Genomic DNA, 125,786 nt, shown 5'->3' with positions numbered 1-125,786 from the left:
CCTGCAAAATATTTCGTCTGCCTCTTCATCCTGGTTGGGTGGTCTATAGCAGGCTCCCACCAGGATAACAGCCTTATTGGCATTCCTCCTGATTCTTACCCATAAACACTCAACCTTGTTGTCACCATTATTAAGTTCTAGGCAGTCAAACCACTCCCTAACATACATGGCTGCCCTACCTTCTCTCGTTACTTGCCTATCCCTTCTGAAGCGTTTAGAGTCATCCACTGCAGCACTCCAGTTGCCAAGGCGTCCCACCACGTTTCCATGAGAAGAACTGTGTCTGGGGTCTGATTCTCCAATTTCTTATCCCCTTTTTAGGGATTCCTGCTGTAACAAACAGAGCACCAACTGGAAATAAATTGCAGGTTAAAGAACATGTGCTGACTGTGACATGGTAGGTGCTGCAAATGGAAAGCCTGAGCACAGAGAAGACATGGATGATTTATCAAGACTGTAGACATTTCTAACCCTCACTCCCAAGGCTTCACCTTCAATTTCGTACCCATGAGTCTGCTAGACAGCCCTGATATAGCTGGAAGGCAGTGGATGTGACAGGCTCATCTCAGCCCTGGCAAGGAGAGAATGGAAACTGCCCATATGTAGACACTAGCTCCACTTCCTGCAGCAACCACTTTCATATTACTCGGAGACTTAAAGGTTGCTGAAACCACAGTGGTATTTTCTGGTAGCTCAAATCAGGTCATCTAAAGGCTTCCTCAGACACTGCTTGCACTGTTTTTCTTAAAATCATCCATTAGTAAGAGCAAGGTTACCAAATGCAGATTTATTTCCCAGGAAGAAACAGCTTGACAAGGAGTTGTTTAGGAAACAGCATATTAGTCCAAGCTGCTTTGGAGAAGGAAAAATTAAGAAGGAAATTGGAGAAGCAATCCAAAGGCAGAGTTAAGGGGCTTTATGGAAAGAGGGTGTCAGCCTCCGGCTTCTTCTGACATGGTGAGATCTGCTCGTGATCTTAGTTCTAGCAGACAAGAATGGTTTTGAACTTCTGAACACAAGGCCACAAAAGCGTCTGTAATCCCGTAAGAACTGCTCCAGGAACTAGTAATTCAAAACATTTGCAAAATTTGTTTGCTTTTGTTTTTCTTCTGATTGTATGAGAGCATCTACATTCTATTAAAGCACCTTTACTGTCCTTTGATCTGTATCATAAAATCTCTAGGTAGCTTCCTGCTTCTTTACATGATGCCAATGCCACTTACAGGAATTTTGATCTTAATTTACATGAAATGTATTTTGAAGTTGAATTTTGAGAAATGTGGTTTTGCTACGTATTGCACTGCAACAATGTGCACAATACCGTTAAAATATTTACAAAAATAAATGTTACTACATTGCAGAGTTAAATGAGTGCATTTTTCCAACACACCTGAGTGATATCAAGCCACTCAGGTCTGCTAAAAACTTTGTTGTTTTTAGGCATGTAAAGATGTTTCTTGTGCATAAAGCCCAAACATTGCAAAAAGTCTCCACCAATTGCATATTAAGAAACTCTGAGTTCTTGTGGTTCAGGATTTTCATCACATTTTTAGCGTTTATGGGAGACATCATTGACCTAGCAGAATATTTCAGCATCTAGAAATTGGAGTCTGGCTTTATAGCTGGGAGAATGAAATGGGATACCAAATGGATTTGGTACCAATGGGGCAGAGTCTGGTTGGAGGCCTATATCTAGTGGAGTGCCTCAAGGGTCAGTTCTGGGGCCAGTACTATACAGTATATTCATCAATGACTTGGATGAGGGAATCGAGTGTACTATCAGCAAGTTTGCTGATGACACCAAGCTGGGAGGAGTGGCCGACACGCCAGAAGGCTGTGCTGCCATCCAGCGAGATCTGGACAGGCTGGAGAGTTGGGCGGGGGAAAATTTAATAAAATATAACAAGGGAAAGTGCAGAGTCTTACATCTGGGCAGGAACAACCCCAGGTTCCCGTATAGGTTGGGGAATGACCTATTAGAGAGCAGTGTAGGGGAAAGGGACCTGGGGGTCCTGGTGGACAGCAGGATGACCATGAGCCAGCACTGTGCCCTTGTGGCCAGGAAGGCCAATGGCATCCTGGGGTGTATGAGAAGGGGGGTGGTTAGCAGGTCGAGAGAGGTTCTCCTTCCCCTCTACTCTGCCCTGGTGAGACCTCATCTGGAATATTGTGTCCAGTTCTGGGCCCCCCAGTTCAAGAAAGACAGGGAACTGCTGGAGAGAGTCCAGCGTAGGGCAATGAAGATGATTAAGGGAGTCGAGCATCTCCCTTATGAGGAAAGGCTGAGGGAGCTGGGGCTCTTTAGCTTGGAGAAGAGGAGACTGAGGAGTGACCTCATTAATGTTTATAAATATGTAAAGAGTGAGTGTCATGAGGATGGAGCCAGGCTCTTCTCAGTGACAACCAACAGTAAGACAAGGGGTAATGGGTTCAAGCTGGAACACAGGAGGTTCCACTTAAATTTGAGAAGAAACTTCTTCTCAGTGAGGGTGATGCGGCACTGGAACAGGCTGCCCAGGGAGGTTGTGGAGTCTCCTTCTCTGGAGACATTTCAAACCCGCCTGGACGCCTTCCTGTGTAGCCTCATCTGGGTGTTCCTGCTCTGGCAGGGGGATTGGACTGGATGATCTTTTGATGTCCCTTCCAATCCCTAACATTCTGTGATTCTGCGATTCTGTGATTTAGTCAAAGTAACAGTAGTTTGTGATCACCAGTTTGTGATCACGAGTTTGTGATCACCAGTTCCCAGCTCTTCCCTGCATTGCCAAACATCTACATCTGCTGGTCTGACAGCTGTAGAAGGCCACCAATGTGAGTACTGTGGCAGAGGTTTCCTCAGTTTCTCTACACTGTGTTCTAAACTTGCTATCTGTGCTGCTTCCTTGCTCCAGCCAAAGGCATTGTGGACCACCACCTCAGCTGTGCCTTTTGCTTCAGGGTTCAAATGACTGCCCCATTCATAGCTGCACCTTTGTGTCTTCTCTGTCTTTCAGACATCAGCAGCAAAGCAAAGAGACTGCATGCAAATCATTTAGTCTTCCTTCTAACAGCTGAAAATACGAGTAAAGCATTCCTCAGATTTAGAGAAAATATTAGGAGGCTGTAGTTTTGCAGGCAAGGAGACCTTTTATTTTAATCCATTAAAAGACATGGCAATGTCATCTCAAAAATACTTCCCAGAAAGACCCTAAGGTAATCTGCCACAGAGCAGAATTGGGAAATGTAATCAGTCTGAACTCACCTGCACAGTGTGGACACACAGAGCCTGTTTTGGACTTCAGGTTACCCATGAAGCCTGCCAGTCTAGCTACCACAGGGTGTCTGTTATTAGTTCCTAATATAGTCACAAAGAAAATATGTAGTCTGTTGGGGAAAATGTTAGAAAGATCTGTCTTCTTTGTGTTTTGTCCAAAGCTAGACCTGAAGAAGCTTTGTTCAAGTGCTGAGGCTGCTTCTCTCTGTAGACTGCTCAACTGTACAAAACATCACATGTGATGTGCAGGACTCCCTCTCTTCAAAAACGTCAAGAGCAGAGGCACATTTGACTGTGGCCTCAATCCCCAGAATCACATCGGGAACCCCAGCTCCCCAGCTGGAAATAAATACAGAGATTTACAGTCTGCAGTCAGTGTTTAGGAGAGTAAAGTGCATAACTTACCAGAAGTCACATCCCATCACTGATCTGATGCTTCAGACCTCTACGTAAACACAGGAACAGTGCATCTGTACATCGTGTTAACTGTTGCCCAAACCAGAAGAAACACTTTATTCTTCAAAGAAATCTGCAGTGTAGGATGATAGCCTCAACACAACAGTACTGAGACTGGCTTTTTCTTACAGGAAACCTGACACAGATTAATTCCATCAAAAGCAATTAAGTGATTCTGTGATTCTGTGTGAGCTGTGAATTCAGTATAGGCAATGTGATCACCACAATGTGGTCACCACATTAGAGAACTGACAACTTATGCATGCTGCCAGTGCTGCCAAAAAATAAATTCTTATTTTAAATATATTTTTCATTTTCCTTGAGTTAAATTGGTCAGATCGAGAAGCACTTGTTATCCACCCTTGGGTACTTCATAATAAAATTTCTGAGTTTCAAAGACTAGATGCAAACATCATAACTCATGAACAAACACACAAATTACATTTATAATTAAAATTGATTGTAAATCTCAGCAGAGGATTTGTGAATTCCTGTGTGAAGCTTTATTCTACATATTAAGTAACACGCACGCTGGGGAACTCACTTGTATTTCTGGGGGTGGTGGTATTAAGAAAAGACAACACACTTGTCTGAGACTTCCGTTAACAACCAAAGCTAGCTGAATTAGAAGGGGAAAAAAAAGCAATTTTGGAAGTGTCCATGGAATGTTCCCTTTCTAAAAAACTTAGTTCCCAATCAGCTCTATTAGCCATATTTCTGAATTGTTCTGTATAGGAGTAATCTCTTAGGCCCTAACTCAGTAAGTCAATTAATGAAATGCAAAGAATTATGCAGCAAACTTGTAAAGTAGCAAACCTTGGGTTTACTGAAAATTTCAATGCTGGGAAAATTCCCCTTTCAATGAAATGTCTATATGTTGTAGTAACATTTTAGTGTGTGACTAAATATCAGCGATTGACCATAAGCATTTATATTCTGTCATTTGTGATAATTTTAATAAGATATGAAGGAGCATTTTAATTCCAGGATGAGGACTGGTACTAGCTGCCTATACTAGAGGCTGACACGCAGAAAGATCAGATCTGACAATGCTCAGAGGAAGAATCTCTCATAGTTTCACAGAGGAGTTGTATGGGAGGAGACAGAGCTTGAAGGGTTTGCTTCTCTTACAAAAAGCTATGAAATTGTACAAGAGCATAAAAATAGTACTAACCAGTGTTGAGAAATTTGCACATAGAAGATAGGAAAATTTAGAATTAGGCTTGCCCTCAAAGTCTTACTGCAGATCTTTTGGGTGTATGAGTACTTTTACATAACTACACACTGCTTTATGCATGCTGAATACATAGTGCAGGTAACATTTCCACCCTTTTTTTTTCTGGAAAAACTACAACTGGATGTATTGGCTCATTGCACAGAAATACTCTATTGGTAATTATAAATAGAAACTTGTTAACTATTGTGAACCTAAACATTAAAATCTCATTTGTATTTATTTTCTGATAATACAAAAAGCTAAACAAATAGTAACATTTTGCTGAGACTCTTAAATCTAATTAGCCAAAGCCTATTTACAACATAAGAGGATATAATTTTTTTCTTAGTATACTGTGCAACATGTCCATTTCTTTACTCTTATTCCCTTTAGATATAATGGAAACACTGACTTTGAGCATATTGCTGTTCTAGTCTCTAAGAGCTGCAATGATAGACCTCAATCAGCTCACAACTTTCTGAGGAAGAAGAAGCATTCTGACGAAGAAAAAAAATTCTTTAATAAATACTGCCTAAATTTCACTGATACAAATAAACAAGTATCCCAAGGTCAAAGTGGTTTGCTTCTCAATTTGATGTCAAAGAATATCTGCTTGATCTCTCTGGACACTCTGGGAGCTGCGGTCCAGACGACTCATGTCCCTGTTCTCCCTCAGATTTGTCTCTCCAGTTTCAGAGTGCTACCTCTGGTTGCAACCTGCCATTGCTCCTTCTGGAAGTCTTATGACTGTGGACAATTTGAGCCAAAAAAAAATCAGCTCTTGTAACTAGCTGCATGTTTTAAATTTAATTTTTTCTTTTTTAAAAAATGTAACCATGAGATAAATGGAACAAGAAAGGGCTGAGAAGGCAGACAAGAAGACATGACTCAGAAGACTGCTACAGTATTTGCTAATAGAAGATCATGCAAACTGATTTAATCAACCCTTTATTTGGAAAGAAGCCTTAAATTAATACCCTGCCCTGACAGGCAGTATTCAATTCTGTTTTCATATGTAATTTCACTGCAAAGAAGAAGGGATGTTAAAATCAGATTCTTCTTTTGCAAATGTAGTGGGTTGAAGAAAGCACATAATGAATAATGTTTAAAAAAGTCATGTGCTTTCATTATGGAAAAAAAGAAATCCTGTAGTAAGAGTTGTGGACTCAAGAACACCTCACAGAAATTCAGTACCTTGGAGTGCATGCATTAAAAAAAAGTAGGTAAAGACAAAGAGCATAATTGACACTCCAAAGGTCTGGACTGGGGGGTTGTTTCATTGTTTTCCTGGTGGAGATCAGAATACTATTAGAGCAGGTCTATAACTTTTAATTTTAACCCTTTTGCAAATGGAGAAAATGAGACAGGAAACTGAAAGCTGGTACAATGCCCATTTTTATAGTGAAGCTAGTTTAGATTATTGAAAGACATCGTGTCTTTTCAAGTCAAAACCGATCAACACTAAAATCTCCTGCTGTGGAGATTTTCCTTTGCAGAGAGAAAATAATCGAACTTTTGGAGTTCTGAATTATTCTTCAAGAAATACCCTTGGATGTGTGAGACATGATTTCCCTCTAAATATCTTTCACTAGAGAACATATTTAGCCACATGAAAACATTTTTTTTTTAATTTGAGTTTGGGATTTTGGATGCTGTGTTTTGGTGGTGGTGGGTTTTTTGTGTGTGTGTGGTTTTTTGTTTTGGTTTTTTGGTTTTGTTGTTGTTTTGGTTTGGTTTGGTTGTGTGATTGTTTATTTTCCAGTATAAAGATCAGATTTATTGACTGGAAGTACTCCAGATCTCCTTTGAGACCCTTGAAAACTAGACTCACCTTTTGAAACCAGGAAATTCCTAAGTAATTTGCATACCACTCTTAGCACCTTGGCTGTCTGTTTGTTGAGTTCCTTTAGGAGTCTTGGGTGAAAAACATCTGACCTTAGCCATTTGGGCCTATTAATTTCGCTGGTTTGTTTGATAACCTCTTGCACTGATCTTCTAAACTGAGACACGGCCTCTCATGTGTTGCTCATGAAGAAGACTCCAGTATGGGAACCTCCACAAGTTCCACCACAATAAACGCACGTGCAAAAAAGCATTGATTTTTTTTTTTCTTTCTATGCTACTCTGTGCCCTTATCTATAAGCTGATCATCTATTTCCTTACAGACCTTTTGGCAGGTTCCCTGCTCCTGAAGAAGAGGGGTTTCATGTTTTTTTGTATTTCTTGCCAGCTGCTCCTCAATCTCTTGTTTTGCCTTGTCGTGTTTTCATATTCTCACACATTTCACACATTCTCAAAAAACTCCATGTGGACAGTCATGTTTAAATATAAAGTGTGGGGGACTACGGTGGATCCGTGGATTCCCTGACGGAGGGTATGGGAACAGAGATTGGCTTTGAAGATATTAAGGTGTACCTGTGAGAAAGATGGGAGCAAAGGAGTATCTGGAGATACTAAGATGTACCCGTGAGAAAGAAGGGAGTAAAAGAGTAACATTGACGATAGCAAAATTAGCCAATGATATGTTACTAATACAGCCTGTAACCAATAGCAAAAAGACACTTGAGCTAGTAAAGACTATATAAAAAGGCATTTGTGGCAATAAATGGATACTGCTGTTTGTACTTAAGAACTTGGTCTATGTCATTTGTATGTCTCAATCGCAACAATAAATTATTCCTACATTTTCATGGATTGCTCTCCTGGCTTGGTGTTTGGGGCTAAATTCCTTCTGTTGATACAGTGATCTACATTTTCAAGGCTTGTGACTGCCTCTTACCTTCATCCCTGCAACACTGGTATCAGGTTCTACTGCCAACCTGTGAACAACCTTGAACTTAACTTACTGACTTATTTAATAAACAGCTCTGTGTTTTTACCTCCAGCCTCAGCCACAACTGGAAGACACTGCCTGTAAATACTTTTCTCCTTGACTTTCCTCTAGTACTTTCCCAATGTTGCCTTCTGCTAGTGTGGAACTAAAACCTCAGTAATAGATCGGCAGATATTGCTATGAGATCACCACCCACAGCATTATCGGTTTACCCTTCTTGTGTCTTCCATGCTCCTCCATTTTCCTTGTGTATCCATCTCCTTGGCATACCTTTTTGTAGAAGTAGCTAATAAGCTTTGACACAGTAAAATCACCATTTTGTCATGCACTTATATGGTACTCACTGTTCCAGGACAACATTGCTGCAGCACACAAAATTAATAATAATGCCATCCTTGTTAGAATTGTGTCAAATTCATGAAAATACTGTAACAAGAAGGGCTGCTTAAAGTTTAATGTTTTGCTGCTACATAGGATTCATTATGCATGTTAATTAGCTGCATCGTTATAGGATGTGTACTGCATATATGCACCAATTACTTCCTTAATTTAAGGGTGGGCTGTTGTCATGGGAAAGTAATTTAGGGTTCTGCTTACTGCAGAACAATGTCTAGGTTTCTTAAAGAGAAGCGTGGCTTAAAAGAGTTTGGTGGTGGGTTCGCTCTATTATTTACTGCATGGCAGAAATATGCCAAGCTGAATGCTGCTGACCTTCTCTCCAGGTGTCCGTACCCGTCTTCCCTCCCTGCTAACCGTTCACTCTGGAGTCTGTGTCCTGGGGCTCTGGGGGCAAACTTTCAGGTGAGGCACGTACCTGTTGCAGTGCAAACTGTCAGGATTCTTCTCTCCCTGATAACCATTCGCTCTGGAGTCTGTATTTTAGAACTCCAACAGCAAACTTTCAGGCACCTAATAACTGTATGCAGAGCAGACATTCAGAAGACAAAATTCCTAGGAAAATATAAGATGTAATGGAGTAAAATAGCAGAAGGGCTGGCTCAAGCTGGGTACCTGTGTAGAGGTACACCCAAGCATAGAAAACTACAAACTTTTATATTGTTACAGATCATTCACACCAAGATCCAGTCCAATAGCAAAATTTCACCACCAGGTCCTTTGCTTCCTGTTGGACTCTTTTTCTCTGACTCCACATGGGCCTTTGTTTTTTTCAGTTGTAGACATTATTTTTGGTCCATATCCTTGAAGGTGCCGTTTTGTCTGGATAAATCATTTCTTCTCAGTGAAGTACAAAATAGGCCCCGCTTTGCAGATGTCTGTAATGTCTCTGCGTTAGCCTTGGATTGTTTTTTTTCCAGTCAGTTCCATTTTTCCCAGCAAAATACAAGCTAGACTTTATCTTGCAGGCGTTTGGTATAGTCTGCAGTTGCTTTTGGTAAATGTGAGCTTAAAATCTTAGCAAATCTAGTCTACCAAGTAACATGAATCAAGGAGTATATTAAAAATCACACAACCGTACATCTCTAAATAATCCACAACATTTGGTGTGCATCTACTTAAGCTAAATGATTAATATTGAACTTGAATTGGGCTCATCTGCTGACCTGTGAGTAGTAAAACCATTGCCATACAGCTCACTTGTTTAGCAGGGAGAGCTTGAAGTGGGCTCACCCAGGCTGTCATATTTATAGAATAAAGTGGTTGACTCGTAGTCAAATAGCACACAGCGGGAAAGGTCTGCATGAGACTCCTTGCACCCACAACTCATCAGTGTTCAGTGTGCTGCTCTGTTTCCCTGTGGGTCTCCTGGAAGGAGCTCTTGGCCTGGCCGCGGCTCAGGCCTTTACCTCCTCTGGAGCCTGCGCCAAACTGCTGCTGGTTTGGCTGGACGGGAGTCGAGTGCATCCGCCACAGCTGTTATCCCTTTTAGCCTGAAAGACTGTTTTTCCTTTCCTTGCGTGGGTTTTCAGCAATCTTTATATGTAGATATAGGAACATATTTTCGCTTTTACTCCAAATTTTGAAAACTAATTCAGGAGTGTAAAGGGGATCTAGTAGAAGTGAAACAGAAGACTATAATATCTGAACATTTTATTTACCAGATACATGACTTTTAAAAACTGGTTTTTTTCCTGTGCAGAGGATAATCCACATGTCAATCAATTTCTGTCATTCCCATAGGTGATCTCTTGCCAATATTTTTAAGAGCGTCCTGAGACAATCACTGGACCCACTGCCTTTGATTTACTAGAGTTTTACACAGCTTAGCAAATATATAAGAAAAAAAATTAAAAAATAAAAATAATATAGACTGGTAAGATGATTGTGGTGGGTTGACCTTGGCTGGCTGCCAGACATGCACCCAGCCTCTCCCTTATTCCCACTCTTCAACAGGACAGGAGAGAAAATAAGACGAAAAAGTGTGTGGGTCATGATAACGGCAGGGAGATCACTTACCAGTTACCATCATGAGCGAAACAGGCTCGACTTGGGGAAAGTTAATTATTTATTGCAAATTAGAATAGATTTGGATAGTGGTGAGAAACAAAGACAAAAATATTAAAGTAACACCTTCCTCCTGCTCCCTCTTCCCAGGCTTAACTTCACTGCTTTATTCCTGACTTCACCGCCCTCATCGCCCACCACACTGAGCAGCACAGGGGACATGGGCTGTGGGTTCAGGCCATAATAGCTCCTCTTTACTGCTCCTTCCTCTTACACTGTTCCCTTTCTCCAGCGTTGGTCCTCCATGGGCTGCAGTCCTCCAGGCTAAACCTGCTCCAACATGGGTCCTCTAAGTCCCACATATCCACTGTGGGGATGGATGCAGAACAATCTAAGCGTGTTAAGTGAGGCAGGGCTTGTTTGGACTTGTCATGTCTTTTATTTGACCAGCTGTTCCATCTGGTGAAGATAAAAGCTATAGCTCAGAGCATATAAATCATTCCAGGGCTGTTCTAGAAACAGTTAAAAACTCCATATTCAAACTTTGCCTTCCAAGCATCTTCTGAGAAAATTACTCAGAAGGCTGGTAACACTGCAAGGATTTGTCTGCACTGGGTACAAGAGGGTCATTTACCATTGTGATGCTGCATGGTAAGTACTGCCACCTTGTAGAAATAGAATATATATGTTGGTCACTCAGTGTCTTTTGTTTCATACTGATCCATCAGCTCCAGGTAGTGTGTTTGAGTTTGAAACACTTCTCTGGAGATAACTTTTATTTGTTGTTTGTGATTGTACTGCATACAGCTTGACCCTGGCTTTCTGGTACTAGCCACGATGTAAAGCTGAGGTAAAGATACTTTGGTTTCCAAGCCTAAATGGCAATTTCTAATAATCAAAGAGGTTTTCTTTAAGAAATCAGGGAATAATTTCTGTCTAGTGGTCTGGATGCATTTATGTTCCTCCAAACTGAGATAAGTGTTTAGGACACTAGATATTTAATTGCAGACTACAGCTAGTAACATGACAGTCTATGTCTCCCATGATATATCACCACCAGACACTATATAGACACATTACAGGTGAAACCACGACGTAGTCTTGACCCAAAGAAAACTTTTGTGAAACTTGGTGAATTTGATAGCAGCCAGAAATCATTATAACAATTTCAGACAAAAACCCCCACAAACCCTTTCAATTTTCTACTGAAACCTCAATTTCCAGAAAGAAATATTCCAGACTAGCTCTTAAAAGATCACCAAGAACTTGCTAGAACCTCCAGCTTATTTTTTTTTTAAAGGACCTTGCATAGTAATTTAAAAGTAAACAACTATTTGCTGATACAAAATCTCGGAATTTTCCCTTTGAGGTGCAACAGAAATTTTGTGAGCTGTAAGGTTTGAAGAGATCTGCTTCAGTAGTTCCATGCCACACAAGTGTCTATTTAAAGAAAGGCATTAAATTGCTCAAATCTATCAACAGTTGCTCAAGTGGACAGGCACAAAGCAAAACCAAGGATCAATACATGCCTTTTCCACCTATTTAATGAGACATATGCACACAATCTTCTGTAAGTAAAGCAAGAAGCAATTCCCAGCATTTGAGAAAAACACAGAAGTTGACACAGCTGATTTCAATGTAAAGTAAGAGAGAAAAGTCCAACAAACCAGTGAAATGGGCTTGAGGGGCTCAAGTCTACTCTCTCATATTCAGGAGTGCATGTGCATTGGAAGGCTGTACTCGAGGACTGTGGTATTGCATTGGAAAAATGCCATCTTAGAAGTATCTGTTAGAATGGTCTGGAGTTGGTCAGAGAAAGGCATAGGAAGCAAAAAAGAAGAGAAAAAGAGTTCACTTGTCTGCAAAGTTTGTACTGTTAATTTCCTTTTTGCAGTCCGCCTATTGCATGGCTTCAGCTAAAACCACAAATAGCCATCCACTGTCCCCTTCCTGTTTATCACATTTATTTGAAGCATTTGCCATGACCTAGTTTGACATTAACAGTCAAATGGTCTTCAATAGGAAGAAGTGATAAAAAGACCTTAAGATGGAGAATGAAGAAGGTTACACAGAACTTCATTTCAAAGCAAGGAAGAAGAACTCCAATGCAGGTGAGCATATAAGCATTCATGCTATGACTTCAGACTTGTTCTGTAAATAACGAATCTCTCCAGCTATATTCAGATATATTTCAGTTTTCATTAAAACCCCCAAATCTACCAAAATTTTAGTTGGTATTACTGACGTTGTCAATGGCGTATGACAGTTTACAGAGAAATATGATGGATAGTAGATAAAATGCAGTACTGATTGTATCACTAGGCTTGGAGTACTGGTGCTGACGGACCAGTACAAAATGGAGACTGGGAGATTGAGACATACAAGGAAAACATGAGGCAGTAGTTGTCAGCAAGTTTGTCAGTGGTTAATAGCTAATTAGCCGTTTAAGTTTTCTGCAGACTTTTTGGCTGAGTTTTTTGGTTTGCCTTTGTTTGTTTGTTTCTTTTCAGGAATCACAGCTAAGAAGAATTTAAGAATAATTTCAATGAAAACTGTGTGACAGTAACTTACTGTCCAGTAAGCTTTTTCAACAACTTCTGAGGGCTTTGTTGAAAGTGTCAGGAGCAATAAGGGAGAAAGTACAAAGCTATACGCTGGAGGGCATATATCATATAGCTCACCCTTGATAACCTTTATTTCTTTTAAGTGTCCCAGGGAAGAGCTTTTCAGATCATAAATACCAAGTCCTCAGAGCAATTAGTCATCCAGTTTTCAAGCAGTTAATTAGCTATGATGATCAGTTCCTGAGAAATCCTGACTGCACATTTATGTAAGAACAACTTTTAACAAAAAAAAGCAAGTTACTCCATATGACAGGGTAAATTGTGTGCAATTTTGATGTAAATTGTGCCAGTTCGCCTATTATTACAACTTAGCTGAGAGCCTGTTCCCAACAGCAATAAAAGTACAGAACCAGAAAAATTGAGGGGAAAAAAATAAGAAAATTGATCATAAAAGCTAATATTTATTTAACTAAGAATTTTCAGTGGGCTTTAAAACATTTATCAAAGTGCACAAAAACACTACTGTAATGGAATAGATTGAATATTTCCATATAAAAGAAGCAGAAAGTCAGACAAAGCTTACATGGCACACATACAGAATAGTATGTGATCACAAACATGCAGAGCATAGAGTTGCAAAGCTGGGTTTAAAATGCTCTGTCTTCATCATCTTCTTGTGTGACTGGGTAGCATGACACGACAGGGCAGCAGAAAAACTTCGGGTAAGCAAATGAAGAGAACAGCACTTTCATTGATCTTGTTAAACAATGCACTGTAAGCTGAGTCTTTACTGGTAGTGAAAGGTGTGTGAGTGATAGCTTTTGACCAGCACAGACCAGTCATGGCAGCATGATAAACACACAGGATACAGAAGTGCACTCACTGGAGTCGTTAGAAATGGTCGCAATGCTTCGTTGGCATGATCTAGCACAATAGCTGTGCCAGTTGATATGGCACAGAAGGAAGACCACAATGCAGAGCTCCCCTTCCCCCTTGCAGTCCCACCTGGCCTTGCCAGTGGTGCAAGCTGCAGAGCCGTCTTGAGAAGCCGGGCAAGCGCTGAACTGTAAGCCCAAGCTGTGCCATCAGCACGGCGGCACTGCTTCTGCTAGAGCTCACTCTGGGTAGCTGAGGGCTAATCTGAGTATTTACACAAGTCAGGGTTACTGTTTTGCCTGCCATCGTGCAAATCATGGCAGAGTTAAGATTAGACCCCAGATATCCTAATTGCCTTTTTTGTGTCAAATCAATGCTTATCACCCAAAGGAAGAATGAACACACACACACACACAGATGCTTAACCATAATATGTTGTGTAGCTAGCAAAAACTATTGCATTCTGTTTACATATATTTGCCATCTAAATAGGGTAGCAATACAAAAACAGTGGAGATTAGCTGTTTGAATATTTAAAGATGACTCGTCTCAGATACAAAATTTCCCAAGTAAGTATGATTGAATAGACAAATAGACAAATGAGGAAAAAAGATGTTTGACCTCTGTGCAAAATGGTCATAACTAGAAATGAGAAATGAAGTGAAAGTATTAGTGGAAATGAATTTATCATGTGGCAAAAAGTTTGAGTCATTTCATGATTTGAAATACAGCTCCATGTATTACATTTTTGAAATAATAGTGTAGAGGCAGAGCACTTTTCAAACAGCTGATTCACATCCAATCTGGACCACCAGCATTTGACAAAATGATACTTCCATGGGGTACTTCCTGATCTTATTTACTAGAGGACAAGCTCTCTACAAGGTATAGTATTTTGGTACCCTTTTTCTCTTTCAAGAACAGCCATTTCCATGAAACAAAAAGTCATCCTTCTGTTATTCTCTGACTTCATTCCTCGGTCCTAACTCACAGAAGGTTCACATGTAAAACTTTTTTTTTTTTTCCCATCATGTTAAGTTTGTACAAAGAAAACGGTGTATAATGCCATGGTCTTTCTAGAAGAATATTCGCAAAGTATTTCCTGAAAACACTAATCTTAGAAATCTAGGAAGGAAGACTAACATGACATTTCCTGCATAGCTGGGCAACAGCTAACTATTGTCCTCGCTGCTCCAAGGAATCTTGTGAGGTACTATAGAACATCTTTTATGTCTCAGTTATTTTAAAGATCTTTGCTGTATTTTAGCCTACATTAACTGTATCACTACCCATTCCAAGAACATGCTGACAACCTGCTGGAACGAGTCCAGTGGAGGACTCCTGAGATAGTGGGTGAGTTAGAGAAGTGATGCAAGAGGAGAGGCCGAGACAATTGGCTTTGTGCAGCCCTGAGAAGGCCAAAGGGAGTTTTACCTTTCTCTTTGACTACTGAATGGAGGGCATAGAGAAGACAAAACTAAACTCTTCTTGAAAGTGCACATTGAAAGACACAAGTTGGAACATGGAAAATTACAATTTGATACAAGAAAATTTTTCTTACCTTGACAATGGTCAAACACTAGGACAAGAGCCTGGAAAGGCTGTGGAATCCTCATCCCTGGAGATATTTAGAAATTGGCTGGATTAAGCTTTGAGAAACCTGCTATAACCTGACCCATCTTAAGCAGGAGTCTGGGCTGGATGACCTCCTGACATTCCTTACAGCCTACATAGTTCTGTGGTTCTATGTCAAGATATGTAGAAATCTTGAAATAAAGTCAGTGAGCAAATGGAAGCAGCGGGTTTCACTAGGAAGTGGTATGGCAGGAGAGTGACAGTCCTACAAGAATAAATTTGAAGTTTGTTGAGCAATATTGAGAAGAAAGAGTCACCATTACTGTGCATTTCCAGGCTTTTCTGATACTAATTATTAAATTAAATTAACCACCATGGGTTCACATTGTCCTTCCCATGGCTTCTCTCATTGTTGAGACTAGCCAGCATGTTCTTTTTCTTCTTTTCCTTGCTCTCAGGCTACCTCTTAGCAACTATAGGAGGAAAGAGAATTTCTTTGAGTTACAAGGGAGCTCGTTTTTGCATCTTTATTCACTAACCTTAATAAAGCATCCAGTCTGCAAAGGAGACCTGTATAACACACTGCTACTTAATTTTTCAAACACCTTATAGTAATTTTCCAGGTGGGATTGGCTGAACATACAATTATAGAATAATAGGATCATTTTGGTTGGAAAAGTCTCTCAAGATTATCGAGTCCAACCATTGGACCAAACATCGAGGACTCAATTTAAAAAAAAAAATCTCCAAATTATAATGTGCACTTTTCTAAAGGCCTTTAACTTGGCATCCAGTGTATAGGTGATAAAATTAATTAGTGAGTTCTGGAGTTACAGAGTTTAATTTTCAGATAATCTACTCATCCTTTCTTGATTGAAGGTGTTGGTATTCATAGCCCTAGAACCTAATTTTTTTTCTTACCTGTTGTATACATCTCTTTCTCTGCAACTGTTAAAAACTTCAGTTCTTCCTTTTTCACTAAGTTTGTGAGGTTTTCTTTAGCAAAGTTTGTTAAGTGTTTACTGTGATATCTAACAATCTTCATGATATCTGCAAGTGACATTCCCTTGCTCTGGAGAAGCAGAAATTGTTCAGTAGCCATGCAAAACCTCAAATGAACTGGCAAACAGCGAAGACAGCATGAGAAAATCAAACCCCCCCAAAAGTTTTCATAGCTGAAAGTTTATTAGAAGCAAGAACCACTTGATATGCAAGAGGCAATCAGAAGGGAAAAAGCAACTGTGACAAAGCACACAGCAAAGTGACAGGGGTGGGCATTCTGTCTGAAAGATGTCTAGAGAAACCCAGATTTATGGTCTGGGTATCAATTCTTGCTGCGTTTGTAAAACTCTCTTATTTCTTGCAGAATTTCCCTCTAAGTGTTCAGGCTTGCAGTATTTTGCTGCTTTCTCAGGATTTCTGAATGTTGTATTTCTTGGAGCTGTGATCACCTTAATTCAGCAGTGTAAGTGACCAAGTGAAATGTTTTGCTTTAATTCCTGTGAAATGGACAGATATCTATCCTTAACTTAAACAAGTTTTGCAAACTGTTTTGATAAGGTAACAAGACCACTCATGCTTCCTACTGTTGTGTTTCTGATGAATGTGAGAGTGAGTCGCTGTCATTTTGGGGCTGCGGATCTGCAGAAGGTCAGTGGCTTTCAGAGGACCATTGCATGTTTGGGCTGTATGAAGAGGGCTGGAGTCTTCCTCACTGTCCAGTCCCCCACTCTGAGAGTCCCTCCTATTCCTTTCCAAAACTGAACAAACCACCAAGGTTTCTAGCCAGAGAATCCATTCATCAGTTTGGAAAAACTCTTTAAGCAATGAAAAAGAAGTTACTCCAGGTATTTGGTACAACTGGAACCCCTGCAGTCTCCTCCTCACCCTCACAGCCAGTCTTCACCTCCTGATGCCCTGTTTTGCTTACCTTAAGTCTCAGCCAGTCCCCCCTGGCATGTACAACAGGAATGTGAAATGGACTTCAGGGATGGGTGAGATAGGAGGCTGGAAGATGGTACACATAGTTGGAAAAGACCTCTCTAAACAGAAGTAAAAATGTGTGCCTCTAAGCTTATAAAAGTGTCCTTTGCATTGCCCAGAGAATTTGTGCATAAGCACTGGGTCACTGCCAGCGTTGATCATGTACATACAGAACTTAGCTATCCATCCCAGATGTGTGCCACTATCCCTGAGCATCTAAACTTAGAGATCAGAGAGAAATAGTTGCAGTTGCCCTGGTAAAACAAGTTGAACAGTTTTTAGGTTGCCATCAACAAACATCTGAATATTGATCAAGGAGTCTAATTTTAGTTTCTGCCTTTAGAATACCTTGGCCTGGTAGTCCCGATGTTCAGCCTACTTCTGGACATCAAAATCACTTTGCACATCAAAATCACTTGAGAACACAGGAAAAAATGAGAATTCAGAAGCCCTTCTGGGCAGAGGTACCCTGCAGACTCAGCTGCTCTCCCTTTCTCTGGATGCAAGTCCTGCCGTCTCACATCAAGCCATTCTTTTCTGAAATAAGCTCAATACCAATTTCAGGAACTGGAAAACCAAATGAACAACCATGTTATTTGAAAGACAACTGTTGCATACCATGTTGTCAAAAGTATGATCATAATGGGCTCTACACTATCTTTGTGAAGTCAGTCACCTCGTGTTTATTTAATGTATATGATTTGGATGCTCAGCTCTCCACCTACCATTTACAGGAGAGCTGGAAGGACACACGAGCGATCTGAGTTTCCACTTATAACTGCTATTATTATCCATGCAAAAATACTATGGGGTTTCTGTACAGTTCACTGTGAGCTTTACATTAAAATGTTGGAGATTTTTGTCCAGGTGACTTGCTATCAAATGACATGCAGAAGCCCAGAGAAAATCTTTCTGAAAGTGACAACAACTTACTGACTACATTGAAAGAAAGCTTGTGCACGCATGCAAATGGTAAGGAAATAAAGTCTCACTCATAGTAGCATAAATGGTTTGAAGCTGCTGAAAAGATTAATATAAAAACACCTGCACAAAGAAATTGACCTTTAGATACCAGAATAAGCATGTTTATACTGATAAAGATGTATAAAATGATTTATTTTAGAGTTCCATCCTTGAAAATTTTAGTTTAAGCAAAAAATACAAGTGGACCAGGGTTACTGAAAGTCTGTTATTTTCCATGGATATCACAGAATTTTACTGCTCCCAGCAGAGCTGGGATTTTATCCATGGCTTTTGCTCCAATTATTATGTAAAATATTTAGTACAATTATCTAGAGTTCTGAAATACTTCAAGGCACAGAGTGATCCCTAATCAAAGAATTACTATCCTTATTACCACTGTAAAGCAGGGACAACGTACTTTCTTAAAGTAAGCTATACCATCACGATTTCTCCCTCACCCCTGGTTTAAAGCTTTATTCTCTTATTCGAAAGCCACAGAAAAAGCAGGAGCCAACAATAATGATATCAGTTGTAAAAAAAAAAAAAAAAAAGCGAGAAAAATCTCTTCACCCCAAACTCTTCACAGACTCCAGATGTGAACTCTGCCCTATTGGCTGGAAGCTGCGTTACGGGAGATGTTATTACTACTCAGAAACTTGTGACACCTGGGAGAACAGTAGAAAGTATTGCTCAGAAAAAAAATCTGAGCTCCTGATTATAGAAGATAAGACTGAAATGGTAAGCTTGTAAGGTACTCTGTAGTTTAAATATTCTTTTTACTCATACTTTGTGAATGTCTCTTTTATGCTCCTCATTTTGTTTAAAGGTGACCAGGTTCAGACAGTCACTTCTAGAGCACCCAGGAGGATGAGCTGGCAAAACGATCACCTCACTTCTTTGTAGAGGGCAAAAAGAGAGACAGCTTCAACTCCTGCAATTCAGATCAGCCTGATGGTCGTCTAAAATGTGCTAGTGGAATGGGCCTGGGGGCAGCAAGGAGCCAAAGGTTAGCTCCTTGGTTGCTCCGTTTACCATCATTAGCCACAGTACTGGGTGTAGTTGAGAATCTGAACTAATTTCCATGTGGTGGTTATTTTTTTTTTTTCCCTTGTCAATTTCTTGGAAACATTCTCTGGAATCTTTGGGCATGAAAACCTTGCTGGTTTTAAAATATTAATTACCACTATGCACTACTGGTGCTGGAGTTTTATGAAGTGTCATTATTATGAGTTCAAAGACATCTCTCTCTCTAGGATTTCTTAAACAAACTGAAGGATAAAAACATTGGCTTTGTTTGGATTGGATTAAGCTTTGATGAGGAGGAAGGAAGATGGGTATGGCTCAACAATCCCAAACGTCCAGGGCACGGGTAGGTTCATTCTGGAGTTAAGCTGTGTTGGCTTCCGTGACGCGTTCTTCACTCATTGGGCCTGGGCCGTTCAGCCATTAGACCATGAAAAAGTAGTAGTAAGATATCAGATACTCCAGTTAGGCAGCTCAGTCTATTCTGATTTTTCTTGGTACAGAATTCTGATCAAAACATGCAGTTGAAAAGTTAAATTCCTTGATGGGTCTCAGAAAATGGACTATTAGGAGGTACCTATGCTGTGTAAGCTTTTTACTCCTATCTGCATAACAAGTAGGGAAACAGAGAAAGGGTGAAGCTTGCTAAACCAGTAAAACTGTCTCTATGTCAGAGAATAAAAAAATTACAGCATAAAGATAAAAAAAATGCAGTCTTTGTAGTTTCACTCTTTCCATATGCAAGCAAATTTTTTCAGTGATCTTCATATTTGTATGTTGTTTGTCTCTTGCAGTTTTACAATAAAAGGAAGGACGAAAGAAGAAAAATGTGCTGCCTATAAATTGGCAGAAATACATGCTGATAGCTGCCAGTCCCTATACAAGTGGATTTGCAAGAAGCGTGCAGTTCATCTGAGTATCTAAGATATTGTAAAGTGAAAGTGAATAGGGTTTTTGAAGGTTTACATCACTTTACAGTGGGTAGGATAACTGATGTAAAATAAAAGGGAAATTGTTGACCTGAATTGTGATGAATCAATGCATTCTGATTCTATTTGTGATTAAAGTCCAGGAAGATTTCAGGCTTGTGTCTCTATTCTTTTTCATGATGAAACTATAAAATCTATGTGTTTCTGTGCATGCTGATGCACTGCCCTTTAGAGCTATTAAAATAAGCAGCTTACTAATTTTAAGTAGCCTATAGCATCTGAGAGTTGTGTAAACCAGAGTTAAAATGAGAGGTTTTTTTACCAGCCTGGCAACTAGATCTTACAGCAGGTAGAAAGTTGCTGCTGCTACCTATTTCAGGCGAAGAGGTGATAATCAGCGCTACGCAATTAAACAGGCCTGCAGATCTCATCACTGGAGGTCCAATATGGGACGACAGTATAGCTCTACACGAGAGAAAATCAAGATCTAGTATTTTTTCAAAGAAGTTTAATTTCATGTACATAATTCAGTGTTGGCACGTTGTTCAGAATTTGGCACTTAAGAAACCTGTCAATACTTCTTCAATTTGGATGTGAGATTTAGTCGCCTGATATGATGACTTTGTTCTATTAGTATGCTAGAAATGGCAAAATCATATTTATGGGACTACAGGGATATAACCCCTCCTGCTGTTAGCCCACTTCACAGACACTTTTTACGAGTCAAAAATGGATGTTGCAGCCCTTCTCCATCTTGAAGCTACTGATCAGGATAAGGCAGCAGATCTCAGCGACATTTGCTTTTTTCTGACTGATCTTACCTTGAGATAACTTGTACAGGTCTGAAAGTAATCTATAGTTCTTCATTGTATAAGCATAATATACTTAACATTTGATTTTTATAGCTAAGAGAAATCAGTATAATGATTAAAATGATGACTCTAGGATGTAAGACCAAGTTCCAAACTCTTCTATTTGAGGAAGATCACTCTGAGAGGCACTTCTGCTGCATTTTGGACTGTGGTATTATTACCCGGTGATTTGTTTGGTGTACAGTAACCTCTCCCTTTGTGGCTTCTATACCACGTGTCAGACTTCAGGTGTAAGAGTGGGGTGCTTTAGCATTTCTGGCAATTGTTTGAAAATTGTTGAAAGTTGCTTGGCAATTCCCAATTGAGCATAACATAGCATACAATTGCAATGATTCCTATAAGCTGAGTGTTGCTTTTATAGGTACAATGTAATTAAAACCAAATCCTTCAGCAGACATTACCTTACTTAGACAGCTATTGTCAGGTAAATTATACACAATGAGATAATTTACAATAATTTGTGACCACTCGATGGACACAAAATTGCAATGGTGTTATACTTCTAATATTATCTAGCTAACTCTTTGATAATAAAGAGTCTTTTTCATAAAATTGGTACATATTTGTCTGTCATACTCTTATGTTGTGATGTTTTTAGGGGTTTTTTTGTATTTCTGTAATTGAGGAAATTCTAGTTTTCACAGTAATCTGTTTTCTATCTGGCCCAGAAGCATTCACATTTACATAGCTGTTTTATATCTCTGGCACCATATATAACAATACAAAAATATACAGCCTCCCCAGCCCCAATGTTGTAAATGTATATGTAATAGCATACATTCTTCTAAAATAAAATTTACTGTTGTAATTATTTCTACACTTAATTGATTAAGCTTTGCTTTTTGTAGCACTTAAACTATTTTGTTTTATAAATACACAGCATCACATCCATGTATACTTATGTTGCATATATAAATATCATATATTAGTGATCATGAGCACTGTTATTAATGGGAGGCATGCACATCCTTACTGAGAGAAATGGGGTTTCCCTTGCTTGGAGATGGGAACACTTCACAATCGGTTCAGTTTTTCTTCATGATTCATAGATGAATGTAATTGTCTTGATTTTAGCTCCAGCCACGGGAATAGACTAAAACTCATCAGTATTATACCTTTTCCACTTCATATATACATATATAACAATAAAAAGAAAGCAAAACCAGCTAATGCAAACCAATGCAATCTATAAGTGGCAGTATCCTAAGGGCTGAAATGTATTACTTGTTCTTCTGTACTACTCTTTTTGTGTCCTTCCTTGCTTTTCCATATGCAAGGTCCATACAACATTGGGCACTCCTACTAACACTGCTTCACACTTACCCTTCTCCTCCTGTTTCACTGTTGCAGTCCACTGTTAGCAAATGTTACAGGCTGGACTAATTCCTGTGTGTTATTACCCCCTTTTCTCATTTCTCATAATTCTCCTTGCTTGCTGGATCCCTTTTGCTCATTCTGCCTAAGCAATGGTTATCTCACTGCTCAGTCTGATTCACTGTTTGTTGCTTAAGCTAGATTGTTATGTTAAGCATGGGCATTTTCTTTACTTTAACCACCCGTTCAATGCAAGTATCATCACTAACCATGGCTTGAAAAACGAAAGTTTCCCTCAGTTTTTCAGCTGGTTCTCTACTGTGGAGCTCCTTTTGCAGTGGGGTAGTTGGTAGTCGATAACTGTACTCCTCCAGACTCTTCCTAGCACAGCTGTTGTAATTCCTTGTTTTGGGTGCATCCCAGTGTTGTCTAAGTTCTTGCTAAGATTCTTTTCCTGCTTTGTAGCTGTATGTCCTGGTTTTGCTAAAAACCAAGTTTCTCTTTTAGTGAATTTCCCTGTCAGCTAAAGTCTTCTTACTAACTGCAGTTTTCCTGAAAGTTAGATACATGTTTTGGTAGACACAGCAAGGGAATGCGAGGTCATTGATAAGGATGGATGCACATCCCGCGAGAGCAGTGAACTGAAACAAGTGACCAAAAAACTGACCAACTAAAGTATTCCATCCCATTCACATCATACTTCATATAAAAGTGGGGGATCACAAGGATCTCGTCACTTTTTCCTTATGGCCCACACTGGGAGAGGACCTTGCGAGTTGTCCCTGCGAACTGAGGCCCAGTGACAGCCTGAATCCAGCTCCGGTTGGCTGCAGAGTCCGGCCCAGGACTTCGGGTGCCAGCCCTACATCTGCCGGAGCAGCTGCCGGGACTTTCAAGATTGGTTTTGTGTATTTTGTATTATTTTCTCTATTTTTATTGGTAGCATTAGTAAAACATTTTTAATTTTTCCAACTCTCTTCTCTCTGTCCTTCTTTGCCTCCCAATCTCCTGTCCTTAGTGGGAAGGGGGGAGAGGGAGGGGCTGAAGGGGAAAGCGGGGAGAGGAGGTTAACGATACATCTGCCATGGTTTTATTGTCACCCCGCAATTCAACCACGACACTGTGTTTAATGTCCTGGGGCTAGGCCATACACAACAACTGTTCAAATGCAACCTGATCATAATTTGGGGCTTGTCTGCCTCTGTTGTTTAGAAGACTATGGGCAGAGGCTGACAACTTTTTCCATGACAAATGCATTTCTCCTGTTACATTTGGCTTGTGCTAAGGTATATAATACAATGTGATGCATACATTTACAATGATCATTTACTATGTCAGTTGTTCTATCAGTCCACCCAGAAGTTGTAGCAGATGGTCAAGAGGAATTCTCTTGATCAGTCATGGTTAAACCAGTTTCAGCATTTGACTAAGAAGCCATTTAGTACACGGGTTTTTTTGTTTAAAGGACCTGCCTTTAGGGCCAAGACTCTTAATTATTCTCAGCTCTGATGAGCAGTAATCACTATTTCTTCCCTGACAACTCAGTCCGAGTCTGGTTGTGTATTTCTCTTTCTTTCTCTTCTTTTTGTCTATCTTCTCTTTTTTATAGTAACCCAGGTAGTGATGGGTGATACAGGATTCACTTCAAACACTCGTAGCACCTCAGCATCAGAGGCATGTGAACTTTTAGCCTTTTACTTCTCTGTGGAAGGGTCACTATCTTGATCAAACCATTAACCACTATCCTCTAAGTCATCCTCATCACGAGAGGTTGCTTTGGCAAGGGCTGTGTCCATGCCTTGCTTTGCGTGTAATGTTACTCTACAGCTTCAGTCCCTTCTAGAGTTTTACTTTCTCAGTGTTTTAACTCAACAGGCTCCTATTTCAGCTTTTAAGCCTTTGCTTTTGAAGTCTGAAGTTCTTGACGTAGCCTATGTGTCACTGACCACATTGCCCATATGCTGTCTCTCTTGATCTCTTTGCAGGAAAGTTTTGGCGTTAAGACTTTAAACTTTGCAAACTTTTGGTCAGTATCTGTACTATGAAACATTATGTACGTGGCATTTCAAACAGAAATGCAACCAGTTTGGCTGTGCCAGGTAAACCAGAAGAATATGAAACAGCTTTCCCACACATGTGGCATAATTGAGATTCTTGACCAGTAGTTGTTTAGGCAGAAAACACAAAGGTAGGTTAAGGAGTCCCGATTCTTTAGAATTCTCTAGGACTTTAGCACTGTGAGCTGCTCTTCATTGTGAAATACCATGCACTTTCTCCCCAGTCATCAGTTTCTAGCTCTAGAAGACATGCAGTCAGCCTTCTAGTTCATAGCAAACTGTTAGTCTGTTAGCTTGCTAGGTTTCTTCCCCTGCAAAGTTTTACACGGTGTTTTTTTAAGGAGCTAAACTTGCATAGAAAACCAACCAAGATCCAGGCTTTACTGCTGCAACTTCTCCAGGGGCTGAGTTCAGCCTCTCCCCTCCGTTCTGTGCCACCCCAGGCAGTACACTATAGTTCTGTTGACTTTGACTTCCTGCGACTGAGGACTGGGCCACTACCTTATACTGGATGTGGTAAGGTTGTGTATTATATTCTTCTTTTTCAAGGCGTTTCGATCACTGCTTATATTCTGGATTTTAAGATTATTCCTTTTATTAGACAAAAATATATTATTCAAAAGTTATACAGCATTTTATGAAAAATATAAAAGGCATGGATTCCTAGCTAGTCCTTATAAGAAGTTCTATAAAGCACAGTGTCCAGTTCCCACAGAATTACTCAAGTGAAAGCTGGGAACGAATCCCTTAGCTTCATGTAAGTTGGTCCCAGGATGAAAAAAGACTGGTGCTCTACAGAGCGGTAACAGAAAGATTTTTCTTTTGAATCTTGAAATTATATGCTCAAGAAAAATTCATTCATGGCTGTGTTTCTGCACCTTGGGGAACCATGTAATTTATATTTACAAATACAAACTGTGTTTGTAAACAATTAACACTAGACAGCACTAGAAGTTTTGTGGAAGGAAGTGTCCATTGTACTCTCATTTCTTCCCTAAACTGGGCTGAAAAACATGTAGTAAGGGCTGTAGAGCCCCAAAAGTTACCCTGCAGTTTGATGTTGGCCATAGGCCTCTGTGCTCCTTTAAACTACCAGAGGGGGAAAAAAAAGTAATTACAAAATCATAAAACCATCAAATAAATCAGGGAAGAAGGGACCTTTGGAAGTCTCTAGTCCAACCTCCTGCCCATAGCAGAGCTAACTTCAAAGCTGGGTGATGTCATTCCAGGCATCTCTCTTGTCCCTGTGGGTTTTAGCCAAGGACAGCAATCACACAGTCTCTCTGGGTACATGTTCCAGTGCTGCACCACTTCATGAAGGAAGAATTTTTTCCTCTGCAGCACTGCAGCTTGTGCCTGTTACCTGTTTTGTGCATCTGAGAAGAGTCTGACTCCAACTTCTGAATACCCCCTTCCCCATCAAGTGGTAGATCGTGGCAATATACCTCTTCCCTTTAATATTCCCTTCCCCAGGCTGTCTGGACCCTGATTCTGGAAGCCCCTCACCACCTTAGTGGCTTGTCACTGGGTTTGCATCAGATTGTCAACACCTCTCTTGAAATACGATGGTGAAAGGGAGATGTGGTACTCCAGCTGTGACTTCATGACTGTGTTGATCAAAGTGAAATAAACACTTCAGAGCTATGCTCGCTCTTGCCAGCACAACCCTTCCTTATGTAGGTAGCTTTCCTTGCCAGAGGGGCACACTGCTCACTTCTTGCTTAGCATGTTTTACTGCATGGAATATGGTGATTGTTTTCTGTATTCAAATATTTAGTTACAGGCACTTTTTTTGGTGTTCTAGTGTTTGTTGTAGGCTTAATACCTAGTATATACATGTATTATATATGTGTATATACTTTTCTATTATTTCTAAGGGATTTTCAACACTAATAGCCCATTGCCTGATTTGCTGGTGCAGAATTATCCAATCACAATGAGATCTCAGTCAGATTTCATCTCAGTTCCAGATCTCTGCCCTAACAATTGCAACACATCCAGAGATACTTGCAGAGAATACGCTCATCTGTTGTATCTTTGAATTTACATTGCAAGCTGATACTGTCTTTGTAACTGATGGAGATAGAGGTAGTTCCAGGGGGCTTCTTATCTCAGACACCAAGTTAGAATGTTGTGAATCTTCTCCTGGACTGCCTAGCTGCTTTCACTTAACAGCAGGAGGCAGTAAGACAGTTACTCTAACCGAGGCTTAACTCAGACTGCCAGACTCAGGTGAGATGCTCCCATAGTCTTGCTCATTGCTGCAGTCTGGGGCAGGTTATCATATGTACCATCGACACAGTATGTATATTGTGTTTCAACAATGTTGTTACTTCTTATAGATGCTTTTGTCCCTATCATCTACAGCTATAAGGAATATTAACTTAAATGTAGCTCAGTGGCAAATCTAAAATGATTGTAAAGCTGCTTAATGGGTACTAATTCCAATATCTTCCAGAAGAACATTAAGATGTGTGTGGTCTAGCCACCTTTTGTCTATTCAGTCCACAGAACTTAGAGATGATCAGGCTTTTACAGCAGCTTTGCTCCCAATTTTGTAAGCAGAAAGAAAATTATTGCCAAAAAGAACTGTGACAGTAAATAAATACATTAATGGCCAAGGAACATCTAACTCTACATGTGAGTGCATTTACAGAAAGAGCTCTAGAATACACAGGAAGAAGGCAACTGATGTATCTGGATTGAGGTCTTACAATTTGTGAAGCAACAACCTGCAAATATGTGACACGCCAATAGTCAGCCTGGACCACTGAAAATGGTGCTGTGCTGACGGACAGGAGTGCAGAGCAATTTCCAGCATCTGGTGTTGACCTGCTGGATGAGCTTGGGCCAGGCTTTTACTTTTGTCCTTCCAACTGCATCTTGGGAATAATGACATGCCCTTCTTTGCTATGTGCTTTTAGACACATAGGTTAAAAAGCTACCCAGAAGGTCACATTTGCTCATACATGAGGATAAGACACAGGAGCTCTACTCCACCTGACAGGAGGCGGGCTGTGTCTGTATGGCAGAATAGAGCACATCACGGAAGGTCTACACAAATAGGCTTCAACCTGTAAGTCCACATGGTGCAGTGCTGCACTGTGCTGCAGGGATGTATCCAGCATGCTGTGTTAGTGTATTTGCATCGAACCAGGATGTGTTCACTCAGTCACAGTGCTGTGGTCACACTGGGGTGATCTGCAACTGTACCAGCATCTCTGTTATGTCTCACCTTGCAGAGACATCCTCTGTTGTCCAAATAATTATATGCTGTTGTTTAGATGTATGATCTGCAGAGAGATATGTAACTTTTTCCCTACCAGTCACTCTCCAAGTCACAGATATGGGGCTTCCAGAAGACCAGAACATACCTTATAACATCACCAAGAACGTGCCACCTATGGAAGTGGTCCCAGCAGGCTCACTGTTTCAGTCATTTGAAGGAAAACTAACTCGGTGTGCAAGGGTGCAGGAAAGGAGAGAAGACAATATGGCAGTGTGCTGGAAGGGGTATTCACTAGCTCCTTCCTGACATGCCATCACCAAACTGTTAAGGAGACTGAGCACATTCTTCCATCCACATATTCACCCCACCACTGCTCAGCATTGAAAAATGCATCTGAGGGCATACATGGCACTATAAATGGAATAAATAATCTGAACAGCAACATCTTTGGGAACTAACCTGAAATACAAATTGTTGACAAGACCCTCAAAAAACCCCAAACACTGCATAGGGAAGAAACCCATTTCACAGGCTTCTAATGCTGTTTTCTTCCCACCTAGTCCAAGTCCTACCTGCTGAACGTGAAGCTGTCGATATGGAAGTATTCAGCTTGCAATCTGCAGGCAATGCTGGTGCAATGACATTCTGGGTTTTTTTTCTTCCAGCCCCCACCTTTTATTGATAAATTAATGGGTTTGCTCTGTTTAGATTACTTTTTTTTTCTGCACTGTGGGATAACACTGCAGAGACTTTCATTTATGGCAGGAAGTGCCTTTGGTTGTAGCCCTAGTTCAGATCATGTCTTCTGGGTGCTGATCTTGCACCGCATTATACATAAAAGATCTGCTGTGACACAGGGTTTAGAATCAAAACCCAAACTGGAGATGTACTGATGGCATCCACTCAATTTAGCTTGGAAGAGTTTGTGTTGCAGCTCATCCTTCAGGAAGTGGAAAGGTCCATTTTGTTGTCAGAGCAGCCCTTCAAGTTCTTCAAAATGTGCACCGCGATGCAGCTGGAACCCTGGGCTGAGCTGCCTGTTCTATGGCACAAGGTGCTGAATACTGCTTTGCAGCTCATATCACTGTTTTCAGTCTGCTTTTGCCTTCACATGCAATGAAGAACACACTGTCACACCCACAGAAGGGGTGTCGACTGCTGTTGTTATCACATTTACTCTGTACGTGACTGGAACTGTAACTGTGCTAACACCAGAACATTACTAAGCCGTGATACTCAGGCATGATGATTAGAAGTGAAGAAGGTGTCTATGTGCAATCAGGAGCATATGTCAAGATGGGGAAGAGCACGAGCTGGCATTCATTTGCCTAGCCCAACAGATCCACCGAAGCTCCAGACTGCCAAACTCTAAATGATGTGCAGAGGAATCCTAGAAAACAACCCCACCATCTTTCCCTGACGCAGCAGTTGCTGCAAGAACATCTGAACTGCCAGATATCTCCATGCTCTGGCAAAGAGTCTGAAAACTCAGGTCTAAAAATCACTCCTCCCCACTCCCCGACATGTGGCTGACTAATGCAGAGCAAGCCCTGCTGCTTCACTGGCCTCACCAGCGTTTGTGTACTGTAAGCTAAGCCTATTAACCAAGTGGCTGGGGGGAAAGAAGAGAGTGAAGCAAGGCTCTACCTGGTGAAGTCAAAAGACATGAGGTGATGGTGGATCCTGGGAGAAGTTAGGCCCAGACTACAGCTTGTGAAGAAGCATTTTGATATTTGAGCAACATTTTTTCCCAGGAGTAACAAACCAAAAAGGCTATGACATCTGAATGATTAGATGTGAAAAGATGACAATGGGTTATGACCAGGCTGAACCAGGCTCTACTTCTGAAGCCTTTATTCTGCAAAACCCACCAGTAGACAACAGCATGTTGTCACAAGCAAAAGATGTGTTCACATCATAGAGATATTAATATAAAAATGCAGCTGTGACACTGTAAAAGCAGAAGAATTCCATTTAGTTGCTTTATAAAATTTAACATTAGCCTACTAGCTTGTCTTCAGTATTCCATTAGATAATCTACAAGAAGAGGGTTACGGAGAAGCCAGAGGCAATCTATTCTCAAAGGGGCACAGTGAAAGGACAAGAAGCAATGGGTACAAGCAGCAGCCCAGAGATTGTGACCAGGCAGAAGGAAAAAATTTCTTCCTTCGTGAGAGTGGTGCAGCACTGCAACTGGTGCTCAGGGAGGCCATGGGATCTCTGCCCGTGGTGATTTCTAAAAGCTGCCTGAGCAAAGTCCTCAGCAACTTGATCTAGCAGTCCTCCTTTGACAGAAGTTGGACTACAAGTCTCCAGAGGTCCCTTCCTCCCAAGATGACTCCATGATCCTGGGATATGCAGGCTGACAATTCTGCTTAGCCTTGGAGACCTGATTACTTGGTCTGAGTGGAACTGCCACCCCCAGACACGAGGGCAGGAAAGAGGGGGATTTCCATTGTCTTTATGAGCAGTGGGTCATTTTGGTAACAAATATCTCTTCGTTCTATGATGGCCTTTTCCTACAACAGCCTGGATTTTCTTCTGCTGAAAGTGCTATTGGCAGAGGGGTCAGTGCATCACACTTAGTGACACACACCTGGGTATTCATAAATAAAGCTAGAATTAGATGAAAGCAAAGAAAATAATGAAAATACTTACAAAGTTGAAAGTATTAACACTAAAGAAATTCCTTCTCAGATGAAAATTCTGTAGCAGTGCAATATCCTTTTTAAAAATAAGTAAAAATAATAGTTTTCCAGTAGGATAGAAAGAATTCAAGAAAAATGCCTTGCAAAGAGCTCTACTCACCTATTCCTTCTACAAATTGAAGTTCACCTTCCTTTTCATTATCAGTCCTAGCAGCACAGCGTGTAGACTTCAAATCAAAAATGAGAATTGCTTATGGCTGTTTCGTAAGTTTGCTCTGGAATATAAGCCTGTCCATTTGTCATTTTCTTCAGTCAAGTGAGAATTCTGCTGGGTCACAAAGGATGCAATTGCCTGGTCTGCACTGCATGCTTATTGAGATTAATTTTGTGTCTGAAAATGCGTTTTTTGGAGGAGAGGAGAGGGTAGGAGAGGAGACACACGTTCCCTTAAAATAGAAACACCGTTTTTTTCCACTAGCTCAAAAAGACCCATGTTTACACCGACTATACATGATTACATCTTCATGGTTTTGAATCATTTAGGAGAGAATGATGTGAGAAAAGACTGCTTAAGTGTATATGCAGTGATGGAAAGAGAGACTGAGAGTTCAAGCAACCCATTTGCAACCCATTTGACCTGCTAGCTCTCCTTCATGGACTAAAGTTTTTAGAAAACTCAAATAAGGAAAGTGGGGTTTGTGCCTTTTTTTTTTTTCTTCCATTTCAGAGCCTAAATATCCTGCCGTAAAGGATGGTGAGAAGTTCAGGGGGAAGCAGTGGAAAGTTTTGTTTCACATTAGGACCAGTCATATGGCTGGTACATAGGCTGCAATGAAACGAACCTATCCAGTATCCAGTTAACAGTGTCCACATCTACATACTGATCACTTTGTGGCTGGTGACAGAGCAAGAATGATTTAGACGTGTTGCATATAAATGGTACCTGAGCGGCACTTCTGAGTAATCTGTTCCATTACTACCAAAGGTTCATTTTTTTTCCCTAAGCCTTTTTGTTTCTGCAGTTAACACTGTTACCAAGGTTGAAAGTAGGAAGGGAAAAGATCAGTAATATAAGATCACAAAACCAAACCTTTCTTCATTTTAATCTAGAGTGTTGTACGTCCCATTGAATATAACAGAAAAGGCCAAGAGGCTATTTCACAGAATAGAAACATTATTTTCAACTGACCTATGTTGATTCGCAGTGCCTATCTGTGTCGAATTGTAAAGGATTTTTCTAAGTGGGAATAAAGCACAAAACCAACAGCATGGCTCTTAGCAGGAAATGTCAGAACTGTGCAAGCACAGGACTTTGTGTTTGTGTGCTCTGAAATGTATTTTTAGGTTTTAGACAGGCTTTAAGTTTCAGTTGAAATCTGTGGGGCTTTTTTTTTTTTTTTTCAAAATAGAAGACAAAAACACTGTCATTAAAATGTCCCACAGCAACACATGGGTCATGAACAAGGAGTAAAAGGCAACTCAGGCTTTCTGCCTGTGGAGTTGCTGGATCAAGCAGGGGATAGCTCAAGCAGGAACAGCAGCCCTCGTCCTCATAAGTACTGTTAAAGTATTGAAACATTATTTTAAAAGACATTGATCATATTACTTTTACTTTTATTCTGAGTTAAATTTAGTGCATCATTAATACCATCTAAATCCAGTTGTTAAACCATTGTAGTACTTGGTGGATGGAGCATGTTAGAATTTGAGTTACATTTTTATAGCTTCAACTATGGTTGCAGTTACATTAGCCTCAAAACATCTTATACTGACATATATATCTTGTTTATCTTCCTTTTAGGTGAATAGGCCATGTAAGATCATGCACACGAGCATAATAAATCCACAACACAGATTGTACTGCTTTAGCTATTATCATGAGAACCAGCAAAGCTTTTGTACCTAAGTCCATTTTGAGGTACTCCTTAGAAACTTTGCCCTGCTTTGGCCAAAAAAATATTTTGTATGTTCATACTTTAAAAAAAATCTTCATTTTCTCCTGTATTCTGAAGGGCAAGAGATCATACAAGAAGAGACAGAATGGTGGCTGAAAATAGGCTTTGAAGCTGTATTGAAAGAAGTAACTTCCTTCCTTTTATTTGTTTCTCAGCCTTCCTCAGAGCCATAGCACAGCGTATGTGTACTTCTGGAGGCAGGCAAAGCTAATACAGGATGCAACCCACTGTATTAAACCAACTCTTTCCATAACCCAGAGGGACTTGCTCATCGATGGCAGGTGATATCACGTATGCGGACGTGGCAATGCTACCCAGGGAAAGACGGGACGTTCCTTCTTGGACACCAATTCCAGGTACAACATCTAATCAGCTGTTGGACATGTTTCCTCTCGTGTGCTCTTTCTCTCTTTCGTTTTAAAAACTGTTACTGGATAATACTAGAAGAATGCTATAAAATGTTGCACGCAGAAGTCATGGGAAGGGTAAAAATTCGTAATGGTAGAAGAGATCCTCATGCGACCTGAATCGAAAAAGCTAATCTTCAGTTAGTATTGCTACAGAGTAGTGTCACAGTTCTGGCCCCTTGTTTTAAGTAACAGAATGAGGAATAAAATATTGCTCAGTTTTGAATAATGGGCATAATATTTCTTCTTTTTTTTCCTTTCCTTTTTTTTTTTTTTTGGTTGTTGTTGTTCGTATTAACAACATGATCAAAAACCTGTTAGAATACACTCTACCAAATTACTTGCTATCCAAAAATCAGACTGATACATTTTATGGTGTCTTCATGGAAAGGAGCAATAAATTAACTAGTAAATCAGAAAACTAGTAGCAGTTGAAAGTACAGTCACTGTCACTGAAGGAAGAACTGAATGACTCCTGAAACCCTCCTCCTCTTCTTCATTTTTCCAGTAGCGATTTTCCCAGAACCACACTATCAATCAGTGATCACATTATGTATTTGTAACAAAAGACAAAAGATTAAGTCAATATTCAGGGTAAGGAGATTATTTACACCCCTTTTTTTAAGAAACAAAATTTCCTTTACTTGGAAAAAATGTAATTCATTCATGAAAGAATTTTGTCAAAATTCTGGATCATAGCTAATATGAAAGATGACTTCTCACTATGAGCAAATGGGAAATGCTTGTGGTCAGAGTAAGGTGATATTTTCATGCTTTCAATGTTCATTAGGATTTAATGTATTTAGTTACTTAAGGAAACTATAATGTGTAATGAGTATTTTTGGAAGATGTTCTATTTACAATGTAGATTAATAGTGGTGACAATGGTGCTCTGAATGCACTTAAGTGGCAGGAAAAACACCTATTTTTTTGTATTTTTACAAAACTATTATCTAAAAAATAAAAATTAGTTCACTTTATTATATATCAAAAAGAAAACACTACCTTACACTGTATGTTTATACATATTGTTGGTACTACTGTAACATGTACAACACAAAACACAGAGGATTCACCTAGAATTTTATCTCATTTTTAAGGTATACAATTTATTTGCAAAGGGAGCCAGGCAGTAAATCTCGATTTGAAGACATCCAGAAATGTCCCTTGATCATGCTGTCTAAAGTAAAAGCTTGAATTTGAATAGGCCAGGCTTTAATTTCCAATGAAAATCTCATTAACATCTAGATAGTTCTTGTTAAATCTTAGTCTAATAGATTTTAGCACTCGATATTTTCTTACATTAAGTTGTTGGCCACAGTAGTCAAGCAATTTCTCAGAGTCCTTTTCCCTTTAAATCTCTCGCTCCAATTAACTTTCTGAAGAACTCTAATTATTTTTTTGTGGATCTTTTTCTGTTCCTTCTCCAGTGTCTCCATCTCTTGAAAAAATGTGGTTACCAATGATGTACCCAGTATTACTACAAGTCTCAGTTATACAGCAACAAAAATCTCTTAAATAATCTTCACTGTTTATAACTCCCAGGATCACCTTCCCCCACCATTATATCAGGTTATACTCAGACAAATACTGTTCGACTAGGCATAAACTTACAGGTCTGTCATTACGGCTGTCTTTATTTATTGTTTTGTTAACCATTCTGTTATTTTCAGATTTTATTAGCAATTAGCAATTACTTTTGTACTCACTTTCACACAAACGGAAAACACACCAAACAGTATTAGCCAATATTGGACCTCATATTAGCTTAGAATATGCTAGAAATATCTCCCTGATGACAATGGTTTCTCTGTCTTCTTTGTTAACATATACTAATACAGGTTTTATTGCTACTAAAATCAACAAGAACTTGAGCCTTATTGTCATGCTTTAAAAATTCAAATTAACAATTTCAGTTGCTTGTTCCTTCCTTGAAGTTTTAATACTTTGACTGAAATTCACACATACTCATCCAGGTGGTGAGTGTTCTTTTATTCCAAGAATTTCTTCAAAAACGCAATACTTTTACCACAGGAAGTATGGGGGAAACCACATTTTTTTCCACATAATTATTTCTGTAATTTTTAAAAAACTTGGTAGGAAATTTTAAAAAATATCCTGAAAGGTGAAAGGCACCTTGAGCAATGTTCACGAAACAGACTCAAGCTCAGTGTAAGCATAGCAATGATTAGCATTTAGGTTCCTCAGTGCATAGCGAGCCCTCGCTGGGACGCCCTGCCTTTCTTTACAGCTAACGGAGCAGAGTCTGAGATCCACAAAATCCAGCACGGTGAGCCAGGAACTGCACAAAGTAGCTAACAGGGTAGAGCAAGGACGGAAGGTCAGCTGTTTCTGGGAGTTAGATCTTTTCCTGCAAGCTAGAAGGAGGTCTCTCCTACACGGGCTGGGCTCAAGGCTGCTTCGGGCAGGACACCTTCCACATACCAAACACACTTACAGCATGTCCCACTCATTATCACACCCTGCATGAAGAGGTTTCAAGGCTTCCTTCAGTTTGGAGCAGGAATTCGAAGCCAATTCTCAAAGTGAGGGTCTCAGCTCCAAGCTGAACTACCCGTGGGATGTTCTGTGGCAAGCACCACAAGCTCCCCCTTTGGCACTACCCAGACCTTTGTGACACATCGAAATGTCCGCTGGAGGATGCATCCCTCCCTTCACCAGATTTTATGCCAGTCTTGCTCTCGGCTAGGAATGTCTGACTGTCTTGCAGAAAAAGCAGCAGTGTCAAGATGGGCATGAGGGAAAGCACTGAAAACTCTCACTGCAGGGGAGGGAGAGTTGTGTTTAATCACCACTGCAAATTTGGCAGTTGAATGCTCTGAGGATGAGATTCCCAAATTTCAGGCAACAGTTCAAATCACTAGGCTATGGGCAAGTGGAACATGCTCACCTCCTCCTGGCTGCATTTTGTGCAAGGATTCCATTTACTGGAGTGGATACCAAAAACCACATGAGTGGGCGACATAGCTTATTTACCCTGTTCAAGTGTGTCTGCTGTCAAGATTTGGTGCACATGAAAGGTAAACATGCAGGGAGCTGAACTTCTGCCAAGGTCTGTGGTAGCTGAGTAGGTGTTTTAAATATGTAAAATTTGGATTTGAGAGTGAAAGTTCCTTTACAGATCCAGTGCCCACCTCTTTTTTTTTTTTTAGCTTTTCTTTATCTGTGAGAATGGGATTTGGTTTCATCAAATTATGCAGTTTCTTGGAGTTCTCACAAATACTGTTCTTGTCTCAAAGTGTATTAATTGTATTTTATGAGGATACAGAAAAAGATATAAAAATCACTGGTGGCACAGTTGGAAAGGATGTAAAAGTTTGCAGTCTAATAATAAGGAAAGCTCAGTCATTGAAAACTATTTGGGTAAAATTGATAGACTGGACAAAGTGTGTTAAATAATGTGTAACACAACATAACAATAAAAAATGCCTGCAGCTCTAAGTTTGGCAGGCTGCACTCATAGAAGTGATTTAAATGGATTTGTTGTGATCCTGTTCCAACTGGAAAGTCAACACCAGGTTGTTGCACAACCAGTTGGGACTCCAGCTATCAGTCAGGTGCTCTGAATTACAAGATTCTTGGATGCTCCACCGGGAGTTGAGGAGGAGTTAGTAGGTGGTACTCTCTGTGCACATGCTTTGGTGGGCTAGCAGGTGCTATTATGGTGCATGTACTTCGAAACGAATGTTCAAAAGTAGGAAAGTGTTCCAAAACTACAAGTAAGGATAAATAGAGCCTGAAAATCCATTTTCTAATGAAAGATTCAGACAGTTTTAGCTTTCTAGTTTACTCAAGAATAATTAGTGAGTCACCTGATTATGGTTCATAAATGATTACATGCAAGATTTTTCCTCTAGGAAAACAAAACAAAACCACCACAAACACACCAAAACCCCCAACAAACAACAACAAAAAGCAACACCAAACAAAAACCAAGACGAGTTCAACTCCATCATTGAACTAGCTTACAAGCAGTTGTAGGCTGCCATTAGTTTGCCCCTTAGCTTCCTGTTCCCCTACTTATCCTCCTCGGCCCCTCCAGGTCCTGACCATCTTATTATCCACCCTCTACTGGACCCTCTCCATCTTCCCCCGGTGCCCCCTGAATGGGATGGCCCACATCTGGACACAATGTTCCAGGTGTGGCTGCAGCAGCAGCACGTGGAGCAGCACAGAAGCTTCCTCTGCTCTCCTAATGCAGCCCCGCTGGTGGCTTGCAGGAGCTGTGATGATGATGAGGGGTCACCATGGGCTCATTCAACCTGGTGTCCAGCTGATCGCAAGAGCCCAGTGGCTGTAAGCCTAAATCTTAGCAGTGAGTGTCCTGACAGAAGCCCTCTCTATCTGCACATTCACCAAGCAGAAGCTTCCAGTAAGTAGAGCTGCCTTTCTGCACTTGACAATTTTTATATAGAAATGAAATGAAATTTCAGTTTTAGTAAGTGACAGAGATCTCCATCGACTACCAGGGCTCCTTGTTGCTAAACTAGGTAAGGGTGTGAAAGTGTCCGGCAAAATTAAGGTTACATATTATTTTAAAACCACTTGGTGATTTTTGAGGACTTCACATTCAAATGGTCATATGCCAACATACACTATAATAGAAGTAATTATTTTTAAAAAATATTCAGCTGCATGGATAACACTTTTTTCATACAGTCTGAGAGGTATTCTTTAAAGGAACAGATCTTTATTTGAGAAAGAAAATATTTAGTAATAGTACCAGATTTTCTAAAGTATGTATTTGAGAAATGTCTCCATTTATAAGGCTAGTGTATTTAAAAGTCCTGACTCTTCTTATTTGGAAAATATTTACATTCTAAGAAGAAAAACTTTTATGAGCACTTCTTTTTGAGAACAGTTAATTATCTATGCAGTTAAATATAATTTACAAATTTTCTGTAGTTCATTGAACTAATAAATTGCAATAAAGCAAACATCAAAGTGTACTAAGTCATGTTCTCTAACGCATAGCAGATCTTAGCTATATGAATAAACCTTATTTGCCAATCAGGTCCTCAGTATTTTTCTCACTGTAAAACCTCTCCGCACTTCGACAATTCTCATATCAAACGCTACCTTATTTTAGCCTAATAAGACTCGCTTTTTCTTCCAAGTTCTTCCTTGATCAGTGAAATTCAATGTAACACAAATGGCTTACTTCTTTCTAAAAGCTTCAGTGATCATGAAATAAGGCACAGAAGCTTATTCTTGATTCAGACTGAAAAAATCTCACCATTTAGGGAAAGAAGACCAGCCTACCAAAGTTCCAAGCATTTTCCATAAAACTAGCCAGTAGCTCTACAAAATATCCAGCTAAAACAATATTGAAAATGTGGTCAGAAAGAATCCATGTGCATCTAACTGACACCATGCCATTTTAATGGCTTTTTTGTTGTTGTTTTGACAGTGTGCAACTGTAACAGATGTCTTCAACAACCAGGTCCATTCCTCTGCTATTACAGGCACCACATGATATCCTGGCATAAACATTCACAAGTGAGGAATGCCCCAAAGAATCACCTCGCTGCAGAAGCATTTCTCTGAGTGGCAGTTTTCCCTTTGGGGTCTCCTTGTTTCACAAAGCGCTCACGGCTCTGTTGCCCCTTAAGCCCCTATGATACTCCCTGAGATGGCTTAGTATCAAATGGGACACTTCCTACGGATAGTACCCAGGTCTTACCCATCCTTCAGTCTGTCTGTCTGCCTCCTGGTCCAGCAACACAGGACTCAAGTAGTTCGAACAAAGATTATGGAGGAGGCTCTCAGTTACTTCCTGACAGCAGCAGGAAATGATAAGTCATCGTCTTGTCTGTTGTTTCTCTCTCTCAAAAAAAAGCTGAACTAGCAGCTCTGGAAACACATGCCCCTTTTTATAGAGACTCAGTTTTCTATGTAATTCTTTATTGTTTCTCCACTTAATGGCTTGCACAACCACAAATGTCAGCATTTCCCTTACTCCTTACAGGAAACGCAATCACATACGCTGAGCTGCGCGTGAAGCCGAAACCCAAAGGGAGCAGCAGATCAGAGACTTCCGCTTCTGGTACTGTGCTATTTTGTTTGGTTGCTGGTTACTAATTATAGATTTAGTCTTTCCTACTACCCAACAGTAAAACCTGTTATCAAGAGTCTCTATGTACAATCTCTCAATAAAGAACTGAGTTATAATTTCTTTTTTTTTTTCCTGTGTTCTCAGATTATATACTTTCCTTGTAAAAATAATATTGAAAGAGATTTTTAAGAACATTTTTTTAAATACCTTTGCGCCCTACATTGAAAAATCAGCAAAGGAAAGTAAAATTCCACATTTTTTTAAGGAATCTTCCTGTAAGTGTTTCTGCAGGAACAGTCACAGAGACACATTTGGCTTTGGAAGTAATGTAATACCCATCTCTCTATGTGCAGCTAGTGTACTGACGATTGCCACCTCCTCTGTACTGAAGGACACGTGCCAGACAAGGTCAGGTCCACAGAACTCTATGAGCTGTAAGGGAACATTACAAAATACGTCTCAGGCAACTGGAGAATGAGGAAGTTGCTCACCTCATGCAGGCAAGGTCAGGAAAAGGGCAGTTAGGAAAGTACAGCTCTGTGGCTTGTGGAAATGGCACCTTGACCCCAAATTTCCTTGAGCCCTGCCTGTACCTGAGTGTTGCACTCCCACAAGCCGATGAATGGCAAATGGCTAGAGAGATGCTTGGTCGGAGGTGCTTCACTGTGCTATGGCGTCAGTATGGGATTTTTTGCCTCTTGTGTGCATTCAGGTAAGTTAGATTTTGGCCACGTGACAGGCAGGTTAACCCAGGAAAGTGTGACCACAGAAGAGGAACACACCACAGGCCTTCCCTGACACTTCCCCCGAATTGCTCTGCAGGTTCTTGCAGGGCATGGGTGAGTAGGTGGGAGGAGGTGACGCTTGAAAATATTAACTCAGTGGAGAGAGGATTCATAACGGAATGATTAATTGAAAATCACTTGCTCTATCTGACAAAATTATTTCCCTTTCATATATGCAAAGTGGATGAGAATTTTTAATAAGTAAGATGTTCCCGCCTACTTCAAACAGCAGACTGATTTTAGACAGATTATTTCTCTGTTGTTGCCATGTAAGAAACTGGTATGCGTAAAGGCAGGGTTAATTTTAATAGTGCAAAGACCTGAAGCTGCTCTTCCTCCCACCTCTCTCCAGGATGCCAACATGGGTGCTCAGCCTGGTTCTACGTGGCGCTGGTCCTGGGAGTCCTTGTGCTCGTTCTGTTGGGTGTCACAGCTGTGCTTACCAAGCAATGTGAGTAGATCCTAGCATCTGCCTCATGTCTTTGTTGTAGAGATGGTTAACCCTCACAAGTAGAGAGATGCCAAAAGAAAAATTCCCTTAGTGTCACATTAAAGGTGTCAAGTTATACACAAATACAGGAAAATAAATGTAGTGTTCCAAAGGGAATATTTGCTACCTGTCATTTAACATATTTAGTGCAAATGAAGGGGAGTTGCTGGAGTTTACCTTTTCATCAATGATGCTGAAAGGCTGTAGAGGCAGATTTCAAGTCATTATGACAATCAAAACATTTGGCCTTCCTATCCATGATGCTACTTTGAATTTCACTTGCTTTGTAGGTTTGAACAAATAAAATAAAAATCAGACTTCAGATGACTTAATTTAATCAGACTTCCCTGGTACTAGTAATATCATAACCCACAGCGTGCTCCAGTTGTACAAGAACTGTTCCAGAGAAGACATTCACAGAATCATTCCCTAAGAGGAAATAGTCTTGAAAAACTTCAGAAAAAACATGTACAACCCAACCCTCCCTAAAATCTCACCAAAATATTGTGTATTCTTTATGTATTCAGCTATCAAAAATGACAAACTTATTTTCTTTTCCTGTATGGTTCAGAGTATTCAGCAGCTACACTCTTTGCCAGACAGTTATTGAGTATGCTCGTAACTGAGTGTGTATACCCCCCGATGTATACACACACACATATATATACTCAAATTCACAGCGTAGCACTGGATACAATGACTGCATTTCCTTGACCCTGTTGTTAACCATAATCTCTCCCTTTTCTTTTTTTTTTTTTCATTCAAGTTTTGAACGGCAGCGCAAGAAAATCAGAAAGTTTGTCCCAGTATGGTCTAAATAGCACTGACAATCACATTTCTTCAGAGAAGACTGTCTTGGCAGTGCTCCTGAAATGGCTCATGAAGGAACTGTGTGAAGATGGACAGGGTGAGGAAAGTTAGTCCTTTCACAACATAGTGGACGTGCTTTCTGTTAGTGCACACTTTCTGTTGTCTCTGTTCCCATTTCTGTGACACCCAGCAGTTTATGGGAACTCGCTGGTACTAGCCAGATACCATGGTGTTCCTCCATAGAAATTATGACAGGACCTAAACTAACATTTTAATGACAACAGTTTTGTTCCTCTTTTGGCATAAATAGTTTCCAGTACTTTCTTTACATTTCTTTCTGCCAGGAGTTGCTGTCAGAAATGCTGTATATCGTAGATCATCCCCTTGTCTTGGAGAACACTTTCCATATAATAATTGTTCACAAGGAGTGGGAGGGACTGTAGCTTTCCCATGCTTTTGCAAGGATCAGGCAAAGGATCCTCGTCTTTTTATTGTGGATCTATTATTTGTTGGCAAGTACTAATGCTTTTCTAAGGATTGATTGCAATGCTGTTACTTTGAAATATTAGAAGAGTCAAAGACAGAAAAGGCAGGGGATGTTCCTCCCAGATGCTCTGAGTGAAATGAGAAGTAGGCCTGGGAATAGCAGTGCTTCCCTTATTTAACACAGTTCCTTCTCCAGCTGCATGGACATGGTTTGAATGTCATTTAAGTAGCTGTGCTTTGCAGTCATACCATGTATTAAATCCACACACTCCACATCATGTCACATCACACAGTGTCTTCTCATGCGAGCTGCATGTGGAAGGAGGAAAAATGTCTCCACAGCCCTCTAGGTTGTTCTCGTGTTCTCCACCAGGCGGGTGCCTAGGGAGATGGGGAGCCCAAGGATGTGCAGCGGGAGCGTAGAAGTGCAAGGGAGTGGAAAGCTGAGAAGTGGCACTGGAGCCTTCAAATCTCTCTCCATACCCAGCGAATACATGCCTAGGGGTGGGGAATGCTACAAGGCAACTGGAACAAGTCACAGTAAGAGCTAAGCATTCCCTTTCTATCCACAGCAACATGTGAGTTATGTCCTCCAGGGTGGCAACTACACAGGGGGAGATGTTACTACTTCTCCGAAGAGGCTGTAAGCTGGGATGACAGCCAGAGAAACTGTCTGGCCAGGAAATCACAGCTTCTTGTCATTGAAGATGAAATTGAGATGGTGAGTCTTGCAGCAGCCCTAAAATTGTGCAACAGGCATCTGCCTTAATCAAACATATCACCACGTGAACATGGCCCATACATCCCGAGTACACGCAGGCAAGCAAGAGCCCTATCAAGTGTAGAGCATCTGACTCTATGGACAGGAGCTTATTTTGGAGAGGGTCAACAGAGTAGTTCTGAAGAGATGCAAGTGTGGAAGCCACAGAAGTTTTGACTGGGAAGAGGAAATGCTGGGGACTTCCCATGTATTTCCATTACTTGGCTCTGGGAAGAGAGGTGTGATTCAAATGCTAAATGGAAATTCAGACAGCGAAACCTCACTCTCATTTTTGTTTGGGAAAATGAATAGCAAGGTGTCGTTGAATGGCTCTTCTGAGAAACTCACACTTCCCTGAGGAATGGGTCGTCTACCTTAAAGACCAGGCTTTGCAACCTGGCTCATTAGGGTGAGGAACATCACTGAGGATTTTTTTGATAGCTGACAGGAAGCTATTTAGACTGAGCACCAGCCTTAATCAAAATTCTGTGGTGAGTCACATGTGCACACTGTTGTAATGGGCTGTTTTGCCATGGCTGGATCCCTGCCCTTTCTCTCCTTGTGAGGGACTACATGAAAAGCTGTGCGTGAAATGGGAAAGTGACCTGAGCACAGCAGAAAAGCTCTGCTGTTGGGTAACTTGCTTCTACTTGTTCCACAGGAATTCATAGATAATAAGGAGAAAGATACCAAATATATCTGGATTGGGTCGAAGATTCAAGACATAAAGAAACAGAGGAGTTCAGTTGAAGATCCCAGAGTAAAAGAAAACAGGTGATGATTTGTGGGGGGAGGTGTCTTCAGCAAAAGCTAAGGTGCGGTACTCCACATGTAAATAAAACTCTGAATCAAGCTAATTTCCCAAAGCACAGATCTAGTCCTGAAGCCTCAGGCACATATTCAGGGTCTATTTCATGGCTAGTTCCAGGTTAACTGCTTCCTGCTGGACACCTTTGGAAACAGGTTTGTTTTCTGCCTTCAAGACCAACCACAGTCACAGTCCATGTGTATATTAATGCACTTCTCCCATTGAAATCACTGTCAACGAACTTTCTCAGTGTACGGACCAGGTATACAATCTCTGTTGAATGTGATGCCTTTTGCATAGCGTGGGTGCTGGGATCCACAGAGCAGAGCAGTCCTTCCTTCACCATTACAGTTCAGCACCATGGCTGCACATGGAGGTTTTCTCATGCTTCTTACGCTAATGTTCATGAGCATTGATCTCTCAGCAGCCAGCAGACTCTGTGCATGGCTGTTGAGGAACTGTGCTTCAGTGAGTTACTAAATGGGCATCACCCAAACCCCTCGCTCAAGATATTATCAATATTTTTATCCAGTACTGAGTTTAAAGCTGACAAGTCCTTGCATTGCTTTTGTTTTCTCACCAGGATAGCTATAAATACAATAGAGACTGACAAGAGCTGTGCTGTTTACAGAAGAAAAAACATGATCCAAGCGGATAACTGCCAGACTTTAAAGAAATGGATCTGTAAAAAGAACGCAACTTTGTTGGTGGTCTGAGTCAAATTGTCATGCAACAGGCAGAGCTTTTTGTCGGAAGACCCATTTTACTGATAAAACAACATGTGATGTAAATAGTTTTATGAGACTCACACAAAAATTTACATTTCTGGGCTCCCTAAGACTTTGCTTGATGCAAACAGGAAACTCAGAAGTTACCATGTGTCAGTGTGAAGGTCATGCAACAGGACTGCAAGTCAGCACATGCGGACTTGGGGGTGCTGAGCCTTCCCACAGACAGACATCATGAGGACGAGCACCGTGCACATGAACTGTGATGGGCAGAAAAGATGCCATCTGCAGGGGCTGAGGAGCGTGTTTGGAGCCCACTGCTGCTGTACATATCCCTGAAGCAGCTGCTGCTAAGCTGAAGGAACTTTTTATTTGGGTTTTGTTATTTTAGTGTCTTCTGAAGTTTGTGGGTTTTTTCCTTACAGTCTTATTGCAACTTACAGAGGCCACTTGAGGGCTGTCAAAAATGTGTTATGAGACAGTGTCTTACACTTAACTCAGAGCTGACCTGCATGGCTGCTGGCTATACAGATACCAGAGCAAGCATGAAGTGACTCATAGCACTTGTCTCCCATCTTCTTCTGATGCTGAAACTTGGGATCTAAAAGAAAGCTCTTAGCTAGGGAAGGGGCTTGGACTCTAAGACAAAATTGTACTGCAAGGAACTGAAGATGATAGCCTGCCTTTCCACCTCTATTTTGTGCCTTCACGTTGCAAATTCTTTAATGTGGAACCACAGGTACTGCCTGGAAGGTATGATGACAAGGTACTGAAACTAATGCCTGTGAAATTACCATCTCTGTGTGCACTCAGTAAATACATTATTTGGGCATTCAAATATCATGGAAACACACTATTTCTGGATCTAGAATACAAAAATGCTAAGAAAAGTCTGAGTTAGTGCCTTTATTAGATTCACATATTTGAAAAAAAAAATGAACAAATGTAATGATTTTTAAGAAATCAGACACGTCATTTGTTTAGACTTAAAAACACCTTAGTTTAATAAAGACAGTAACTCCTGTAGATCTGTAGCTAGCATGTGTCGTTCAAATCAGAGTGACCAAATGCGAAGCAAATGTTTGTAGCGTTGTTGAGCTATTTCCAGCAAAAGCGAGGAAAGTGAGGAAAGCAAGTAATGTGTAAACAGAGAAATGTAAAAATATAACCTAGGGGACAAGGGAAATGAAGACGTAATAAAAATGTTTTCCTCCTGTTTGCAAATCACATACCTCCTCTTGGGTATTGCCAGGCCTGTGAATGCTCTAATAGGCCTTAAGGGTCATCACCAGCCTCTGCTCCTCAGACTCGCTGGGGTCTTCAGCTGCTGCCTGAGCTCTGTCAGAGAGGTGTCTGCCTCCAGCCTCGTCCCATCTCCTGGATGGGACATCTGAGTCCTACCTACATGACCGGTCAGAAAATTCAACTGGTAACTGAACTAACTTTTTATTTAAATAAAGTTTCAAACACCTCTGATGCAAAAGTGAATACTCAAAAAGCTCAAAAGTTAGTCCCCTTTCTAAACTTTGAATCTCCAGTCTCGTATTCTCAGACTGTGGGGCGAAGCAGCTGAGGAGCTCTCACACCTACATACTGCTGTCTTGCAAAGGTATAAAATCTACTTCTCTGTGCTTACAGGTGGAGTTGCTCAAGTAAATTTTCATTTTAAGCACCACAATTCGATTTCAGGCAGAACCTCTACACGTGAGTTCTTGGTGCAAAGTACCACAGCTTTAGCAACGCACATGACTGCAGCTGTGGAACAAAACGTTCATGAGCAATATGGTAACATCAACCAACGGCCCTGCACCTATGGACACTGATGGCTAACACCTCACTTAATTATGAACAGACAGTGATGCCAGGAAGGTAGTATGTGTGTCTAAGTTAAAGTTGTAAAGGCGTAGAGAACTTCCGCAGAAAGATGAAGTCTGCTGCACTCCACAGACACAGCATGATGGCTCTTCAGAAGGACTTTGGGCCTACAGACTAAAAAGTGAACCATGCCTTCATTGTGTCTGACTTCCTTTCAAATGAAAAAACAACACAGATTTACCCTACAAAACGCAGCATCGGCAGCTAAAACCTCACTGGAAAGACTGCTGTTATTCTCACGTTAAAAACAACAACAACAACAAAAAAACCACAATGAAAAATCCGCCAAATTCAGTGCAGCACACGTGTGGGGAAGAGAACTGATTTCTTTCTCCTTGACAGAGAAGCAAAGGCAAGAAAAGAGTCTGAAATGAGTAAGATATATTATAGATCTAGACAGATAGGTACATCTATATACATCTATATTTTTTATATACAGATATATTCCCAATTGAGAAAATGCAACTTCAGGGTACTTAAAGCATACTGTTATCCACACATTGGAGACAACTGCTGAACTGCTGTTTTTATGGCAGGTGTTTCTTGAGCCATGCTGAATTTAACAAGAAAAACTCCTGAGCTGGCTTCTCTCAATTTGGTAGTGGTGTCTAGGTTTCAACAATATTCATGAAACATCCAGTATCTGAGCATTCTCACTATTACTAATGCAATTAAACATGTTTTTGCAGCACCTTACTGAAGCTCTTACCTACATTTTAAGCAGTCATTAAATCTTGAGTAATTCCACCAGTTCAAGAAATTAAAGAAAAATTCGCCATTGAAGTGAAGTACTTCATTAAGCTCCACTCTGAGTAAAGCATTTGCAGCCTGACTCTTCATTTCTTAGCTTGACAAACTTTGGATACTAAAGATACCAACACTAACTGCACCCATTAAGAATGAAATTACAAAAGAGCTTTGATTATAACCTACTGTGCTCACAGTTTCTTTAAAACCTTCTTTAAGAACCAAAATTTCCAATTTTTGGACTCTATCCATAGATTACAGGGGTGGAAAAAAAAGTAGGAGTGATGTTAGTTACCTTGTAGTTAGGAAACGTTTGGGTAAATCAGATCATTAAGAAAGGCTAAGACACAACATGGTACGTGAGTACTCCTTATCCCTTACAATTTCTACTAAATTTGTGAAACGTACCTCTAGTAGGCCCCTAATGCAAATACTCAGAAAATTTTGCAAGAGTGAACTGCAGAAAACTGCACATTTCCCACCAAAGTTACTGTACTGTGTGTGTTTCACTACGTGCATTTCAGCATTTCAAGAAAAGTACTTGAGAATTTCAGTTAAATGCTTCTTTTAAGTCTGACACATTTTGAAGTGTAAAAATCTGTTAGAAGTGTTAGAAAGTGAAATGCATTCCTTTTATGGGTCAAATGTTTTATGTCAACCTCAACATTATTATTAAAGGTCTTTTAATATCCAAAACCTGAAAATATTATTTTGCTTCCGTCTGGTGATTTTGTTTTCCTAAATGGTGCCTGAGCCGAAAAACACTTTTAATGGCACAATATTATGACACAAACTGCTGTAATTCAGAGGCTCTGTAAAGATATTTATTGAGTATCTTTTCAGGACTATTGCACATGCCATATCCTTCAGAGCTAGTTCATTTTAAAACATTGCAGAATAACCTCTCTCAACTAGTTACATATAAATTAACACATAGGCTATTCATACTGTAGAGTCCTGTTACTGTGCCTATAAAGAATACAAGCAATTAAAAAAAGTGTAGTTCAGTAAAATTAGTGATCATATATAAATAAAAACCTTAACGTAATAAGTTGTTAACAGTATCTATACTGCACCGCCCTGTTACAATGAAGTTCTATTGTCACAGAAATTAACAAAGGCATAAACGAGACACTGAACAAAACTAGACAGCAATTAACTTTGCATAAAAACACAGTGAAGGCAAAAATAATTACAAATAGAACAAAAAGTCCAATAACCAACAACACTCTAAATAACCTGTCAAACATGGTGCAATTTTACATTCTTAAGAAATGAGAAGACACAATTACCTTCCCTTCCCTGAAACTACAGTGCACTCTAGGGGCTATTCCAAAAATGGCTCCGCTTGTTCCTTCAAGTCCCAAAGCCCATAGTCCTCTCTACAGAATCACAGAATCCTTTAGCTTGGGAAAGGACCCTTAACACCATTGAGTCCAACCGTAAACCTAACACTGCCAAGTTCACCACTAAACTGTGTCTGTAAGGGGCACATCTACATGTCTTTCTAATACCTGCATATAGCATCCTGATCACGAGAAAACCCAGTTTACAGATTTTATTACAAACAGGGAAGTATTTTGCCTTGCTATGCACGCAAATTCCCCATTCTTCCTTTCCTAGAAACCCAACAGGAACAGTCCCTCCAGGAAAATAAGCTGCTTTGCTTCCTCTGGGTCTAACATAATTTTTAATCTTCAGGGTACTTGCTAGACACGAGTGGACAGAATTCAGCAGGACTGCGCCCCGATGCTGTTCAGGCCCACAGGAATTCAACAGCAGCAGGTGTTGCTGCTGAACATGATATGCACTCACAGAACAAAACACTGATTGTCTATCCAGAAATGTATTGCTTGCTTGGAAGCCTCACATTCCAATTGGCACAGGACATGAGGAAAACATCCTTTGCTGTCAATTCTCTTATTCTCTGTTCATGATTTCGCCTATTTGCACCGAGGATTATTTCTAACTTTACAACATTAATGCCTGCAGCTTCACTATTACTTCTTCAGTTCAAACTCTTTTTTCCCCCATCACTGCAGAGTAAACAAATACTCTGTCTGTTCTGACTTTTTTTGGTAAGGTAAGTGCTGTGCAAAGGAGAACTTCAGGTGCAGTGCAGCTACATAAATCCCAATGATAATACTGTCAAGCTAATTTAACAAGATTACTGTAAAATAAAAGTAACAAAACAATGAATGCAAACGCATAGTCACACAAATCCCCATCAAACCAGGAGTGTGAAATCTGCAATGATCCCATCTAAAACAACAGTGTTCATTCCTGCATCAGCCCTGTGCCTGAGAGGCACTGGCAGACCTTTCAGGCAGACCCACTTCACAACCCATCTCTGCACACAGAGCTTGGCTAGGGGAAAAGCAGAACAAATACCTCCAACTGCACACCAAAAAGGAAAAGAAAGAGCAGTTGCTCAGGATCCGACAAGAGAAGAGTTAATGGAAGAAATACTGATGACACAATGAAAATACCCCTACAGGCTGAGCAGTAGCTAGAAAAATGGGGCAAGGAAATGAGTCATCAAGATGTTGAAGCAAGCCTTTTAAGTATCTTTAAAAAACAGAGGATTCCTCCATGGGTGGAGAATTCTGGCTACCAGAAAAGTCAATCACCTCCAGGCAGGAGCTGAGATGTGTTCCCAGGTCCCAGAGCATAGACACAGCCTGTGTAGACATCATATCAGAGCACTAAGTGTCAGGGTTGGTGGCTTCTCCACTTTTATCTTGCTAAGCTAGTATTCAAGCTACAGACCCACTTCCTGGTTAAATAACATCCAGAGGCAGAGACTCCTTTTGACTCAAGATAGGCACAGTTTCCAGAGCCTTTTACTTCAATCCTGTAAGGAAGAATGAAAGACACAATTACTTTGACACCCACAAGCAAATAATGCAAAAGAGCAAAGGGAACTCCGGAGATCATGAGTTCTCTTTGTACAAAGCCTGATTTACCACAGGCAAGGCATCACAGGAGGATGGTAACTCGTGCCTTGAAGAGAACACCACAAAGATCATCGTTTTTTTCAATAGGACCTGGGCCCCAGAATACAAAGTATTGTAGTACTCCTGCACCTTGTCTAGTGGTCGCTTAATGTGAAATATATCATTAGAGCAGAGACTGGAATTCAGGTTTGCCCTTCCCAAGGATGCTGTGCTATCAAGACTGGTTCCACCTTTGACCTCCACATCTTTCTATACAGCTAAAATGTTCCAGCAGAAGCTGTGAATGCATGCTTCTCTCATTTCCCTCTTCCTCAGAACCAAACATGGGCACTATGGTTAAGGGGGTGGTGGAAAACAGGAAGCGAACCTCAGTTTCCACACCATAGGTGTCCCTGTGTCTCCTTCACCAACTGCATTTTCAAACAAAGTATTACAGTGTTACGTGACTAGGCCAACCAAACTAGTACGGTCTCCGGAAAACCCAAGGGTCCAATCCCCACCAATGTTAACATGACTCTAATAGCAAGTCAGCTTAGACATCAAGGTGTTTGCCCTTCTAACAACAGGAGGGACAGTCTGAAGCACACACAGAGGCAGAAGTCTAAGAATGTGAAGAACTTCGTCACTGAAAACGAAAGCATCAGTGGATGTTTGTATTGCAGGCAGGGGATAAGCAAGAGTGGGAAGGACTGGAGTTTTCAACTTGAGATGCCTACGTGCTGTGCACATCTCATATTAAATGTATAAGGTCTTTATCAGATCAAGCCTTCAGGTCTTGGGGATGAACTGAATATAGCCACATACCACTAGTAATGTCACAAAATTAAGAGTATTTAAAGTTTCCACTTCTTAAGTTAATTTCAGACTTCTGAAATCTTAATGCTCAATGCTTAACTCAATGTGTATTACCAATTCTACCAACTCCTGCTGGCGGTTGCCCCAGGACGAGAAGCAGCAGCCTCTGAGAAGATGGGACAGCTGTTGGTGGGAGGAACAAACCGCTCCACACCTGATACTGGTAGGATAGAACACAGGGCCATGACCACAGAGCAGCTCATGTAACATAAATTCACACCTTCGCTTCTCCCTCAGCAGCCTTTTTTGTAGGCACGTCATAAGAAGTATGAAAACATCTCTCAGAAGTCTCCCAAATATCTTTGCTATAAACCTCATGCAGTTTGCATGCAGGTTTTCAGTTTTGCAAAACATATTCTATAATGAGGAATTTGTGTAATTTTACTCTTCTATTCCTCCCGCCTTTGCTTTGGTATCTTGGTGGTCTCTTGATTTAACTTTCACTTCTCTATACTGCCTGTTACCATGAGCTCCCATCTCTTGTTGCTTCTGAAACTGGCATTACAAATTTATCTTCTAACTTTCATCCGTCATAGTTTTAACAATGCTATGTGAAATTATTGTATTCCATGCTCTTTACATAGTCATACCTTCAACATCATTACAGATACTTCTTTCAAGTCACTGTGTGTATCTGTCTTAGTTATCCCCTTACTTCCCTATAATTTACTATCACCAGCAAAACCCCTCAACATTGACTTACAGTTTATTGTCTAATGCTTTCCCATTTACCCAAAAGAACTCTTCGTTCCTTCTATAGAGTCCAATCCATGGGTCTTGCTTTGTTATCTTCATCATAAAACTCTGTAGGAATAAACACATATGAGAAAATAAGTTTTGCATGTTCAGTCCAGTTATCAAAATACAAAGTCTGAGTCAGGGCTAGAAAGCAGAACAATGTTCTTCCCTTTCTCCTGGAAGAAACAATATTAAAGATGAAACCTACAGAGTACTGCAGCATCTGGATCTTGTGTGATCCGCATAACTGCAAGAGAACTTACAACTCGATCAGAAATCAAAGGGATTAATTTTGAGACAGGACCCTGCAGCACTCAGATGTGGTGAGAGAAATGCCAACTGTGAGAACACAAGTATACTGCTCAATATTAAGAAGTGTTATGGAAGTACAAATGCATCATTTTACTCTCTCTCCACAAGAAAGTCTTCAAACAATGATGAACACATTTGCAGATAATACATTTCTCCATCACTGGTATGTCTTCATTATATGGAGTTTTTATTATCAGTCAGGATGGATTTGTGGAAGACACTTTCGAGGTTAGTTAAGAGAAGTCCTTACCCCAGTGTGTGCCACAGAATTGACATCTGCACTCAGTATGCCCATTATACCGGTACCTGTGATAGAGTTGACTGACCTAGAGAGAGGCTGTTTTAAATATCAAAGTCTGCTATCAAGGTCCATAAAAGATACGGAAGAATATATTCTCCTAGGTCTTAGTCCTAGGTGCCATTTTTCTTGATGTTGTACAGAAAAAAAGGTGATCTAGGCTGTGGTTAGGTTATCTCCTAACTCCAAAGGTCAAAACTAACATATCTACCAACTTGGATGTCATTAACTTATCTTTCTAAGAGAGAACAGTTGTCTAATTAAAGATAAATGAGATGCAACAGCGTTCACCCTAATAGTTACCTTCCATGTGAGTATTTATAGCTGTGAGCAGCACGAAATTTAACTCAGATGAGCCTCAGGCATTTTCTAAAACATCAGCTGCTAAACCTGATGTTTGCTGTTTGCAAGGAGAGGAGGCACAGGGCTTTCTGCAAGCTGTGACTCGTCATGGTCTCTGCATCAGCGTTCAAACTGTTCAGCTTAAGAGGCCAGAAGAACACACTGGTTCATTGTGCAGCTCCCTTAGAAGCGAGATGGGCTGAAACAAGACCCCTCTTTTGTTCCCTTACCAGTTCCTGATGATTTTCTATCACCAGGAGGGAAGCATTGTGCAAAGCGCAGAAGCTCTGACTGGAGTTCCAGTTGGCTTCACTCTCTGAGAGGTAGTAGCATTTCCTCTGGAAATACAGCCAACCTGATGGACAGAGTTCCAGGGAAGGACAGATAGGAAAGTCTTTGGCTGAAGAATGGTTTACTGTGAAAAGACAAAAAAACAATCTACCTATTTCTTCCAATTAGAAAAGGTCTCTGGAGCTTTTTAGCTTGCTTTCTGACTGCATCATCTAATCTTATCTAAGTGCAACCATAGTGTTATTACTTCTGCCCAGAAGAAAATATTATTGGAAACTAATTATACACACTGGCTCCTGCACCCTTATGGTTGCTGACATACCTTTAAAATGATGATCAGGGGCAGGCTGGTAGAAATAGCTGAGAAGATGATAATAACATATCCTCCAATAACTCTTCTACAACTTCAGTATTTATGACAACTATGGTTTTTGGAAGTGTTACTTCCTTGCAGATGAATTAATAGTTTTGTTTATTATAGTGTCATATTTTGAGGAATACAGATTGGTTGCAAAGAACAGTCTTCCATGTGTTATTTGTTTTACTGCACCTGGATTAATACCAACAGTGATGTTATAAACTTGAATGCCAGAAGTACAGTAAGCTGAGCACTCCCTAACTGCAACTAGTGGAGTAATTTCTTTAGCACTGCAATATTAAACAATACGCCATGATACATCTATTTAACTTGGAGATAAGGTGAGTTCTGAATAAACCTTTTATGGTTCTGAGGGCCTTCCAACAACCTAAAATTCTGGTAATTTCTAAGCCCAATTATATTTTCTTTTAAAATCATTTACACACTTACCAAACTGAATACACAAAATCAAAATGACAGCAGCAGTAAGGACTCCAGCAACACCTCGCCAGAACCAGATATTTGACAATAGACCTGAAAAAAGAAAAGTCAGGAATTTAAAATAAAATCAGTTGAAAAGGGAGTGGAGCCCAGGATCCATGAAGCTGTTCCAAAAAAAGTCGCTCACCATAGAGCTGAAGACTAGGAAGTGTGTGACATTTAGCTTGTCATCACAAAGCTACTTAGCTAACAAGAACTGTGAATTACTCTGGATTTTAATTACATCATTCGGAACTTAACCTAATACTGAGGTACTTCCCAACACTCCAAAGTGATCGAAAAAGAAAGAAATGAGCAGGTCTGTGGTTGGCCTGATGCCTGAACATGGCGTGGATAAGAAAAATGAGACAAGTCATCAGCTCTGAAGCCCAAAACTCCTGAGGAACATGCAGCCTTATCCCACAGTGGCACCTTTTCAAACTGAGATCTTCTTCTCTTCCCATCTCCCTTCCAGGAGCCAGCAGTGAGCTGGTAGAGGTAGGAAGGACCCATCAACTTGCCAGCAGGGTATCCTGTAGCAAAATGCGCAGGCAGCAGGAAGGGACGAGGTGCTCCTGAAAGGCTTCCCTCTCAACTGGCGGTCACTCTGCTGCCAGCACAGGAGTCTGCCGCGCAGCCTCCCACCTCGGAGAAGCGCCAGAGCACACAGGTGGGGTTATCAAGCCTCCACGCACACCGTGAGCCCCACGGGATCGCAGCATGGGGCTGATTCTCAGTCGGCCCCACGCACTCCGCAGTCCACACAATGCCCGGCACCTCCCGGGGCATTTCTCGGGTGGCTCTTGCAGTTCGGAGCCAGGCGCTCTCTGCTGGCCCAGGACTGGCCGGAGTGGCCGGAGCCCCTCGACGGCTGGACCGCCACCGGCTCGGCCCCTCCACGCCGGGCGGACACCCGGAGCCGTGCCCCGGCCAGGGGGTTTTCCAGCGGCCCGGCCGCTCCCGGGATACCGCAGGGCAGCAGCCGCGGCGCCCAACCCCACGGCCCCACTCCCGGAGCGGGCGGCGGTCCTGCCCCGGGGCCGCGGGCTGCACGGCAAATCAGCCCCCGATGGGGCGCCCGCTCTCTGCTCCTTTCTCCGGCGGAGTCTCCTGGCTCCCCGCCCGGCTGCAGCCACGGGAGCCCCCGCGGCGTCCCTCCCGGCCCCTCTCCCTTTGCCCCTTCACCTATGCGGGACCCCGTCCCCCGCTCCGGGGAGCCGCTGCGCTCACCGCCGCCGCCCCCTCGACGTTCCATGGGTGCGGAGCGGCAGCCCCGCTGAATGGGGAAATCACGGGGCCGGAACTGCCGGAGCGCCCGGCCTCGGATGTGGGGGCAGGCGGGGGCCAGCGGCCGGGAACCGCTTCCCAGGGCATTGGAATCGGCATCGGCTCCGGCCCCTGCAGCGGGAGGGAGCGGGGAGGGAACAAACTCCCCCGGGTGCATCGTCACGGTGCGTGGGCTTGGTGCTAACCGTACCGCTTTTTGATAGAAAGAGGAAAAAGGAAATAAATGGTTTAAGAAGAACTTGGCTCCCAACAGCTCTTGCTGTGATTCTTTGACATCAGCAGAATTCAGGACTTGGGAGGGACCTCACATAAAGGCAGATGGCTCTTGCTGCTTTTGAGTTTAAATGTTGACTACTTAAAACTTAATCTCTTTGGAAAACCTGACCAGTGATTTTCCTCACCCAGGAAAGCATAAAGCCTGATGATTCCGACTTGTGTATCACAAGTTGTACCACTGCTTCTTAGACAGAGCCATACATATCAGGAGGGCTGGCATATGGTACAGACATTTTCATTTAGCGGGTTATGCACAATAACTACTTTACTTACAACAGGTCTTGACTGTGTTGCTTGTTCAAATAGCCAGAAGGACACAACTCTCTTCAAGTCAATGTATGGGCTCTGTGTGAAGCTGATGAGGAATTCAGTGACATTTTATCCAAAATAGGCATCTGTACCTGAGGAGAAAACCTTAAACACAAAACATGAGAATGGAGGGTTACACTTTATACTTTCATTGCAGTCTCCAATTACTTTGATTGTCAATGACCTTGAGCAGTAGTCTGTTGCTGAAAATTATCTGCAGGCGTTTATATTTACGGGTAATAAAGAGCCATATAAACTTTATACTTCCATAAATATAAATTTACTTGAGGTCGATTTTAGCCTTTGTCTACAGCAAATGCTCATTTAAGTGATGGACTGGGAGAGCTGGACTGGCCAGCATGCCTGGGATGACTCTTGAGAAGAAACAGGCAAAAAGGTAGAGAAGAATCCAAAAGACATGTGTGAACAAGGCTTAAAGCACAGTGGCTTCAGGGAAATTAGGGAACTGAAGATTCCTGGGAGAAAGAGAGAGAGAAGAGGTAATGGGTCCAGACAGCATGAATGGTAGACACCTTAAGAGGTTTTGGGAGATGTGAACCCAGACAGGCAAAGAATGGGAGTGGGATGTGGAATTAGGACAGCAGGGAGGTGTCAATACCTGTTTCACATAGAGCAGATTTTGCATACGGGGTGATAGTGGAATATTAATGTATGCACCGCTATTACTCTAGGAACAGGTTATTCAGCATTTATTCACTCTGAAGAAGTGGCTCACTCTCTTACTGTTCAGACCTGCCTGTTTTGACCTGAGGTCAAAAATAACTTACTGTAGCTTATAACCACAGAGCAGTCACGGGTACTCTTTCACACTTACCAATAATACAGAAGATAGTTTTGATAGTCGCAGGCCATTCTTCAGGATGACAAAAAACCCCTCCTGAGAACATGTAACATCTTCAGTTGTGAATCATCCGATGCTCCAAAACTGCTATAGTTAAAACCCCAGATGCTTACAAGCAATACACTTGACCTATACTTTGCCAGATCAGTTTGGCTAAGACACCTCCAGGCTGAAAAGTAAGCAGGCTGCTGCTGCTATCCAGGACGTGTGATTTGGCAGATTCCCGCCCACTGGGCTTAATGCTTCAGTGAGGGAGAGCTGCTGCCGAACTACCTATAGACTGAGCATTTGCACCAAGTGTTCAGGCTGATCTTGGAGGATCTTGTTCATCCGTGTACCAGAGCAGAAGGCAGTGTGTAGACGGAGTGCAAGAGGGACATTTGTCCAGCCCACATTCAGCCGCTGGCTCTCCTTTCTTGTGCCTTACCAGCTTGAGGCATATGGGCCTCAGCAAAGGTAAGTCTGCAAGTTCCTTTGCACAGGTAACTCCCACAGACATCCCTGGAGATTGCTGGGGTGCTGAGGACAGCTATTTGGAAACGGGATTTTTTTTTTTTCTTTTTTTTTCCAGGAAAAAATGTCTCCCATAAGGCATTGCAAGGGCCATATATTTATTTTTTTATCTGCATATTTGATCTTATGAAATGTTCCCACATTTTATAAAATGAAGGTTGAAAAAGAAGATCAGAATTTCTTAAAGTAAAAAGGCAAAAGACAAAAATACCCTCCAAGCTGAATCACTAGAAAATTACTTTAAAATATTACCACGATAGGGGGAGAAAATTAAAAAATTCTAAGTAAAAAGCATGTCATTTTCCAAAAGAGATCGTTTTCTCTGGGAGGGAAAAAAAAAAAAAAAAGCAGCCCTTGCAATACTGAGAGTCTCATGGGATTGAGTAAAAAAGTTACAGCTGAATTGTATGATGCCACTACCTGCTCACTGCTACCACAAATAATCTTTGATTACCTGTTATCACCCACTAATGTGCTGCCTCTAGCTTTTTGGAATAATTATGTTCAAGTTATGCAAGGAAAAATCACTGCGTGTCAGAAATTTAAAGGTAGAGGATATACGTAGGAAATGCCTGTGCTGTGCTCACAGCAGCGTACTGTGGAGATGCCCAAGTTTGACTGCCATACTAAGAGCAATCTCGCTGTGATTGCACAGACTGGGGTGGACTAATTTACCCTTCTCTTGGTTGGTTTGTCAGTCCCTCTCTATCTCTTTTCTCACTCAATGGAAGAACCATTTGTGAGTTCAAAATCTTCAGGCAGACCTCGAGGCATTTGTACCCCTAACAAGACATTAACTTCTGATATTTTGGGGTGCTCTGGAAACTCTAGTAAAGTGTACATATATCAGACAAGTGTTAGTTTCTTAAGGTCCCATGGAACTGGACCAATCCATTTATTAGAAAAGGAGCTGGATGAATATTACTGTGCATTGTGTTCCTTTTTATATGTTTTAAAGCTGGTAACCCTCCACTGATCCATAGATAGGTACCTGTCATGCAGCAAAAAGCACAGCTTATTTATAATGTTTTGATTGTACACTCCCAAAGCTTCCTGATCCCAGTATATCTCTGTACCATAGGAATCCTGTCAGTAAATAAAAAGGAGGAAGGTACTGAAAGATTTGCTTTTTGCTTACTATTCCTGAAGTATGTTTTTCGTTAGTCCTGTGTTCAGCTGAACAAAAATACATTTCTTTCTTAATACTTATACATTTTTTTCTATTCTAGTGCCTATTACTTTTTGAGGTGATATATTTTCAGGATGATATTGAGAGGTTCCTGGAATTCCCAAAGTGAAATGTTTGAACTGGAAAGACAAATGCATTTGCTTATCTTTTAAGTTGTGAACATTTCTGTTGTATAACATGAAACTAGTCAGATGAGTAAAAATAACATGGGAAATATCCACATTTTAGACAATAATATGATAAAGAAAGATGAAGGATGAATGTAGCAGAAATAACATTGAACAGCTTATGGGACATAACATATGCTTAATAGTTTTGAACATTAAAAAAATTATCTCCTTCATAAAGATGTATTAGCAGATTTTATTTACTGCAGAAGTTAGTATTTCAGGAGCACTAAGCATTTTATGAAGTGCAGGGCTGAGAATGCTACATATGTCAGACAACTAGGTCTTTTACACCAAAAAATCTCAGTCATTCTGCTGCAGAAGTCTTGCAAAACATTATTATGGATTGTTTTAGAATAGGAGGCACAAAAGCAAGGAATCCAGCTGTGTTATCAGCTGTGTTTGTATTTTTTGTGAGGCTAGGATTGTTATTTACTTCTTTATAGCATGTGGGCATTGTTATTATGTAGTAGAAGACACAGTCCCCATCTTCAAGAACTGACAATCTTAACACTCAAAATGACCTGGGGGAGGACGGAAATAAGCAGGGAGACTTGGAGTATGGAAGATAAGGCACCAGATCATTATAATGACATGAAAGCAATTAACACTAGTAAGCTGAATAAGACAGGTAAAAATATAAAAATGACAGGAAGATTAGGGTAGAAAGCTCAGTCGATATAAAGAAGTTTATTTGGCTTTATCTATAGAACCTGATGGTCTAGTTCAATACGATAATCAATAATTAGTAGCTTTTCTTCCTGTAAATGCTATCTTCCAGGAATGTACAGAATTTCTTTATAGATAACATGTGATTCACCATAGAGCAAGCATCACGTTTAACAGCTTGAAAAGTCACTCACCATTTGAAGCTTTTGCAGCCACAAACCAAAAAAGGTTCCAAAAAAGTCCAATCTTAGTTTTTGCCAGTTGAGTGTGGTGTCATCACATCCCCTGTACGGGTAGCAGGCATCAGAAGTTTCTCCCCAAAATGTCTGCAGGCTGTGCATCTGCACCAGGAAGTTCTTAGAGGCCAGAACTGAAACGAGACCATGCAGCTACATCATCAGCCAGAGCCCTCCATTGCTTCTACTGATAGGTCCATTCTTGACAGAAGAGGAGAAGAAAGAAGCGCGCTCAGTGATCACCTGTGACTTTTGAAGTGGTGAGTCATCCCGACCAGCCTGACAGAGCTACTCAACTTGGTTTCCTGTTCAGCATCCTGTGCCCTTGTCTCACAGCTGCAGCTGCTGGAGCCAAGCACTTTCCATCAATGGCATGAATAACATTTGGTCTGCTGAAAAAGGTTTCTTTTCCTAATCTGCGTCGGTTTAGCAGCTTTTCTTCCCCGCGTTGCCTGCTGTATTGCTGGAAGGTACTGCAGCAAGAAGTGCTGTCCTCCTTGGTGGACCAGAGCAAGGGAAGGATGTTGTATGAGAAGAGACCTGCATGGGCTAATGGGTCTGCAGAGAGATCAGACAACCTCACGGTGTGACGAGTATGTGCTGAAAAGGAAACCAATATGCTATTGATTTATATGAGCATCATCACTGTTATCCTTCACTATATTCTTTATTGTCCTGTAAGCCTGTTTGCTGTTTTGACAGAGCTAAGGCTAAAAGAAATACAGACCTGGTGCGCAGAGTGAGTACTCTTGTGGAGGTGGACTACCTAGTGTTAGCTGGGCTTAAAGAGAACAGTTTTCCATGCCTGACCTCTGTCTTAATTATTAGCAGAAGTCACGTGGTCACTTGTCCTAACAAAGATTGTCTCCCTCCAGAGAAGTCACTCTATTTTGAAACATCAAAATGATCACATGCACTGTTAGTAGACAGTCCCATTTGTGCTGACGACCGCTAAATTTTATGCAATATGCACTTCATTAATTTTTTTTTCAAAAAAACATGTTGAGCCATGCCTGTGATCTGCTTTTTCGGGGCAACCTGAAGACCAGCTGAAGTACCAATTTGCTTCTGTATTTCCTGGATGCTCGAGCTGGTGGTGCTGTGCTGACAGTTTATCAGTATCAGCAGCGTTGTACTTTGACTCCAAATGTTAAGAGGTCTTGGTGCAGAAACTGCCAGAATCAGTCAGATTTTGTACTAGAGCAGCATCAAGGTGATCTGGTGCCATCAGAGAGACGCAGAAGTCTGTGGAAGCTGGCAAAGCCCGGCTGTTTGGCCAGTAAGATGGGGTCTCCTATAAGAAAGGACAGAAAACCCCACAGTGTTTGTTCTCCTGAGTGTGTCTTTTTGGGGAGAGGTTTCAAAGCCTTGCGTTACTGCAGCAAGGAGCTGGGTAGAGTGTGTGATGACAGATAACGAAACTTAGTGGACAGCACAGCTGAGAAATGCAATTTCTCATTTTCTCCTGAGATTTTTGTGTTGCTTCCTCTGCAAACTGTTGTTCTGTGAAGGTGAGTGCTTGGTTTTCCCCAATGGCTTCTTGAATGCAAGATGGCTTGGTCTTTTAAGAGAGGATTTTGTACCGAAGGTTTGCATTTTCCTTTGCTGTTTGTGCCTGTTGGTGTGAGGTTTTCCCCAGATGATGCCCAGACGCAGGCGTGGCTGGGGCTGGCAGATGATGGCAGGGCCTCTAGGCCTCTTAGCCTCCTCTGAGGCCTGACTGCCCTCTGGTGCCCGTAGGGAAAAGCACCACAGAATTTTATCGGTAGGAATTGTCTCAGGCAGGGATCACGTCCATTAAAGCGCAGGTGCCTGCAGCAGATTTAACTCGTGTTCACAGGAGGAGGAGAGTGAGCGCCTGAGGTCTGAAGAGCAAGATGGGCCAGAGCCAAGAGCAGCCCTGTGCATAATGGCCCGCACTGAACACTGCTGCCTTGCTCTGCCGAAACATCTCCTGACTGACTGGAGCTCGGAGGCTGTCTCTGGGGTGGGTGCCTGCACCTACACTGTGCACATCTAAAGTTTGGTGAGATTAATTCCCCCAGAGAGGCTGCTGCATGTGACCAAAGTAAAGGACAAGTCTGGCCAGTGCAGACTGTTTCAAATATGGAAACGTGTTTAAAACACCCCAAACAACTAACAGCCAACAAACACAACACAAACCAAAGGGGCAAGTGCTGCCCCTTGCATATTCTGATTCTTTTGTTTGCCTCTGATAAATTTTTGCTCCAATGCCTCTTCTGTATTCTTTTGCCTCATTGTGAGGTTGCACACTACATTCTTTCGGAAGTTTTGGTTAGAAATATTTTGATGGTCTCCATCCAAAAAGCATGTTAAATATATTCTAGGGACTCCTATACATCTATTTTAGACCATCTTATGTGGTCTTGGTATATCAGTGTACTGAACATAATATTTCCATGTTGTGTTTTTTTCCTGATTGACTGAGAACAAGTACTAACACCCTGTAAAGCTGTAATGTATCTGAGGTCCATTGTCCTGTCTCCTAATCATAATCCTCAAAGTGCAAGTTTTATTCACGCCTCATTCAAAAACAAAAGCTTTGAGTTCTTTTAATCACATAAAAAGGCCAAGTTATTTTTGCATTTGTCATGGAGTAAAGGAGCACCAGGCAATGTGACACTGCTAAGCTGAATCCACCAAGTGGACCAATGGAGGAACAACCCATCAAGGAAAATGCTACATATGCACAGAACAACAGTTAAATGTTAACATCCCTCATCTACCACTCCCATGTATCAGTGTGGTCTCACCTGGGAGGGGAAATACAACACTCAAGTCTGACCTGTCTGTGTGTCAGGCTCTGGGCAGTGGCTCAGCACCAACACCTAGTATTATACCCCAAATGAGGACACAAGGTATCTGCAGAGTGTTCTCCCAGAGTCTCTTTTAGTGCAGATTTTTATAGCTAGATGTCAGCACAGGCTGGCAGTCAAATCAGTCCACACTATTACTATATAGCTTTCCAGCCCCTCCAGATGATGTTCTCCTGTCTCTTTCACATTCATAACTCATAGATACACCAAGACTCCTCACACAATTCTTGTTCGCACTGGCTGCTCAGACATGGTTCATTACATCCAGTTATTCTACTCCTGATCAAGGCAAAAGTCTAACTCCCATGACTCAGCCTGTTATTTGTCAAACATCTTTCATACATACAATGATATACAATGGAAGTAGCTCAAACTTGTGTAAGCATATTCACTTGTTGCACATTATAGTACAAGTTAGCATGGCACAAGCAGTAAGTCAGTCAGCATTGGGTCCTAATACTATTAACCCTTGCAAAAGCAGTTTTTTGTTAATCATCTCCTTCTCAAGGAAGTTTCCAGCCCACCCAATTGCTTGAGATACAAACCAAACTTTATATGCTTTTGTCAGACCTTACAGCTTGATCTGCTGTGGATGTTATAGGTCAGAACGCAGTAGTTGTACTGCAGAAGCCCTGGGTCCACCAGAACAAGGCACATTGCACTTAGGGACCTCTGAAGTGCCAGGCTGTTCCAAGATCTCACAGCTATCCTAGCACTGCCCAGTAACCTCACCTGCATCCTCTATCACAAGGGACAGGCTTTGTCAGGGGAAAGCTTTACTCAGTTACAATTACTGAGACCTGTCCTAGTTACCATTACCAACCAAATCAGTCCACAGTGATACCACTGTACAGCTTTCCAGCAAGTTTCAGGTGTTTGTCTCCTGTTGCTTGTTGATCCACAGTCCATACTAAGGCTTGCCATACTCATCTGTTCTTCTCAGCATTGCTCTGTCAACCAAAGCTTATTATACCAAGCTATTTAACTTTTGAATAAGACAAGATCTTGATGCTACTATAACATAAAACTGAATATGGAAAATGGTTTCCAATGATATTGTTGATGCAAGTAGCTTGGTTTGTCATTTTTTCACATTAGACTAGAATTTCCAAACCAGCAGTAATCTAAAATTTTATTTTTTGATAGGGATAAAATTGAGTATTAATCTCTGTCCAGTTTCACCCTGTAAAAGTATACAACTGAAATAAGGCCCAGTACAAGTAGGTGTGCCTCTGCAGATCCGGACATTTCTCCCATTTTTTTCTTCTTTCCAAGTAAGCTTTGGACTGTGCTCTATAGAAGTTGATTGTTGTCTCTTATCTTCATGCAGTGATTATGTAGTTCATTCTTTCAGGTGGATCTTTCTTCTGTGCTCACATACCCTTACCCTGCAGCCTTAAGTAGTGTCAATGCAAGACAGCAGATTAAAAAAAGAAAAAATCAGTTGCTAGTTCATTCTTTCTGTTTTCTGTTTTGCTATTTCAACCATGCAGAGACACTTATCTAATGAGTAGATAATTGTTCTAAAGAACAAAATATGGTCTATAATAATTTTACCATTTCCTTCCACCAAAGAAGAAAAACTCCAAGTCCCTGAATACATATACTATGCCAGCAGGAGAGATAGTGGGCAAGCAACATAGTGGACAACTCTAGGCAACGATGGAAGCTCATTAGACCCCACAGGCCTGCAAGAGTGCAGGATAAATCTGTCTTCAGTATTCTGCATTGAAAGGGTACTCCTTGTGATTTTTGCACCTGAAGGAAATCAAAGAGGAAAGGTTACTCTCAAGGCTGAAATAAATGCTATATAGAACTACACCGGCTGTATAGAGGAGCCTTCAAGGGAGGTTCTGAATTGTGTAACTGCAGAATGAATAAGACACTTATTAGTGTAGCAGTGGTACACATGACAAACAAATTTGAGTAATTTTCCCATTATTCCAGCACTGAATAGTTGTGGAACCAAGTTACTTTCTAGATAAAGACTTAAAGTTAACACTGCTTACAGAGAAAATTTCTGTCGCCTTTCAGCCAAGACTTCTTGTCTGGCTATAAGCTTCCAAGGTGCACATCTGCAAGCAGCTGTTCTTCATACTGCACTTCAGATGGTCATTCCCTCCCTCAACTGCCTATGTAAGAACTGAGATTAGTTTATAATAGTATTTTTTTTCTGCGAGTTATAAGTTTAAAACTGCCCAATGCTCATTTTTCCAATATGGACATAGACAAAGTTATCAACTAGAACCTTCGTTTTGGAATTCCAGGCACACGAAGTTTCCTGGAGAAGGGATTCCTAATGAGTACATAACATGACTTGTACTCATCCTTTAGTCAATAAAGTGAAAAATATAACTCCACTAAGATGTTAAGTAACAGATGCTTCATCCCTCAAATGATTTCAGATTTCAAAAATATACCAAATTTCAACAGCTATACCAGTACCAGTGAGATTAGAATATGGATTATTGAAAATACAAGCATTTGAAGGAAACAAACTGTCACTTACATGATCATTTCACAGATCCTCCAGTTTCTGTTTAAGCTGAGAAGGGCTGACATCTCCTCTTTAGTCAATTCAAAGTCAAATATCTAAAAAGAAACACAGCTGGAAATCACCTCTTTGAACAAATCAAATCAGAAGCAAGATTCGCAAGATTAAAGAACAAGTTCACATCAGAAAGAGTGGTAGTTAGAAATGTTGCCTTCATAAAACAGAAAGGAAAAGAAGTCTCTTTGAATTTTCAAGACTCTATTGCAGAGGGAAGCAACAAGAGATCAGTTGCAGTTACATATGCCAACTGTTCCAATGTGTTTGGTGAACACTTCAGTGTTACAGAATGCCTCTATTTCTGGAAGATGCATTTCTCTCCAATTCCAAAGAAACATCTGGAAGGCTTCCATATTTCAATAAATCCATCTATGTTATTCCTGAAGTCTTGATGTTCAGCATCAGGAAAAAAACCACACCACCAAAACCACTCAAGTCAGTCAGAGGACCAATGTGGTTTACTGACACCAGGACTCTTAACATAGCTTACCCTGTATTTTGAGGAATGTTACTGCACTTGGACTCCAAGGAAGCCCTGCCTGCCACTTCATCCGGAAGTCACAGGAGACTATGTAAGGTGACTGATAAAGTTATCAGCATACTGTTACCAAGAGCTTGCTCTCTCTCTTTTCTCCAACTGTAGTTTTCAATTGTAGCCATAGCTTCCAGACAGAGAGGAAAAAGCCCAGTCCTCTTGCCTGAGGAGGACTTGGGAAGGGTGAGAAAGGATCACTGCTTGCTCTGCAGGGGGAGGCCATGCCAACCATGAAGGGCAGCACCCAGGTCACTTGTAATCACTCACCTTGAAGTTCTCCACAATACGCTGTGGTGTGACAGACTTGGGAATTGCAATCACATTTCTTTGGATCTGGAAGCGAAGGAGAACCTGCAGGAACAGACAACTGAGTCAGAGAGAGGACAGTTCCTGCCCTGTAGGAAGCAGACCCTGTTCCAACAGCTTTTCTCCCTAAACTATACGTGCTTCTGCATAGCTGCATTTCAAATAATTCCTGTCCCTGTGGCCTAGGTAGCACTTCCTGGAGGGTGAAGAGGGAATCAGTGGAGGCCCATATGGAAGGCCTCCTTTCCCATTCAGTTTTGAGACAGTTCCTTTTCTTGCCACCTGGACTTTCAGCAGTCCATGGAAGGCTTCCATTCTCTGCAAGAGGACTTGAGAGGGGAAATGACATGTGAAGATGGGTCAAAAATCTTTCTGGCTGTGGGCCAAAGAGCTTCTTCAAGTATATATTGCAGGCCATATAGAAGACAACCTGCATTGCTACTTAACTCCACAAAAGAGCACCATGGGGAACACTGATAGTAGCTGCACTCTGTTCAGGTGCAGTTTGCTAAATAGCTGTGTTACAGGAAACGGTACCTACTGTCTGGCAACTATGTACCTGTGCTGGGGTTTTGTTGTGCTTGGCTGCAATCTCTTTGATCTTGGGGTCATCCAGAAGGCAAGGCTCCTCAGGGTTAACCCTACACAAAGACAAAAAGGAAAAAATGGAAAAAAAAAATCTCTGCAGAAAGATTCTACCTATTTAAAAAAAAGAAATCATGTAGAAGTATGGACACACACCTGCACCATTACTCATTCAATTAGTCTAAATTCTTCAAACTTAAGCCACATTAACCCATTTGAAATTACCTGTCAGGACGCCCAAGGGGACAATAGGCTGTCACAGTGATCCCTTTGGATTGGCAATAGCTGATAAGCTTTTCCTGGGAAAGGTATGGATGACACTCGATCTGCCAACACAGGAATAGAGACTGTGTAGAACTACTATAGTGTTCCCACGCTCTAGAGATATTTTTCTGAATCTTAATTTCTTCATTACAGGCTGCCTTAATCCTACCCTGCAAGTGGTCTGTGTGACAATACAAGACTGTAATTCTATAGGGCATCAACTTTTATATTGACTTCTTATGTGCTCTTTGTATTTTGTTCTGAGAGGCTTTATAAACAGCATTGATTACAGTCAGAATTATAGCTTGTCTGTGGATTCTTTTACCTCTAATGTTTCATAGGGAAATACTCCAGAATTTGTCAACAGTGGTTTAACAAGGTAAGACAAAAAATAAATATTCCGGATCTTTTTGTATGAAGAAATATCCACCGAATAGGATTTAGAGTACGTGCTGTGTCTACTTTGTTCTCCCTTTTTCCATCTCTTCATTCAACTGTAACCAGATCTTTATAATACCTGAAAACTATCCATCTGCAGTCGCTTAGCAGCTTACCTGGTTATTTGCAGGCTTGTACTTCAGTCCTGGCTTGTTCAAGAGTCTGTCAATCTGCTCACGACTGAAGTTGGAGATCCCAATGGCTTTTACCAGACCAGCATCCACGAGCTCTTCCATGGCCTAACACAAAGGGGAGGAAGGTCCACATCCAGTGTACAAGACATGACCTGAATACATTCATCGTGATGTGGCTTGTTTCCCTTCATGGGAAGCACATAACTTTTGTCTTGCCAGGTTTTTGATTTTCAAGGGTAAAAGCATGTACTGGTGGTATCTGTGCTATGTCTTCTATCACACCAAAGCCCAAGATCATGTTGACACTGAAATTCACTGAGTTACACAAGGAAAAGGCAACTCTAATTCTACTGTTGTCACAGCATGGGAGGGCTATGACCTAGGAGGATGGCAGGATCACAAGCTAAGTGTCTATTTCTGCAAATCTGTTTGAGCAGTTCAAAAACTGCATGAGAACTGTGGTGAAGAAAAATTGTACAGTTACAGTCAAGTAAATAACATTTTCTAACCTCAGTCTGGTCTGTAGGTCCATTGAAACTGATTGTGCAGCTCAGTGACTTGATATGCTAATACACAGTGAACAGGAAAAACAGCTTGAACAATCATGCACATTTTTAAAAGTTAACCACATACTTCTGTGAATTCTTTGCAACTAATTCTGCATATATGCATGAGCCATTCTGTGACTGCTGAAGCTAATGCCACTGCTGAGGACAGAAGACATGATTCTCCCCCGTGGGTGAGCTCACCTCCCATGTATGTAGAATATCAGTGTTGCTGGGTATTGACATGCCTTGGTTATCTGTGGGCACCAACTCCTCTCCTGCCTGTCAGTGAGAAAGAAAATGCTTGAAAAGCTGTTGAGAAGTTCACTTAGTACCACAAGAGCTCATAACTATGATAGCTTAAACTTCTAGTGCAGGCAAGAACACTAACTCTTATCTACATTCTGTCATTCCTTCCTGAGGAGCAGGAGGAATTTAAGGCATTTTTGCCAGTGACCATTCCCATAAAGACAGGTTTTTCTGCTGGACCCCTCAAGGTGATGACTCACCCAAACAACTACAGGGAAACAAACCACTCAGAACTATAACCTCCAGTCTCATACATGTTCAGTTCATGGATAATTCTTTTTTGCCCACCTAGAACCATTTTCTTCTTTTTCCAGAAGGGTATCAGGGGACTTCGGTACCAGGAACACGCAACTTTGGTCTATACAACACCACATCTGCTGAAAAGAGGTTTATGCGCAATGACTGTTCCTCCATGACAAAGCTCAGTATAAAGCTGCTAATACTGGGCTAATTAGAAGAGCCTTTGCGTACAAGTTATAAAAAGACATCAAGACTGAACTGTGTTTCACAGCTGTTCGCTACTCTCACCATGACACAGTTTCATTTCTCACAGCTTTGTTAATATAAAGCTAAAATAGAGTATGAAATAAATGTGAGCAGCTCAAAAGCAACAGGGAGGATGGAGACTGATCAGACTGTAGCAGGAAGGAAAGGCTAAGACCAGAAATAAACTGAGACATTGGTTCCTTCACTAATCTGTGAAGGAGTTCAGGCCCCCAAGAAGTTTCACCTTTTGAATTCCTGTCGCAGTGGAACAATATTAAGTCAACTACCAGCAAGGTCAGCTCAATCTAGACTGTATTTAGGACTTGGTGATTAGACAGAAAAATGGAAAACAGCGGTATTTTCTCTTGCTGTGTGATTCTGAAACACACAGAGAAAGATTTGACAGGCAGCAAAGTGTAGCCCTCCTTCCAGCAAGAGGTAATTTCCAGATGAGCATATACTGATTCACAAGAGAAAGGGAGAACAGCCTATATTATGCTTGCAGTTGGGAGACCTGCCCCTTAGTTTTCAGGCCATCATTCCCAGGATCAAAGGAGCATGTCAGCAGCAGTCTCAGGGGCAGAGATCAACAGCCTGTCTTGCATGGCCAGATTAAAGCTGAACGAGCAGCACCACAGCAGCGCTGGTGCATGCAACAGCCATGATTGTATTTCCCAGCCAGAACAACTGTCAGGCTGTAAAGCCACATAGCTTGAAAAGAAGCAGTTACAAGAAACAAAGCCAAGGGCATTGCTGCTACTGTACCTTGAGGCCAAAAGGCCAGTGCATAAGGTAGAGATCCAGGTAATCCAGCTTCAGATCAGCAAGAGTCTTCTGGCATGCTCCCTTCACCAGAGGTTTTTCAAAAAATGTGCACCACAGCTAGAGACAAAAAGCCAAGGCACACCATGACCTCCTGGGTTAAAGTTCAGATGCTCGCCTGCACAGAACAGAAATCCTTCACCTTCTTTGGGAAGTGAGGTGGAATTAGGCCATCCTAGTGCTCTTCAGATGGGGCTTGCTCTGCGATGGAACTGGCCCGTGACACTGAAGGCAGTATGTGCAGTAGTAGCACAGGTATTTGAGCAAGATTCTAACAAAGTTCTCTGGTTCCGTTACTTAAAACATCATCTATGTTACACCCTTTTACACAGGGTTTGCCTTTGCAATCAGTTGGTTTTAAATGAAGACATTATCTGTCATTCCTGACCATGCATGAAATTCATGCATTAAATTTAACAGTCAAAGCCAAGGAAATACAAAAATGCCACAAAGAAGTGGTTGGCATCAATCTTTACCAAGGTAAGAAGTAACTTTAGAATCCAGCTTAATAGCCCGTTTTTCTTACTAAGCAAGAGAAAGAAAACCCATCAACCACACCTTCCTTTGGACAGGGGCTGAGCAGATTACACTGTCCCAAGGTGCTCAGAACCTCATCTTCCTCACACAGCAGAAAGACCTCTTTGGCAGGACTGTGAGCCCAACTGCTGGAAGAAGCACCAGCCACCGCCAGGCTCATCTCCTCTGCTGTGCTTTAGCAGTCAGTGAGGTGCTGTTACCAAACTGGTTCTGCCTCCATATCAGTCCGTGACACCAAGTGATCTCTGACCTCTGTATCACGGGTTTCTACCTTGGTGGTGCTACCTGGCCCACTGCCTTTTCCTGCATCCCCTCTGCACCAATTGGCCTGCAAGTATGAGGTGCAGGACTAGGTTCTTCCTCATCCATCCCCTAGCACCTCCACGTCTTCTCGACAGAGTGCCAGACCACAGCAGGGCTGTGGTGGTGAAGCTCTTAGTAGATTTTTTGAAGGGGTTTGGGAAATCAGAGTGTTGATTTCTTTCAGTGTTATCAGATTGACTGGGGAAAAAAGCTGCCACCAGATAGTTAAGATAAGGGTGATTCTTCTCCCTGCTCAAGGAATTTACTCTTCCTATCCAAAGGTTACAACAATAAAAATTACTACCAGTGGATAGGAAAGACTCAAACTGTAGCACTGTGCTAATGAAATGAAACAATAATAGTACCAGGAGCAAGCTCAATTACATTACAAATCTATTCAATGCTACAGCATAAAACTACATTAGTTTCCTGCTGTAAAAATTTCACAGGTAAAGCTGGTGTGCCCATGACCCAAGAAGATCTGATCCTTACCTTACTGACAATGAAGAGGTCCTCTCGTTTCACAACACCTTCCTTGATTTTCTGCTGGATCCCTTCCCCAATTTCCTTCTCATTCTGGTACACATAGGCACAGTCAAAGTGGCGGTAGCCAGCATCAATGGCTGCCATCACTGCAGCTTCCACCTTACCTGCTGGGGACTGAAGAGAAAAGGGTATATTGTGTTTCAATTTGGGATTCTCACATGTTGCTCCTCAGGCAGCTTGAGGGTAGATAAACACATAAAAGGGCTTTAAGAGGAGCTTCTTCCATAAAGGTCTGTACGTATCTCAAGCACTGGCTCCCAGTTTAAAGCCTCCAGCCTTTCCTGTCAACCCACTCCAGGGACGGCTGAGCCCAACAGCTGTGCAGGGATGAGGCCTCAACACCACGACCGTTGTTCAGAGCGGGGTCACGGCCTCCTCGCTTCCCCACGCCGCTTCGCAGAGCAGCCCCGCGGGGGGACTCGGCCTCAGCGACCCGCGTCCCTGGGCAGCGCCCTGCAGCGGTGCGGGAGCTCGGGCTGCTGCGAGGGCCCAGCGGGCAGGGAGGGTCCCCAGTGCCAAAAGCCGCAGCGGCACCGCCGTGCCCAGCGGGGAACCCCAGCGGCGGCCCGGCCGGGATGTCGGTGGCGCTCCCTCTGGGAACGAGGGGCCGCGGCAGGGGCGCCGCTGCCGCGGTTACCTTCCATGTGCCCAGCCCCAGGAGAGGCATCCTGGCCGCAGCCCCCAGCCGCACGTAGGTCGCCATGGCTCCACTCGGGAACGCCCCGCCTGCCGAGCGCTTTAATAGCGGCCGGGCCCGCCCCAGTGCCGCCTGCACAGCTCCTCCCCGGGGTAATGCCCCTACACGCCATTGCTCGGCCTTCACCTCCTTAGCAGCCAATCACCGCTCAGATGCTGCCCCGCTGGCAACGCCTCCCAATCAACAGCAAAGCGGGGCAACCAATGGGGGGTCCCAGCCGGTTGCTATGGTAAGGTACGGGGGGAGGCACCTGCGTGTGGGGGGCGTGCGGGAGAGCCCCGCAGCGACCCTAGGCCGGCTCAGCGCCGCCTCCCGCCCGCCTCGGCTGCTTGGATATTTCTGCGGGAGTCGCGTTTCCCACGGGAGCCGACTGGGGTCAGGCGGGCCCGGCTGCTGCGGCCCGGCGCAGGGCTTGCGCTGTGCGGGGCGGCTGGGCGCCGCCGGAGAGAGCGTGAGCCGGGGGCCCACGGCAGAGCTGGGCGCCGTGCCGGGGCCCAGCGGGCCTCACACCGACCCCTCCAGGGCAGGACAGGCCCGGCTGGGACGGGCCTTCTGCTGAGGCTCGGCTTGTCTGGGCTCATGTGAGACCTGAAGACATCGTGGAGGTGGTGACGCCTACGGGGTGCGCCGTGTGGGCCTCTCCCCGCGCTGAAGATCCTCATCAAAAGATACTGGCTAAGGGCAGCGGTGCCCCGGTGCGGCTTGTGACTGTGCAGAGTTCAGCTCCTGCACTGCCCTGTCCCCTGTGCCATGGGTTGTTCATCGTATCTTGCTTGTGATACACTCTGGGTGTTGCAGCACGCTCTTGTAGTTCACCCCATCGGTTATCAGATGGAGCCTGTTTCTTTCAGTGGCACTTTGGCCCATGATTTGTCATTGGTAAAGCCGAGGGCTTGTCCCAAAATGAGTCAATGAACAGGAGTCCCGAGGTAGGGGATGAGACAGAGGCCTTGCTCTCAGCTTATGGAGCTGCTCCCTCGCCGATCGCCATGGGGTTGTGGGCTGTGAGCCGTGGCAGAGGACGGGCTGAGCCCTTTGGGTTGGAGCACCGCGTCCCCATGACAATGATGGTGGCCTGGGCTGGTCCCAGGAACCTTGCGATGCTGAGTGCTATTGAAGTGAGATGGCTAGAGAAACCTTGTCCTGACTGGCTGGTGAAAATGAGGAACACCCTGTTGCCCTCTGCAGTTGGGACATATGTAGCTTTTACTTTGGGTAAGTGAGCTTAGGAGTAATTTAGAAAATAATGACTATAAAACATTTTAAATGTTGGGAGATAGTGTTTTTAGTATGTTTTCAAAGCTGCAAAACAGCAGTGAGTTGTCAGTGAATGTCACAATGATCACATTGTCCCTCTCTTTAGGGAGGTGCAGACCGTATTTCAGAGTAAAATATACAAGTGTAGGAATAAATGGTAGATGAACTTTAGTTTCGCATTTGAAACCAATTTGGAAATTTTGGAGAGGCAAAATATTCTGTACTGATGAGGTGGTCACAGTGCAGTGAAAAAAAGCTGATTTATCAGCAGGATCCTGTAAATACTCCATAATGGTATGCTACAGCTGCTTGGTAGGCTTTGCTCTTTGCTTATACTTGGAGAATTTATTCAGGTACAAGCATGAATTTGAAGTATGTATAATGGTGCATTTTTCTCTGGATGCCTCTTCCATAGCAGATGTCAAGGCCCTTTTTGCTTCCTTAAGTGAAGGCAGACAAGAGAATTAGTTTTTCTCTTTACTCTTCCTCATGTTTTGTGTCAGTGCCATCGGCTGTCCTCAGCAGGATGTGGAGTTTCAGTTGAATCACATAACGGTTATACAACTCAGGGCTTATCTTTCATACTTTTTGGGCATTCCTTCTTCACAGATCTGCTCTGAGTGTCCTCAGATCCTTGGGGGCTGGTTTGCTGTTTACAGAAGTCAGTGAAAAGTGCAAAATGACACATTTTGCTTTGGCTGCAATGTATTTTCTCAACTGAGTCTAAAGACAAGCTGAAGTGCCAGTTTGTCTCTGCTCTCCTTTGTATTCCCAAGGCACTCAAACTTGTGGTGCTGTGCTGGCAATTTATTAGTGTTAACAGTGTCACATTCAGAAATTGTGGTGAGTGGGTTTCAAGTCTTGGTGTAGGAACTGCCAGAATCAGTCAGGTTTTGTACTGGAGAAGCATCAAGGTGAACTGGTGCCATCAGAGAGACATGCTCCACAAGTCTGTGGAAGCTGGCAAAGCCTGGCTGTTTGGCCAGTAGGATGAGGGCCTCCTATAAGAAAGGACAGAAACCCCTGAAGTGTTTGTTCTCCTCCTGAGCGTGTCCGTCACGGAGACACCCCAAAATCAGTTTAGGCGGACAACAAGGTCCAAAACAAACTTTATTCTGGCTGGAAAAGTACAGCCAGTAAACCGACTAGAAATGGGGCTTATACAATTAGTTAGCACTCCGATAACATAAGATACAGGTTGGGATATCAAGTTGAGGAGATTATTGGGGTGCAGTAAAATAAGAATAATGAGGATCCACAGCGTGCATACACGCACTCACAAGAAACAAAACCAGAGCCCTCTGCCCCGTTTTGCCCACAAGAGATAAACACTCGCCTGTTGCGGCAAGGACTTATTCAAGGATATATTCAGTAACTTATCACTCACCCAAACGAAGAGGTGAGGCGCTCCCAGTCCCGGGAAGTTACCTTAGATGGCGTCTCCATCTAAGGGGAGGGCTCTGGAGGGCTCTGCAGACCCACTGCTCCAAGAAGACCACACAAAGGGAATCTTCGGGAGGAACCCTGTTTTATAGTCAGATCAGATCTGGCTGTGGGCATTCCAGAAGCTTCTCAGCTTCTCTGGGCTCCTCCTCTGCTAACGACCCTGTCCTCCGACTCTGAGTCTCCACAAAGACAGGCATTAACTGCCCCATTTAAGGCCCCAGTTCTGAGAGGGGGGTGTGCAACTGCCACACCAGTTCTCAGGGCGTGGAGGGGGGGAAGTGCAACTGCCACAGTGTCTTTTTGAGGAAAGGTTTCAAACCCTTGCATTCCTGTGGCAGGGAGCTGGGGAGTGTGTGTGATGACAGATAATGAAATTTAGTGGACAGCACAGCTGAGAAATGCAATTTGTCCTTCCTCTCATTTTGTCTTGAGATTTTTGTGTTGCTTCCTCTGCAAACTTGTGTTCGCCTGCAAAGGTAGGTTCTTGGTTTTCCCCAGTGGTTTTTTGAATGCAAGATGGCTTAGTCTTTTAAGAGAGGGTTTTGTACAGAAGGTTTGCATTTTGCTTTGCTGTTTGCAGCTGTTGGTGTGAGACTTTCCCTGGATCATGCCAAGACACGGGAGCTCTCAGTTGTTTCTCTCTCCTGAAGGTGTGGCTGGGGCTGTCAGATGATGGCAGGGCCTGTGCGAAAGAATTATACTGAAACAGGATGTTTATCTTGTTAAATGGTGTGCATCTATTCCTCTTCCAGATGGTTGTTAAGGCAGGAATGTGGACAGGAGGACAGAGGTTTAATCCAATTCTAAGACCTTGGCCTCTTTCTTGCATTGATTTCAGATCAAACCAGGAGCATACTCTGAGGTCGTCTTTGTGCCTTCTCGAGAGTTTTGTTGAAGACTTTAGTCTCTGATAGTTGTGGTATTTGGCTATTAATCTGATGAGCTGGCAAAACCATGTATTTAAAATGAAACTTCAGAAATGAAACTATGAGCACGTACCCTCATTCACTGTGGCAAATCCAGGCGAATTTGCCCACCCTAAGCAGGCAGCTCCTGTCTTCTCATCCATGGCACGTGGGACTGGTTCAGCAAGATGATGTGGCTAACCCTCTCTGTTGTCTCCTTTCTTTTAGTACGTTTTTGTCTGTGCCCTGGGGCGAGAGAAGAGACCCTTCAAGTGGGTATGGGAGAAACCTTTGATGTGGGTGGGATGGGGCAGTAAGTACTGCCATTAGCCAGGGAGCGTCTGGATGGATTTGTGTGACTGTGCCCACAGTGGTGGCTCTGCTGTGAGTTAGAGCAAGTGTTCGAGCAGGAGGTTTCCAAGGGAAGGAGGGTGGTTGTGAAGGGTGGTAGAACTTCCTTAAATCTTTGGGTCCCATGCCACAGTAAATATTGTACCCTTACTGGGTTCAGTAGCATGATATGTTTTTTCACAGGATGGATGTCTCACCTCTGGCTGGAGATTGCCGAGGGCTTTATGGGCTGCTTCCTTCAGGAAGCTGGGAAACACGTGGTCTTGAACTATATCTTTTGTGAACTGAAAGTGGAAATTTTGGAGAGAAGGTCCTAAGATGCTGGTGATTTGGGCTCAGCACTGAGGGGCGGAGCCTTCCCAGCCAAGGGGCAGACACCCAGGTTGTGTGGCATCTGGAATGCCCCCTGGCACCTCTAGGGGCTGTGGCCGGAGCTGGAGGAGCTGGTGTCCAGTGGGGAGGGGGCAACATGGGTCTCCTGTGAGGGCCGTCTGTCCTCTGGTGCCTGCAGGAGTAAGCACCGAGTGGCTTTGTTGTGCCAGGGAGGATCTGTGTCCCTGAAGTGCAGGTGACCGCAGCTGACCTCTCTGTGTGTCTCTGGGTAGAAGGGTTTTGGGTTTTTCTTACTGTAGACGGAAGACTTTCAGCCAATAATATTTTTGCATTCTAAAATTAATTTTATTTAAAATATGAGATACTTCTGATGAAATTGTGGGTGCATAGGTTTTTTTGTTTGTGTTTTGTCAACATCTGGTTTCTGCTGAGGCAAGCCTGAAGGCAATTACTGAATGGTGGTACAAACTGTCGCCATTTTCTGCTTAGCAGCTCTTCCTAGGCTCTTCAGTAGTAAGCCTCTCTTCTAATAAGCAGAAAAATATTACATCCCACATTTTGTTCTGTAGAAAATACTCTTCTTCCAAAAAAAGGACTCAAACAAATTTAGTGGGATAAACATCGTTTGTCTTCACTGGCAGTAGCAGGGCAGATAGATGTAGGAAGAAAACTAGATAAATAGCTCACAGTTAGAGCAGAGGCACATGAGACACCAGAGGTCTAGTGAAGGCCATGCTACAACCATCTTCAGTATTCTGCATGGAAAGGGTACTTCTTGTGAGTTTTGAACCTGAAAGAAATTGGAGGGAATGTTATTTTCATGGGTTATATAGATCCAAATGTTATACAGAGGTGCATTAGGTGCATGGAGGAGCCACCAAGGGAAGATCTGTGTCAGGTAAGGATATGTGGAGATATGTGTCCTTATTTCGTTAATACAGACAAACATGAAATGAACATCCAGAACCCATTTTTTTGTAATTCAAGTTACAGAGAATTTCCTGGAAACTGAATTCAAAATGAGAATGTAGTTCGTTTTCATTTTGTTTTTAAAATGAAAATATTAAACCCTCTCCTGAAAAAGTATTTTTGGGACAAACCAGCTGGAATTTGAGTTGGCATGATTTTTAAATGGACTGAATTTCATGCTACCTAGTAACTGTGACATAGAATTCCTTGTAAAGTATATTCAAAATTTAAGAGTTGGAAGGAAACAAGCAGTGTTACTTACATGATCATTTTACAGATCCTCCAGTTTCTGTTAAAGCTGAGCTGGGTTGCCATCTCCTCTTTGTCATTTCAAAGTCAAACACCTAGCAAGAGAAACAGCTGGAAAACACCTCTTTGAGAGATCAAAACATTGTGAAGAAAGACAAGATTAGAGAACAGCTCCACACTATGGAGGGTCCATTTTCAGTCATGGACCACTGAATTAACAGATAGAGGAACAACTTGTTTTATGGACACAAGAACTATTTTATGAACATTGTTTATTCTTATATAAGACTTTTCTGGCATGTTACTGTCTGTGGGCTTCAAGTAAACTGTGCCTGCCAATTCATCCACAAGCCACAGAACAGGAAATATCATATAAGACCTGTTCACATGTCCTCTCCAAAAGTCGGCTTGGCTTATCCCTCTGTAGAGTGTCGGTAAGCATAAAGAAACAAAAAACCCAGTCCTCTTGCCTGAGGAGGACTTGGGAAGGGTGAGAAAGGATCACTGCTTGCTCTGCAGGGCGAGGCCATGCCAACCATGAAGGGCAGCACCCAGGTCACCCGTAATCACTCACCTTGAAGTTCTCCACAATACGCTGTGGTGTGACAGACTTGGGAATTGCAATCACATTTCTTTGGATCTGGAAGCGAAGGAGAATCTACAGGAATAGACAACTGAGCCAGAGAGGACAGCTTCTGCTCTGGAGGAAGCAGAGCCTGTTCCAACAGCTGTTTGCCATTGAGTCAATATTTCAGTAGAACTAAACCCTTTATGTGGAGCTGCATTTCAAATAATTCCTGTCCCTGTGGCCTAGGTAGCACTTCCTGGAGAGTGAAGAGGGAATCGGTGGAGGCACACATGGCAGGCCTCCTTTCCCGTTCAGTTTTGAGACAGTTAGTTCCTTTTCTTCCCACCTGGACTTTCAGCAGTCCATGGAAGGCTTCCATTCTCTGCAAGAGGACTTGAGAGGGGAAGTGGTATCTGAAGTTGGGTCAAAAATCTTTTCAAGGGCCAAAGAGATAATAGTGTCATGTCTTGGAGGCCATATAAGAAAAAAATCTGCATTGTTAGAGAAAAATCAAAGGAATGTCGCAATCCATGGGGAACGAATGGAGGTTCTACCTAGTCCTCAGCTCTGTTTTCTTTAATGGCTGTGTTATAGGAAGGGGTATCCACTGTACTGCACCTACCTATCTGTGCTGGGGTTTTGTTGTGCTTGGCTGTGATCTCTTTGATCTTGGGGTCATCCAGAATGGAAGCATCCTCTGGTTTAGCCCTACACAGAGAAAAGAAATCAGTGGCAAGAAACTTGCATAGAAAGATCCAGCCTAGCAACAGAGATGTGTATCTAGAGGAATGATTAGTAGTGCAGTTGTAGACTCAATGTTACCAGCATAATCCATACCAGCTCCCTTGCGAATTGCAAAGCATTCTTACCGTGGCCTGTCAGGAGAGCCAAGGTGACAGTAGGTTGTTACAGCAATCCCTTTGGATTGACAGTACTTAATCAGCGTCTCCTGGATGACATTCGACCTGCCAACACAAAGGCACACAGGTTGATAGTGGAAGAACTGTTGTAATATTGTTGTGCTCTGTGGATTATCTCCTAATTCAATTAGAGGCTGTCTTTTCCCCTAATTTACCAGTGACGTGCTTGGTAATATGCGTCCTTAGTATTGAAGACACCTATTTTTACACAAAATGCGTATACAAGTTTTGCTGTGGGAGTTTCACAAAGCTTATCTCTGGGTTCTTTATTCTTCCAGAAAGAAAGTTTCCAGGGAAATACTCCAAAATTTGTAAACAGTGGTTCAGCAAGGTGAGACAAAGAATGAAGTATCTGAGTGCCTTGGGTACTCAGAAATATCCACAGAGTGGGATTTAGAGTATGTGCTGTGTCTACTTCATTCTTCCTTTTTCTGTCTCCTCATTCAACTGTAATCAGATCTTTATAATCTCTGAAAACTATTCACCTGCAGTCGCTTACCAGTTTACCTGGTTATTTGCAGGCTTGTACTTCAGTCCTGGCTTGTTCAGGATTCTTTCAGTCTGCTTGTGGTTAAATTTGGAGATCCCGATGGCTTTTACCAGACCAGCATCCACCAGCTCTTCCATGGCCTAACATAAAGATGGGCAAAATCATCATCTGGTATGCAAGACCGATCACGAATAAGATGTTCTTCCTGATGTGGCTTGTTTCCCATCATGAGCAGCACAAAATTGCTATTTAGAGTTGCAAAGTTCTTGGAGGGAAGAGCAAGTACTGGTACATTACTGCCATCTCACCCAAGCCCAAATTCTCATTCACTGAGTTTGTGGAAATTCACACCAAGTTGCATGAGAAACAGAATAACAGTCAGTAATCCACTATTGTGCAAGCACTGAAGGGCAGTACCCCACGCTGTAGGCAAGATCTCAAACTAAAATGTCTTTGTTTCTGTCATTTTTTTTTGAGCAATTCAAGAAAGGTGTAAGAACTGTGGTGAAGACAATTGTAGAGTTGTGATCGTCAAACAATGAACTTTTTGTAACCTCAGTCTCATCTGCAGCTCCACTGAAAGTGATTGTGCAGCTCAATGTGGGTCAGGCACTCATGGAAAAGGAATAACTAGGTAATGACTAAGCATGGATATTATGAAAAGCTGCTTTATACTGCCTTGTGTTCCTTTCAACTAATTATACATGCATGAGACAACAGTTCTGTGCTGAAACTAATGAAAACATGGAAGAGGCTGATGAGGACAGAGGATGCATCTCTTCTGCTGTGGCTGAACTTACCTCCCATGTCTGTAGAACTATCATCACTTTTGCCAGGTATAGACATGCCTCTGCCATCTGTGGGAAACAGCTCATCTTGTCCTGCCTGTCCATGAGAAAGAAATGCTTGAAATAATCTCTGTTGGGACGCCAGCTATGTAAAAGAACCAAACAGAAATGTAAGGAGCTAAAGCTAATAGTGCACGAAACAACCTCATCATTCTCATCGTAACGTAATTCTTTAGCCATTTCTTATTCTTAGATCATGCAGGGTCATTACATTTTTGCTACTTACTATCTCAACAAAGACAGGTATTTCTGCTGCAGCCATTGAAGTAATGTTCCACAAAATGCATGCAGGGAAGACATTTATTCATAGAACAATATCCTGGAGTCTTACACAAGTTCACTTCATGCCATGTTCTGTTATGCATGTTTAGGAATAATAGCTTCTTCAGTTGTTTTTAAAAAGGTATATGGAGGATAGACTTTGGTTCTGTGGATATACACATTTATACTGGAGTACATCTGCTGAAAAAGGTACATCTGAGCAATTTCCCATGGGGAGGCTTACTGTTTAAGTTGCTGTATTAGGAAAATTAGAACAGCCTGTAACTAGACAGCATGGCCAAAGCATTTTGAATGGTTGAAATTTTCTAGATGCCACAATATTACGCGGTTTCACTTGACAACCTTGTCCACATAAAGCTAACTAAGGCAATATTGAGATAATGGAATGAAATTGAGTTCAAAAGCGTTAGGCAGAGATTTTGATCTGGGTGTAGCAGAAAGGAAAGGCTAAGGGTATATATGTATATATATACACACAAACTGACATAAATCGTTAAGTACATGTAGTATGCAAAAGTTTGGTATCGAAAAGCTTTATCTTTTGAAATCCAAGGTCTGTGAAACAACACTAAGGCTCCTACAGGCAAAGTCAGCTCAGTCTGGACTGTGTTAAGCGCTTGGTGATTAAAGAGAGAAACGTAAAACAGAAGCATATTCTTTCACTCCATGATTCTGAAACATTCATAGAGAAGAACTACTATCAGGCAGTGAAGCACAGCCCTCCTTCCTGCAAGGGGTAATTTCCAGATTTGTAAAAGAAAGGCAAAGTGGCATAGCTTATGCTTGCAGCTGGAAGGCCTGATCTTAGTGCTAGGTCTGCCTCTCCCACTATCAAAAGGGCGGAGGATGCTTTGCAAGCAGCAGTCTCAGGGCTAGAGATCAAAAGCTTGTCTCTCACATGGCCAGAGTAAATCTGAATAAGCAACACGGAGCAGTGCTGGTACACACAATAAACGCGTGGTCTTTCTGGACTGGAGCAGCAATAGTGCTGCGTCACTGGCAGTTGAGGAAGTCTGCCAGGAGGGAGAGCCAAGGGCATTGCTGTTACTGTGCCTTGAACCCAAGAGGCCAGTGCATGAGGTAGAGAGCCGGGTAATCCTGTTTCAGGTCGGCAAGAGTCTTCTGGCATGCTCTGTTCACCAGAGGTTTTTCATAAAATGTGCACCACAGCTAGTGCACATTCTGTCCTGCACAGGACAGAAATGCTCCATCTTTTTTGGGAGGCGATATGGAATTAGGGCATCCTAGTGCTCTTCAGATCAGGCTTGCTCTGTGATGGGACTGGCACACGATATTGAATTCAGCACGTGCAGTAGCAGTTCATGAGATCAGGCAGATCTGTAGTAAAAACTCCTATTGCAGGGTCGGATTTGTGTAGAAGAGGATTGTGGGAACGGCAGGACGTACGGCTCCAGCCACCTGGATGATAAAAGTAGATCAATACTAACATGACTGTCTGGATGGTCAAGGAAGGCTAATACTAACATGATTAAATCACAGCAATCATTCAAAATTAAGCGGCCTTGGACAGGTTATACAGAGCTGTATGTTTGTGAGGAGTGATAGCCTGGGCTGACGAATACATGGAGGAATGAGAATGATATCTCGGGCTGGAAGACTGCCCCAAGGATGTATGGGTGTGTGAATGTTGGGCCGGAAGACCGCCCACAAGATATGCATGAGAACATGACTGAAAACAGTCAAGATGAGTGTGGTGTGTTTGGAAGAACATTTTATGAAAAAAACATCCTGTTTAACCTCTTGGTCCAGGCCTGTATCTGTAAAGCTATAAATTGAGAAAGCTCTGCCTGGCTCTGCTCTTGCTGCCGACACAAACTCTGTGTGTCTGTATCTCTGTGTGAGTCATTTTCAATTGCCACAGAGGATGGCTTAGCTCAAGAAAGCTTTCTGTCAGATTTGACCATTTGTACATTTCCTGTAAAAAATTTAGGCAAAGCCAAGGAAAAAAAAAAAGGCAAGCCACAAAGAAGTGGTTGGCACCAGTCTTTACTAAATTAGCTTCATAATCCATCTTAATATCCCATTTTCATGAGTAAGCAAGAGAAAGAGAACTCACCAACCACACCTTCCTTTGGACAGGGGCTGAGCAGATTGCACTGTCCCAAGGTGCTCAGAACCTCATCTTCCTCACACAGCAGAAACACCCCTTTGGCAGGACTGTGAGCCCAACTGCTGGAAGAAGCACCAGCCACCGCCAGGCTCATCTCCTCTGCTGTGCTTTAGCAGTCAGTGAGGTGCTGTTACCAAACTGGTTCTGCCTCCATATCAGTCCATGACACTAAGAGATCTCAGACGTTTGTATCATGAGTTTCTGCCTTGGTGGTACCACCTGGCCCACTGCCTTTTCCTGCATCCCTTCACCAAATGGTCTGCAGATGGCCTTGTCTCATCCATCCCCTAGCACCTCCAGGTCTCCTCAGCAGAGTGACAGACCACAGCAGGGTACAGACACAGCATATCCTTCCTAACTCTCCATACAGAATGGGGTGAAGCTGTAAGCTTGTATCAGGAATGACTTGGATGATGTTATGAATTGCTTTATCCTACAGCATAAAGTTTGTCTCCAGTCCTTAAGCTTCCTACTATGAAAAACTGTAAGCAAAGCATTCCCCTACCCTGAGTGGAAGACCAGATCCTTACCTTACTGACGATGAAGAGGTCCTCTTGTTTCACAACGCTTTCCTTGATTTTCTGCTGGTTCCCTTCCCCAACTTCCTTCTCATTCTGGTACACGTAGGCACAGTCAAAGTGGCAGCAGCCAGCATCAGTGGTAACTATCACTGCAGCTGTTACTTTCCCAGCTGGGGACTAAAAATAATGCATAAATCTTAAGAATCTCAAATCAGCACCTATTAAATACCTTTATCTGAGCAAAATAAAAATAGAAAAAACGCCTTACTGAAAGGAATGCCCCCCTCCCCACCTGAGGTCGTCTACTTTCTTCTTTTACAAGAACAGGATTTCTTGCAGTCATAAACGTGGGCTCCAGGGCTTGAAGGCAGTCTTCAGCCCTGTTTCCATGCAGGTTCAGCCCAACAGTCAAGGAGAGCAGAGCCTGAGACACCAGGATAGTTCTCCAGAGCTGGCCCAGGGGGAAGAGAGTTTTCTGCCAGGCAACTCTGCAATACTGGTGCTTTTCTAGAAGCTGTTACCTTCCAGGTTCCCAGCCCCACGAGAGGCATCCTGGCTGTGATGCTCAGCTGCATGTAGGTCGCCAGGGCCCTGCACGTTGTCTGGGCAGCCCTGCTACAGCCACCTCTTGCTCAGCTGGTTTAATAGTGACTCATTGTCGCTGGCCAGGGGAAGAGGGTGGAGTGGTGCCTGCTCTCTGGGTCCTCCCATCTCTGGCAAACAGGGCTGTGGCTTTGCAGACTCAACTCACACAGGTTAATATTAAAGCTGAAATCAATTAAAAATCGTGGAGCCGATCATCCAACTGGGCCATCCAGCATTGTGCCCTGTGGACCTCACCTTCTGGTGAAGATCCTTATCAAAAGATGCTGTCTAAGGGAGGCTGTGCCCCGATTCGGCTTGTGTTTGTGCAGGCTTCAGCTCCTGCCATGGGTTGTTCATTCGTATCTCGCTTGTGATACATGCTGGGTGTTGCAGCACGCTATTGTAGTTCACCCCATCGGTTATCAGATGGAGCCTGTTTCTTTCAGTGGTACTTCAGCCCATGGTTTATCATTGATAAAGCTGGGGGCTTGTCCCAAAATGTGTCAATGAACAGGAGTCCTGAGGTAGGGGATGAGACAGAGGCCTTGCTCTCAGCTCATGGAGCTGCTCACTTGCTGATGGCTGTGGGGTTGTGGGGTGAGGAAGCACTGAGCCCTTTTGGCTGGAGCACTCCATCCCCACGACAGTGATGGTGGCCTGGGCTGGTCATCCCTTGGCAGAGTCTTGATACCCTGCATGCTGATGGAGTGAGATGGCTAGAGAAACCTCGGTGTGAGTTTACATAGGAAGAAGTGGCTCCTTTTCACCTCCCCACACAAAGGTGATGGTATCTGTTCTTCATAGGCTGGGAAGTGAGTCACAGGGGCAAACAGGGAAGCTCACGCAGGGCACGTGTGGCATAGGTGAGAAGTAAAACTAAGTACCCAATTTTTTCCCAATCTTAACAGGACCATCCCTCTTGTAAAACTGCAGAGTTACCTGTTTTTTCTTTTCACTTTTTTCATTGTACAGGCAACAGGCATATCTCTATGGCTTGTTTTTTAGTGGCCAGTGCATTCATAAAAGAGAGTTTCATTCTACCTGGAGAGAAATGTAAGTGTAGAAGAGAAAAGGTGCCCTGTAGCTATGTGGTCATCGTGGATGTAATATATAATTAATGTCATAAACTGATACATCATTTTGCACAAAAATAGAGCAGGATGGGAAGGTGTATTTTAATATTTGCCACATGGGGGCAGAATTACACTTGTGTGTGACTGCTGCTTTTGAATTTCTTAAATAATGTCTCAGCAGATTGAATTGCATATTGCGTTCCTTAGATTTTGTAATAACTAGAAGGTGGAAATCTCTCTTCATCTAGATCTTTTCCTAAAAAGGATAAAAAGAAAAATAATGAAGGTGGCTTACATTTGTAATAAATAAGTAGGTGTGAAAATTTTCTGGTAGGGACTCAAAAGATACAACCTGAGTTTTGAAGAGGAAATTAGAAATTGTCACTAACATACCAACTTTCTGAATTGTCTGATCCTAAAAGGCACATAAAAGAATTTCTGTTTCCCTGTTGTCTTTTGCACTGAAATGTATGAGACTGCTTTTCCTGCCTCAACTCACCACTTTTCTCAAAGGTGTTCCAAAACTTAAGCTTTCAAAGCCGTGCTATATGCGCCAGGTGGAGGGGGGTAAATCAAGTCTGTTTTCTCCCTCCTGTTAACAGAACACTTACTTACAACATGTTGTATATCCCAGGGGAAACAGAATGTCTGAAATTTAGACTGGTTGGATTTACTACAACTGGTAGTGTTCTAATGTGCTCGGCACCTCCGGCTTGGTTTTGACTTTAGCAATCATTGCAGATTGTGAGCTGTCTACAGCTCGTAGGAAGCAGCATGTGCTGTACAGAGTTGGGTCGTTGCGGGAAAATAACAGGAGATTGGCGAGGAGGATTGTAAACATGCTCAAGTGACTTGCAGCTGAGGTGTAGAAAAACACATATATCATGCTAATTGTTGTTTAGTCTTCTGTGCTTGACAAGTAGAACATCTGTGTTCCGATAACAGAGGCTTGTGATAGACTCAGAGGCACCCTATCAAACATGATTGAGATTCCTGCCCTGCTGTGGGAAAGATCAAAGCATAGTGGTAAACTAGGCCTGTGCGAATCTCTGAAAAACAAGGACAAACAGCAGGTTCGGTGATCCTCTAGCATGGACCGAGCCCCGCGGCAGCTGCATCCCCACTTGTGTGCCTCTGCCCGGGTGCTGCTTTCAGCATCCCCCAGTTGGTGAGGTAACAAAAATGAATTTGCTCTTTGTATTTCATCTATGGTTTTGTGGTGGTTCCTGTGCTGGCTCACACAGTTGTCAAGTATACATTTGCAGCCAGGGGCTACTTCCTTTGGGAGATTTGCCATTAATTCAACAGCATAACACAAGCTTTTTGTTAAAATGTCTGCCAACAGTGTCAGTTCTCTCTTTGTTCAGCCAGTCTAATATCAACTCTGTCTAACCTATTTTATATGTTGGCCCTGAAGTCCTCAGAATGCCCGGATGTCACAATTTCAACATGGTCTACGTTTTTCAGTGCTTCATCATCAGAGATCCCTTCTGTTCTGCCACCGAAGCTCATGATGCAGCTGTGGTGGTGGCTTGGGCACAATGGGGGAGACGAAATTCCTCAGGATCTGCATCCCATCCTGGCCTGAGCATCCTGGCATCTCGGGGAGGGAACCAAGAACAGCAGGAAGAATAAGAACTGACCTTTTCCCAAGCGCTTTACCCACTCTGTAGTGTAAACCAGTAGGCTCGAGCTGATTGAACAGGTGCTGGCATACCATGCCAAGCTAAGAAAGCAGAGCTGCTAAAAATGGTTTATGGCCGCCTTTGTACTTTTTGTTCAGTCACTGTGTGTCACTCTGTGGACAGGGATGGACTTCCCAGAGGGAGTAGTCAAATTCTGACATTTCCACAGCATCAGACACACAAGCAGTCTGAAGCAATATATTTTGGTTTCTGAGGAAACCCCAGCCAGTCTGGCTCTGAAGCTGTAGTAACTATTACTGTTACAAATGGAGGAAATAGGGGAAAGTCTGTGGAACATTAGCTTGAAACTACCTTGAAGAGGAACGTTTTAACTTAGCAGAACTGCAGGAAGCTACAGTTCTGAGAGCTACATCAAATGCGGTGGTTTGCTGATAAGTGTAACTTGGCAGCAAGTGGGTACCTGAGGGTAAATAAAACAGGAAAAGATAGTTAATAAAACTGTCAGGCAGTGGGGGGCAGATCCCTGGAGGCAGTGGAGGAGGTGTTGACAGCAGACAAGGGCAAAACAAGGCGTGTTCACAGTATTCCCAAAATAGTATATGGTTACATTTTCTTCTGAGCCTTGTCTACATGAAAATCTTGTGCTGTTCCATTATGTTGATGCAAATGCCTTTTTTGGACATATATCAGTTGAAGTACGTTGTACATTGATTTCGCTTAAATCTATTTCTTACCACTTCAGTTAAAACAGTAGAAAATACTCTTCAGCAAAATAACATCTATCCTCCCACAGACCTAGCATTAATTTAACAGCATCATTTTTTTAACTGGTTTAATTAAAGTGCAACTTCCTTGCACAGGCCAGGATTGGTTGCTGTGGAAGCTGAAGCATTTCAGCGTCTTCTGTGTCTTTTCTCAAACTTGTAAAAAGAAACCTTCTGATCGTAGACCGGAGAGGTCAAATTACTTGAGACTGGCAAATGCTTTGGTTTGTTTTCTCTACGTCAAGCCCTGTGAAAAGAGCAGGCACCAAAGCATCAACAAAGACCATACCTTCTCAGTTGTTTCTGTGGAAGAATGGATTTTGTAATGAGGGGATAAGCAATTTCAGCTGGACACTATGGCCAGCCTGCAAACCCCACTCATCTGCAAATGAAAAATTTGCCCATCCCAGACTTACATTCCTGTCCACTTCTGTTGGTAGGCATGGCTATCACAGGATTAAGATTTTCCTCTCTCATATATGGAGCCTGTACATTTTCCAAAGCTCATAACTTTTGAGAACAGTCTGCTATTTTTCTTGCCTAGAGGACGCTCTTGTCCTCATGGAAAAATATTTTCATGCTCCATTTCAAGTTCCAGCAATCAGCTGTGTTTAGTTTTGACAAGAAAAGGGGGGCTTCAAATGCCTTAAGAGTGGAGGAAGGTGTATGTTTTCCATTTCTGAAACACAAAATATTTTTCTCATATTTGAAAAACAAAACAAAATGAAGCACATAGTGAAAACAATGAGTTCATCTTGATTAGGAAAAACATGAAAAATACCACTGTGGAATCTGCGCAATTAGAGCTGAATAGAAATTGCTTTATAACCTGGACTTGTATACAACAGGGGCGCCAGATTGTTTTAGCTGGCTTAGTTTCTCAGGTTTTGTGAATATGAGGGCAGAACCTCATGTGGTCTTTCTCCTGTCAAATGGCAGGACCCATGGGCAATATGAACATTTAGTGGGGATGTGGAAGGTCCAGTGATTCCCACAAAAGTTTAGCTTATTGTCCTTCACTAATCCACAGATCTGCAGTTATTTTGCTGTATGCTCCAGGTTTGGAGTTGGTCAGATGGGCCTCTGTGCTCTCAGCATCTGTCATTTCCAGAAGTAATTCAGGGCATTCAGGGAGGAGGCCATGAGCTGCACATTGTTCTGGCAGGATGCTTCCAGCTACTATCTTGTCTGAGGACTCTTGCTTGCCCTGTAACCAGAACGTGTCTGTAACCCAGAAGGATGGGAGAAGATGGTGGCCAGGTGTGGGTTGCTGCATAAACCAGGAAAATTAATTTGGCCTGTGTATGCTCCCAGCTGCCCTGTAAACTAGATGTAACCCAGAAGACCAGACAAAGTGGCTTCTTCACGTCTAAGTTTCTGAGTACATATATCTTTAGAAGGGCAAGAGACCTCAGTCAGATAGCATGGGCCTCATTTTATGGTACCTTTTTAGAGGTATTATAACCCTCTCTGCCTCTCTCACTCCCCCTGACCCCACCCCTAAGGTACACAGTTTGTTACCAGATATATGCTACTTCTGCAAATGCCTTCTTAAGACGGGCAGACCGCACTGCTCTGGTTTTGTTCTCACAGATCCATTGAATTGATCTTGGCTCAGTTACTTCTTTGGTATGTTGCATATGCAAGTTTCCACAAAGAAGAATAATGACAGCAGTACTGAATGTTTAAACAAATACTTGATCTAATCAAAATGCTAAATGTTGGATAGTACCTTGTGTCTCTGGGAAGCAGAAAAGTGTGTTTTTTCTAATATAAAGAGGAGATGCTGAATTACAGGCAAAATATTTTTTCCAGGCTCTTCTGCAGTCAGCTAGATCTGATGGCAATAGAGAGGAATAGACTAATTCTGAATTTAAAAAAATGGTGAAAGTCAGGCACAAAATTATTTAAATGAATGGATTTCCATGTGAGTAAACCAGGTGTGAGATGAAAATTAGACTCGAAAAATTCTGGGAAGTTGAATATCCTGACTCCCCATTTATTAGTCCTGTCTGCCTTTCCACTCATATTCCTTTTTTGTTAAAGAAATGGGGGGTAAGGGAGGAGCATGAATTAACTTGTGATACACAGCCATTTATTTAGCAACCTGACTCCTAAAGTTTCCTGGGAAACAATCCTGTAAAAAAGAGTCTTCGTTTTGCTGCTTTTTAAAGTCAGGAGCAGCTCCGCTGAATTCTGAGAAGTTACAGTAAAGTAGAACAGCACGACTTGGTCTTTTTCTATTATCTAATCATGGCACACAAGGACAGATTTTTTATACAGGAAACTCATTTTTGCGCTCTACTCAAAACCAAACTAAACATCAGTCAGGCTTGTTTTGTAAACTGGTATGGTGCAAGAGAGCTACATACCATGGAAAGAAAGGTAAGCGCACGACAAATCGTTGTGATTTGTAGACTGTTTGTGAGAAAACAAACATAAGAAATACAGAGGTAGCTCTGCACACGCACATCAGCAAGTTCTTATTTAATCCAGGGTTCATTGTAACATGGAAGTATAAAACTTTAGAGTAGCTTTTTTGAGGTGAGCCATTCATTTTTCCTAAAAGCAAGCAAACTTGAATATGTCTTGTGTGTTTGTGGTTCTTGCCATTCTGTGCAATGGCACTGAAGTTCCCATTTTACCTTTTTGGTTATGTTTGCCCAGATGCTTATGTGCTCTTACCATGCTTTAGTATCAGCGCTATCCAGTCTGTTTTTTAACAAACTTATCATGCCTAGACTAGACACCACCCTGCTGCTTTCTTTTTTCAGTGGCCCTTTTAAATTATCTCTTCCCAGACAGTTTCTTACTGATGTCTGATGATGTCTGCACCACTTTGTTTATAATGGGGTAAAAAAATGACCAAGCAGATTCATCACAGGATTTTCTTTGCTTTTGATGCTGCTACATTAAGCTAATTTTTACAGTATTATGACTATAAAACAGTGAAATGCTCTGAATGAAAACCTGCAATGTAAACCACTCCAAACCCATAAAATTTAAAAGTGAACCTTATAGATCCTCAAATTGTGTTTCTTGTTCTAGGAATGCAAAAACTTCTGGTGGTGAGAAAGAATTTTGTTTTCCCAGCTGTTGGCACCCTGTACAACTTCTTTTCCAGCTATTTTGGGGTGCTAAAACTGTATCCATGAGGGTTCCTTCATAATGCTGTGTTCCATACACTTTCCTGTAGCATCTAGGCTTCTGTTGTGGCAAGGTGTTTATTTGAAGATGTCCATATAATGGTTTTGAGGGCATAGAGAATGTAGTGGTTTTCCCATGTGTATGTTTTCAGCTTGGGATATGCAGAAATAAAATAATTTTTTGAGTTAAGATTTCAGATGAACATACAGAAGTCACAAGTTTTACTTCAGAATAACATTACCAGTACCAGTAGGGATTACATAAGAAATTCAGTTTCCACTTTGGGTTTAGAATACAATGCCTCGCATAGCAGCTTCCCTCCATCTGTTTTGCATATAGTGAAGGCTTTTATGTATTTTCTTTCTCTTTCTTAGTAATTTATTCAGTACTTAAGGATTCAGAAAAACTGCATTTACTTAAAGACTAAAGCTATGATTCTGGTGACAGACGCAAGGTTATTTTAAGTGCTTAGACACTCACTTCTCATTTTTTGAACAGATTTTTCCTCCAAGCAATTGAACTAAAGAAAAAAAAAAAGTAGGATATTTGCCTCCACATGGACTTATGCTTCTGGTTTTGACATAAAGAGAATTCACTGAGATGCGTGAAGTTACATATTGCCTCCATACCCAAGCAGGATGAAAGCCCCACTGTATTTACATATGAAAGCAGCATTGTATTAGGCACTAGTAAAACAAAAGGTGAAAAAGGCCCTTTGCTGAGGAGCTTGAATTGTAATTGGGTGACTAACTGCTATGCAAGGTATGCCTCACTGCTCTGTCAGGTGCACCCCCAAGTTTTAGGTAATAATAGGCTTGGTTTAAGACTTGGTACTGTGATATATTGGCAAATAGAGGTAGGTGTGTGATGAAAAATTACCCACGCATAGGCATGCTTGCGCCAAGAAAACGTTGAGAACCACTTGTCTGGTTAATGCAAGACGTGGTGAGTGGCTCCAACAAAAAGACAGAAGTAGGACTCGTGCATCCTTGCCTGCTATGTGCTCTCTGAGCCCTGGTGGAGAAGGCTTTATTTTCCTTGTATTACAGACCAGAGTCTGGTGTATAGAGGTGTATGAAAGACTTCAGGCCAACAGGACTGTGCAGCACTTTATATGAGCTGTGGCTATGGTCTCAGGAAGAAGGAAAACAGCTTCCAGTCCATGAATACACATAAGTTTGCTTGGGATTCAGCTAAATAAGTAGTTTAGAGGCTAGGCTTTGGTGAAAACATGATACTGATGTCTTGTGGACTTGTATTCTTCCTGGGATGGAAAGAACGAAGCTGATTGAAAAAACAGTTAATAAAGTGGTCTTTTGAGCCAGAAAAAAACTGAGTAAGCATAGGTGTAAAAAGAATAGGTAAGGAAACTGAAGGCATGGATGGATAAGATGGCTGTGGTGCTGTAAGGAGAGGTATCCCTGCTGGGTAGCACTGCCTTGCTAACAGGAGAGTTTAACACACACCATAGGCTTCCAGGCCCCTGTCCACATTGCAGTTATGTCTTACAAGAAATAAAGCTTGTGTTTAGTTTACAAGAGAAGACGTAACCAGTGTATGGGGGGTGATGGGCAGGGAGATGGATGTAGCCAGTGATTTTACGATGTTCTGAGTCCTCTTGGAGAAATAAGGATGTGTTTAACTCTCCGCATAGTGTGTTGCACTCCCAGACCTTTCTCAATACAAATTTGGCCCCGAATGAAAGTGGACCATCAGAAAAGTTGCAGAGGAATGTGAGACAACAGTAGTATGGATAACAGACAAAGACAGGATGTAGGACTTTTGTAGAGCAAAAACTGTCAAGTGTTGAAAATGGCCTGAATGTGTTCACCTTCAAAAAAAACAGTGAGTATTCCTTGGGCCCACTCCTGGGTGGGAGAGAGGACAGGCACGCCACTGGCAAGAACTGAAGGTGGAAAAGAGTAGGGAGAGTCTAGGAGGGAAGGTACAAATTCATGCAGTAGAAAAGCACTGGGGATAAAGTTTTAAAGAGAAAGTTTCAGAGTTATTAGAGAGTGTGAGCGGTTGATTACAGAAGTTTCTTTTGAAGATGAAATTACTAATGAATTCAGATCATATATCAAATAAACAAAGACAACATATAACAAATAAACAAAGAGCTCAGGGTCTTGTGGGAATTACAATGAGTATGGCTGCAGCACTCTATGGTAAATACTTGATCTAGCTTTGAACAAAGTAGCTCTTCTATGAAAAAGCACCAAGGGCATAATCAGTGAAAACTGCTCCTGTTTGCAACAGTTTTCATCAATCATTAATCGGCCATTTTTCTTTCCAGTTCTGCTTTCTCCTGTTTCTGCCTTGCTCAGCTCCAGGCCTTTCGTCAGAGTGGTGCACTTGTACTGGTGCCCCAGCAGAAGTTTATGTGTTGAGGAAAAGAGTTTCCTGAACTGCTTCTGCCATAAACATTCCAACTAAACACTACAGCCAGGAAGGGCTCCAGAGCAGAGACCCTGAAAAACACAGCCCAGCTGGTCTGAGAGATAATAGCTGCCAAATGAGAGTAGCTGTCTGCAAGAAGTCACGCACGGGGATAGCACGGGATATGGCTTTGACTCTTGTGTCCTTGCGTTGTTTGAAACATGAGTCAAAGTCGTTAGGCTGTTTTTGCCATGCTAATGAAATGGTTTTGTTCAAAGACTAATAGAGATAAGAAATCTGTATTTAATGGCCATGGAGGTCCTGGCTTGCCGCATGGGTTGCTGTCTGCTTACTTGTAGCTATGATTGCATATTGGCATATGATATTTCATAATTGTACTCTTAATTATTGAAGTACAGCAAATACATAGTGCTGATACTCAAGAGCAGATATTTTTCTTTCTATCTCTAGGACCTTTGGTTCTTTTCCTTGCAAAGTCAATCAACCAGTTTGCCTGTGATGCACCCATATTCAGAGCTGCACTGCCAGTACGTTTATACAAGAGGAGACAGGTTTGATCTGACTGGAGACAGGGTGATTGCAGGTGTGTGATCACACAGTACCATGTGGGAAAATTTCTTTTTACCAGTTTGACCTGATGGGTGGCAAGTCAAACTCTTCTGGTATAGTGAACTTAAGAGTACAACTTTGATTACCTAGGCTGGACTGGCTTTATACTGTAGGTTTTGTCTTAGACAAAGTTGATATACATGAAAGGTAATCGTTGAAGTTAGTGGCTGAGATGAAAAGGATTATATGTGTAACTGTAAGTGCAATTCACATTCAGTGGAAATATTTTGCAGAAGCAGCAGATTTTATTGTAGTTCCCGTATTGCAGAAAAGTATTGAAAATGTTCTCCCTGAGAGGCAGGATGCTTTCCAGAGCTTGCCAAATAAATGAGGAAAAAAGTCAGTGTAGTAAGCACCAAAGAGACATAGTATGCTGCTCACTGACAGCCTGGCCACTCTATCACTTAGCACACCTAGTGCTGTGCCATCCTGAGGGCCTAGTGGAGCAGTGTTTTCTCTGGCTGGTGCTTCTTTTCCATGGACAGATTAGGACCTAATCCCTGGAAGTGCAAACCAAACCATCTTTTCTCCTCACAGCACTTTATAGACATTATTTTAACACGTCTGCCTCAAATTTTCTTAAATTTCCTTGTGTTTCTTGTCAGAATCTGAATCGCACATCTTTCGTTTTCGTGCGCTATCATTTTAACCTATTAGTAGTGGAAGATCACCTCTATGTCTGCCTTTATAGAGAGGGTGAGAGCACATTTAGTATACATTGTTTGTGGCCCTTCGAAATTTAGATTGTGACTGTTCAGAGGTACGCATTTAGAGAAGAAAATGTGAATCTGATTATGTATAAAAGATGTGCTCTGCTTCTTTTTAAAAATAAAAGCAGGCCTATGGCAGTAGAAGCAGTAAGGGATACCACCTTCCCACACCACTTCTCTCAGTCTCTTGTCAGAGCTGCTCCATCCACTTGTGTTTTGATTACACAGAACTAAGAATTACAGCCTGTGGGTATGATGGTAGCAAGCATGACTGCTAGGAAGACACACGTCTATTTTTTTTTTCCTGCTGATTTCATTATGAGTAATGAGATTTTGGACCCTTGCTTCTCACCAAAAACAAAAGGTCCGAAAGCCAGAAGAAAAAGTGAGCCCTGCCTGGGAAAAAACGCATCTGACTGATCCTGTTTCCTCAGCTCCTGGGAATGAACGTCAGGGTACTGGATGGCAGCCCAAGGCGTTGGTGCCATGCCCCTTGGTGCCGAGGCGGCTCCGGGCAGGGGAGCGGGAGGGCTCCAGCGGCTGCGGGCCGCCCAGCTCCCTCGCTCGCCTCTTCCTTGACACGGCACACGGGTGGCCCGGCGCCCGCCCTCCCGACTGCTGTCGCGGCGCCCAGCGCGGGCGGTGGGTGAAGAGGCGGAGGTGCTCTGGGGGTGCGCGGAGGTCCCTGGCTTCGGAGGAGCAGCGCCCATTTGGTGCTGATGCAGAGTTAGCCGGACCGGGGGTGGTTTCGGGAGAAGCCGGAGGCCCGGGGCTACCTCCGGGCGTGTTCTGCACAGGCTGCCGTGACCCCGTTTCTCGGTGGCGCCGACAGAGCGGTGAAGCGCCGCCCGCGTTTGCGTGTCCGCAAGAGCAGCGGGGTCCGACATCTCTGCTGTGATGCCGCGCAGGGAAGTCGCCCTGATTTTTGAGGACGTTGATTTTCTCGGAGGAGGGACATGACACCAGCAGACCCGCCGGCTCCGCTGGACAGGGAGCCCCGCGCAGAGCTGCGGGCCGCGAGTGCGCTGGGGAACCGGCCACGGGGGGGGGGCTCGGCCGGAGTGGGCGTGGCTCGGCTCCTAGCGCGCCCGTAGGCAGCACGCCGCTCTGTGGCGTCACCGCCCACAGGCTCGACCTCATTGGCTGAGGGCGGTGCTCATCCCCTGGGCCGGCCAATCGGGCACCCCCAGCTTCGCGGGCGCGGGGACGCCGGGGCCTCATTAGGACGCGGGGTCCCCCCCTCTCCCGGCGCGGCAGCGGCGGTGACGGCGGAACGGGGTTCGCTTCGGCCTCGGGGGCGGGCGGCGGAGCGCGGCTGTGGCGTTCCTGGCGGGCGGGCTGCGGCGGTCTCTGTAAGGCAGCGCGCGCTTAGCCTGTTAATTGTTTGAAGCCGAGGAACGAGCGCGGGGGGAGGACGGTTAGCGGGGGAGGAGCTCCCTGCGGGGCAAGGAGGGAGCCGGGGCGGCTGGGGGTGCTCCCTCGGAGGGGTTGCGCAGGCGCTCCGGGCGGAGAGGGGCTGTCGGGGCCCGGGGGAGACTCCCTGAGGCGGGGGGTGCAGGCGGGCTCCTTTGGCGGGTGTAGGGACGCGGAGCCGGCCCGATGTGTGTGTGGGGGGGTCACCTGAGGGGAGAGGTGTTGGTGCTGGGGCCCGGCGCAGGTGCTGCCTTCCTGTGGGGGCAGTAGGTGTGGGGCACTTCGTGGGTGGGAGTTGCTGCCCTGCTCCTGGGCAGCGTCCTGTGTTTTTGTGTGTGTATGGGAGAGGCTGCCCCACTTCTGGGTAAGGCTCTGTTCTCAGGGAAGGCCAAGAGACACAGGTGCACCGCACAGGGATGTTTTATGGGAGGGCTGGGCAGGTGAGCTTGTGCTGGTTGGAGCGAGGAGTCCTGGAAATGAGCACCTGTGGCAGTTAGACCTTAAAACTGTGCTTGTGTAAAAGCTCTGGCGATGTATTGTGTTCTCCTGCGCACCTTGCCCTGTCCTTCTGTGCCGAGCTGGGGCTCTGTGTTTCTGTTCTGTGCTGGATCCAAGTCTGCTGTCTGTATCCTCCATTGTGTCCCAGAGCTTTTGGTAGATTTCTGTGTGCTAGAGCTATGGTAATTGTGGTCTAAACAAATCTTGGGGAGCAAATGATATCCTGGGGCATCTGGGAGACAAGAAACTTTCCCTCGTTGGAAATGCAGGAGCTGTGCATATGCATCTTTTTGGGAGAAGGAAATTGGTAGCTTTCCCAGCCCATACAAGGGGTGTGTGCGCTCTATTTTCTTACAGCTCAAAGAGCAAATGATGGTTGGCATAACCATTTGCACTTGAGGTTTCTTTCTGTGTGATCACTTGATGTTTATTCTCTTCCTGCAGGTAATTAACCAAGAGTGTATGGTGGCCTCTGTATAAAGCAGCTCCTGAGTTTATGCTGGGATTTGTGTAGGCTGCTCCTTTGCCATAGGAAAGGTGAGTAGGATTATTTCCATGTGTTGCTCTAAGGCTTTCTAGCTTAAATGCTTCCATAAGCAGTGTGATATTTAAACAAGCCTGTGTCTGCCAGTCCTTTCTAAATTTGTTTGAGAATAGTGATTCTGCCTGATCTTTTATATAACTGAACTGTAGTTTATGGTTCCCCCAGATGATCTTAGGTCATTGTATGAATCTTTTTGTTTGCTTGCTATATTTTAGTTTTTTATTGGTTTTGGGCAGAAGTACTCAACGAGGAACATGTGTGAACACATGCATTCCCCCTATTGTTGGGTCTTGTTATTTTATATTGGATCATAATTTCGTTTTGTAAATTATGTAATCTGTTCTTGTGTGTAATACAGTCAATTAATCTGAACAACGAGGTATCTGCAGAGAGCTTTTTATGGGGCTATGGTTTATGTAGTTGTTCATGCTGTGGACATGCTGCAATGGTTAATCATATCTATGGGATGCTGGCGAAGGATTACTTTGGCTTGAGGTGGAAATGCTATCTTATACTCCTTTTTGTTGTAAACCTGGGATCTTTAAGGGTGTAGTTTAGCATTGTATATGATGTGACATGACACTGGAATCCTAACAATAATTCATTTCTTTGCTTAGTGTGCAATTGATTGTGAGTGGAAAAAGTGGAACGTGCAGGCAGTCTTGTCTGAGATGTTTGACATAAAGTTCATGCCTCCTTTGCATGAAGTGACAGAAGACTTTATTTTGTATTTACCAACTGTCTATTCTGTGTCAGACAATACCTCCTGATATTCTGTTAAAAAAAAAAAATCTGTCAGTCCTCAAATGCATTTTAATCCTGAGCTGTACCAGTAGTCAGAAGGTAGAGCAGGGGAGGTGTTGTGTAGTGTCCTTGTGTGATGTAAACTGTCTTCTGTGGGAGTACTAAGCTGCTGTTATGGTTGAGATCAAATTACTGAGGCTGTTAATGAATTCAACTTTTCTATATACGTTTTGAAAATCCAGCGAAAACGAATGCTGCTTCCCAAAACCCAGAGTGCGTGGGTCTGACCCATCCTACTGAGCTAATTCAGGGTTACAGCGGGCCTGAATTTGAGACACTTGGAGACTTGGAATGTGATTAGAGCAGCTTCAACTGATTTGAGATGATGTGAGCTCCTATAAGCATGTCTCATATGGAAATCAAGTCCAAAGTTGTGTGTGCACAAGTCAGTCTTGCACTGTCCATAGTTTTGAGAGCACTAAGTGTTTGAGTATACAGCAGTCTTTCCAGTGCAGGGAGTTGTATTTTTCTTTCCGCCTCTACTCCCCCCCCCCCCGCCTCGGTTCTGTGCATTGTTATCTACTCTGTGACACCTCAGGTCAGAGTGATCAGGTGGGGCTTTCAGAGTTGCAGTGCTGTTAGATGGACCTTTCAGGCATCACACAATCTCTAGATCTTTGGCCATGTTGCAGAAGCCTGGGTGAGTGGTTAAAATCCATCTCCCATTGAAGACAATACAGGGGTGGCGTTGCTTAGTAAACAGGAGCAGAGAAAGGAGGCACTTGAGTGTGGAGGAATGATGGAGGACGTGGCCTGGGGAAGAATCTAGCACAGATTGGCATAACTAACAGGATGATATAGACATGTGAGGAAATAAGTTATACAGAACATGATTATGGTGACCTCTCCTTTGAGGAAAGCTAATAAGGTCCTGTGTATTGCCACATCCAATTCTGTGGCCCTCCTCCTCAGTTGCCCTGGCTAAGGATCACAACTACTGTCTGTGCCTGTGTTTCCTTGGAGCCGGTGTGGGTCTAGGCAGCAATTCCAAGCTTGAGCTCCATGTTTCACCTCTGTAAGTTCACCAGTGGGTGGGGTCTGCTTTTCTGGTTGGGAGCTGCTACTGAATGAGGCTCTGCTTAAGCCCTTGAGGGGAATTTGTAGGCTGGAACAGCTTAACCAATTGAATAGTAGCAGATTTGTATAAGTGGGCCAGTTGCAGCAAGCTGGGTGGAGGATGGTGCTTTTCCTCCCGCATGAGAGTGGGAAGGAGTTCAAAGCCAGGAGACTGCAAAAGTAGAAATATACTCAGCAGACACTTATTTCTTTGGTTGTTTTGATTCTGATAGTTGTCTACTCATTGCTGCTGTATTAACTACTTGTAATGCGTTATCTATGGGATGTTTGATGTATCTGTCTCATGTCTTTGTCCAGATGCATCATTATTAGATGCCAGACCAGTTGTCATCTGTGCTAAGCTGCAACCAAAATGGCTAAGTATAGGCTTGTTCTCTTAAGACATGGGGAAGGAGCCTGGAACAAGGAGAATCGCTTCTGCAGCTGGGTGGACCAGAAGCTGAGCAGTGATGGGATAAAGGAAGCTCAAAACTGTGGCAAACACCTTAAAGCGCTGGGCTTTGAGTTTGACCTCGTCTTCACCTCTGTACTCAGCCGCTCCATCCAGACTGCATGGCTTATCCTGGAAGAGATGGGCCAAGAGTGGGTCCCCATTCAGAGTTCCTGGCGACTGAATGAGCGTCACTATGGTGCACTGATTGGTCTCAACAGAGCAGAAATGGCTCTGAATCATGGGGAGGAGCAAGTGAAAATATGGAGGAGAAGCTATGATGTTACCCCACCTCCCATAACTGAATCTCATCCTTACTATGAAGAGATATACAATGATCGCCGATATAAATGCAGTGATGTCTCTCAGGATAATCTGCCAAAGGCTGAAAGTCTAAAAGATGTGCTTGATAGACTCCTTCCCTATTGGAATGAAAAGATAGTGCCAGAACTGAAAAGTGGCAAAATGATCCTTATCTCTGCTCATGGTAACAGCAGCAGGGCACTGCTGAAGCACGTGGAAGGTAAGGGTCTTCCTTTTAACCTTCCCCTCTGCTCTTTACTCAACTGCTTACAGCTTTACATCTTATTCTGTAGCATATTTTATGTATCTGGGCAATGTAACACTTGATGTCTGTGGTCTCCAGGGAGAAAGTAAGAAGTTGGCCTATAGGAACAGAAACCAAATTGGGGCATGCAGAAGGGGAAGAGAATTAGGTAGGTTAATGTAGTTAAGAGAAAAGCCAGGTACCTTCCCCTTGTTTCTCGCTGCTCATTTTAAAATACTGTATTCAAACTAACTTCAGTTGGCCTATATAGACGCAAACTCTCAAGGCTCTAACTATTTCTGGGTTTATTCAGCTGCTTTGTCAGAATGGTTGAAGTCATAATCTGTTCATTAAACAAGCATTGTCGTAACACAGCAGAATAAAGTGCTTGTCTTGGGATGTGGAAGACATTCTCAACTGTTACTGTAGTAGGTTGCTTCTGAGTCTTCATTCTTGATAATTCTTTACTTAAAGATGCTGTGACAGGGAATTCTGCAGAGACTAGGAACTTGCTGAAGCTTATGCAAATACTGTATTTGCCAATATAGAAGATGTGTACCAAGAAACAGCTAAGTTAGTAGCTTAGCATAAAGCTGCTTATTTATTTGGGACTTGAAAAGGATGTGATTTAACTTTGAGTCACTGCTAGATTCTTTCCCCTCTGCCTCTTCTTTAATGACATGTCTTCTAGTTTAGGTCATCCTAAACTGGAAGATGGACTGTTTGGTGTGGGTTTTTTTTTTTTGTCTGTGGGTAGAATAGAATTCAGTGATTATACTTCTATGAATACAGCCTATGAGAGGTGTAGTTGCAGGTATGCACAGATGGGATTGCATTCACTCAATTTTTTAGTTAGTAAAACCTTCTCGTGTGTGCCTCTGCAGCTTTGACTCTGCTGAGCACTTTTTGCATTTAGGCATGCTAGAACAGTCAGAATAGCTGATGCTTTAGGTGTAGTTAAAATCCCAGGGAATAAGCATGTACAAGTGACTTCTGTAACTACGGAGGCTCTGAATTCTGTGGTACAGATCACAGCTTGGAGGAAGGAGGAAGGCTGCTTTATCTGTTCCACTGTCGTCAGGGTTGTTGTCAACAATGCATGAAATCTTAAAGAATTACAAAGGAAAAAGGGGCAGGGAGACTTGAAACCATGGTGTTTCCCCTGACCTCCTCAAAGAACTGAACCAGTTCCATGAAACCATGTTGGCCAAGCAAACCCTTTGGGGGTGAATTGCTGCAAGCCGACAACAGTTTCAGCAGAAACCTTGGTCCACTTTCTGCAAAGGCATGCACCAAGGCTAGAACTGACAGCATGAGTGACTGCTAAAGGTTACTTTAAAGTTAATATGGCTGGATTCCTTGCTGCATTGAGATCGGAAAGAATGGTGTAAGTCATGGCAAGTGCAAAGCTTTTCTCTGGGACAATCTGTTAGGTATAACTCTTGAAGAGCTGCACACATTCAAGCAAAGAAAAATAGAGCTGTGTCTCCTTGTCTGTCTTACACTATACCTTGTCCCTCCCGACAGGTGGTTACATAGGGAAATGTGAGGAATCCTTTGCAGAGGATCTAATTTTGTTATTGAGGACCGTCCATCAGCTCCCACACAGGAGTAGTTGTCAGATACAGGCCTCTTCTGCCCTTTTTACAGTGGAGATCTGGATTACTGCAGAGCTGGTCTGCAGGGTGGCATGAGCAGAGCTTTAGGACCCCTGTGTGGTGTGTTTTTTGTTGTGTGTGTGGTGTTTGGTTTTTTTTCTCCAGAACTCCAGCCTATATCTAGCCAGATCTAAGAGGTTCCTTGTCTACATTGCTGACTGTCTCTCCATTTTTCTCCTGAGAGGTTGTGAGCTGCTCTGGAACCTTGCTGGAGTTTGACTTGAGTCAACACTGCTTAGTTTGTCAATCTACTGTACTTAGAGCACCTGCTATGAGTTGGACTTAGTGTGGACTCTTTTTGACAAACTTAGTGTGTCATGCACTTGAGTGGAAGTTTCTGGGCCCCTTTATCTTAGCTGGAGCCATTTTTTTGGCATTTAGAAAATTGGGCTCCAAATGCCTCAAGCAGCAATCCTACATAACTGCTTGGATGTCTTAGTCGTAGTGATAATTTAGTCCTGGAGACTGTAGCTCAGAAACTTTACATGGCAGTAAACATGAATGTGTGTTAATTCAGTTTGATCTGATGAAGCAATTCTAATTCTTTCAGTATGAAATTTAGTGTCTTTTCAGAAAGACTTCAGAGTATCCTTCAAGTTACCATTTCAGGGAGGTATTTTTTTGGAACAGGCCTGCAGTTCTCTGAATCTGAATTTTTTCCTTGTTATGAGTAATTGGTAAAGAGCTTGAAATGTGGATCTGCATTCTACTTGCACACAAATCATCAGAGGGAGAGAATGTCAGGATAACAAGGCTTTGACTGTGGGTTTGGATTTCTTTTCTCAGTCCTCAGAGTGGACCTCATTAAGGTATATGAAATGTCTGTAGGATCTCCCATGGTTTGCATGTGAGGACAGAAACAGTAGCTTCTGGGAGAACTTGTTTTGCTGTCCCGTGGGCTGACTGACATTTCTCCAAGGGGTGCTGCTGAAGACCTCTGTGCTGTAAGCTGTTAGTGTCCAGTGGGGATGCTGGGCTGTGTTCTTCTAGATAATCCCTATTAATTTGATAAATGCAACCAAGGGCAAGTGTAGCTGTTTGTGCAATCCTGTCAAAGATAGTGTTGACACCAAATTTTTAAGTCTTTGTAAGTGAGCTTATCCAGACCTTTCAGAGCACTTATCCTTTGCATCATCTTCAGGTGATGTATGTGGTGATACTAGGAATCATTGGCACAACTGAAAATTGGCAGAGCAAGAGGACAATTTTCATTATATATTGTTAGGGTTGGGAAGGCTCTTTAGAAGTAACATTTTTTTATTCAGGCAGCAGTCTTGTGCTTGCTGCTAGAAATCTCTTGCCATAACTTAACTGCTTTGTTCTGTGACACTTATTGGTATGGATCATGCCCTGTAACTCAGGTCTCTAGACCTTCTTTCCCAGTATAGCATCTCTGGTGCATTGAAAAAGCAAAGGGAACAAGATGTTAATGAGGAGGGTATCTAATGTAACCATATCAGACTGGTTTGATAAATTTGCTTTTGGATGCTGAAATATCATATTGATTATGAAAGCATCAGTTGCTAAAATCTGAAATAAGCATCCTAGAGGCACAGGCTCTTTTTACAGGTAATTTTAGCAATTCTTTGAAGGAGGAGTAGTTTTATCTAATAACTAGAACTCCAGCTTGAGACCCTCTTAGCAGTGTCCCATCATGAAGACAACATTAGTGTAATAGTTGTGACCAGCTTTCCCTGTTTCTGTTGAACTATATGGAGATCAAGTCTAATGGACTGACTTAGCAGGCAAGTGGTATAAGGATTGATGGGCTGTCCCAGCTTTTTCTTCCCTCCTGGCCATTTAACCCTGAGGACTGGTGTAAAGTACCTCAAGACAAGGTCTTATGGAAGGCCTGACTCTAGAATTTCCTCCCTGTTGAAAAGTTGCCATCTCTTGGATATGGTGTGGTGGTCACTGAGTCTTGTCATATGCAGGGTAAAAAGTAGAGGGGAGGAGTTACCTGGTCTCCTGAAGAAAGATGCAGATGTTGCACCCACTTAGCTTGTGTGGTTGTGGTGACAGAGCTGGGACAGAGCTCTGGACCTGGGCTTGCAGGCAGAATGTGATGACTGGGAAGGCCTGATGCTGGTCTTGCCAGCTGGTGAGCAGGGAGAGCAGCACCCTCCAGGATTTTACTTTTTTGCATTACTGTGATTGTGATACTTGTGCAGTATTTCTGTAGTTTAGATGCTGGAGGTACACATTGTGAGTCCTGGTGTGGATTGTGTGATGAGGCCTACCTAGTAAGATTATTTTGCTGATTTTGCTGCTTGACCTTCTTAAGGATATACTAATGTGACTATGGTGTCTGAGGGCAGTTAGAGAAACCGCATTGAGATCTAACAACTCAAGGCTGCTGAAATGAGTCTTGCACACCCTGTCATTCAGCCCAGTCTTTGCTCTGTGCTTTTGCTGCTAATTTCTTGTGAGCTTGTTGGGTCTCTTTGCAAGTTAACTTTGCCTGTAAACTGGCAAGAAACAGCAAGGAGCAGGTAGTTTTCTGTCATGCTGGTGTTTTGAATCAGCACAGGGAAGGGGATGGCAAGTGTCTGATAGTGCAAAAGGGCTGGAACAGATTGTCCAGGAGCTGCGGCTGGTACAGAAATGTTTCAGACATGAGATGTTAGTGGCTGGTTCCCACAGACTTGGGCTTGAGGGACTCTCAATAGTGCTTCAGCAAGTGATGGAAACCTTTTCCCAGAGCTCTGTCCAGTGGTATTTTGTGTGCTGGCAGGCTCCAGGGTTGCATGGTTAGACAACTGTCATGGTGTTGTCTTGAGCTCCTGGTGATGGTAGTGCAGCTTGGGTCTCTACTGAAGCCTTCTGGGACTTTCTCACCTAATGCCACAGCTAACAGCTAGTGCTGGTAGCAGCAAATCTCATGCCTCTTTCAGCCTATTTAATTTTAGGCTGCTTGAAGAATTTAAGGCAGGCTGGATTTCTCTACTGCATGGGAATATGATAGATCCATGGTTTGCTTTCCTACACGGTCTCATGTTGGGATGGCCTCAGTAATGACCACAGTCAAAGTCAAACCACGATCAGGAACTGTTTGTAATGACACTGTGGTGGGTCTGGCTGAGATGGAGTTACATAGCAGCTTTTATAGTGCTGTGCTTTGTAGTGGTAGCCAGAAAGGTGTTGGTAACACACCAGTGTTTTGGCTACTGCTGAGCAGTGCTCCTACAGCATCAAGGCTGTCCCTCCAACATTTCCCCACCATCTTGGCAGACATAAGGGTGAAACAAATGTGAATAATACGCTGCAGCCATGGTTGTAGCCCACTCATCATCTTCCTTCTTTCCTTAAAATCTGCACAGTAAGCTAACATTCTGTAAAGGTTAATTGCCAGACTCTAACACTGTGCCCACTTCTCTCCCCTGCTGAAGCTAGGTCCTCTGTCAGCCTGAAGGGAGGGCAGAATCTGACCCTGAATATTTAACTACTTAGGCTAAAGCTTCAGTGTATGAAAACGTAAGCTGCTGGGAAGGATGCTGTGACCTGATTTGCATCTCAGTTACAAAACACCAGTTCTAGAACAAGCCCATTGTGGCTGAACTTATGCATATGATCTTGTGTGTTTTGTTGGATGAATCATCTGGCCTCAAGTGTAGTTGATGTGCAGGGGAGGAGGGGTGTAGCCATTCTCAGTAGCTGTTGTGCTTTTTGTCTTGCTCTGACCACAAGAATAGAAGGAAGGAACTTGGCAAGAACAGGTGAGAGGGAAGGAGAAGCTGACAGCCCTTATTGAAGTTGGCTGTAGGTGCTCAAAATTGAGCTTGAAGGGATTTGCTTCTGTAGGACTTCCCAGGGTGCAAGTCTTTCAAAGCACTTCATGGGCTACTGGGTAAAGGTGAATTCTTAAACTTGTAAAGATACATTACTGGTCTCTGGTTGATCACTCAGTTCAGTTAAAGGGAGCATAAGTGAGCTGGGAGAGAATTCTGAATGGGATTTTGAAAGGTCTTTTTTTGTAATAAGTGCCGTACCAAATTCTTACAATGTTCATGTACCTAACTGCTTTCTGCTATACAGCTACTATTAAGCAACAGTGTTTAACAGGTGTTCAGGAGAGAAGACATGGAAAATGTTCACTTGAGGAATGTAGTTTCCCAGTCAGCATTCTATCTGCAGTCTTGAGGAAGATGTCCTGAGGACTTCAGTAATGTCTGTGGGTTCTCATGGCTGGAAGTAGGTAGGACCTTAGTTTTAAACCTTCTCAGGGAAAGCCTAGTTTCAGGAACACAGTGCCCTTCAGCAGTGCTGAGACCTAGCCTTTAGTATTTTACTGGATGGAAGAGCGTTGCTGCTTCAATGGTCTTATTTCCCACTGCACCTTGTAGTTGGTAGCTGAGTCCTTGCCCTGATTTCACCCTTCTTTCCTGTGAGATAGGACAGGGTTGTGACACAGGCCAGCTCAGATAAAGTGCAAGAAAAGGTCACTTGGCTATAGTTACAGCACATGAAGTAACTGGATAGCAGTTAGCTTGTGCTTGCAATGGCTGGAGTGTAGGATGAGATCTCTTTACTGTCCTCCTAGCCTGCTGGGTGGGGAGGTTTCTGTGTGCATTTTGTCTGCAACTGAGTAGCTTATGTGACAAGCCTGGTCAGCTTCTTGCTTCTCAAAGAACAGAAATACTATACAAATACAGTAACAGCGCTGAAATAAAGCAACAGGACACTATTGCTTCTTTAGGATTTTCATCTGACTTCAACTTGCATTTCTAGCCTTCTGGCTCTGAGGCAACATTTCCGTGTGAGGAAAAATCCTGAGGAGAAAGCCAACATCCCTGCTGCAGCTTGTTTATCCTCAACTGCACTGTTTTGCTTTGCAAATCAATACTAGTTGACATTGGTGTGGTCACTTTGTGTTCTGTAAAAACAGTAAAATGCATTTCTGAATCCATGTAGCTACTGCTAGTTTTCTTTAATCTGTCTTTAGAGGAAACCTTTAAATATCCTGGCTCCTGACCACATATGTGGTTTGCCTAAATTCTCCTGCATGACCTCATCTGCTTTGTGTATAACTGAATGGTTTAGTCTGGGACATTGAATTTGAGAGCTGGGCAGAACACTTCCTAGGGCCAGATTCTCTGTGGATACATGGTGACATCTATGTTATTAAATTCTAATATGTTTAAGAATCCTTCAAAGAAGAGCTCAGGCAGGATGGCTGCTTGTTTTGCAAACTGAAGTCCTTCAGAACTGAGTCTGTTTGCCAGGCACACACGCTTTATCTTTCCCATTGATTTCCGTGTGGTCGTAAAATCTTGGATACTCCTTGAGCACTGTTCTGTAGGTCTAGGATTCTGCTGCCTACAACAGGTGAATTATTTATGCTTTGTATACTGGAATTGCTTAAACTGACAGAATGACTTTTTTAATGAACTAGTGGCTCAATATGTAACAAGCTTTAAGCTTCTTGCAGGGGTTTGTCTGTTTCTCTTGCTCCATGCCCTGTTGAAATACAGGGCAAATCTACAGCTGAACCAAGTACTTAACCTGATCAAACCAAGAACAGGTCACTGCAAAAGTTGCATGATTGTGTAGTCTCTGGGCTGGGGCATAACTAATCATGAGGTGAGAATCATGTTCTGTTTTTTCTGACCTGTTACCATCCCACTGTTGCTGAGTGGCTTGACTTTGGGGTTTCCTGTTAATATGTTGGCTCTGCTTTTCTCCTTAATGTGAAAATCACTGGTAAATTTGCACCCATATGTTCTGAGAACCATCTGTTTTGTCAGCTGCTCAAGAGGATGTTTTCTTCATGCACCTTGATCTACTTTATGATGTCATTATTTTAGAAGCTTGATTGTGTGCATTTTCCAAGGATGAATTACTTGAAGCTGTCCTGCTTTACAACAGCAGGCTGCTGTTGTGACCTCAGTGTTTCTAAAAAGGGGAGAAAAAAGAAATATTGACACTTTGAATGACACTAGCTTTCTTTTCACCTGAAAGTTTTGAGGAGTAATATCTTTGCAGTCACTGCTGCTTAATGCAACTATTTAGACCTCGTGTGGTGACTTCACTAAGAGGTTTGGTTTCAAAATTCACTTGGATGCTTTAGAGACTTGTTTGTAAAAATAATCAGTAATTTCATTGAGATTAGGGCTCCAGAATATTTTATTTAAGCACAGCTGGGTAAAATTTTCTTCCCAGGTACACATTATTTTAGTGAAGTGGAAAAATAAAGGAAAACACTCCTAGTTGTATAAGTTGACTTTCTACCTTTTCTTCCCCTCTCCCTTATTTGAAAGTGGAAATGAATACCCTGTATCAAGTAATTCTGAGAATAGTGCTGTAAGCAAGATGCTATAAACTTGCTTTTGAGAAATCAGATGTGGGCAAACAGTGGTCATTACACTAGAAGAATTAAATATTGATTTATTTAAGACAGCTTGTGTGAGAAACTTTGCTGAGAAAACTTAAGAGGAAAAGTAACCTTGGTATCTTGCCTTTTTAAAGAGGTTGTTTGTTTACTTAGCAGAGATTGTTTCATGTTGGAGTAGCACATGTGGACTTTAATCTTTTTTTTTTTTGTGGTGTGTAAGTTAGGAAGATATGGAGGAGAGCCTATTGTCCTCAATGGAGTATTAAAGGAAAGGCATAGTCTCCAGGGCAATATCTTCCTGTTTATGTCACATGTGTAGACTGAAGAAACTGTCTTCATCTTGATGGGAATTCCCTTATTTAGCTGTGTTCCTGAAGCTCTAACCAAGCTGTGGTCTAGCTGGGAACTGACCCTGGAGTAGCTGGTGGTGTTGATGGAGGCTGGGACATGTCCTTAACTGTTTTAAGACTAGATAATCTCAGAAATAAGGCTGAGCTAGATAGACAATTGGGAAGCTGTTCACTATATGTAACTCTTTCTTTTTTTCTTTGGCAGGTATCTCTGATGAGGACATCATCAATGTTACTCTTCCCACTGGTGTGCCTGTACTTCTTGAACTTGATGAGAATCTGCACCCTCTGGGCCCTCACCAGTTTCTGGGTGATCAGGAAGCTATCCAAGCTGCCATCAAAAAAGTGGAAGATCAAGGGAAAGTAAAATCTGCTGAGAAGTGAAATGCCACTAACACAGCTGTTTTCAAAGTGTGGTAATAAGTGATGATTCATGTATGACTGCTAGGTTACACTGTGTGAAAGTCTCAATTTCAAGCATTAAATAATTGGAAGGTACAGTTGTTGAGTCTCAGGTGGTAGATTAATGCTCTGCCTTTCAAAAGCTGGAATTTAGATCTCAGCATGAGGGTATGGATACTGAGAAAATGAAGTCAAGAGATCATTTAGGTAATTAAAACTTGCAGGGCAGTTTACCCCAGATCTAGGATTGAGGGTGGCCTGGTACAGAAATAAAGGAATATGTTACTGGTGTCTGTCGATCAGTCCTCATATGTTAAGGGAAAAAGCACCAGCTTACTGGACTAATTAAATTCAGGTTGTTATAGGCACTAAAACTTTCTCCCTGATAAAATGGTACCAGGTAACAGTTATCCAGTATGATTCTTCTATGTCAATGGCCATGACAACTTGTTCTGGATGGAGTTCCGTTGGTCTTTCAGGACACATTTATCTGTACAACTCTTTGCCTTTGTAATTTTGAGTCTTCCAAGGCCAATTCATGGCCCAGAGGGGAATTTTGTAGTGATATTCAGACTGTTATAGTTACCATAGTTGTCTTTCGTTACACTATATTACACTGTTTAAGGAATCTAGAAGGAATTACTTTTCTTCCATCTTTGCAAAGCCTAGCATGACCACTTTTTGCTGGCTTGCGATAATAGGATTTAACTTGGACTTTAATCCACAAACTAAGCACAAAAGTTTCATGTTTGTTTAAATTATCACTTATTAGTGACCTGAATAGCTTTGAAACACTTAAGTAACATGTACTAGAGGTTTGATCATCTCTTATTCAAGTTAGAGTAATTCCTGGTTACCTCAGTAAAACTGGATATGGGAGAATCTCCCTCTAAGCTTTCCTGAGTTGCAAAGATCTCTTGATAAATATGTTCCACAGCAATATCACTGTGGCATTCTCTGTATCCATTTCTCTGGAGGGCTGGAAGAGATGCATAAGGCATGTAGGAAGTGTTACTGGGTGCAGCTCATTCAGCCATCATGCTGGTAGGGAGGGACATTCTGCCATACCTGAAAGTGTTCTGTAAAACTCTCCTCACAGTCATAACTTGATTCCTGCCGAATGTGGCCTTGCTGTTGTGTTTGGCACTAGATTTGAACAGTTCACACTGGTTAGGTGGTGTATAGCATGTATGGTGTTTTGATACTTTCTTTATGTACACAAGCATCAGGATAATTCCATTTGTGAAGATTTGCTGTAACCTTACTTGCAAATATGAAACTGTTACTTAAATTTAGATCTGACCCAGTGTCTCAACATCTGAGTGTGTGGATTCTGACCACAGTTACCAACATGGGTGGCACTTGTGTATGTAGCGTTTGAGCCAAATGTGTTCTCAGCATGGTCCAGCTTCAAATATCAAGATAAGTTGATGAGAATTCCCTTGGTATGATGGGCTCATAGAATCATTTGGGTAGGAAGAGACTTTCAAGATCATAGAGTCCAACCATTAACCTAACACAGTCACTAAACCATGTCCCTAAGAATATCTGAATCTTTTAGCCCCTCCAGGGATGGTGACTCAAGCACTTCTCTGGGCAACTTGTTCTAATGCCTGACAACCCTTTCCAAGAAGCAGCTTTTCCTAATATCCAATCTAAACCTCTCCTAACACAACTTAAGGCCATTTCCTCTTGTCCTACCACTTGCTACCTGGGAGAAGAGACCAACAACCTCCTTTCAGGTAGTTGTAGACAGTGATAAGGTATCCCTTTAGCCTTCTTCTCTCCAGGCTACACAGCCCCATTCCCTCAGCTGCTCCAGACCCCTCAGCAGCTTTGCTCTTTGAACTCTTTCCAGCACCTCAATGTCTATCTTGTAGTGAGGGGCCCAAAGCTGAACCCAGTATTTGAGGTACAGCCTCAACAGCACTGAGTATGGGGGGGATGATCACTTTCCTAGTCCTGTTGGCCACACTTTCTGATACAAGCCAGGATGTTGTTGGCCTTTTTGCCCCCCTAGGCAAAAGGTATAAAAGTATAAACTTCTAAAATTCTAGAGTAGGTGCTGCTTTTCAGAGAGCAGCTCTGTAGCTCACTTCAAAACTGAGAAGGTTTTTTTTTTTTTGAGGAGGGCGGTGTGACTGTGTGGTGTGTCTCTGACAGTCTCCCTGTTCTATGGAGGCAGGCTTTCCAGGTCTGATCCTGGCTTGCATTAGTGTAGCACGTATTCCATAAAAGACTTCTTGCTAGATGGTAGTTTCTTTTGTATGAATGATGCTTGGGCTTCTCTTTGGTTTTGTTTTTGTAGCCCTTGCAGTAGGAGCAAAGTTACACGTTTCTCTTTGAAACCTACCAGCTTTGTTTACTCTTGCTTTGTACAAGCAAGGATATTTTGGTGTTCTTTGTCTGAAAAACTATTAACACCTTTCCAGCTACTCTATTTGATACTGACTTATTCCTTTCTGGGTTTTTAGTTTTCTGTGCATAGAGTAACTCAGAATTTTAGTTGATACTTTACCAGTCAGTGTTATGGAGTTAGACTCATCAGCGAATGTTCACCTGTCAATGCCCTGAGGAAAGCCACTGGCAATCAATGATCAGGTTCTTCCTGAAACATTCAATAATGTGTGAAGTTTCAACTAAAAGTTACTGTGGACTTCTTAACAAGGCAAGCAGAGCCACCTGTTGTCAGTGGGAACTGCACACATCCAGATGCGTGGGCATACAGGCCTTGGCTGTCAGTGTCCATATCCCTTTGACATTGTGGTGTTGTAATGTAGAACTTCTTCAGAACTTAAGATGCAGCTGGAATATACTTGGAAACAAACCTTGATGAACTGGGATATATGGTCTCTTCTCCTTTTCTCTTGGAGACTTAAGGATCTGTTCTGGGGATGGAGTGGGGAATGGTAAGGTGCAGGAGTGAAATGTAGAGAGCATGAATATTTCTTTTTGCAGCTGAATGGATAAAATTGACTGAAAACAGCCATTCAAGTGTCCTGGACAGTAAGAAAAGCAATGTGTTTTCAGATGGCACTCTTTCTACAGTGCTGCTTGAGACATGAATAGCAACAGTGCCCTGGGAAGTTTGACTTCATTTGTTTTGCTTGTGACTCCAAAGTGATGACAAGATTTTACATGCACATCTGGCAGCAATACTATCTTGCCAAAGTATCAAATGGAACCAACTGGGGATTTTGTTGTTCTCTTCAAGATTATTTTAACACCTTCCAATGCTTGCTTCTGAATAGCCGCCTAATTAAAGTCCTGATTCATAAAACACGTATGTTGAAGAACAGAAACCAGCTTCCATCAACAGTGGCATTAGCAAGCCTGATCTTCAGGCATAGCTACATCAGAGGGAGAAATGAGGATCTTGCTAGTGGTTTTAGAGATCAGCAATTGGAAAACATTTTCCCCATGTTTGATTGAGTATACCTCAAAGTCCTGTAAGGTAACCAGTGTTTCTACAGTTGACAACATGGATGTGGTTGATTTGGTTTGTTTATGCGTTTTTAACTTGTTCAGTAGCAGTAATAGCTGTAGAATACTCTTGAAAACCTTTGTAAATATGGTGGACCTGGCAGGTTCTCTAAGTCAATAAATTCACCTGAAATATAATTTAACTTGGCTTCAGTCTTTCTTCCTTCTACTCCCTTCTCCTTTGTATCCCTTCCAGGGCTGACAGGCAAATAAAACTGTGACCTTCAAGGCACCAAGAACTCCTCAAGCAGTCGTTGATCACATATCATGCAGTCAGTTGGGTTAAAATAGTGTTAGAGCAAACAGTGCCTCATGTTTACATGTAAGAAGTTGGGCTGGAGGTGAATACATAGCTCTTTGAAATCATGGGAGCATTTGCATAGGAACAGCATATTAAACATTTAGTTCCAGAACAATGGATCTAAACAAATGGTCAGTGTTTCCCATGCTTGCTTTTCTTCTTATTAAGAAGCATTACTTTTTGATGGTGTATTTAAAATTGCAGCTTCTGGAGGCAAATTCAACCCCTTCACTCTCCAAAGGACACTTGAGTTGTGACTCAGATGACAAGTGCAAGGACCTGGGAGCCTGCTGAGGACTTTCTTGTTTACTGACCTTCACACAGAAGGCCTTGGGTACTGGGATAATAAGAGGCAGTATAAAGGTCCTAAAAATTTTTGAATATTCGGGTAGAAATGGGGAAGACACAACTCTGTGGCTCAAAACAAGAGTGTACAGAAGAAACTGACTTTTTTTAAAAAGTGGTCTTATGATTGTGTTGAGGGTGTGTGGGAAATGAGTAGTTCAGTCTGAGTGTTTGTATGTTGATATTTAACATTTTACAGTTGATGTGGGGGTGCTGTCAGCCAATCTAAAGTTGTATTGGTGTTTTAGGGTGTGTTTTCCCCCTACCTTTCCCCCAGTCACCTTCTGTACTTAGCTCTGTCTTGGCTAAATTCTGCCCTAGTTATGCCTTAGATTCTTCCTGAGTCATGTCTATTGTTGCCTGTGTTGGGAAAAACATCATCTAAAGTCTGGCTTTCTAGAGTCCTCCGTACCTTTTTGTTTAGAAAATGTTGGGAGTGCAAGGGAGTTTGCTGTGGTCAGCTTGGTCTGCGTACCCTGAGGAGAGACTGTCTGTCTAGTCACATTTTCAGTGTTTGCACTTGCCTTTTTGTTTTCTTAAACTCTGTGGTATTGATGGAAGGTGTCTGAGTGCTAGTTGAATACCAAACCAATCCAGCTCTGCCTCCACAAATTTGCAGTCACTCTGCTTCAGAGCTGCCAGTTCTCAATGTTCATAATAAATGGCACTTAGCAATTGCCTTGTCTGTTTTCTGTGCTGGCCACACCCCCCCCTCGCCCTGGGCCTTAAATTCCCAAGGGTGGGAAAGAAAGCAGATATAATGACAACTCTGCTCAGGAAAGCTCAGAGCTATTGCAGGAACAGAGTCTAGTGATTTGAATGGAGACTGCAGAAGGGTTTGGAGAGAAGGAACCCCCCCCGCCTTTGAGACCGGTACCAAACAGGTGTTGCTGACTCTTCCTTGTGTTATGGTGGCCAAAGGTTCTGAAGGTGGGTGAATGCAAAAGGGAACTTGACTTCGGCATCACACAGAGGGCAGCTGGCTATGACAGTGCGCTTCTTCCTCCTACTCCTGTTAGCCTGTTAGTCAGCCCCTGGGCCGCCTTGTGGCTATTCTAGCAGAATTTAGCAGGGATGTTGTGTCCCCACTCTGCAGAGGCAACAGGGAGAGGTGGAAGAGGCTCCCTGTTCTTGCTCTTCACATTATGCTGACAGAGCAGGGGAGGGCACCAGATACCAGACTATGGATGTTGCTGTGCTATGAAAGCAAGCTCAGTGCAATAACGTGTCCTGGAGATGACTTCTGATTACTGTTTTTGAAAGGAGGGGGCATTGACCCATAGCTCAGTCAGAGATGGCAACAGAGATGCTGCAATTACCCTATCAGGCTCCAGAAAGCAGTTGTGGCCCTAATGGGACCCCTGGCATTAGAAGTGTTGTGTCTGCAAGCATATGCTTTGTTAACGTAGTTGTTTTTTCTCAACTCTCTTCCAATTCCCCATCAGTATGGTATGTAACTTTGAGCTGTTTCCCCATCTTCTGTCTAGCACTTGCATTAACTAGGTGAAAGAAATGATCTCTTCTAGAAAAGCAGTGTGAGCCCAGTGTCAGCAGATGCTTAAGTTTTGGTTGCTGTTGGCCTCAGACAAGCCAAGCTGTGCTTTGCTGCGATCTTCCAGGTCAGTCATTTCCAGCCTTCAGGAGCAAGCAGCACGACTGAATATCAGAGGACCCTGATGCTGCCAGAGCTGTTTAGTGGAAGTGCCTGTCTCTTTCCATTAAAGACTGTTTTTTTTTCCTCCTTGTTCCTGGTGCTATCCTAGCAGAAGTGCTGGAAAGGAGGAATGTGCATTTGATAGTAATCCAATAATCTAAATTGGGGATGCTTTGCTGAGTCAATCACCTAGTGAATCCTACTTTCCTGGCAGGTGCTTGTCAGGCTCTCAGTAACTCTAGTCTACTAAGATTAAAGCTGATCTAGTTCTCTAGTTCAGATCTGTGGCTTTTCAGCTGTTCCTAAACTCTGCTGATTGTGCTTTCCAGGGTCTGTACAGAAGGCAGTGGGACTGGCTAAGCTAGGAGTGAGCAAATAGGCATAAAGATCCATAACTATCCCTAAAGACGAAGCAATGGTTCTTACACAAATTGCAACTGTAGACGGACTTGCAGAAATGCAAGTGGACAACAGGTGGAGCAAGTGCGTTGTGGTAAGTATGTGCGGGAAAAGAGGAACACTTTTACATTCCTGGGTGCATATAGGGATAGCAAGGCATAATCAAGCTCTCCTGAAAGGCAGAACGTTTTATCTCTGCCAGTGCTGCCCTATAGTTTAACAAATGGTGTGAAAGTGACTTAGTTCTGGTGTAAAATAAATTGCAATCATCATCTGGGTCACTTGTACAGACTGTCGATTAGTCCCATTTTTATCTTGCATCAGCAGCTTCACTTGACCAGATAAATTCAATAGCAGCAAGACTGGTTATTTGCAGAAAGATATTCAGTCTGCAAAAAAACCTCAAAAGCCCACAGTCCTGGTCAGTGATAGGACATTAATAATTCTGTGTCAGGAAAGGTGGGGGGTGCAGTCAATGTTGCATGAGAAAATGAGCTCAGCAATGAGCAAATGCCAAATAAATCTTAAAAAATAATAAAAATTGAAAGGTGTCCTGGTTTCAGGCATCTGATTTCAGATACACAGTCCCTTGGAAAAATCTGTACAAAAGTATCCCTCTTCCTCCCCATCAGTAGTTGTGGAAATTTATAGGCATTTTACATGCTTTCAAATTGAGCTTTAAGGCAGGAAGTCTGGACCTACCCCCCTTGCACGTCTTGAAAAATGTTGGCTGACATGGCTTATCCAAGCAGAGTGAGTCTGTAGGTGTAGCGGATAGAAAAAGATGCTAGCAAAGCAAATTCAGTCTTGTACCGCAAGCCCAAATATCTCTGCCTTCCTTAACTTGTTAGTGTGAGAAGTGCTTGTTAGTACTACAAAACTCCGGAGCTTTGTTTTTGCACTTGCTGTATACTTAACCCATGCCTGTAAATGAATGTTTTTTGAAGTACATGTGCACACACAAATTTGAATTTTATGAAGTTCAGAAACTGTTTCTGTCAAGCAAAAAGAAAGAAGAATAAACTTTCACAGGTCTCGTGTTCCCAGATGAAAGCCTTGGGTGACCCACTGAGATGAGAAGTACTTTCTTCCAATACTAGAAATCTTGCATTCTGTGCTCTCCCATGTGGTTGGCTCAAGTGATTTCTGCAGCCAGCAGCTAGGAATGCCTTCTAGGAAGCTGTAAATCCTTCAGGTGGGCTGCTGATAGATTTCCGAGAAGATCTAAGAACTGTTGTTTCATCACTTCATCACAGTATTGGGGATAACTGTGGTACCTACACAGTGATTATTAGTAATAGAAGGCCAAATACTCCTTTTCCTTTTAAAACTGCATGCCTTCTCTTATTTACAGGTAAACTTCATTTTTTTTTTCTCCTACATTTCATAATTTGAAGTCTCCCTGATGCCAGATTGGGCTTGATCTGATCCCAATCACGTGCTGGTTTATCTAGTAGATGAGCTACATTTTAATATTAAGTAATGTGCATTGGCAGCCAGAGACATCTACAAATAATGATTACAAACACACATGGCTTTTAATGCATATATAAATGGATAAATTGTTTTTTATTTTTCATTTCTCTAACTTTTCTAAAAAAAATTGTAACTACGTTATATTATGATCAATCCTATGCTCTGAATATCCTTGTTCATGTCACAGCATTATGTAGGTTTCACGTTAGTATGTCTGAATTCCTTATTCTAAAGTGCTGTGTGTAAAGTAGGAAGTGAGATCACCACATTAGCACTCTTGATCTATAGAGCTGGTTCATTTTGCTCATTTTGGAATTTGCCTATAAAATGCTCATGTGTTTTGGTGGCAAAGTTTGTAGTTTTAGCTGAAGTAAAGTACAAGTACGTTTTGCAGTTGAAGTTGGGCGGTGTTTCTATTTAATAGATATTCGAACTGAAATTTCAGGCACATCAAGTACCCTTTTAATTTCTTACCTTCCCCAAAGTATCAGAATATATGATTTTGAGGGTTTGATTTGTTAAGAAAGGTGACCAAAAAAGAATTTTGAGGCTTCTGTCAGGGAATTAACTAGAATATATGATTTATCAATGCAGTTTTTCTGTAGCACAGGAATTCTACTTTTTTATTTTTCTTAAAAAAAGCTATGGCTTTACGTGTAGCAAGATAATTAAATTCTGTAAGCAAATTATTATTCGTTAGGATGATAGGCTAGGGGGTTTGGAACTTCATTCAAAGTTGTGGATTCAGTTTTCCCATAGGCACCTCATCACAGGCAGGTGACTTATTTTTCCCATCTGTGAAATGGTGACCTCAGAGCTTTGTGGCCTCATGGCTGTGCCACTTTCATTAGGAGCCAAGATGCTCCAATATATGACAAGAAGACTTGTTCAATGGTCCTTCATGTTTGTTTGAGGAGAAGAGTTGCCACCTGGCTCTTGGTGACCCCTTTGGCTACTATATTTCTCATATCTTTGCAGCCTTATGGTTCTGCCCCATCCCCTGATGTGGCCCTGCCCTGAAGTCCTACATCCAACCACATAGTACCTTCTCCAGCAGCTCCCATGCAGCATACCTCCATGACACCTTCCTCAGCAGTGTGCCCCACTAGTTTCAGAGCTGTTTATAAGAGGTGCTTAGGTGGGAGGAGAAATGGTGGAGCGTGGAATAGGTCTGAGAGGCAGACGTATCCAAAAAAACCTGAGAAATGCTGTACCCAGGTATGGATTTCCAGCTGGATCGTGTCTTGCATTTTACAGTCCTGTCTGCATTCCTGTAATGCACAGGGGAAAATGAGGATTTTTGTATTTCAACTGGAAAAACCCACCCACATGAAACATTAAGTGACCTGTTTTCCTCTTAATTTTTCTCTGCTCATTTTGTTCTTTCTGTTACTGCAGTGAAGCTCTCTCTCCTGCTCATGCCCAGCAGTTTTTCGTAGCTGACAGTGGAACCACTCGCATAGCGGGAGCAATTGGGTGCAGCAGGAGGGTGCTATGACCTGATGGGCTGTTGCAGTGCATTTCTGTTGTGCGTGGGCTCAGCAGCGCTACATGGCAAATGATTTTTTGCTGCTGTGACTTGACAAACAGTTTGTGCCTCCACCACCACTGGTGAGATTTGTGGTTGTTCATCACCTCATGGATCAGGTCTTTTGTTAATGTCCCTACAAAAGTGTCATGTTTACTTGCAGACACCACTTGACATTAATTCCTTTAGGGTCCAAGGGTAGTGTGCCAGGAATGAAGAAGAATTGGTTAATGAAGGGAAAAATTGGTTACTGAAATATTAGTGGTGCTATATTAGATATGCCTGTACTCCCAAATGGTTAAGCCTAAGAGCTCTCAAAACACTGTGCAGTCTGTTTTCCAATTTTATGTAGCTTTGCATTTGGTTTTCATGGATATGAAGGAAAAGGTTTCACAAAGCCTGGTTGGTTGGTCTTGGTTCAAAAGGTGCTTAATAGGTTTGCCTTCAGTGTCCCTATTTTTAAGCGTTACAATGATTTCCACTGAAATCAGCATTTCTGAAAAACCAGGTCACTTGAAGAGTTGTCTAACTGGATGCAGAGAGTGTGAATACGTGATCTTGTGCGGCTCTGAGACAGCACGAGAGGAGGATGAGGCAAGGAAGAGCCTGCGTCATGCAGTCCTGTTGCAAAACAAACAGCCCTAATGTGTTTAATGTGTCCACTGATGACAACAGAACTCCTGATTGAAAATGCAATAGCAGACTCTTTGCATTCATGTTTTGCTGTGTTCACCTGGGTTGTTATATCCTGGTATCCTGGTCCTTGTTTTGCTTCCAGTAAATGGTAGAAGTCAGAGGACCAGGCTCTCCACAGACTCTTTTTCCTCTGGGTGTGGAAATAAAGCAGCAGACAATGAAACACAACCTTCATATCTTGTCAGCATGTTTCTTTCTAGATTCCTGGGAGTGCCCTTAAAGACAGCAGCCCCAATGGACAGACAGGAAGAGGACTAGACATTGCAAAGCATGAATAATCCTAAATTCTAGCCTGGTCATTCACCTAATGGAGCTCTGAGTAATAAAATGAGGTTTCTGAGGAAGCTTGAGATTTCTGCTCCATGTTATGTTTACAGCAGTTTGGTGCACTTTGTTTTTATGTGTGCTTAAAAGATTGATTTGTTTTTAAAATAGAGATCCCTGCCCCATCACCCATGTGCATGTGGCCCTGGCACCCCAATTGCCACTGTGGCCTTTGCTTTGCCAGAGCCACCCTATGGTCACCTCAACAGCTACCCAGTCTGCAGATGTACTGCTGCTCAGGGTCAGCAAAAAGAACTTTTTCTGGGCCCCTGTAAATAAGTGGATAGTGCAAGAAAGAGCTTTGTGGTGTAGTGAGCAGGACAGGAGACAGCCAATGTCCACATTTCCCATCTCTGCTACCAAAATCAGTGCCTCCCTGTTGCAGTGGCGTGGGCCCCAGCTCTGGCAGTAGAGATCCCTGTGGACAGACCCCTCCTATTGCTTGCAGCGCTCTGGCATGGAGCGCTGTTTGTTTGCGTGGTAATAATCTGCGGGCAGTGATCCTTTCCAGGGGGACTTCTTCTGAGGGGGGATTTGCAGGAGACAACACAGACTGCCCCTAGGAGTCTGAGAAACCTGGAGCCAAGATGAAGAAATGCCTATGTATTTACTGTATTTGTGCTCCTGCTTGTTTTTACTCCAGGAACTGTTATAAGCATTTACAATGTACAAGTTGTAGAGAGTAAAGGTCAGAAATCTTTGGTGGTGATTTACATTTGCATTTGGTAGAATCATGCTGTAGGTACCAGCCAAGTATCTCTTCAAGGGTTCGTTTACAAAAGTAAATGAATGTCCGAAACCAGCCTGCAATAGGCCAGTCTGACCACTTCCAGCTCTGCAAGAGGCATGAAGATCATTTTCACAAGTCTTTGTAATGCTGTTGCATATGACCAGGCACTTTTTCAAGTTAGATTTAAACAACTGTGATACAAAGTTATATCTGCAGGAAGAGTTCTTACCTGTTGTTGCACTTCATGGCATGTTCCTGATATCACTGTTTTCTTTACCAAGGGGGACTGATGGGACAGGCTTTACCTCACCTCCTTGTACATGTCTGCAGTATAAATATCCCCGCTTGAGCAAGGTTCTGCAAGGTTCTCCCTTGGCTCCTTTTATTGACAAGAGAGAGTAACAGGCCTTTTTAGGATGTGAGTTGTCAGACCTGTTTTAGACTTTTCATTTAGGTGAGATTAATGGTGGCTTCATGCTATTACTTCTCTGAGGTAACTTGGAGAGCTCCTGTGTGACTAGATCTGATTTAGCATGCATTTTGCAGAAGCCTGTATCACCCTGCCTGATCAGACCTGGTTTCTTAGCTGCAGAGTTGATTTTTATAAGTGATAAATGTAGCATGCAAACAAACCCATGGATGGGTATGTTTATGCTCTATTTTGTCATCTGCCCCAAAGCTTGATTTTGCTGTCCATAAAGACGATGACCCAGCAAACTTGGTCTCACAGTTTCTTTTCCACCCCATCCAGGGCCATGGGGCCAGCTTCCAGCATGTCTCGTGGGTTCATACTTCGCCCAAAAACACCCTGAGAGGCTATGTGCAGACTGCTGTTCTGTGCTTGCTCCTCAGCTGCAGTGCAGGCAAACCCACAGTGTCAAAAGACATGTTGGAGACATGATTCTCCTCCTGGTTTCAGGCTGCGATTACACAAGTCAGAAGAATTACATTGGGGTAAATATCATGTGACTCAGGAGAGAAACAGACCCACATTTTTTCTTAGAAAGTCAAATGCTTTACAAGACTTTGGTTTTCATCTGCTGTAGTCTCCAACAGGTCCTGCTGGAGAGACGGGTCAAGGCGGAGGGAACTGGGCTCTTTTCTGTCATTATCAGAGTGTTAAATATTTTACAGAATTCTGGTGTTGAAAGCTGTAATCTGAACGGTTGAGAAAAGGTTCAGACATGCATACTTGGTTTCTAGAAAATGCCCACATGAATTTCTCTGATTAAATGAGAGCAACCACAAGGGAAATTCTCAGGACAGACAATTTCAAATTCTAAATAGAAATGTAACAGGAAATTAAAGTAAAAAGGAAAGACCTATGACCAATACCCATAAAGAATCATTTGACCAGGGTCTAGATTTCAGCTGCATAGTAAATCTAGGCAAACCACCAAGAAATACGTATTTGTTATGCTTTTTCAGTTACATTTCTCAAGCTCAAACCATTTGAAGTACGTAAAACTTACTCAGGAAATTAGTGTATTAATGTTTTCATTGATGTAATTGTAACTGTAAAACATTTCACAGTATTAATGTCAGCATCCAATAAATTCTTTGCAGTCAGTGTAATTGGATGCATCTGATAAATAAAGGCTCAATCCTCATTCCATTGATCCTTTTAGAACTGCGTCCTTTATGCTGCTGAGCCTGTCAGTGGCAGTTTGTGTTTGTTGTGTATATTCGGGTAAGAGAGATTTCAAATGACGAAAGCTTCAGTCTTCCTTACAGCAATGTCTCAATCGTCTCTTTAGTGATTTTGGTTTTGGGAGATGGTAGATACCTACCAGACATTAAAGAACAACCATTCGCAAACCATCCTGTGTCAATCCATGATGTGACCTTATGAGCAACTTCTTAAAAGTTGGAGGTGAGTCTTCAGCATTGGGCCAATAATACTCTGGATCTTTTGATTTCAGAAAACCTGTATGGCAGTGCTGCCACATGCACAGCACCACTAAATGAGACATCCAGTGACCTAAACATATGATGGAAAGAGAAAATTATACTTAGGTCTCTTTGTAAGCCTGAGAGAACAAATGATACAATTGCAAGCTTACAGTTTATAAGGCTTTCTTCTCAGATTAATATTTCTAGATATTGAGTGCTAAAAAATTTTTGAAATGAAAATTCTAGTCTACAGTATGAGTGCACACATATATAAAATTATACAATCTGTCTTACAGTATAACAGTAATTGTAAAGGAAAACCATACATCCTGAATACACTATTGTTACTCCATTAAAATTGCCTGGTTTGGTGTGTTTGCACATAGTGGTTTGATGTTCTTTTAAGTGAAAAAGAGTTAACTTTATTTTTTAAACAACAACAAAGCTTTTTAACACTCCACGTTCCCCAACCACCAGAAGCCAGTTTGATTTCTTAAAACTCAAAGGATTTTTTTTTTCCCACCTGGACTGAGAACAAGCACGAAAAATGTCAAAGGAGGTAACGGTTATCTGTATATATGCATATATGTAATGGCATATGCAATTTTACATTTTATATATTAGAAACTTCTAGTTTGGCAGTGCAGGGTTTCTAAGTGTTTACACTATGCCAGCCATAGCAGTAATACCAGTTGCTTCCCCTCCCTGAGCATTATCCCATCACCTTTGGGGTGAAGAATCAGGGAGCAGAGCTGGCAAAATTCTCATGAGCGTTAGCACTTGCTTGCTTTGCCCTTGAGCTCAAATAATGGCTTTATTGGTCTTCCAGTCAAGCTGTGAGTCCCATTTGTTTCTCCAACATGGAGGGAATGAGAAGACCCTTAAAAAGTCTTGCAGGCATTTTTTGCTGCTGGTGTTCATGGAACTGTTGCCGTCTGCTCGAAGGGGCTAGGATGCTTCCAGGAGTGGCGGGTTCCTGTGTGTACATGGAAAATAGCTGAAAAGAACGTGCAGGAAGGTGGGAGGATTTATTTCTTGTAATTTTTCAATATAGCTAGATAAATACAAATAAAAGCAACTGAGCAAGTTACTCTCTAAGTACCTCCTGGCCAGGAGAAGTACCACTTTTTTTGAGCAACAGAAGGGAAGACAGATGGCTCTATAGAAAGTCAATCGAATCGTGCTTGCTTGACCTCTTTTGCTGAGATTTGCTAAGATTTTTCTCTGTTGTAAATATGTTCTAAATATGTTGTGAGAATGTATCTCCTGAGTTGGTCTCTTTTCTGTTCTCCTCCCATGAAGTTCAAAGCTAGAAATTAAGATCAGAGGTAAATAGACCCAACTTGTGAATCCTCTACCCTTGCAGGAACTTAAGGGGGTTCAAATTGTATCAGAAACACCAGACATGGTGCATGATTGACAATCTTGTTTTCCACATAAAACAAGGCAAAAAATTGGTAGAGGGAGATAAAAAGCATTTCCCCAAAGACTGTGAGATACTGAATATATGTACCTCTTCACCATGTATGACCCTAAAGGCAGTATAATGTTTGCCAGTGAGAATCCAAGCAAACATGAGTCGGAAATATGTCCTGTTACGTGTACAGATGCTTATCGAGATAAAAGAGATCATAAAGTAGTTTGAGGTCTGCAAGCTGCCTGCTCCTGCAGAACAGAGCAACCCTCCTACCATCTCCTGTGTGACCTGGAAGTTTCCCATCTATCCCTGTGACAAGCCTAGCTGTGCTTAACTCTGTGAAAAGCAGGCAAGAGCAAGCATATTTCAAAAAAAACCCAGCATGTGCCACTATTGTGAAGAGTTGGTTAAGTTTTTTTCCCCTTAGAGCATTTCAGAAGACAAAAGTGTTTTTCCATGGATTAAAAAAAATGAAATGAGAAACCACAACTTTGGGGTACAAATATTTTGTTTATAAAAACTGGAAATGCTTTTGGGAAGTGGTTTTTAAAGATTCTTTTTTTAATAGAAAATAGTTTTGAGAAAATTCAGTTTTAAATCCAGGCTTCTTTGTTCAACAGGAAAACATTTTGTGAGGGGAAAGAAAGGGGGGAAAAAACTTTCGTAATCTCCTACAAAGATACTTGTTATTTTTTTAACATTTCTATGTCTTTGTTTGCATCTCACTCTGCCTCTTAATTGTCATAACTTAGCCTTCCCAAGATGCAATATTATTTATCAAGGAATTTTGTTAAATACGTCATACTCTTAAAGGAAGGTGGCAAAGAGGAAGGTTCCTGCTGCAAGACAGCATTCCTGGGGGCAAGTCACTCTGCTAACACTCTCTGCAAGGCAGATAAATATGTTATAGAAGAGTTTCATCCCACAAAGAATGTTTGCAGTGAGTTGTCTTTTCCTTTCTTAAAAGTACAGCGTATACATCATCTTGCCAAATCATTGTTCTCACATCAACTGCTTTCCATGTTGAGAAACTGCATGCCTCCATGTAAGGTTGCAGCTCTCCAAAGACAGATGAAAGTTCAGGATGGTGCTGGGTTAAGTGGTGGAATAAATTGCTGCTTCTACACGTGGGTATGGTTGAGGACAAAGGTGACTTCTTAAGTTTCATCAACGACTCACGCTAATTCTTGCTTGTCAAATACAGGGGAGAAATGGTCCTCAGTGTATGATTTGTTAATATTTCTAATATGAGACAGTCTCTGTAGTCATTTATAGCTTTCTGCTTGTAGATTTGATTATTATTCACCCTGTAATTTCTTTTAGTGGCTGACAGGCAGCAGAAGTTGACAACAGGACAAATAGTTAAGGTTGTCTAACAATTTTTAAAAAATCATTAGACTTGTCTAGATCCTATTTTCACTTGTTAATATTTTTGTTAAACTTCAGCCCTGCAGAATGATACTTTCTGCACCAGAAGTTTTCCTCACAATGGAGTGTCAAAAGCCAAATCACAAAGGGCTTGCTGAATCTTCAATTAGGAAGTAAGCTGATTTTTGCAACTGTGAGGTCTCAGGAAGAAGGAGAGGACGCAGTTTGCCCTGAAAAGTGGACAGGCTGGGAGGTGGCAGCAGGGTCCATGGACCGGTGACAGTCAATGACTGAGAGGAAGGTGACAACTGAACTGCAGCTGAGGCAGAGAACTAGGGCTAGAGGAGCTGGCACAGATCCTGAAACTCAGCATTTCTTTTCTGTTGGCCCACAAATGACTCTAAAGTGGGTTTTGTCCTTCTCTTGGATGTGGTCCGTGTTGTCTCTCTCCTGCTGGTGCGCAGCCTAGCAGTCCTAGGTGTGCCACAACACTGAGGGCTTTTGCAAGACATGGCCTATAGTGTCTGTTGGTCTTACGGGCAGGTTGAGTGAACATTCCTGTAAATCCTGTGCATGCTTGTGACAGGTGATATTCGGGCCTGTTTGCCAGTAGGTGGCATGGGCAAGCGATGAGTTTGTGCTTGGATGTAGCCTTGGGACTGCTCTCATGGAGCAGTGTAGATGCATCTTCAGAGGATAAGGAGCAGCTACTTTTTCAGCTTGTGTGGCGCATCTCTTTGTGTGTTGGTTTTGTCTGGGATGGAGTTAATTTTCTTCACAGTAGCTAGCATGGGGCTATGTTTGGATTTGTGCTGGAAACCGTGTTGAAAACACAGAGATGTTTTAATTATTGCTGAGCAGTGCTTACACAGAGTCAAGGCCTTTTCTGCTCCTCTCACTGCCCCGCTGGTGAGTAGGCTGGAGGTGCACAAGAAGATGGGAGGGGACACAGCCAGGACAACTGAACCCAACTGACCAAAGGGATATTCCATATCATTTGACATCATGATCAGCAATAAAACTAAGGGGAAGGTTAGTGCGGGGTGCTGCTCAGGGACTGGCTGGGCATTGGTTGATTGGTGGTGAGCAGTTGTTTTCATTTCCACCGCTCATCTTTCCTGGGTTTTATTTCTTTCTCTTTGTTATTTTTTAAAAATTTTCTTATTATTTTCCCTTTCATTACAATTTATTATTATCGTTATTATTTTATTTCAATTATTAAACTGGTTTTTATCTCAGCACATGAGTTTTCTCAGTTTTACTGGTCTGATTCTCTCCCCTATCCCGCTGGGGGTGAGTGAGTGAGCGGCAGCATAGTGTTTAGTTGCCACTGGGGTTAAACCACAACACTTTGCCATAGATCTAATGCTGTGAGAAAACATGAGTAAGCCCCAGTCGTGGCTTTAACTGCATACACTGACCTGCAGCTGCTGGACAACTGGCAGAAAATTTTGCTCCAGCATCAGTAGCTTCTATCCCAAGACGCAGCTGTCACAGTAACAGCATTCTTGAAAGTAGCAACTAAGAAAGAAATGAGTGGCAGGAGCCCTTCTCAATCTGAAGAGCTTCACCATATCACCCAGGGAGTTCCCCCTAATTGTCGAGTACTGCTCAGCTACTTAAGTGTGACACTGACACTGCTGAAATAAGCCCAAAAGACAAGAACTCTGTCTGTGGTTTTCTGAGGCTTGCAAATGAAGTTGCACTGTCCCAGTTGTGAAACTCACATTATAGTACTTTGGCATGCCTTCTACTGTCTAGATACTCTTTCTCCATCTAGTGAGTAAATTTATTGCTCATCCTGGCTTAGTTTTGGCTGTGGAGAGGGCCTGGGGGAAAGTAACATAATTTATTAATTTGACCTATGCAAAGATGGGAATTACCCAGGAAGATTCTAGGTTTGATTTTGTTGGAAGAGTAAGAATGGCAGTGATTTTTAGCTTACAGCTGCTCATTGAGATGTCTTTTAAATTCTTCTTAAAAGACTTGAGGGTTTTTTTAATGAACTTTCCCATGAAAATCTATTTGTGTTTATATTCAGTGGGTGGATTTACTTGTTATGTGAATCAAATGGGAGGGATGAGATAAAATGAAAAAAAATGGTTTAACTGTGTCTGTTACAACCCATCGTTACAGTTCTTGTTCAGCAGCCAAAACACATTCCTCTTTTATAAAAGAAGGAACACAAGGGCACCAGCTCACAGATCTTTAATGCAATAAAACCATTTCTGAGGCCTATGTGAAGGGCCGCATCCTGCTGTGCACTGATGAGAGAAGAGCAGAGACAGGGCACACCAGCACAGAGATGCTCAGGACCCTTCCTGGTACCTGCTGCACCCCTGTAAAGCTCAGGGAGGTCAGGATTTTCCCCTTCTTCCATCCTGCCTTGTCTTTCTACTTGTGAGACCATCTTGCCTAACCCTTGCCAGACATATCTCATGCCATATTCCCCCTTTACTTTTTCCCTTTCTCTTTCCAAAAGACATTTATTAGAACTGTGAGTGGAAAGCAAAAACAACACCTCTTGCCCAAGCCATGCATGACCAGGCTGGCAGCAGCATGACCGAGACCCATTTGCTCTGTCTGAGCAGGCATGTGGTTTATGGAGTGGTGACAACGTGATGTGCATATTTCAACCAGATGTGATGGCTACGTAGCATGGTAGCAGCAGGGACACTTCACTGCACAGTAAGTGCCTTTTTCTTTGGATAGAAGTTTCCTAATTTTATTTGAAAACTCCTGTTATTGCTTCTGAGTTTGGTTAAGCTCATGTAATAGATATATATATACACCATATATTAAAAAATATATATATTCTGAAAACATACAAGCTGAAGACATAGGGCTTCCATGGCTAACGGGATTTTCTGCTTTTGAGTGAAAACAGTTTTTTATTTCGAAAAAAGATCTAATAAGGAAAGTTCCCTTCCCCCACCAAAATCCCATAAAAAGTTTTCAGTCCTATTTTGTGCCTGTTAAGGCCAAAGTTATATGGGACAAATAGAGACAATCTCAACACTTTTGCATGACCTTGGCTGCCTTGCTTATTGGTCTAGCATGAAATGACAGAGTTACAGTGAGAAACGTCATATAGCCATAGGGCCTGGTCCAGTGCTCTGTGCTGTTAAATATCCTTGCTATAATTATTTTGCACAGAATCGTTTTCATGTTTTCTTGAGTAATAAAATGTTGTTTTTATGAATTCTGGGGCACAAGGGCTGGAATCAATGGTAAAGGAAGTCTATTCCCCTATATACCTTCCCCTTTCCCCAGCACACAATGTGGCACTGGGAGCCTGCTTGCTTTAAGTCTGATGGTCTGATCGTCCACTGTCAGCCTGAAGGACTCTCAGGACCACGCTGAAGGAAATATATCAGTCCAGCACATTGTGCTGTGTATCTATTGACTGGGTGCTGAAGTCCTGCTTTTCTGGCGAAATACAAACCCGAGACAGGAAATGCTGAGTGATGCCCAGGTGACATTTGCTGCAGTGTTTGTCCTGGAGTCCTGTCTTTTAGCCAAATTTCAGGTCAGGCAGTTAGTTTGTTTTAACATGAAGCATTAAGCTGACGGTGCTTCTTGGCTTCTTCCATTTAAAATAGTTATTTTTATTATTACTAGCTATTAGATTGCTTCACTGCTCTATGAATGACCCGTCTTAGTTCATTTGTGAGTGATACAATCCCTATGGACATCACAGTAGAAGTAAAGGAGGTCATTACTTATTATTTCTGAGGATCATAGCTTTTTCACTTACTT

At 42.4% G+C, this 125,786-nt stretch overlaps 6 protein-coding genes across 12 annotated transcripts; 3 read left to right on the top strand and 3 right to left on the bottom strand.

Annotated features, from left to right (window-relative positions):
- Positions 1-12,208: 12,208 nt before the first annotated feature.
- On the top strand, positions 12,209-20,069 carry LOC135996920 (killer cell lectin-like receptor subfamily F member 1). The gene is made up of 6 exons (XM_065649269.1): positions 12,209-12,272; positions 16,543-16,641; positions 18,027-18,131; positions 18,709-18,860; positions 19,376-19,491; positions 19,940-20,069. Exons 1-6 carry the CDS (start codon positions 12,209-12,211, stop codon positions 20,067-20,069), a joined length of 666 nt encoding a protein of 221 aa, XP_065505341.1.
- A 12,354-nt stretch (positions 20,070-32,423) lies between these two features.
- LOC135984498 (killer cell lectin-like receptor subfamily F member 1) lies at positions 32,424-43,487 on the top strand. Its single transcript, XM_065626842.1, has 7 exons — positions 32,424-32,505; positions 38,546-38,623; positions 39,770-39,868; positions 40,674-40,814; positions 41,776-41,924; positions 42,625-42,737; positions 43,355-43,487. Exons 1-7 carry the CDS (start codon positions 32,424-32,426, stop codon positions 43,485-43,487), a joined length of 795 nt encoding a protein of 264 aa, XP_065482914.1.
- A 3,298-nt stretch (positions 43,488-46,785) lies between these two features.
- Positions 46,786-54,079, bottom strand: LOC135998575 (C-type lectin domain family 2 member L-like). Of its 3 annotated transcripts, none has more exons than XM_065651817.1 (5): positions 53,938-54,079; positions 52,723-52,806; positions 51,854-52,038; positions 50,637-50,737; positions 46,786-48,975 (listed from the first exon to the last, which is right to left on the bottom strand). In XM_065651817.1, the coding sequence occupies exons 1-5, from the start codon at positions 54,005-54,007 to the stop codon at positions 48,858-48,860; spliced, it is 558 nt and encodes a 185-aa protein (XP_065507889.1). In that variant the 5' UTR covers positions 54,008-54,079; the 3' UTR covers positions 46,786-48,857. The 3 variants fall into 3 exon arrangements, with proteins under 3 accessions (XP_065507889.1, XP_065507905.1, XP_065507898.1); XM_065651833.1 differs by having other exon boundaries at positions 51,854-51,978; XM_065651826.1 differs by having other exon boundaries at positions 53,983-54,079.
- An 8,123-nt stretch (positions 54,080-62,202) lies between these two features.
- Positions 62,203-70,209, bottom strand: LOC135984564 (aldo-keto reductase family 1 member B1-like). The gene is made up of 10 exons (XM_065626976.1): positions 70,096-70,209; positions 69,405-69,572; positions 68,016-68,132; positions 66,660-66,737; positions 65,893-66,015; positions 65,300-65,400; positions 65,049-65,130; positions 64,451-64,534; positions 63,607-63,689; positions 62,203-62,855 (listed from the first exon to the last, which is right to left on the bottom strand). Exons 1-10 carry the CDS (start codon positions 70,159-70,161, stop codon positions 62,813-62,815), a joined length of 945 nt encoding a protein of 314 aa, XP_065483048.1. The 5' UTR covers positions 70,162-70,209; the 3' UTR covers positions 62,203-62,812.
- A 111-nt stretch (positions 70,210-70,320) lies between these two features.
- Positions 70,321-110,039, top strand: BPGM (bisphosphoglycerate mutase). 5 transcript variants are annotated; one of them, XM_065626979.1, is made up of 4 exons: positions 70,321-70,384; positions 94,715-94,807; positions 96,993-97,648; positions 106,217-110,039. In XM_065626979.1, exons 3-4 carry the CDS (start codon positions 97,048-97,050, stop codon positions 106,393-106,395), a joined length of 780 nt encoding a protein of 259 aa, XP_065483051.1. In that variant the 5' UTR covers positions 70,321-70,384; positions 94,715-94,807; positions 96,993-97,047; the 3' UTR covers positions 106,396-110,039. The 5 variants fall into 5 exon arrangements, with proteins under 5 accessions (XP_065483051.1, XP_065483049.1, XP_065483052.1 ...); XM_065626977.1 differs by lacking the exon at positions 70,321-70,384 and adding an exon at positions 93,533-93,711; XM_065626980.1 differs by lacking the exon at positions 70,321-70,384 and adding an exon at positions 93,547-93,637.
- LOC135995048 (aldo-keto reductase family 1 member B1-like) lies at positions 75,195-81,976 on the bottom strand. Its single transcript, XM_065646017.1, is given in 13 exon segments — positions 75,195-75,237; positions 75,679-75,742; positions 75,745-75,760; positions 76,240-76,323; positions 76,842-76,941; positions 77,103-77,183; positions 77,185-77,198; positions 77,661-77,783; positions 78,444-78,464; positions 78,466-78,528; positions 79,827-79,943; positions 81,435-81,602; positions 81,947-81,976. Coding segments are annotated over 13 exon segments (924 nt in total).
- Positions 110,040-125,786: the final 15,747 nt, after the last annotated feature.

This window comes from Caloenas nicobarica, chromosome 1 (assembly GCF_036013445.1).
Source record: "Caloenas nicobarica isolate bCalNic1 chromosome 1, bCalNic1.hap1, whole genome shotgun sequence".
NCBI classification, from domain to species: Eukaryota; Metazoa; Chordata; class Aves; order Columbiformes; family Columbidae; genus Caloenas; species Caloenas nicobarica.
This window is presented reverse-complemented; position numbering and strand designations above follow the sequence as displayed.

Bases quoted from the DNA above. Each gene is read 5' to 3' on its own strand.
- BPGM (XM_065626979.1), top strand. From the start codon at position 97,048: ATGGCTAAGTATAGGCTTGTTCTCTTAAGACATGGGGAAGGAGCCTGG. The intron at 97,649-106,216 runs GTAAGGGTCTTC...TTTCTTTGGCAG, and splicing joins ACTGCTGAAGCACGTGGAAG to GTATCTCTGATGAGGACATC.
- LOC135996920 (XM_065649269.1), top strand. From the start codon at position 12,209: ATGGAGAATGAAGAAGGTTACACAGAACTTCATTTCAAAGCAAGGAAG. The intron at 16,642-18,026 runs GTAAGTGACCAA...ATTTTTGTCCAG, and splicing joins GATCACCTTAATTCAGCAGT to GTGACTTGCTATCAAATGAC. The intron at 19,492-19,939 runs GTAGGTTCATTC...TGTCTCTTGCAG, and splicing joins CCCAAACGTCCAGGGCACGG to TTTTACAATAAAAGGAAGGA.
- LOC135984498 (XM_065626842.1), top strand. From the start codon at position 32,424: ATGGCAGGTGATATCACGTATGCGGACGTGGCAATGCTACCCAGGGAA. The intron at 38,624-39,769 runs GTACTGTGCTAT...ACCTCTCTCCAG, and splicing joins ATCAGAGACTTCCGCTTCTG to GATGCCAACATGGGTGCTCA. The intron at 41,925-42,624 runs GTGAGTCTTGCA...CTTGTTCCACAG, and splicing joins TTGAAGATGAAATTGAGATG to GAATTCATAGATAATAAGGA.
- LOC135998575 (XM_065651817.1), bottom strand. From the start codon at position 54,007: ATGGAACGTCGAGGGGGCGGCGGCGGTGAGCGCAGCGGCTCCCCGGAG. The intron at 52,807-53,937 runs GTGAAGGGGCAA...TTCTTTTTTCAG, and splicing joins GGGGACGGGGTCCCGCATAG to GTCTATTGTCAAATATCTGG. The intron at 52,039-52,722 runs GTAAGTGTGTAA...GTCTTTTCACAG, and splicing joins GATTTTGTGTATTCAGTTTG to TAAACCATTCTTCAGCCAAA.
- LOC135984564 (XM_065626976.1), bottom strand. From the start codon at position 70,161: ATGGCGACCTACGTGCGGCTGGGGGCTGCGGCCAGGATGCCTCTCCTG. The intron at 66,738-68,015 runs GTACAGTAGCAG...TCTCACTGACAG, and splicing joins ACTGGCCTTTTGGCCTCAAG to GCAGGAGAGGAGTTGGTGCC. The intron at 65,131-65,299 runs GTAATTTCAAAT...GTCTTTGTGTAG, and splicing joins CCCCTTGGGCGTCCTGACAG to GGTTAACCCTGAGGAGCCTT.